This window comes from Sturnira hondurensis, unplaced genomic scaffold, assembly GCF_014824575.4.
Source record: "Sturnira hondurensis isolate 20B ecotype Veracruz unplaced genomic scaffold, ASM1482457v3 Scaffold0004136, whole genome shotgun sequence".
Taxonomy (NCBI): Eukaryota; Metazoa; Chordata; class Mammalia; order Chiroptera; family Phyllostomidae; genus Sturnira; species Sturnira hondurensis.
In genome coordinates, this window is record NW_028076767.1 from 27905658 (window position 1) to 28047112 (window position 141455).

Genomic DNA, 141455 nt, shown 5'->3' on the forward strand with positions numbered 1-141455 from the left:
CTCTCTAAAAATAAATAAATAAAATACGTTTAAAAGTATTAACCAGAGCAGCCCTGGCTGGGTAGCTCAGTTGGTCAGAGCATCGCCCCTATTTTTTCTCTCTCTCTCTCTCTGGAATCAAGGAATAAAAACTTTAAAAAACTATTATCCAGAGTAAAGGTTTCAATATAGCCATCAACCCAAAGATGTCCCTTCTCAGGAGGCAGAAGGACAAACTCCCAAGACCTCCACAAACATATGATGGGGATTTTCTGAGCAGCCTGGCTGGTTCTTCAGACAATTGTCATTTGTCCCCTGAATAATATCCTATCTTGCTGGGGACAGCGGTGCCCCTCATACTGGGCATGGCTCTGGCATTTCCCTGGCGATACTCAAGGCTCCATCTCATCTGAGTGCCCCGAACCATATGGCTTATTTTCCAGCACCTGGAAGACACTGGGAGACCCGAGAATCCTGCCAATAACATTCTTTTTTTTTTAAAGATTTTATTTATTTATCATTAGAGGGGAAAGGAAGGAGAGAATGAGAGAAGGAGAGAAATATCAATGTATGGTTGAGTCCCCGGCCGGGAACTGGCCTGCAACCCAGGCATGTGCCCTGACTGGGAATCGAACCGCGATCATGTGGTTCGCAGGCCCACGCTCAATCCACTGAGCTACACCAGCCAGGGCCAATAACATTCTTTAAATTAGCATGAAGTGGCTTTTAATTTCTTGCAAGCCACATCCCTAGAGGATCCTCGGGCTGCCAAAAGGCCACAGCTGCCACCCCAAAGGGGCTGCTTCCTATTGTTCCCTGAGGTCAAAGTCATCCAGTATTTTAGGAGAGAGACCTAATCAGGGAAAATCGCCCAGCCCTCTTTCCTTCAGGAAAATTCCTGAACTATATTAAAACTGTAAAAATCAATGCCTTAAGATTCCTGTGAGCCTGGGGAATAAGCGCCGTGGCGAAGTAAAGAAAGAAACTAACTGGGTGGAGGCGGCTTACTGACATTTCCCAGCAGCCACTCTGTGCTGAGTGAGCGCGTCTTCACGCTTTCACTCAGTCCTCTCGGGAACACTGTTGGGCAGAGAGTTTCACCACCGTGTCACAGATGAGGAAACCGAGACTCAGAAAGGCGAAGTCATTGGCCAAGATGGACCTGAGGCCTGGCTTGCCCAGACACTCACGTCCTTTTTCAGCCCCTGCCCCACTGCCTGCCGCCTCAGAGCGCAGTCCTCTCTCTGAGTCCGTTCCCTCTCCCTGCTGCCGGATGACAAAGCCTGCCTGGCTCACAAACTTCCCGAAGGATCTAGACTCATAAGGGATGTAAAGCGCTTTAAAGGCACCCAGCGCCCCACGGGGACTGGGGTCACCTGTCCCCTTGTCCTCAAGGCCACCAATCTTGGAGCTGTGGAGGAAGAGCCAAAGCCAAAGAAGGGACAGAGGAAAGTCACTAGCCCCCTCAGCTTCCCAAAGGAGGAAGAAGGGGAGGAGGCAGAGGGCGGGGAGCTGCAGGGGTGCCTTGGGGTGTTGCTGTTTTTGGTGACTGCACAGCTGATGGTTTCCAAGCTGAGAAACACACACACACAAACGCCAGCCTCCTCTGTCTTAAAATAGAGCCGCTGAACCGAAAACGCCAAGCACAGGGCAGAGTCACCTGCTTGGCAGGGGCAGACAGCTCCCGCACGGCCCCAATAACACCCATCCCCAGAGGGCGCATTTGACATAGCACCTCTCAGCTGCATGTCACGGGGTCCTCAGAACCGTGGTGGTGGGGGGAGGAGCGGGGACTGCCAGCCAGCACTCCTCAGTCCCATCTTAGAGATGAGGAAAGTGAGGTCCAGAGAGGCGATATGGGAAGGCGATAAAATCAGCGTCATCCTTCCCAATGGGGCCATGTACTGGAAGGATTGTGACTGTGGTGGCCAGACTGCCCCGAGTTCAAGTCCTGGCTCCGCCACCGCCTGGCTGTGAGGACTTGGCCCACGGGGCGGCTTCTCCTCCAGGCCTCTTTCCTGCACCGGGAAGAGAGGACTCTATCAGTAACTCAGCAACTGTGCTGTGAATGGACCGGCGCTCACCAGTTTTAGCTTTGCCCCTGCTTCTGGGAGAGAATTCTTGACATTTACAGGCAACCAGGGGCAACTGGGGGGGAGGGACCCTGGAAAGGGACACACAATATTTTATATAATTTTCCACATGGTCCTATGAGGTAGGCTTCATCATTACCCTATTTCTCAGATGGGAAAACCAAGGCACAAAGTCGGACGTGTTCTGTCCACAGACACCAACCGAGAAAGTGGGGAAGCTGGAATTTGAACCCAGGCCTGGTTGGCTCCAGCGATACTCATGACCAGGCCCTTAATAACGGTCCCCGGCGTGGGCCCAGCGCCTCCCCTCTCCGCCCCCTTCTCCACCCACACCCTGCCCCAACAAGCTCTTCTCAGGCGCTTTTGGGGCGGTAGGTCCCTGGGATGGATGCCACCCACCCCCACCTGAGACTGTAGCCCCAGACTGAAATCTGGGCAGAAATCGGAAAGTCAAACTTGCTGATGCCATTGCTAAAAATAAGGCTGAGGTGGCAGCACCAGCGCCCAGCTTCTAGGTCACTGGGCTACCGTCCAGGTTTGGGGGACAAAGGGGTTCCAAGGCCCCCTACAGGCACTGGGCCCCCATTCTGCCCAAGAACAGAGTCGGGCGGGTTCTGGGTGCCACGTCCCCGTGGGTCCAGACCTTTGCTCGGCTGTGGTATTTGTAATGACGGCTGACACTCCTAGACACAGTCCTCAGCGCGCCGGTGCTTCTCTCAGAGCATCGCATCTGCTGCTCATTTCGTGCTCGCAGCCACTGTGGCGGTTCCCTTGGCTGCTATGACGAATTACCACACACTCAGCAGCTTAACCGACACCGATGTGTCATCTTCCAGCTCTGTGGGGGTGGAGGGACACACAGGTCACATTGGGCTAAAATCAAGTAGGACTGTGGCCCTTCTGGAGGCTCCAGGGAGGGGTCCATTTCCTTGCCTTTTCTGGGTTCTTGAAGTTGCCTGCTCTCCTTGGCTCGTGGCCCCTTCCTCGGTCTTCAACCTTCACAGCCAGCAGTGTCAGACCCCGTCCTTCTCACCGGGCATCTCTCTGGCTCCCCCTCTTCTGCGTCCCTCTTCCAGTCCGAAGAACCCTTGTGCTTACATGGGGGCCACACCAATCATCTAGGGTTAGCTCCCAGGTCAAGGTCAGCTGCTCAGCAATGTTAATTCCCGTCTGTGATGCAAACTAACATATCCACGGGTCCCAAGGCAGGTAGGACATGAGCCTCTTCGGGGGGCCATTATCCTGCCGACCACAGCCCCTAATGAGATAAGAACTTTTTAAACCCCATTTCACTGGAGGGAAAACTGAGGCATCCAATTTCCAACAGCTGGTAAACAACAGAAGTGGCTGTAGACCTAAGCCGTCAAGGTGCAGCGTCCCTCTGCTTCACCTCTACATGCAGTGGCTGTTCCTTTGTCCCCAGTCACTGGTGTGTCCTCTGTGCTTTGGTTTGGGTTTGGGGGACACAGAGGTGACCAAAATAGAATCCCTGTCTTCAGAGGGAACACAGGTATGGAATGCAAGAGTCACAATGCAGTGGGAAAGACTCGAGGTGGCAGGAGGCCGGGCCACTGGCAGCAGAGGAGGCCTGCCTGGGGAGGGGCCAGGAGGGGAGGTGTCCAAGTAAACTGAGAGCAGGAGGATGGAGAGAGCCTGAGCCAGCCGCACCCAGAGCACCAGGAGACTGTGATGGCTCAATGCATCAGTCCTTGTGAAGTGCTTCTCCTGTGTCTGGGCCCTGGCAGGCATTCTTTAAATGCTGGCTGTTGAGTAAATGGGGAGAGAAGAACCCCAAACAGAACAAGAGTTTTGTGCAAGGAGCTGGAAGTTCAGTGCAGAGTGGCTTCGGGGAGAGAGGCTGGTGCCGTGATGGTAGGCAGGTGACATATGCCAAGGCCAGAGGATGCAGGTGCTCCAGACGGTGCTCCGCCCAGAGTCTCCACGAAGACCCGCCCATACTGGGAGGGTTTTATGGGCCAGTCCCGAAAGTGGCACAGGTCACTTCTGCCCACATCCCATTGGCTATCGCTTTCAAGTGCAAGGGGGCTGGGATACGCCGCAGGCTGAGGGCGCCCAGTTCCACCTCCCCACACACCTCAGGCCCACCACCGGCTTCTCTGGATCTCCAGTGCTCCATCCAGGCCACCATCCAGGCCACCTTCAGCATACATCTGGACTACAAGAGTCTCCTACCTGGCCTCCACTCCTAGCTGTCACCCATTTCCCACGGCACAGCCCAAAACGCTCTTTTTAAAAATGTCCATCAGATTATTGGTGTGTTTGTTTTCCTACTTATAGCCTTTCCAATTGTATTGAAGAATAAACCCGTATAAGGAAGGGCCCGTAGGAAAGACCTTCTGTGAGCCGCCTCTCTGTCTTCCTTCTGCTCCCCACTCCTCTCTCCTCCCCATTCCTCTCCCCTCCCCATTCCTCTCCCCTCAGCCCCCAAGAGCCCCAGTTCTCCTGGTTCCAGCCTCACTTCCTAGAGGTCTTGCACTTGCCGCCTGGGTGCCTGCTCCCTAGTCACTCCCCAGGGAGACCTTCCCCCTGTTCCCTTAGCTGGCGGGGCCCACCTCCCCCGGAAACTGCTTCCCTCCTTACGTTATCTGTTGGTTCGATTTTTAGCCAACCTTCCTTTCTAGGATGTCAGCTCTATTTACAGCAGGAATCTTGTTTGCACCGAGTAGATAGGTGCTTGGAAAATATCTGTTGGATGGCTGACTGAAGGAATTAATGAATGGTTACGGGAGAAAGCGGTGGAGGCAGGTCTTTCACAGACCCCGGCTTTGGGTGCTTTGCTCCTATTTGCAGACACATTAGCCTCGGGGCGCCAGCGGGTAAACAAAGGCAGATGTGTGGCAGGCTGGGCGGCAGCAGCTAGGGGAGCCCTCCCTGCCCTCCTCACTTCCCCCAGGCCCCGCCTCTGGGTGCCCCACCCAAGCGGCGCGCAGCTGGGCTCCCGCTGCATGGGTCCGTGGGCGCTGGCTGGGGCGGAGCAGGCACCGGGCAGCCGTCGGGGCGCATGGCCCGGGCCGGGGACAAGGCTGGCACTGAGCGGAGCGGGACAGCGCGGGTCGGGGCGCCGTCATGAAGCGGCAGAGCGTGCGCACCGCCGCTCTCGTCCTGTGCATCCTGTCCTACCTGCTAGTGGGAGCCGCCGTCTTCGATGCGCTCGAGTCCGAGGCGGAGAGCGGCCGCCAGAGACTGCTGGCCCAGAAGCGGAGAGAGCTTCGGAAGAAGTACGGCTTCTCGGCAGAGGACTACCGGGAGCTGGAGCGCCTGGCGCTGCAGGCCGAGTCGCACCGCGCGGGCCGTCAGTGGAAGTTCGCCGGCTCTTTCTACTTCGCCATCACCGTCATCACTACCATCGGTGAGCGCCCCGGAGACCCCTCGGCGCTCGCTCCATCCCGAGCCGCCGGCGGTGCCGCTGGGTTAGAATTCCCTGCCCAGCTGGGTGACTTTGGAGGAGTCATTTCTGCTCACCAAGCCTCATTGCCTCCCTGTCCCGAATGGGCTGTTAGTGTAGCAGGCTGGGCTGGGGGACGTCAGTAGGTTAGATTTGCCAAAAGGCTGGCGCTGAGGAGTGACCAGAAAATCCTCCAGGGCCTGGGAGGCAGATAAGGTGAAACCCGGAAGCCTAAGTGACTGGAGTTGCATCCTCGGCTGCATCACACTAGCTGTGTGACCTGAGGCAAGTTGCATAACCTCTCTGAGCCTCACTTTTTTCTTCTGTAAAGTAGGGGTGCTAATTGGCTCTCACGCAGAAAGTTTTAGCACTGGGCCTCGCATACAGAAAACACTTTTAAAAAGTAATTGATTTTTGTATTATAATTATTATTCTATTGCTCCGTAAGAACAGGGACCTAGTCTGTCTTTGTCATTGCAGTAAGGCCAGCACCTGGTGCATAGTAGACACTCAATAAACAGTTGTTAAAGGAATGACTGATTACCACGAGCTTTGGACCCCTCAGGGATCCAGAGCACTTTGTCTGCAGCATCTGGACCGTCAGCCGTTGCCATGGCCACCGTCTGGCTGGTACCTACGGAGTCTAAGTCTGGGGAAACAGGAAGAGAGAGAAGTGGGCTCTGAAGGGCTCCAAGCTGGGTGCCAGCCACTCCTGGGGCCCCAGCTGGGGATGTCCAGGCACCCTTTAGGGCTTGGACCACCCCTCTGGAAGCCCATGCCTTGGAGAAAATGTCTCCATAATGTGCTTGCAAGTGAAGGTGAGCTCGTGGGTTTAGCAGTGGAGTTAAAAGCCTGAGTTCTGCAGTTACATGGGCCACAGTTCCGTTCTCATCTCTATTGCCTCCTGACTCTCTGGTAATTGATTGTACCTCTCTGAGCCCTGGTTCCTTCAACTTCAAAATGCTATTGTTCCTACCTCACTGGTGATTGCCAAGTTTAAATGAGGTCAAGCATGTAAACTGCTTGGCACAGTGCCTGAAGCTAAATAGGCACTATTAATTAGTAATAATGATAATTCATTATTTGCCAAATGTGGGCTCAGTTTCCATTCAGCCCTTATGCCCCCTCCTGTCAACACAGGACCCTGCTTCTCTAGCTCAGCTCAGCCCAAGACCCTCCCTGTCACTGTGTCTAGTGGTGTGGGACCCCATCCATGTCTTCTTTCTCCAGCATTCTTTGGAGACCTCCCAGCTGAGTTCCACCTCCTCCCTCCGCTGTTCTCCGCCCGATGCCCAACCTCCCCTGGACCACTACACACAAACGCATCTGGGAGCCTCGGGAAGCGACTAAGAACGGAAACAGTTTTGCATTTTTGGCCACTGGGAGGCGCCAGCACATGCTGTGTGGTGCAGGCTGCCTAAGTCAGCCTTGCAGACAACCTAGAAGCCAGCAGCTTGAGCGCTGCAGGGACAGGGGAGAGACACTGAGAAGCAATGGAGGATAGTGGTTAACAGCCCTGGCCTGGTGGCCTTTGGGCAGCTTCATCCGCCCAATCCAAATTTCCCTATCTGTAAAATGGGTCATCTCTTAGAGTCATGGAAAGGGTTAAATAAGGGAATCCATGTAAAGTATCCCACATGTCTAGGTACCATTATTCATTTCACTCTCTGCCTAGAACCGCACAGAGCCCCAAACAGCTGGAAGCAGCGCCGCCCGGCCTCTTCCTCCGCAGGGGGCTCCTCCGTCTCAGCGCCTCCTCCAATCTGGTTTTTCATTATTGTTGGTTGTTGCATTTCCACTGACCCTTCAGTCTGTGCCAGGGTTGGTAGAAGCCCTGGTGACTAGAGAGACAGACAAGCAACAGGCCTGGTTTCCAGCCTCGAGGAGCTCCCAGCCTGGTGGCAGTGGGCAGAGCCCTCGCTGCCGCAATTGCAGATGGGGCCCGCTTAGCAGTGGAAATAGCGGTGGAAATAGTGGTGGAAAAGTGAGGGTGGAGCCATTGGCCTTCAAACACATTGGTTGTATTGATATTTTGGATGAATTAAATGTGCACACAGTACACGCTTCCCACGGTCCAAAAAGGTACGGGATGAAGAGGAAGGCTCCCCCTTTCCCTGTCCCCCCACCCATAAATTCCTTTCCCTGGGTCAAATAGTACCAGTTTCTGGTGTATGCTCCTAGATGTATTCTCTGCCTCTATAGGCCTTTAAAACACACACATGGTAGAGACATTCCAGTACACACACTGTTTTTTCTCTTCATTTTTAAACCTACATCCAGGGTGGAGGGGAAAGTAGGTTTACAGTTGTTCGTATGGGAAATAATACAATAATTAACAAACAGTAGTACAGGAGCAAACTCTGTGGTTCATGTACCCACAACTGTAAACTTCCTTTGGCCCTACCCTGAATTTTGCTGATATTTTTCTGTTAGTCGCTAAAGAACTGTGTCATCTTTTTCATGGCTGTATTGCAGCTTCTCAACCTTGGCTCAATTGACATTTGGACTGGAAAGTTCTTTGTTTTCTGTTTGGCATAAAACTTAGCCGTACCCTCACCCCTACCCACGAGAGGCCAGGAGCTCACAGCCACCACCTCCCAGCTGTGACCCTCCAAAATGTCTCCAGACATTGCCAAATATTCCCTGGGGAGCAAGATAACCCCTGGTTGGAGCCTGCTGTGTAATATTCTATTGTTTGGACAGCACCATGATTTACATAACCAGGTGCCTATCGATGAGCACTTAGGCTATCTAAGAGTGTCACTGTGAGCAAAGATGCTTCAGTGATAACCCACGTGCATACGTCACTTTGCACGTGTATGTTTCAGAGGACTAACTTCCTAACTATGGGACTGCCTAGGGTCAGAGGGCTTGGGTATTTTACATCTTGGCAGATGAGGTCAGTTTGCTAGAGAAGGCATGTCCTGCTGGGGAAGGCCTGCCGGACTTTTCCTGGGTCGTGGGACCCCCTGAGAATACCATGAAAGCTTTCTCCCCTCTCTCGTGGAAGAGGCACACTTACTCACTTATGTTTAGGGCCCCTACAACCGTTGAGGGGACTGAGTGAGGAATCGCCGCACCAGACTGCAGAGGTTGCAGTGAGAGCTGGCTCGCAGCAGGGTCTGGGAAGGAAGAGCCGACAGGGCAACCGGGCGAAGGGGTGGGGGTGGGTGGCACGAGAAAAGGCACATGGAGAGGTGAGAAAAGGGACATGCTGGCTGGGGAGACAACATGGGGGGTCTGGACAGATGGAGGGGATTCAGATCCCGAAGGAGCTCTAGTCCTTCAGACGCAGTGTGTGAATTAGTTCTTTACTCTGTGGGTACGGGGAGCCATGGGAGATTTTGCCACTTTAAAAAAAAATCAAAACACAATTTACACACAGTAAAACTCACCATTTTTCAGTGCACACTGCATGGGTTTTGACAAATACAGACCTGCCAGGTGACAGCAGCCACCACCTACATATAGGACATTTCCATCCGTCTCCAAAGTTCGGTCCCACCCCTTTGCAGTTACCCCCTCCTCCAGTCTCTCGGTGACTGGCAGCCACAGGTCTGTTCTCTGTCCCCATAGTTTTTTTTGCCAGCATGTCATTTAAATGGAACCGTGCAGCCCGCACCTTTTGAGCTTGGCTTCAGCAAAATACATTTGAGATTCGTCTTTTGTTGCTTCAGATAACCGCAGTTCATCCTTTCTATTGGTCCGAAGAATTCCACTGTGTGGATGCATCTCAGATTGTTTATCCGTTTTCCAACTGAGGGGCATTTGGGTTGTTTACGATTTGGGGTGGCTATGGATAACTGTGCACGGTTTTGAAACCAGAGAGTGACCTAGGTAAATAGAACTAGCATTTCCCAGATGCTCAGCCCACACTGAGGGGTGGGAGACCAGGCAGGCAGGCCAAGGGCGACAGTCTGGGTGGATGGCACTGGGCACTCACCGACCCTCCCCTCTGCTCTCCCTCCAGGGTATGGCCACGCCGCACCAGGCACAGACTCAGGCAAGGTCTTCTGCATGTTCTACGCGCTGCTGGGCATCCCCTTGACGCTGGTCACTTTCCAGAGCCTGGGCGAGAGGCTGAACGCGCTGGTGCGGCGCCTCCTGCTGGCGGCCAAGCGCTGCCTGGGCCTGCGGCGGCCGCGCGTGTCCACAGAGAACATGGTAGTGGCAGGGCTGCTGGTGTGCGCGGCCACCCTGGCCCTCGGGGCTGCCGCCTTCGCGCACTTCGAGGGCTGGACCTTCTTCCACGCCTACTACTACTGCTTCATCACCCTCACCACCATCGGCTTCGGCGACTTCGTAGCGCTGCAGAGCGACGAGGCATTGCAGAGGAAGCCGCCCTACGTGGCCTTCAGCTTCCTCTACATCCTGTTGGGGCTCACGGTCATCGGCGCCTTCCTCAACCTCGTTGTCCTGCGCTTTCTGGCCGCCAGCACCGACACGCCGGAGCGCGCTGCCCACTGCGCCAGCCCGCTCCGCCTAGGGGCGCCGGAGAGCCACGGCTCTGCCCTGCCCCGCCGTCCGGCGCGCCCGGAGGGCTCCTCCGTCTCCTACCGCATCCACCAGCTGGAGATGTGGGCCCGAGACAACCTGGGCTTCTCACCCCCCGCGAGCCCTGGGACTATGGGTGGCTGCAGCGGGACAGGCAGGCTCCAGGTGCGGCGGAAGTCCGTCTGAAGGGAAGATCTGGGTTCACCCATCAATGTACCTCTTCTCCAGAGCCTGGAGAGGGGTGAGGTGGCTGCAGAGCCACCTGCTGCCACCAGCGGCCTCCCATTCCCTTCTGTGGCTAGCCAGTCTCTCCTCTCCAACAAGGTATTAAAGTCGTATTATAACACACGCACAACTCTAAAGTCACCCGGTAGGCGCAGATCCCTGTGGTCCAAACTCTTTTAGGAAGGTAAGGCCAAGTCTCTCCATGGGCCCACACCACCATCTGGCCCTCTGGAGTGAGAACGGGCGGCTACTCTCCTGCCCGAAGAGGCCGGTTTTCCGTGTTGCAGGGGAAACACTCCATTTCCGACATAGGAATCCTACCCCGGAGGTGGGCTGCTCACACCAGGAGAAGCACAGAGAGGAGATGGCCCAACGGGAACCATCCACCGCCCAGCGAGGACTCACCAGTCTGGACCACTGCACTGTTTAAACAATCGCGTTCTCTTGCTCGGCATGTACAGTAGATAGGATTTGGCCCCCCTGGGAATGAAGCACCCAAGCTGATGTTCCGTCTTCGGCCAGCCCCACTTCAGGATGAGGGGCCCTTGCTGACACCCAGCATGTCCCTGGGGCCACCTGGACGCAGCTGAGTGAGACAAGCTCTTGTCTGGGAGTGTGAGGACAGGGTCCCACTAGTAACCCGCATGTGACTTTGGGGAATCTCATCCCCTACCTGATCTTCAGGTAAATCTCATCTGTAAAGTGACTGGGTTCATCCCGAATCCTGCTCCCTCCCAGGCACCACCTCAAGGGCCCCTGGGACAAGCCCGGGACAGGACATTCTGAAAGCCTGTGGCGGGGCACGCCGGCACCCCCACCACGCTCAGCTCCTTAAAACACCATCTGCCCTTGGCTTCCCAGATACAACCGTCTCAACACAAAGCAGAGCAAGACAAGTTAGAAAAGCCAAAAACTTTAATTTTCAACATGAGCTACATGGTCGTGAACACAATGCAACGTGACCCACTCCGATCCAGGGGCCGGGAACACCCTCCCTCCCCGAAGGCCTGAGGGGCTCCCGCTCCTGGGGGTGAAGGAAAGGTGGGTGGATGGAGAGGCCTCAGCCCAAGGATCCGGGGCCCTGCCTTCCTGCCGCCTTCTCAGGAGGCCGTCTAAGGAAGGGCTCCAGATGTGATGTCTGAGGCCCTGGCTTCAAGTCTCCACTTCGCTCTCACAGAAGCTATGAGTGAAATGGGCATGACCAGCCTCCCTGCAGGGTGGGTCAGATGAGCTCGTGGACATGAGAGCTTACTGTCACTGAGGTGCTGCCGTACAGACACGGGGCCCTCCCAGAAGGCTGTGGGAGTCCTTACAAGGAGACAGGGATGGCTCGGTCCCCTGGGCCTGGCACGGCGCTGCTGCTCAATAAATAAACACAGGTGGCCTTGCCTGACGCAACAGCTGTGCTCCCAGGGGAGGGGGCTCAGTGCTGTTCTGAACACCGAATGCGCCCGGGGGGTTCCTGGTGTAAGGAACCGGATGGTGGATCAGCTAGTAAAGTGCACAGCCACCCCTGAACTGTGTTACCGACCAGTGGAGAAGAAAGAGCTCAGAACCGCTGGTGAACTGAGTTCCGGTCTGAGCTTGGCCGCTAGCTCGCTCACAGGGGGACCCCGGCAGGTACCTTCCCCTCCCAGGGCCTCAGCTCCCCCTCTAAGACGGGGCTGAGAAGAGGCCCCCCACCTACTGCCCAGGGGCTCCTGTGAGGGTGCACTGGAGGTAAAAGCACTTTGAAAACAAAAAAGTTTGAAAAGTACCGCAGGGGGGGTCAGGTATCATTGCCCCGAAGGTTTTGTGAGGATTTCCTTAAGGTGAGGCAGGCCAGAGCAGCCTCTCGCCTGTGTAGCGCCAGGAAGGAACTGGTGCTTCTAACCTCCCTCCAGTTGGTCTTGGAGGGTTACAGCCCCTCGGTGGGGCTCCCCACCCATTCACTGAGGCCTGGACCAAACCCTCAGTCAGCCTTGCCAGCCCCATCCAGGGGAGCTAGGCGTCAAAGGCAAACCCTCTTCTGCAAACCTGGGCCCAGAAAAATTGCTGGCCCGTGGAGATGGGACCAAGCAGGGCTGGGTTGCCTAGGGCTTAAAGGCCACAAATACTTATCCCAGCAGACACGCCCTGGACCTGTGGTCTCCTGTCCCCTGGAGGGAGGGGGCAAAATGGAACTCTGTTCTGTCCCCACCACACACTTGCCAAGGGGTCTTGGGCAGGTCACTTCCTGCTTCTGGGCCTGTTTCCTCACCTCCCAGAAGGGCTACAATTTGCCCTGCTCGCCTTTTCAAGGCCACTAGGAGGCTTCCACGAGAGAGGGGAGGGGTGGAGGGAAATGGGGGCCCCACCTCATCCCGCCCTGGCTGCAGCTCAGCCTCCAGTGGCAGGAGGAGGAGGAAGAGGCCCAGGCTGGAGGTGCCAGGGAACCCCCCCCCCCCGCCCCGTGACTCCCCATGCAGCGATTCCTGCGGTGGCCGCAGTCTCCTTGTCAGTAAAATGGAAATGGCTTTACCGATGGTCCCAAAGCCTCTTTCCCTTTAGTATGAAAAGTGGATTCTGGAGAAGGAAAGTGGAGGCAACTCCCTCCAGGTTACCTTGGCATGTGACCTCTGGACCCGAGACTGAAAAATAAAATTGTCCCCAGCCCCTCCCCACCCAACTCCCCCCTCTCCGATCCTCTCCAAATGGTGGAGTTGAAGCTGCAAAGGATCCAAGAGCAGTGGGGACAGGCTGGGTTTGAAGGTTCCCGAAGCTAAGAGTGAGAATAGTCACCCCCTCCCCAAACCCCTCCCCCTGGGTGAGGACGGATGGTGGTTCCCACGCCAAATGGGCAGAGCCCGTCCGCAGGGGGCCTGCGCTCACAATGATGATACAAAGAAAAAGGGCTCCAGCCCCCACTGGCGCCACCCCTCCAGGAGGTGAGCTGAGACTTCACAGAACAAACAGAAAAGTCAGTGAGGGGGCCCTCGGGGACCACCCCCGGGAGGTTGTTATTGCTTTGGAGCTCTCTCTCTCTCTCTCTCTTCATAAAGGCTGTGCAGACACCAGAGGGTGGGCTCAGGCTGGGGCGCACCGAGCCCCTTCTCCCCCTGGCTGGGACAGCCAGGCTGTGCCCCGTCCTTGAAAACGACCCCTGTACAACCAGAGTGGTGATGGCTGCAGAGAGAGGAGGTGCTCTCCTGGCTCAAAATATTCCAAATGGCGAGTAATAAACGAACAGCAGAGAAATCACACTGGTTTTAAAAAAACAACAGTGAGGGGTTGATTCTGGGCCTCAGATGCTGGTCCATCCAGAGCCCCACTGCCTCATGCCCCAGTCTTGGGGTTCCACCCCACAAACCCTGGGACCTTGAAGGCCCCCTGGATGGAAAGGCGTCCCCATCGCCCCTTCCCAGTGCAGCGTGAGAAGCTCCGTGGAGGCCATCGAACTCAACCAGACTTGAAAGGATGCCCAGGGCTCAAACGGGCTATGGGGGTATGGAGGTGGGGGTGGGGATGAGGGACTCCTGGTGAAGGAGTCACCTGGGCAGTAGCCTATAGTGGAACCAGGGACAGGGTGGGACTGGACGCAGCTGGATGTCCTCAGCAGAAAACCGCCCCCTCTGATAGCATCCAGGCCGCTCCACCAAGGCCCACATCCTCAGGATTGCCTCATAAATGAAATCAGTACCAAGGAGAATGAATCAGAACATCTGAGGACAGTGGGCAGCTGCAGCTCCAACCCTACAGGGGGCGGGGGAGGCAGGGGGAGATGGGGAGGGGAGGGGAGCTGGCCTCCAGAGCCCCAGGCCCAGGCCAGCAAGGAGATGGTGATCTCCTGGAATGTACTCTGTGTCTCCGCCCCGCCCGGTCCTGGGACTCTGTGAGAACTATGTGCGAGCTAAGAACAGACCCCAGGGCTTGGAACACTAACTCTACCCAGCTAACCTGGACTACGCCCTACACAGCAGGGACTGGGTAATGAGGGGTGGTGGGCTGCTGGGGGCCTCCCAGGGGAGGTGGCAGAAATGTGCTTCTATAAACAGGGGCCAGCCCAAGTCCTCCCCAGCATGCAAAAGGGCTTCCGGAGGCCCGGGGGAGGGCCGGGCCAGGAAGGCAGCTACCCGGGCCTGCATGAGAAGGAATCTCATGGTTCTTAGGCTCATACCTCTCCTCTCCTTCTCTCCTTGAGCCAAGGTAATTGAGGCCAGGGCAGTGGGTTCTGCTCTTAGTACACGTGGTTTGTTTAAAAAGACTAAAAGAGGGGAGTTCCATTGCCTCCCCAGGCCCCTAAGCAGGGGCAGAGGAATAGACAAGATGACCTCTGACCTCATCCAACAAGAAGGGCGTCTCCTATTTGGGAAACCCTCACCTTGGCCCCACCAGTCCCAACCCCCACTTTTCCTAGAGTCCCACTCCAACCCAGCACCCCCAAATGAGAGACGGTGAGCTCTCAGGGCTCGGGGTCCTGGAAAACCAGGGTGCTGCAGGTCGTCCACTGAAACCCAGAGACGGAGTTCTCCAGTCCCCCAGTTCCCACAGCAGCTTGTTTCAGTCCCGCAGGGCGAGGCACCCTGCGGGTCTGTGCCAGGCCCCGGGCAACTCCTCCTCTCCTCCCGTCCCTGCTGGATTCCAATACCACCGGAAGAGGGGCAGGCAGGTGGGGACAGACAGATGGACTCAGACGGGCTTCGGCGAAACTCCTTCCGCTGGCAGGTGGAAGGAGCCCAGAGCTCCTCTTCTCACGGTGGTGGGGGGTGGGGGCTGTGGGGCCCCTCAGAGCTGGCTCCGGATTCTTGCAAAGCCGCCCCGTCAGCTTTGGGGCGGGTGTAGCTGCCTGAACCCGGTGCCACAGGAAAGACACTTGCTGGTTATTGGCACCATGGAGACGGCCGCTGGGTTCTGGACTTGGCTCCGGGCAGCGAGCTTCCGAGGACGCAGAACGGGGAGCAGTCAGACAGTGTCTGGGGCGGGAGAGCGGTCTGCTCTGCCACCTCAGTCCTTCCCTTCTCGGCCTGCAGCCACATTCACCAGGTCACGAACTGGCCAAGTCAAAAGTGCAGCCAATCCCACTGGGAGAGGAAAGGTCTCGGGACAGGAGGCAAAGAAGGGGTGAGGAGGGTCCCAAGGGGGGCGGGTCTCCCCATTCTTCTTCCCCACGGTGGGGAGAACCCCGTCGTCCTCTGTTCGAGGTGCCCCTGGGCCTGGGGTCCCAGGTCGGGGCTGGGTGGTCTCCAGGCCATCTCGGGGAGCCCCTCCCTCTCCCTGGCACTAAGATCGCTCGCCGCAGGGTCCCACGGTGCTCTCAAGGGACAACTGGGATGCCTGCCGGAGCAGGGGGCCTGTGGCTGGGTCCACCATGGAGGAGGTGGGGAAGAGCTTGTACCAGCCCACGGCAAGGGTGGTCAAGTCCAGCTCCTCCAGCAGCACACGGGCCACGCCCATGAACTGCTTCCGCTCCATCCGCCCGTAGTTCCCCCACACGATCACCTGCGGGGCAAGAGAAACGGGTTCCAGTCGTCCAATGCCACTCACAAGCTCAGAACCGGACCCTGGGGTCACCCCCAGGCCCAGTTCACCTCCGAGTCCTGTGGATTCGACCACCTTTAAATCGCTGGCTCCAGGGCTGCCCTCCTTGCGTGCGTGCGTGGGTGACTGCCTTCTTGCCTCTGGTCTCACCCCCTTGGCTCCAGCCCGTCCTCCACAAGCCCCGCCTTTGAATCTGAGTCTTGAGGGCTGACCCTTTATACCACGAGCTCCCTAGTGGCTTCCCCCACCAGCCCTCTGCTTCCAGAACCTCAGAGCCCCCGACAAAAGAAAGTTTCAAAAAGTGGCAGGTGTATGTGCCCAGCATCTGGATGGTCTTCTGGATGTTTTAAGTTGTATTTGAAGGTTCTTACAGACTTTCTGGCCGGGGTCATCCTCGCCTGGGCACATATTGGCTTCCCAACTGAAGCAAGGGCCCCACCAAAAAGGACTTAGCTTACTGGGAGCAAGAAATGTTCTCTTCCCTGTCCACTTCACTGAAAAGCAGTTGTGGAGACCAGCTAAACTGATGTCCCAACTCAGTGATGGGTCTCAACCCACAGGCTGACAAACTCTGTCTGAGACAGGACCTGGGTTTCCCAGTTTAGCAAAAGCCCCATGGTCTTGGCCATGTGTGCCTTGGCCCCATTGGGATTGGCTTTGCCTGCCCAGCTGAGGAGCAAGGAATCAGGCAAAGGCCAGCAGTGCCCAAAAGACAGCTCCGAGAATGGGCACTTGGCTTCTGCAGGCACCCGACCTGGCCCTGCCTGTACCCACAAGGGGGAGCTGTTTCCAGCTCCAGGTTTGAGTCACCACTGGGATTCTCCTGAGGGCCGAACACCTGTGTGCATGCTCATAAGGCTCCCCATTTATTATCACTGTGCTTCAGATCAAGCCCCTGGCCTCCAGAGGTTGATGACGATGATGACGACGATGGTGGTGATGATGATGGAAGCCATTTGTGGAGCACTTACTCTAGAACAAACTTGCAAATACTTTTCTTGCACCAAGCACACCTTTCACTGTTCCTGCCACCACCGTCAGCAGGTGCTGCTAGTGTCCCCATTTTACAGATGAAGAAACTGAGGCTCAGAAAGAAACTTGTTCAAAGTCTCACCACAGGTTGTAGAGCTCTGGTCAACCACAGCACTGTACTTCCTCCAGGGGAGGCCCTCCCCAGGGGCACCCCCCTCCTCCCCAATACTGCAGGTGCCGTTGCACACACACGCATGTGCACACACTCGCCCCTCACCTGCAGGACTTTGCCCTGGGGACTCTCAGGAAACAGCAGCACCTGGTTATACAACGGGTCCAGTGACTTGCGAGCGACTTTGGTCTTCTTTTTGGCAATGCAGACGCCATTCTCCAGCAGGTAGGCCTTGATGTAGGCCGCTGGGGACAGAGGCCAGCAGGTGAGCTCTAGTGTGGGCCTCAAGTGGAGGGCACAGGGCATGGCAGAGGGAGGCTGCCCGCCACTGCAGGGGTCACAGTGCCCCCCCCCCTGGAGTCTGGGGAGGAGACAACAGGGCCAAGCCAGGTGGTGGGAGTGGTGGTGGGGTGCAGCCAGGGTTGGTGAGGCCTACTCCACACCCTCAGGTGGTCCTGCAAGCCTCCCTCTTCCCTTGCTCACTCTGTACTCACCTGCTTCCATTCTCTGTCTCTGACTCACCCACCCCTTCCCTGCCTTAGACATTCATCGCTACCCATTCACTGAACAAACCCTTTCTGATCACCCACTGCACACCAAGCCCCCTACCAGGCACTGGGGCATAATCACAAACAGGAAAAACAGCCCACGTCCTCCGGGAGCTCTGTCCGGCAGCGGGTGCTGACAAGGTCAGCCGACAATCTCCACAGAGTCCCCAGAATGAGCCCTGAGTCACCAGTAGTTCTTTGTGAGTCACTGGAAGCTGGAACAAAGGAGTCCTCCCCAGTGGGGCTCCATTTTCTCTCTTCTACACCCAGATATGCCTCCAGACAGGCCCCCAAACTTCCGCCCCGCCTTGCAGTGGGGAGGGCACCCCACACCTGGCAGTGTCTTGGAGCCTGGCTTGGCCGTCAGTCCCCGAGCCTGGATGATGTCCACTTCAAGCTGGCCATTTCGTTCCTGCAGGCCAATCTCCACGTCCCCTGCAAGAGACCTCGCCAGGTGAGACTGGGCAGTGCCCTCGAAGCTCAATCAGGGACTCAGATCCTCCTCTCTGGTTAGGATAAATCCCCTGCCCCTGCGCCCAGCCCCAAATGAGACCAGAACCATGTCCCACACCACACGTCCAGGCTCTGCCGAGGGCTTGGCAGGTGTGGGCTGGGCTCCAGTGGGTGCTCGGGGGATGCAGCTGAGACACAGGGGAAGAGCGGGGAGATGCAGGGCTTCCAGTGGGACTCCCCCCTTTGAAACAGGTGTTGGGGCACTCACCCATCGGTGTGGTGGCCAGGGTCTGGCGGCCCACAAACTGCGCTGGCCCCATGCTGCCCAGGAAGTCACTGAACTGCGCATCCGACGCCAAGCAGACGCCCCCGTAGTTAAGGCTGTAAGAAGAAAGGGTGGGATAACGGCAAATGTTCCCAGGGGCAGGCCGAGGACTCAGATGACTCGGGCGGTCAACCCCAGAGGCCCCTCCTGCCACGATGCTTCTGTCCGCGTCCACCACCCAGCCTCAGGCAGACCCAGGTCCCGTCTCTCCCTCCTTGTTACCTCCATGGCCCTGAAATCTCCTGTACCGTCTCCCCAGCCCTCCTCGCTGGGCTTTAGGTGCCACCTTCCTGAAATGGGTCAGGAGATACCTGCCTCTCGGGACGGTGGTAGGAATCTCAGGAGGTAACGCTCGCTCATCAGCGCCTGTGGTTTGATGCCATGGCACCCAAAGTGTGGTCCAGAGACCAGCATCCCCGAGAGCCAATCAGGAACAGAACAGCACTCCACTCCACCCCTAGCGGCTGAATCAGAATCTGCCTTTTAACATGATCCCCAGAAGAGTCACTTGCCCCTGATCGTTGGAGGGGCATGGGATGAGTAGCTCAACCGTGGAGGTGTGCGTTCGTTGCTGCTGCGGGCTCTCAAATGTCTGCCCTGTTTCTTTGGGAGCGAGATCTCCAATCTCCTTTGGGGTGCCCCTCCCCCAAGGCACTGATTCCTAAGGACAGGAGCAGACCTGGCTCCACAGGCTGGTGTGAGCTCAGCCTGGCCAATCCTTCCCTTGGTCAGTGATCAGCTCAAAGATGGGTGTGTGTGGCCCAATTCAGCTCACAGGACTCTGACTGGGAAGCTTTCTTTGACCTGTAGGGAATCAAGAGCACTTTTTTCCCCACCAGACTTGACCTTGAAACAGACTGGGGCCTCTGGCAGCTATCTTACTACCACCTGTGGTCCATGAACAAAGCCATCAAACTGGTAAGCTCCTGGATCAAGCTCTGCCTGAAGCTTAGATGCATTTTTTTTCAGTTGCACAAGTCAACAGCAACAATTACAATGACATATTTTGCTGAAGCCAATTTTAGCTAGTTTTCTCTTTCCCAAATGGGAATAATAAAGTTCCCATCTCATAGGTCTGAGCCGTAAGAATAGCCCACCCTCGCAAAGAGCCTCAAACTACCAGCTACCCAGTGCTGGCTGCTCAGCTCTCCCTCGGTCATGTGAGACACCCCAGCATCGTTCTGATAAATCGTTTTTACTTAGGTTATCAACAGAGTTGTGGACAGGATAGTAATTTGACACTTTAGTGCTTCTCATTTGCGTGACTTCCTACCACCCCCTGCTACCCTTTCTCCATCCAGGTAGTAGGCAGGGAACAAGTCGGTCAGATTCTTAGCTTTCGAGCTTGAACTCTAAGAAGAAACAAACTTAGAAGGACAGATGTAAAACTAGCCTGCCCTGCCTCCAAAGGAACAAGCAAACCAACAAACCACAGCCTGGAGAGCAGAGGATGTTTTAAGGGGGGGGGGGGGGGTGGAGGGAGGGCGGGGAGAGGCCTCGAGGAAGGTCTGGGTCCCCGGGCTGGCTGGCGGTGCTGAGGGAGGACAGGAAACCGCAGGCAGGTCTGGGAGTGAAGGCGAAGAGGGTTTGCGCCCATCCTTCCCACAGGGCGGGGCTCAGTGAAGGGCACACTGCTCTGCAGCAAAGGCTGCCTGGAGTCTTGTCAAGCGAGTCTGTGAGACTCCGAACGCTATGGCCCCTCCAAGTCCCGGAGGGGAGCAATGTTCCCACTGCCTGCCAGGGAAGGCCAAACCAAGACAGAGGCAGAGTGGTATTTGCATCCAAGCAGCCAGGCTCCTGAATCTCTTAGCTCAACACTTATGCAACAGCATCACAGAGAAGCTACTGGAAAAATAACTTCACGGCCTGGAGATAGAAAGAAGTACCCGTTATTCTTGCAAACCCAAAGATCCTAGTTAACAGACCACAGCTAAGACCCAGACTCGCTCTCCAAGGCCATGGACCCGGCCTTCCCTCCACCCCTGCCTCTTTTCCACCCCAACCTTCTAGCCACCTGGGGGAGGGGTCTAGGGGCTCCAAAAGCCCCCCAAATGCGGGTGCCTCTTGAATTCCAAGTCCCTGAAGGGGCCCAGCCTCCCAAGCAAAGCTGGCCTTCTACAGCCTGAAATTGAAAGTTTCCTCCAACATCATCATTGTCTGCTCCTCAGTTCCTGGTAGGATTGTGAGCAGACAATGGGGAACTGGCAGGCCTGGTAATTAGCAGTAATTGTTTATAATATCTGGGCGGCTGCCTGACTTCCCATTCCAGGGTGCCTCGCTGGCTGCCAAGGAACCAGGCAGACGCCCCAGGAACCCTGAATGGGTTGTCACACCCTCGTGGGGCTGCGGGGAGGCAGACTACAGTGGTGGCAGGTCCCTGCTGGCCAGGGACTGACTGTATGGGAGACCCCACGCCACCTCGAGGTCTTCTTAGGAACAGGACGAGAGGCAGCAGAGGCAAAGTCAGAACTGCTTCTATTCCTCGTGGTCAACCACGGGCAAGCTGCAGGCATCTCTGCAAATAAGACCACGCCTACCTCATGGACAGTGTGCAGCCATTCCAGTGGTGGGTGCTGTTGCTGTATCAGTTCTAAATGTACCCCAAACCCCTGCTCATTGGATCCATTTGCAAAGGGGTAGGAAAGAGCTTGGTGAATGATTACCACATGCAAGCTACTACACAGACCACGCCTCGTGTGCAGTAGGAACTCAATAAATGTTCACTGCCCAAGCCTTCAGCAGGTCCCACGCTGGGACAACACGGTGGTTAAGACTGGACTTTGGCATAACACAGACCTTGGATTCCAGTGCTGTGCGACCTGTGGCAGGTTTCGTACCCTCTCTGAGCTCCTGTTTCCTCAGGTATAAAATAGGACTCAATTGCAATCACCTTGCTGGCTTGTTGCAGAGAGGCAGTGCGATCACGCAGGTGAGCTGCTTGGCAAGAGACCTGGCACACAGTATGTGATGACTGAATAAAGGATCAAGACACCAGGGCCTGCTACCCGGCCAGGGAGAGCCTCTTCGACATTTGGCGTTTTCCTGGCATTTCTGATTCCCGACCTGTTAGGAAGCGTGGCATCTGGATGCTAGAGACCAAGCCTGGGCCACGGGGTGGAGAGAATGGGGGCTGCAGCAGGGGGCTCCCCCCAGGGGACCCACGCCAAGCAGAGCCCTGAAACAGGATTACAACCTGGGCTCTACCAGCCTTCTATTTTGTGTTAATGGTGAAACGAGATTATCTGCATTTCAAATCCTGTTAGTTTTGTTTGAGGAGCTGAAACCCATTTGTCTTTCATTACGAATCTCTGAGCTCGGTTTGGCCCTGGATTTTCCATGCCCTCCACAGTCAAAGAGGTAATTGGGTTATTGGGGGCTTGACTCAATTCTCTTTTCCAGGTGGATCACCTGTCCCATTTGCATCTGAAATTAAAAGGCAGCGCAGCCAGCCCTCATGGAGGTTTTGGGTTCCGTGGTTCTGAAAGGCTTCAGGAGTTGGTGGTCTCTCTGTCCACCCGTCTACCACCTGCTGCACACATCCATCCGTCCATCCACCTTCCCACAGGCTTGCTGAGCCGACCATACAGTCAGCTCTCTATAACAAGAAACATGCCTTCCTAAAAATGACTGCGCATGTAAAATCCTGCAACAAAAATCACAGAGCTTATGGGGAAAGTGGGGCTGGGACACAATACCCAAATACTACATCAGCATCACATCAAAAAAAAAAAAAAGAAAGACATAGTAAAAATGGTAGCAATCATAGACGTTAGAAGGCTAAGAAATGCCTATGGGCTATAGTAAATATGCTGCTTGACCTTGAAGGTGACCCGAAGTTTGCTTGTGTAAATGAGCATCAGAAATATCGTAGCCCGCAAGTTTCTGTGAAGGGGCAGAGGGCTGTGGAGAAGGAATGGGACGATCTAACCCAGGCTGTGGGTGGGTAACCCACGGGAGCGGAGCGAGCAGGCTGTATTGGAGGGCTGCGTGTGCTCATGCACTCCTGTGTGGGTTCAGATTCCCCATGTTTGCCTAAGTTTCTTATGGATACAATCATACCTGAGCAAAGGTAAACTAATGTGCGCGGTGCTCAAGGTATGCCCTAATATTTCCACCAGGTTGGAACAGACTTACAAGCGCAGCAGAATGGACTACAGACCAGGGTGCAGAGCATCACACCATCCTGACTCCAGGATTCAAGATGTTTTCTGCAGCCTTTGACACATTTCTAAACATGCCCCCCTCCCCACAGCCCCACCCTCACCCGCCATGAGAGTGTGGCTCATGGACATGAAGCCAAGGATTTGATTTATTTTATAAAAAACTTGTCACGAGCCAAGCACTGACAGGATTAGGTTATCAACATTAACTCGCTTAATTCTCATTTACCAGTAACAACTCCATGAAAGCTAGGTATTCCTCACCAATACCCATTTTACAGAAGGGGAAACCAAGGCCCAGAACCGTGAAGTAACCCAGTCAGGCAGACCTGGATTTGAATCCTAACTCCCACTCACTAGATGCGAAGACACATCCTTCACCTTCCAGAGCCTGGGTCTCCTCAGTGAAGCAGAATAAACAACCATAGGATCCCAGCAACCATAGGTGCTGCTGTAGATGTTAAATGAGATGAACTTCCCAGAGCAGAACAGAAGCTGGCACCGTCAAATGCTAAACAAATACAAGAGCTTGTAACTCACCCCCAGTCCCCTCTCCTAGGCCACGGCCACATCCAGTCCTGGTTTGTCCTCCATGCACATGACTGCAAACAGCCGAGGTATGCGGGGAAAGGGGTCTGATGACCCACCCAGCCTGCTGGGCTCTTGGCAATTATCGAACAGCCGTGGTAGGAATGAGCCCCTGAGCCCCTGTGCCCGGAGGGCCCTGCCGTCAGCTCATACTCTGCTTTCTAGGGCTGTGGGTACAGGGACCCAGACACCCAGAGAGCTGGATGCTGATGACCCAGACAACTCAGGACTACGAGGAGCTGAGGGAAGGGGCAGGAGGGACGCTGGCAGCTGCTCTGAGAGCTTTGGGTTTACAGAGAGGATGCCTGGGCCCCGATTCTGTATGATGAAGGAGACTGGGAAGGAACTAGGAGAAGTAGGGTTTGTCCATGCCTCTGCTCGCCGTGCCTACCTATTATTCAGCGAAGCTTCCAGAACATCATCTGTGGGCCAGGCCGCAGTGTCCAGTGGGACAGACAGACACACACACACGCAACAATTACCACAGTGTGTAGGGCACTGTGACGAGGGAAGAATGAACTGGAAGCTGCTGATTCAATCAGAAGAATAGTAGACTGTGCCGTTCCACCTTCCCTGCCCACGCCCAGGGCAGACATTGCTAATCAACCCCAACACTCCCGCCAAGCTTGGACTGGGCTCCAGAACCCTTCTCAACACAGCACTCCAAGGAGCTATTATCAATTAACCAGGGCTGGCACATGAGATAAAGCTTACGTGCCAGTTCTTAGCTGAGGTCTGAAGGAGGAATGAGTCAGAGGAGGCAGCGAGAGTAGGGGCAGGAAAGGAAGCGCCAGGAGGAGGGACAAGGCGAGAAAGTGCTGGAGGTGAGACGGGAGTGTAAGAGGCTCAGGGCCTGGAGGGGAGGCACAGGGCTGGGGACAAGGAGAGGCTGGCAGAGGCCAGAGGAAACAACAGCTGAGGGACAGACTATCGGGACTTGCAGGTGTCCAGGCCGCAGTGACAGGCAGCTTCACCAAAGGGGTAGAAATGGGGAGAAATGGAGCCAAGAGATCACGAGGAATGAAAGAGCAGAGCCCAACTGCGGATTGAACCTGGAATGTAAGAGAAGGGGAGCCATGTGAGAGAACCCCAGGTTTCTGGTTTGGGCAGTGGGACGTGGTGTGGTGCACTCGGATCGGGGGGCAGACCCTGCTGGGGCAGACCCCCCAGTACCATCCGATGCCTCCACCGTATCACACTGACTTCTAACTGCCAGCACACGCATTCTTCTGGCCCCCGAGGAACTTCTCACTACCCCTGGGGTCCGCTGTGCCCCCTGCAGGAAGGGCAGGAGGGTTACCCGGAGCAGCGGCCCCCCAGCACCCAATGAGAGTCAGAGAATAAATCCTTTAGTTCCCTCACCTCTTAGGGGGTGACTCTGAGCTCATGCTCCACACTGGCTGGGAGTCCCCATCAGGACTAAGCTTTGGTTGCCCACCATGGCCGCTGGCTTCTCAAGGCACAAGTTACTAGATGTCTCCCCTGCCCCATCTCCCCCACCGGCCCCTCCACCATGGTTACCTGGACTCACCTCCCATGACCAACCTACACTAGGATCCACGTCTTGGGTCGGGTCCCAAGGAAGCCACACTAAAGCAGATGGTCCCCAGGGAGTATCTCAGGGTTCTCCGGGGAGATACTGTCTTTTATTTTTTTAATTTATTTTTTTCCTCCAATTTTTTTATTTAATTATTTTTCAAGTACAGTTTTCTGTCTATTACTCCCATCCCATCCCACCCCCCTAGATACTGTCTTTGTGGTCTTTGTTCAGGGGGCTTCACGCCCACTCTTTGTCTGGGGGAGATGGGCCTGCTGGTGGGGGCAGGGCTTGGCTGGTCGCCAGACCCACAGCTGTTCCCTTCCATCCTTGACATTCAGAACCCCAATCTTCAAGCCGGTAGAAGGGGCTAAGGGGCTAAGGGGCTAAGGGGCTAAGGGCCTAAGGGGCTAAGGGCTGGGAAGAAAGCCCTTCCCCAGCTTCAGGGAAAAACCCGGATCAGTCTGACATCCTGGGGCCTACGGCGAGAACACTCAGGGCCCTTGGTGGCCAAAGTTGGCCATCAAACCACCCTGGGATCAGCGACCTCTGGAAACAGGCACAGCCATTAAATGAGGGAAAGTGTCATGGTTAAGGGCAGACTCTAAACACCTGGATTTGAACCCCAGCACTGGAAGCCACTGACTGGCTGCGTGACCTTCCCTGGGCAAGGTAATTCATCCCTCTCGGCTTCCACATTCTTGTCTGTGAAGTGCGGATAAGAACAGCGCCGGCGTCATCGGGTTGCTCTGAGAAGTGAGTGAGTGAATGTGTGTACAAGCACACGGCACGGTGTCCACACACAGCCCGAGCTCTGTGAGTATCAGCCCCAAACACTACTGCTGTGAGCCAGGCCCGTTCCACCTCCGTGTGCACAGGAGCCACCGGGGACCCTGCTGACTGCGGACTGATTCGGGGGTCTCGGGGGGAGCCTGAGAGGCTGCATTTCCACCAAGCTCCTGCCAGATGCCGATGCTGCGGAACTGTGGACCACGCCCTGAACGGCGAGGGCCAAGGCCACTCTAACCTGGTACAGTACAACCTGGAGCTCAAGGACCTTCACTGAGGGAATGGCCCCACCCCTGCGCACCCCTCCCCCAGCCCCAAGAACTTGGGTAGGACGCCACATTTCCCCACTTCTCTCCACCTGCCCTTTGCAGCTCTCACCACTGACAGTCGCTTTGTCAGAAGAAGGCAGGGTCCCCCAGGGGCCCAGCCCAGATGTCTGGTACACTGGTGGTGCTCAATCCCATTTGCTGAAATAAAGATCCACACAAGAGCACCCCTGGGCCCACTCGCAGGAACGCTCCTGCCCAGTGACCCAGTGCCCGGGGCAGGCAGACCCAGAGGCGCCCAGGGCCGCAGGGTGGCGGAGGCTGCTGAAGCATGCTCTCTTCCCGGACGCCTTGGCTGGGCTGGCAGGAGCCCAGGAAGAGGATGGCCACGGCCCTGCCTGTTTCAGAGCCTGGCATCTGGGTCTTGCCAGTCCCAAAATACCTCCAGAACAAGAGGACACCAGCCACAGCTCACGGTCCCCACCTGGCCCTTCAGCTTCCCTTCCTCACCCAGGTGTTGGGCAGGGGCAGCACCTGGCTGAGCTCAGCCCCTCTCAGGAGGGCAAGACTCTGCCCTCTACTAGACCCTGCACCTTCCAACCCGCCCAATCCTCCCTCCACTGGGCTCAAGACATCCATCTGAAACCTTATTTAATCATTGCAAAGCCAACATTTATCCTGCGCTTTCTCTGTGGGAAGCACTTTATAGACACGATTGTATTTAGTGGGGCTTGCTGTATCCATTAGGATGCAACTGACCTCAAGGACCAAAATACTCAAATAACAGCAGCTAAGTCAACAACAAACACCAACCAACACAGTGAATAGTGGTACTTGCTACGTGCCAGTCACTATTCTAGGTGCTTCCACCTATATTGACTCATTTAATCCTCACAACTTTATTTCCTTCCTACGCTGCCCTTGGAGACAGTGGTGTGGCATTTCCGAGCCTTCATTTCCTGTTCCTATATATAAAATGGGAATACGGGCTTGACTTCCTGTTGCTGCTCACCGCACCACACTGCCTTCCCAAGACCTGGTCCTCCGACCTGCCTGGAAAGCAGCAGACAAGATGCTTGCTGGCCTTTTGATGCTCAGATGGACCAAGGAATGTGTCTGAGGCCCCTGGGGGGTCAATGGCAGAGCCAGGACGAGGATCGAAACCTCCTGACCCCCTAATAGGGGTCAGCAGGGACCCACTGATACTCAGATGCCCTGAATATCTTCCTCCAGGTTTTGTTGCCTTGCCAGTTCCACAGGTTAAAGAAAATATTTGTTCCCTTCCACCCATCCTCCTCCTCTTCTCCCCTCCGGAAGGTCTCCGGGGGAGGTGGGTGGAACAGCAGCATCGGCCAAGGTGAGGCCACACACAAAGGCCGGAGATGCCCAGTTTAGGAGGGGCTGGGGATGGGACGGGTTTCAGCCAGCCAGAGCCCCAGCTGCAAGGTGGGGCCTCAAATGGGGGCGGGGAGCCAAGGAGGCCAAGCTCTGTCCTGTGCTTCTTATAACAATGAACCCAGTCTTGATGACACCCTACGAGGTTAGTGTTTATCCTCATTTCACAGATGAGGAAACTGAGGCACAGACAGATGACCTGACCAAGGTCACACAGCGGTGAGTGGTGGAGCCAAGAGCCAGACCCAGGCAGGCAGGCACCCGAGTCTAGTTCATCCCGCTCCTCCTTGGAGCTTCCCCGAGTCATCGCCTCCCTTTTGGAGATGGGATGGCCCAGCAACCCTCAACCCCGGCCCCTCCCAGGCTGAGTCTGCCTGCCCCATGCCGGGGAAGACCCAGAGCCAGGCTGGGCTCTGCACTCACTTGCCCTCCGAGCCGTAGCTGTTCATGCTGTCCTCGATGGACTCGTGGCTGGCCTGGCGCAGCGTCCGGCTGGGCATCTCCACCGCCAGGCCCGTCTCCGTGCTCCTCTGGATCCCCTTCAGCCTCCGGCTGTCCCCTTCTTGGCAGAGAGGCCGAGAGAGGTGGGGAAAGAGACACAGGGTGGGAAGGCACAGAGGCGACACATCTGGTTAGCATTTCGGTGGCTGGTGGCTGCCCAGCTTCGGCCCCCACCCCCGATCCATCAACCTCCTCCTACCACCAGCCTCACCGGCACCTGCCCCACCCCGGGCAATTTGCCCTTCATGCCCACCCCAAAAACAGTGTCACCTGTGTCCTCTCAAGTAACAGATTCATACACATGGACCGTTTCTCCCCTTTGGATTGGAACTCACTTCTCCCCTGCAACCTTCTCCAAATCCTTTCTCCTCTTCAACTATCACTTACTGAGCACCTACTACGTGTCACACTCTTGTGAAGTGCTGTGCAGGGCTTCTCCACCCCAGCACAGCTGGCGGTTTGGATGGGACACTGCTTCGTCGTCAGGGGTGTCCTGCGCATCGTAAAGGTATCCCTGGCCTCCACCCAGTAAACGCTAGTAAAAGCATCTCCAGGCATTGCCCAACGTCCCCTGGGGGCATAAGTCACCCCGGGTTGAGGACCACAGATTCAGACCACTGGCTCCGAAACCAGACTGCCCAGGGTCAACTCTTGAGTCTCTTCCTCATCACCTGTGAGACCCCAAGCAAATTGCTCAGCCTCTCTGTGCCTCCATTTCCCCAACTGTAAAATGGGAAAAGAACATGTTCCTATAGAGACAAATGGCCCCCTGCCTTGGCTATTCCCTCCCCTTGGACAACTCCTCCCCCACAGCAGCTCAATCCCTCACTTCCTGTCTGTGATCACACCTTATCCTGTCCAAGACCTTCCCTGACCACGCCCTGGCCCTCCCACCCCTGCCCTCTCTGCCCTGTGGTACCCCTGCAGCTCTCTCCCTAACTCACCAGCCCCCACACAGGGTGCAGTCTTGGCTTACCGACAACCTTCCTCCACCAAGGTGAGCCCTGCAAGGACACGGAACTCTATTTTGTTCCCTGCCCGGGCCCCGGACAGGTCCCGCCACAGGCAAGCTTCAGCCACGACCTGCTGGCTGACCAAGGGTCTGCCCTGGGAGCGGCCTTGACTGTCCCCAGCCCCACGAGGTGCACGCTCCTGCTGCCCTGCTTTAAGGGAGGCATGGAGGTGAGTGGCATGTTCACTTCGTAGAGTCAGGAAGCCAGGGAGCCAGGCTTTGACACGGGAGGACTTCCTTGCTCCGTACCCTGCAGCCTGGTGATCACCATACGGCTTCCAGCAGCCACCACCCTATGGGGGCTGTGGCTTTGCCGGAGGCGGGGTGGACCTGTAGTGGGATCTTCCCCACAGAGTCTGGAGTGAGCTGGCAGACCTCAGGGGCTTCACCGGTGCTTGCCAACCCCCTGGGGCACAGCAGCGCCACCCAAACCCCACCATCTCCCTTGGCAGCTGGACAGGACAGCTGGGTGCACATGCTGGGAGACAGAGGAGGCTGGGATGCCTGCCACTGGCCTTCTCCCGGCCTCCCTCCGCCCAACTCAGCGACTCCGTCCCCTTCCCCCTGGTTCAAGACAGACACACAGACACAGATGCTCTGGGTGTGTCTCTCAGAGTGTGTGCCCACGTGTTCGTCTCCCATACGGATACAGGTGCCTGGGACTCAGAAAACACACAGGAACACACGTGCAAAGACACAATGTACATGTACACATCTCAGTGCCCGTCCACGGACCCATGGCACTGAGCTTCCAGGGCCAGTCACACAGACACATGTACCCTCATACGAGGGGCCTGCCAACCCCCTCAAGAAAGCACATGGGAGAGCTGATACTGTGTGTTCCCATGCGTGTCACCCTGACACACAGGGGGATGTATGTATCCCTGTGTCTATGTTCCCCTCCTTCCACCATTCGTTCTTCCACTAATTTGTACCTGCAGCAACGTCCCATCCCCACCATTGCTGTTTCTCTGTGTAGAGCAGGTACCAAGGCCCTGAGAAAGATCCCGAAACACACGCGTGCTCACTCAGAAACACTCACAGGCACGGAGACAGCCCTCCTTCACTCACACATACCCACAAGCACAGTTCTGTGGCCGGGGACAGGCACCAGACCCCTGCCTTCGACATCTACCTCCCCTCCTCGCCCTATGCTGGAGCCCCAGCCCAGCTTGCCCCCACCCGCCAGCGTCTCACACGCGTCTCTTGGGAAAGGGCAGGACCAAACACGGCGGCAACTCAGTCTCTGGGGGGCCCGGGGGGAAGATTGGAAAGGTGGGCTTCAAATCTGAGGGGCACTCTACAGTCTCAAGCACCCACACCTGGTACCCTCTTTGGGCCCCAGGACAGGTGCGCGACCCCACAGGGGAGCTGAGCCTGGCTTTGCAGTGAACGGCCCAAGCACGGTCACAGGCCAGCTGACCTTGGCCGTGGTCGTCTGCCCCACAGAGCTCTTGAGATGGTTAATGGCAGAAGGTTTACCACAGTGCCTGGCACACAGTAGGTGCCAGACAAGGGTAACCGCAGCCACTACAGAGAAAGACCTCCAGCATGCCCTAAGTGTTCCCAAACCAATGTCTTGTGTGTCCCCCTGACATGCCACCCTCCCCACCCCGTGAGTCCCCATCTGGGACCACAGTTGTACCCGGCCACACCATCAAGGTTCACCATCTAACCCATCCACTGGCCATCACTTGCTCATGCAGTCAGCCACAGTCCCCCAAGTGACTGTCCCAGTGCTTTCCCACTCCCTGCCCCAGAGCCCCCTCCGCCCCAACAGATGACCTTTCTCCCACTTGTCCTTTTTCACTTCCGGAGCTCGCCATCCTCAGACCTTCCAACTGCCTTGGACGCTCCCCTCTTCTCGAAGAGGGAGGGCCGACCCACCCCCTGCCAAGGCCAGTCTGCCACCCATTCTCCCTATCCCACCTCCTCCCGCCCCGTGTCCTCTCTGTACCTTGGATCTGCCCCCTCTCCGTCTTCCAGCTCTTTCCACTCCTCCTGCAAGTCTGCTCAATGCTTCACTTTTTCCACCACCCCCTTCAACCAACACATTTCTTTGGAGAACAGCCTCTCCCACCATGCCACCGACCACGCACTCCCATCTCTTGTGGTGTGGCTTCTACGCCTCTGTTCCGTTCCCATGGCTTGCTAAACCAGCCCAATGATAGCTCCGACCGCAGCCACGCACCGGGGCCTGCTGCCCCATCCCCGAAGTGTGGCACTTTCAACCGCCCAAGAAACATCTAGTGGGTTCCTTTCGGTTCAGTGGGAAGCTCCCATGAAGAGGCTAAACGCACTCCTAAGCCTGGTCTCCAATGAGAAGAGAAGCTTCATTCTGCACGGTTACGATGCTCCACAGCAGAGGCCTGGGGCGGAGCCCTGTGAACTCTGGGTCCCCATTGTGGCTGACCGCTGTGATACACAAAAAAACGGAGCTTGAGTGACCCACTTTTGGCCACCCACTCACACCGGCTGCACCCAGAACTCAAAACTGTGCAGCTTGAATCTTCTCCCGCAAGGCCCTAGGGCCCCTCTTCTTCCAGCTTGTGCAGAGTGTTGCGTGTGGTTTCGTGGGGCGCGGAGAGCGTGTGGTAGCTGGAGCCCCACAGGAGGCAGCGAACCCGCCAACACTCGGGAACCAACACCGCTCTGTGCCAATCACCGTGTCCGATGCCTGGGATGCAGAGCGAGAGTGACGTGAGTGAGGCCAAGGTTCAGGGAGGGAGGCAGGCATTACACAGGTGATCACATGGACTAAGCACAGGCGTGTTAAGTGCTTTGAAGAGCAAGTACAGGATGCAATGGTAACACCCACTGGGAGGCCAGAGGGGTGGGGACCAACACAGCCTCCTGATTATTTCATCCTTTGAGCTCCAGTCACTTCAGATCAGGCCTTGGCCTCTGTGGCCATGAATTCCAGCAGATGTCCTCTGTCTCTCCGACTGCTGCCGCCATCCCCGTACGCCAATTCCGTGTCTCCTCTGGACCCTCCCCCTTGCTGATTTCATTCCCTCGCAGCAACACGAGGGCCACCTAGAGTGGACCCTGTGCCTCTTTCTGAAGCCCTTAACTCTGTCCAGAGCAGTACTTCCATCTGCGTGCTGAACATCACCCCCTGGATGGAGCGCCAGGGCCCCTGAACACAAGCTGACCAGGACTGAACCCTCACCTGGTCTGACATTCCCCACTCAACTCCTTCTAACTTGTGTCCTCAAACCTCCCAGTCACCTGGGCTCAGGACCCCAGAGCCTCCCTGACTGTCCCCCTCTCCCATCAATGCCAAGTCACATAAAGTCTTTGCCCTTCCTACCTCATACCTCTCCCTGCATATCCCTTTCATACCCAACCACCCTCATTACCTCAAGCGTAAACTATTTTAACAGCCTCCTCCTACCTGGTCTCCCTGCTTCCAACCCACCAAAAAACCATTAACGGATTAACTACCCTGATTTACCACTTCAGACCAAGACGTTCCACTCCTACTAATTTGCTCTACACCAATAGTCACGAAAGTACGCAGGGGTGTGCACGCACAGGGTCCCCCCAGAATGGTTTATGCCAGTGAAAGGCTGGAATTAACTGTCCATCAACAGAGGACCAGTTGACAGAGTGACATGTCCCATAGGAAAATGCTGAGCAACTGTCCCAAAAGAATCATCGGGCTCCACGTACACAGAAACACAGGCAGGTCACCTCGACATATTAAGCTAAAAAAAACAAAACACTGTGGGATGGTATATAAAACACAGTGCGGTTTCTGTAAAGCTGTAGACCTGTAGATTTGTATTTTCATCTTCCTCTTGGTGCATGGGCACACAAAAACCTGGGGGGGACGTGAACTAAACAGTTCCCGGGGAATAACTCTCGGGAGCAAGGTTTTTAGAGGAGGTAGGTGGAAGGCCATTTTGCAACCCGTTCACATTTAAGGATCAGGCATATAGAGAAAAGTGTCCAAGCCTTCAGTGGACAGCTTGATGGATCGTCGCAAACCAGACACCCTCATGTCACCAGCTCCCAGGGGAAGAATCGGAGCTCTCAAAGGGCCCCCGAAGCCCCCTTCTGCCCTCTCCCCGTCTCTGTCTTGCTCCACAAGGGCGGCCACTGTCCTGACCGCTAACACCAGAGATGAGTTTTGCCTGGTTTTGAACTTTATACCCAGCGCATGGCTTTCTTTGAGGGGGGAAGGGAGCGTCTTCTGTTTAATATTATATTAGTATAATATTATATATATTATATATATTACAATATATATTATATTGTATTATATTATATATTATAATATATAATATATATTATATATTATATTAATTTAATATTATATTATATTAATTGTATGAGATCCATTCATACTTTTATACGTCGTTGTAGATGGCTTATCATCACAGCTAGGCAGTATTCCACTGTTGAATATACCACGATCTATTTAAGTCCTATTTATGGGCATTTGATTTTTTCCAGTCTGGGACTATTAAAAATGCTGCTGCTGTAATTACTTCAGTGCATGGCCTGGTGAACACCTGCACCCAGGCTTTTCAGAAGCACGCCTCGGAGTAGAATTGCTGGGTCACAGGACGGGCATTTGTTCAGCTTTAGCGGGCATCGCCAAATAATTTTCCAGAGGAACTGTACCAATTTACATACGCCAACCAGCACACTGGGGAGATTTTCTCTTTTGTATGCCTCTATGCCTCTTGAAGTTTTACAGACAATGTATTCATCTTATAATACAAATTCACAAATAAGTCATACTTTCAATCATGCTATAATCCTATTTAAAACCTTAGAATGGCTCCACACTGCCCGCCAAACTAGGTTTGATTTTTGCACCCAAGCATCCGAGACTCTCCATTCCCTGATCCCCTCCCCCACCTGCCCCTGGTCTCCCTCGGCCTCCACAGCCCAGCCCAGCCCGGCACCTCACCGCTCACATTGGCCCTCAGGGACGTCCTCCTCTGGCATTCTCTCCTTCACTTTCCTCCTTCCCTCCCCTTCCCTATAGAAATTCTAACCATCCTCCAGAGTTAAGCTTTAAATAACACTTATAAATTATTAGGCATTCATCAAACTCTTAGGGCTTTTGTGAGGATTAAATATAACGATAAGGGAATGTAATAATATAATAACATTTAATCCTCAGGGCATCCTAGGTGGGTGGTGGTACTCAGTAAGGGGTCGACCAAGGGGGCTATTATTAAAATTATTGGTACCATTATGGCAGATGCCCTGCCACGTGTTTACATGGGCATCATCTCATTTAATTCTCACAACAAGTCATGAGTTCACTACTACAGTTTGGGGGGGGAAGAAAATGAAGATCAAGAACGTTAAGTAACTTTCCCAAGGACACACACAGCTACGGATGGTGGAGCTGGAACTCAAGCCCCGGTCTTTCTCCCTCTACCGCCATGTCTCACTGAGTCACCCACTCACTTTGTTCTACTGCGGAATTCAAATGCTGCCACTTCCACGAAGAATTCCCTGATCAAACTCCTTGAGCCCCAGGGGCCCTGTATTTTCACCTCTTTTGGGGTCTCAATTCCACTGCATCTTGAAACACAGCGCTCAGTCCGCCTGGTTGGTGTGCACGGTATAAGCGCCTCCCGCCTCTACTTCAATTCCGCGTCCAGCATTGCCCACCCTTTCCATCGCGGATGAGCATTCAGGTAGTTTGCCATTTGGGGATGTTGCAAATGGCTCCGCCAAACACATTCTTGTACATGTGGTTTGGTGAGCATTTGTTTACGTTTCTCCTGGGCACATACCTAGGAGGGCACTTGTTAGGTCACAGGCTCTGCGTTTGAAATGCTTTCTAGCTGGGTTAAGCATAATGTGGACTGAAAAGATAAACGTGTTAGATTATCTTCCAGCAGGAAGCAACGTTCTGAGGAAATAAGGCTCAGGCCTGGAGGACTGAGGGGAGAAGGGTGGTGGGAAAACAGTTAATTAACTGTCTGCCCACGTTTATCTTCCCCACCTGTAACGTCTGTTGAATAAACCTTCAGAGGGCAGACAGTGCCCAGGACAGGGAGGGAGTGAGACACAGCAGGCATTCAGTAAATGCTGGCTATTGTAACGAACCTGGTCAGCTGCTCACTGATATCACCGCCCATAACTTATCATCGTTTCATAGGCTCTCAGACATACAGTTTTTCAACACTTCTAGAATGAAGATATGAATGACAGCCGATGGTAAGTTAGACGTAAATGCTGAGGCGTTTTAGTTCTCTTGCGTTGTATATACCACGACGCTATGACTTGCAATTCAATGCAGCTCGGATTCTGGTCAGCGCAGCAGCCACACAGCCAGCCAGACGCCGGGGAGCTGTCCACGGTGCTGACCTGGAGCGGAGGCCCAGGCTCGCCGGAGCAAAGGCGGTGCTCCCTGGGAGAGGAGACCCCACAATAACTAGGCCACCCCAACCCATGCTGTTACTGAACCACAGTTCCTTCCCACGGATGCCTCCAAGTGCCCCATCCTGCAATGGACAGGATCTCCCACTTGCGGAGCTTGCCCAGAGCCTGTGATGGGCGCTCAACTTGCATGACTTCACCTAATCCTCACAACCACTACCATCTCCACTTTCAGAAGAGAAAGTGGAGGGCCATGAGCCTGCCCAAGACGGCAAAGGAGCACGATCTCAGGTCAGAGCGGAACAGAGTACAGTTCACCCTTTTGTCTGCTTTACACTAAGGAATGGGGCAGGGGTGGTGAATTCCTCAGACCTCCTTCCAAGCCGACTTGAAGGATAAAAAGGGAGTGATCATAACTACAGAAAAATTAAATAGGGGGGAGCAAGGGATGCAAAGAGCCTGCAATGAGGATTTAAGAACACTGGACAAGGAGAATCTGAATGTTTTGGGAGGGGCAACTGGGTCATGTACAGGAATGTCCTTTGTAACTGCCCCTGGAATGAGATGTATTCTCACTTACCCAATAAAGTAACATTTACTGAGCTCATTCCCTATTCCATGTTTTTTTCTGGCGTTGGGGATTCTAATAAGAGATAGTCATTGTCTTTCAGGAGTTTATAGTTCGGAGAGGGGGAGGGGAGATGAAACAGAGAAGTCATTATCATTCCTTCGGCCAACTCTTACTAAGGGCCTATTTGGGGCCTGTGCTGGAGTCTCACAGCACAGAGGAATCAAATCCAGACTTCGCTGAAACTCCCAGCCTGCCAGGAGACAGACAAGTAAAGGGGCGATTATAACACAAGGTGTTACGATTGCAATGCAGAAGAGCTCAAGGGCAGAATATACACAGGATGACAAGAGTAATAAGAGGGGTAGATGCAGCATTGGAAGTAGAGAGAGGGTTTGAGTTGTGAGTAGAATTATTTCAATACCGAATCAAAATGGATTGCAAATAAAATCATAATAGGATTTTATTGTGGATGCAAGTACTACCTTCTGGACGTTGACAACCGAGAACACTCCTCGTAAGTGCAAAGAATGTAGGGGGAAGGCAACAATGTGGAATCGAATATAAACTGAGGACGAAGAGTTCTGAATGCAGAGTAAACGCATCTGGGGGATGGGGAGGTCCCGCACCTAGCAGGGAAGATCCTGGGAGAGTCACCCACTCTATTCCAACTAGCGTGGGAAGACTTTCCGAAGAAGGGGCATCTCAGCAAATCAATGGAGGAAGACGATTTACAGTCCCCACAAGTGGCTGCCTTTCTCCGGGAAGCCACTGCCACCTGCACTGGGAAAGCCGAGCAAGCCTTGGGAGAAGTTGGGTTGTGGGCCGAAGGCAGACTCTATGGGCACAGCACTCAGGGCTTTCACGATCTGCCCGAAACCTCCACTACGATTGTGACACCACGCACGTACCAGGTCCCGTGCACATCCGCACTGAGTTCCTCATCCTTCCCCAAACGCATCCCACATACTTCCATTTTCTCAAAAGGATGGGCTCTGGAGGCAGAACGACTGGGTTTGGGACTTGAAGCCTCCCCCTGCTACTTTCTTGGTAAATTAAAGAAAGTTACTGAGCTTCTCCAAGCCTCAGCTGCCTCAGAAAATAGAAATCATAATAGCACCCACCTCACCTATTGTTGCAGGGGTTAACTGTAGTGGTCAGCTCTCACTAGGTTATGCTGCAGTAACAAGTGACCCCCAACTCTCAGCAGCTTATGGAACACAGACTTAGTTCTTGTTCATATGAACCACCCCTTGTGAGTCAGCTGTGGCTCTGTCTCATGAGTTCTCCTGGGACTCGGGACAAAGGAGCCAGCCTGATCTGGGACACGCCATTCTCAGGGTAGAGGGGGAACCAGCAATGGCACCAGAACTCTTCCCACCACTTCACTTCTCTACATGTATATTTAAAAAATTGTTTAAGTACAAACAAAAAGGAAAGATAAGACATAGGCCCCCTAATGACACCTAATGACATGAAGAAGCCAAAAGTAGAGGGGAGGTGTGGGGAAGTTCTCACCCCTAGCACACACACTGAAAAGAGAACGTGGCAGGCTACGAAATGATTTCCTGTACAAGGAAGCATGCTAGCCCGTCATCGCCATTAGCTGTGAAATAAATAAATCCCCTGTGCTTCTGGTGGGGCGGAGCTCAATGACGTAACCTATGCACGGGGGCTGCTGCGATAAAGACAAAGGCATTCGGTAAATTGTAACTGCCATTATGAACAAGTAGCGTCACCTCTCTACTCTGGGCTGGACAGCAGCGTCCCCAGGTCCCAGAAACCCTCAGAAACGGAGGGTCTGAAGACTGAAGCAGGCTGCTGCTGGTCCCATGGTGCTGGGGAGGCGGAATGCGGAACAAATCCATCTGCTCCGCACGCAGAGCTGCACGCAAGGTTCACGGCAGCACGATTCCCACAGTCGAGAGTATGAACGGTCGAGGGCTCAGTGCTGATGAATGAATGGAATGCAGTCTATCCAGATGGCGGAATATTAGTCAGCCATGAAAAGGATCAAGTACTGATAAAGGCTTCAACACAGGCAAACCTTGAAAATAAGCAATATGAAAGGAGCCAGGCACAACACACCACGTATGCCATGACTTTCCGTAAAATGCCTGGAACAGGCAAAACCACCGTGATGAAAGGCAGACTGGTAGTTGTCAGGGCCTGGGGTAAGAGGGCACCTAACATGACAACTGACGAGTGGTGAGGGTTTCTTCTGGGGGTGATGAAATGCCCTGCAACTCTGGTGATGAGGACTTAACTAATACACTAAAGCCTGCGGAGTTGTCCACTTTAAGTCAGTGAGTTGCAGGCTAGGTAATGATATCTTGATACAGTGTGTGTATGTGTATATGTATATGTCTATTTCATCCCCCAGACCCTGCTCTTGACCCCTGTTCTACACTGAATAGGAGCGTTAAGGAGCCAGTGGTATGGGGGTGAGTAGGGCTTCTTCGGGTCACACTGGCCTCTGTCAGCACGTGAAGCCCGCTGCAAAGGCCAGACGTGGCCTGGGCTGTGCGGTTTGGACCCCAGGCCTGCCATCCTCCAAGCACACGCAGGCACATGGGGGAAAATGTGCAGTGAGCACAGAGGGGAGAGGAGGTGGCAGTCCTCGCTCCCAGCCCCACCAGGGCAGGCCTTCTGTCTGTGCCCTGGGCTGCCCACTGCTGCCTTCCTCCGTCTACACGTGGTCAGTTCCTTCAGAGCCCAACAGACCCAGGAGAACTAGCCAGGATCAGCTGAGACCAGTTGGAACCAGCTAGAACCACCTGGCACTAGCACTCACTGGAGGAAACCCGCCCCCACCCCCACCCTGGGATGAGCTGTTCTCAGCACGGGTGGCTGCTGGTTGAGCCGGCCTCCAGCGCACATCCCCTGTTGCTCCCGCTCAGCTCATCCAAATGCCACGACTGCTTAAAATCCAGGCTCTCCCTGCACCACTCTGCAGGAGGCGCCTAAGGGTGCTTACTAAGCCTTTCCAGGCCAGAACCTGCCTGCACACCTGCCTCATGCAGGCTGGGGCTCATACTCCTTGGACAGAAGTTCAACTCTTTATTTGCAAACAGCTGAAACAAAGACCTCCCTTGATTTGGCCTTCGCAGAGCTGCTGAGCAGCTGGGCCCCGTCCTGGCTGAGGAGCCCCGGTTCGCTTCCAGGCTCTCAAATGAGGGCAGAAACATGACTCGCAAAGGTGCCTGGCACTCGGCAGGTATCCTGTACCCATCCAGGAAACCAAAGCCTGCTTAGGCTTCCAAATTCCAGCTCTGTGCTTCTCCAACTTGAATGTGCAAATGAGTCACACAGGGGTCTAGTTAAAATTCAGATTTAGCAGGCGCAGGTGGGCCTGAGATTCTGCATTTCTAACAGCTCCTTGGTGAGGCCGATGCTGCCGCTCTGTGGTCCACGCCTTGCGTAGCCAGGCTTCAGCCCACTCACTCGCTTTTCTCCATGATTTCCTCGCCTTTCTGGGTTGCGCAAGTCCTCTTGAGATGATGATGAGAGCTAGTCTCTCTTTCCTTAGAAAACGACCTGCCGCACATACACACGATGTGTTGCATAGTTTTGAGGCCTGCCGTCCGTGGGTTAAACACCTTTCTTTCATCCAGTTCTCAAGGGGAAGAGGATGCAGTAGAGAACAGAAGGGTTAGGGCTCGGGCTCTGGTCCCTGCTTCGCTATGGACTTCCTATGTGACATCAGACAAGTTTCTGCCCCCCTCTGAGCTTCAGTTTCTCCACCATGAGGGGACTGGACTAGATTATGATGATAAACGTCTTCTTATTTTTGTCACCCCTGGTAGCTGTTACCTAAAATATCTCATGTTAAGAATTCTTAGACTGTCTAGACTTTGCAGAAAAGGTGCAGTGATTGATTGGTGATTCCTGTCCCAGTCCCAGGAAGGGGTGGGGGGTAGTGAGGCAACTTAATTAATTGGCGATGTCTGCCAAGGTCCCAGGCCTAGAGGGCCCTCTGGGCTGTGACATTCCGTAGCTCATTTAGAGTCGTCCCAGATGGGGAGAAAGAGGAGTGTGCGCTTCTCCTCAAGGGGGCAAGAAGGGATAACTCTGTAAGCTACTGGCCTCGCAAACCCAACGCCCTGCAGCCCCCTGTGAGACGGGGCAGCAGAATCCCTGCTCCACGGCAGAGGCAGACTCCGTGTCCTTGGGCTGCCATCCTTGGCTATTTTTAACTCCAAGGACAGAGGCTCAGGCAGAAGTCGAAATGCAGAAGGGCTGCCACAGGCCACCCAGCCTCCTGTAGGAGGCGAAGCCACCACCCTCCCTTCGTTCCCAAGTTGCTCCATTGCTGGCCAAGTAAGAGTTGCGGCAAGCTTCCAAAGGGCAGGAGAAGGCTCCTCATCTCGCTTCGTGTGCAAATTCTTCTACGGCTCTGCGCCCCCTCTCCTCAGGCCGGCCAGTGCCCCTCCTTGGGGCAACCACAGACGCTCTGCTCTGCCAGTCCCTATATCCCACTACACCTGTATCTGTTTATTTCTTGCATCCAGCCCATGTAAATGTGCTGGGCCTGGTACTAGTGCGGAGGACACAGCATCGAGCATGACAGAGTGGGGTCCCTGTCCTCTGAGCCCTTCCAGGCCAGGGTGGAAGTAATTACATGAGATATCTCCTGGAGTTTCAGGCCCTGCAGGAGCCTGTCTCAGACACAATGAGATTCATTTATTCATTCATTCCCTCCCTCACCAAGCCTTTTCTCAAGCACCCTCTCTATGTGAAGTACTGTGCTAGGCACTGACGCTGCACAGAAAACAAAGTAAGGGAAACAGAATGCCCTCCCGAAGCTCCGGTGGAGAGAAGGCAAGCAAACCTTAAGCCACACAAGTACACAAAGATAGAGAGGGCGCCAGAAGGTGAGTGGAGGGGTGGTTGTCTCATTTTTAAACAGAGGTGAGGTCTTTCCTCACCATGGCACTTGGGGAAAGACCCGAAGGAGGCAAAGAAATGGGCCAGGTGGGTGTCTGGGCTGGCAGCGGGGGCAGGCGGGGGCCAGCAGGGAGTGCTCCCAACGCAGACACTGCTCACAGACAGACCCCGAGTCAGACAGGTGTCCGTATGTCCAACAAACAACAAGGAAGCCAGAGCAGCATGAACAGCATGAGCAATGGGAGCGGCATGAGATGAACCTGGAGATGGCGTGGCAGGTGGGGAAGCACAGGCTTCGGAAGGCAGACCCACCTTGCATCGAGACGGGCATGCCGTGAATGGAAACAATGGTGATGAGCAGGAGGAAGAAGATGATGATGGTGATGAGGATACGAGCAGCGAGGATCCCCCAGGCGAAGACCGTGTGCCAGGTGCCACACTCCACAATGAATGGGGATCCGTTCATTTAATCCCCACAGTCACCCGTGAAATAGGTCCCATCTAGTTCCCACTTCACAGATGAGGAGACTGAAGTTGGGCCAGGGGCACACAGCTTGGAGGTGACAGGGCTGGGACAGGACTGCTGGTGGTCCGGAGCCAGGCCACCACCTTCCTGGCCGCACTGGCCCCGTCACACATGCACCGTGAGTACCAGTTTCTTTCCCTCCCGGAGCTCTGAAACCGCTTGGATCCCTTTGAAAAATCGTTTGAAAGCAGTTTTTCTCCATTTTAAAAAATTCTGGTTTTCTCCCAAATAAAAAATAGACACACGAGGACACAACTTGTACATAATTTCAGGGAGGTCAAGGTTATGAACTCAGGCCCTGACAGTAAGTGCTTTGTAAACATTTGTAGCAGAAAGCTGCCTAAAATGGCAGGAGGGAAAATGGGTCCCTGCAACACCAGCTAAAACTACTTCTACCACTTGTCAGGAGCCTCCTGGGAGTGCAATCTGTTGCATCTTTAAACCCCCACTTGAACCTGATGAGGTGACTGTTATTACGCCCCTTTTTACAAACGAAGAAACTGAAGCAGAGAAGGCATGTGATTTGCCCCAGACCACACAGCTGGTGCTGGGCACAGCTGGACTCCACGTCAGATTTAGCTGATCCCAGACCTCAGCTTCTATTCCAACAGCTTCCGTCCAAAGTCCCGGGCTGCACCCTTCTATCTCCCCAGAGAGGGTCCGAAACCTGTTCAAGGTCCCCTAGCTCAGCACATACAGAGCTGGGTCCAGGGCTGCACTGCCCAATATATTGCATAATAGTAGCCCGTACCCACATGTGACCGCTTAAATGAAAAGTTTAAGGATGAAGAGTTTGGTTTCTCCGTTGCACTGGCCACATTTCAAGTGTTGAACACTTGCCCGTGGCCGACAGAAGTTTCTGTGGAGCAGGACTGCTCTAGAACTTGTCTCTCGACTCTCAACTCAGGGCTTTTCCACTGTCAAGAGGCTACTAGAAATCAGCTTTGCATCACTAATGAAGTGGATGGAAGCGGGGAAAGAAACAGGGCAGCTGAGGAGTGAGAGCAAGCGTCATAGGGGGAAAGCCTAGGTCAGCATCTCATACAGGACAAAAACCATGAGAGCCCCTGGCTTGGGACCTACCTCGCCAGCAAAGAACACACCTGTATGTCTGATTACAAGGACCCTTTCTAGTGGTATTTCTCACCCCCTAGTTGATGTGTTTGGTTTCTTTACTCAGGGACAAAGCCTTTCAATCAGTGGAGGAAGATCAGGCTGAATGGCAGTCCTCTGGGGGAGAGGACGCAGTGGCCAAAACGCCTGTCCGCTTCCCTGAAACAGTGAGGAGACCAAGAGCAGGGGGCATTCTATACCAGCAGCGGCCAGCCTGGGACCCCACAAACGGGAAGCCACACTGTGGGCGCCAGGCAGTGACTCGAGGCACAGTGGGGCTGCAGACAGTGGACAAGGCGCCGGCTGCATGTGGCTACCAGAGCAGATCTGAGGACCCAGACCACACTCAGGCTGCAAATGCAACCAGGAACAGTGGGCTGAGCAGCCAGGCCACACGGGGACTCCTTTATTCCTGGAAGATGCTCAAAGACATCAGAACTGGGTTTCTCTGCTGGGACATTGTGGAGGGGGAGAAGAAGGGACCACAGAGCTGTCCTGAAACTGCCTGGCACAGAAGAAACCCTGGAAGCGAGGCTGGGGGAGACTCTGAACCCTGGGCCTAATGGCCCCTGCTCCCCTCCCTTCCTTCCTCTCTTCCTTCACTCATGCGCAACCGCAAAAAGCCAGCAGAAGATGCACGGGAGACAGATAAAATCACTTCCCATCTCTCATCAGCTGACTGAGGCTTTAGAAACCCCTAACACTCTGAGCTTCATTTCCTGTTGGTAGAAGGTGGGCGATATTACTACCTACCCAGTGTAGTAGCTCAGTACGGCTCAGATAACGCTAATAATACTGATCATGATGACAGCCATTTAGTAAGAACTTTCTCACGATATGCCTCGTCACCTACAGCGAGGCTAGGCATTCATTCAATACTCAGTACAAACCTCTGGAAGGTTGAATTTACCATGCAAGTATTTTGCACAAGAGTAGCAGTGGTAGTAGCAATAATAAATTATTATGAAGTGTCTTCTTACTGTACTGAGCCAATATCACACACGCTATTCAATCCTTCCAATGATCTGAAGGTGTGCGCTGTTATTATCCCCACTTAGAAGACGAGGATGAGCACAGGGAGGCCAACTCGTTGGTCTCAGGTCACAGCTGATAGGATAGGACGAGAAATGGGGAGTGGTTTAAATGCCGGCCTGTCTGATTGTAAAACCTATGTAGTCTGGCCTTCAAATGAAATAAGCAGTTTGTAGACAACAAGGGACTGTGCAGATTTGACTTTCGGTGTCACCACCATGTCAGAATGAACGGTGGAGGTGCCTCGGGGAACAAGGGCAGGGGAGCTTCCTGCAGCCGGGCCGGTTGTCAGCGGGGGAACCTGGCCCCGGAAGGTTGTGAGCTCCCTTCACTGTCCTCCGAGAGAGACTGGACTGGGGACTGAGGCACGGTCCCCACATGGGAGACGGGTAGGCACTGTGAACCCTGAACGTGTGCGGTCGAACGTCAGAATCACCTGGGGGGGGGGCATCGCTGCGGAGCAGCAACTTCCAGGTCCATCGGAGGGGACTTTGGATTGAGCTGTCTGGGTTGGGGCTCAGTGTTCGGTTCTGGAGGGGAAGGCGGGTGCAGAGCTAGNACCTACAGCGAGGCTAGGCATTCATTCAATACTCAGTACAAACCTCTGGAAGGTTGAATTTACCATGCAAGTATTTTGCACAAGAGTAGCAGTGGTAGTAGCAATAATAAATTATTATGAAGTGTCTTCTTACTGTACTGAGCCAATATCACACACGCTATTCAATCCTTCCAATGATCTGACAGGTGTGCGCTGTTATTATCCCCACTTAGAAGACGAGGACGAGCACAGGGAGGCCAACTCGTTGGTCTCAGGTCACAGCTGATAGGATAGGACGAGAAACGGGGAGTGGTTTAAATGCCGGCCTGTCTGATTGTAAAACCTATGTAGTCTGGCCTTCAAATGAAATAAGCAGTTTGTAGACAACAAGGGACTGTGCAGATTTGACTTTCGGTGTCACCACCGAAAAGAATGAATGGTGGGGGTGCCTTGGGGGACAAGGGCAAGGGAGCTTCCTGCAGCCAGGCCGGTTGTCAGCGGGGGAACCTGGCCCTGAAAGATTGTGAGCTCCCTTCACTGTCCTCCGAGAGAGACTGGACTGGGGACTGAGGCACGGCCCCCACGTGGGAGACGGGTGGGCACTGTGAACCCCGAACATGTGCGGTCGAACGTCAGAATCCCCTGGGGGGGCAGCATCGCTGCGGAGCAGCAACTTCCAGGTCCATCGGAGGGGACTTCGGATTGAGCTGTCTGGGTTGGGGCTCAGTGTTCGGTTCCGGAGGGGAAGGCGGGTGCAGAGCTGGCTGAGAATCACTGGCCAAGTGAAACGCTGAGCCCCCTCCTTAGCCAGTGTCGTTGGCTTCTAGAAGCCGTGGGAACCACCAAAGGAACCCAGGACATGCTGGCAAAACAGCTCGTGATCACCTGTTAATAATGAAACCTTGCTCTGTGCCAAGCACGACACTCCTGGCCCCATAGTGTTCCCCTCCCAGACCACTTCCTCCCCAGGTGCCCTGTCCCGTTCTTCCCTTTTTTTCAGCTCCAGCATCTCCTCCTCCAGGAAGCCTTTCCTGACTCCCAGACCTAGGGACCCCTCGTCAGTAGGTCCCACAATGACGAGATTTTCATTTGCCCACGCCTGCCTCTACACCTGCCCCCACCACCCCAGGTTGTGATGGAGCTGGTGGCTCGCTTAAGTCTGTGCGCCCAGCACCCGGGCCCAGGGTAGGGGCTCACTAACTCTTGGAGAGGGACTTGGTCTGCTCCGTGAGGGCTGGGCAGAGTCGAGGCAGCGAGGAAAGCAGCCGCGCAGGAAGTAATCCAGGTCACCAGGTTGGGAGGAAACAGAACCTACAAATTCTCCCTGCCGCCGTTCAGAAGCAGCCTGGGCTATTTATAGCTCACAAGCCTTCTGCTTCTTGCATTTAAATGCAGGGCCAGGCATGGAATAAAATCCTGGGTAGGTCTGTCAGTTTTGTAATTAATTAATTTATTTATTTTACAAGAACAGGAGCTGAAAGCAGGAAGGAAAATGAAGCATGGCTATTAGGGTGAGCTGCCCGGACCTGCGTTGGCAAGTCCTGGGTCTACACACAAATCGTACGCAGCTCCAGACCTGATCCTAGAAACCGGTGTCCCTGGGGAGACCAGCCTGTGAAGGTCTTTTTAAGGTGATTTTTAAATAGTGGCTTCAGTTTACAAAACAGTATCACAGCATGACCCTGCCTTGGTTTAAACATGCCCTCCTGTACACACACACACACATACACACACCCGAAAAGAAATGAGTTTCCATTGGTTAAATACCCTGCTTTTGGATTCTAGAATGAGAGTCGCTTTTATTTTCTTTCTGTGTGCTTTCTCTGCATCCCCCCCACCCCCAAGTTCCACCCCCGGCACACACAGCACAGACCGAGGACATCAGCTGCAAGGAAACGGGCTCTGCCGGTGGCTGGTGTCCGACCTGGGAGGAGTTCCTGAATCCCCTCACCTATAAAATGGGAGCCGCAAGAGGACCTTCCTTGGAGGTGCACTCTGAGGACTATGCAAGGTCACGCGCACGAAATCCCTAGCACGGCATCTGGAACACGTGTGTGCGCCGGAAATGCCGGCCAGGACAACCACACGACTATTTGCAACTTGTGAGAGTACAACATTGTTCTAAAAAATTAAACGACAGTGCTCTCCCACCCCAGGTACAGGCCTCGGCCCAGGAGGGCTCAGGGGCCCGAGCTCCACGTCCATCCTGGCTGGAATGTTCCCGACGACCCTTCCTTCCCCTCTCGGTCTCACCTTCCCGACTGAAAAGGACGGCGGTGGCAGTGGTGGTGGTGGACAGGCCTGAAGGCGACGGCACAGCTCTGGCCTTCAAGAAGGTCCAAGCCCTGGGCATGGCGCAAGGGCCCTTCCTAGCCCACCCACACCTTGGTCCTGGTCCCACTTCCTCCCGTGCCCATTTCCTAATGCCCCTCCCTTGCCCCCCTGAAGCATAGAGAAACCACAGGAAGCTCCTCCCCAACCACACAGGACCCTCGGGAGACTGAAGCACCTTCCCCGGGGCCAGACTGACAAACAGCTTCTCCTCTTCGAGGCCACATGCCTCACCCCCTGCTCAATGGGGTCACCCAGTTATCTGCTCTGCTTGTCTTTCCTCCCGGCTAAGGGAGCCCCCACCCTCTCCTGTACCACCCCTTCAGTACCCAGCACAGTAGAATAGAGGTCAGTAACCGAGTTAACTGCATGAAGAATGCTTCAAAAAACTAGGAAGAGCGGTGCAGAGCAGTGGTCAGGCTGACAGACTCAACGCCAGCAGGCCTGTGTTCGTCCTTACTACTGAATGGCCCTGGGCCGAAGGTGAGCCTATCCTCTCCGTGCCTCGGTCTCCCTGTCTGCACAATGGGTGTGGTGACCGTACGCTCCTCGCACCCTGATGTTTCAATAGGATATCCCAGGCAAAGTGCTCCAAGTACCTGGCGTGCATGAAACGCCAAATAAACATTCACTATCACGATAAGGGTAACTATTGAAAGTGTAGGGTGTGACAGACAAATGGAGAAAGATATGGTGCACATGCATGGAAGATCAGTCATGGAAAAAGAAATCTTGCCATTTGCGGCTCCACGGATAGATGTGGAGGGCCTCCTGCTAAGTGAAATGAGTCGGACAAACACCGTATGGTTGCACTCACCTGTGAGGTCTCAGAAACAAAGCAAACAAACAAAACTAAACTAAACAGGTAAGGTAACTTCCTGATTGTCTCGGGGTCCCAGAGCGTCAGCACTTTCCCTTCCGGTCTTGCCCGGGGCTCCTCTGTGGTACAGGCCCATGGGGCCCTGGGAACTATTGCACTGGCCGCTGCCCGCACAAAGGGGCCCAAGTGAGGGCAGTTGCAGGGTTGAGATGTGCCTTACTCATGTGCCAAGCTGTGCACCCCTCTGGTACTAGAGAAGGGGGAGCCTTTTTCTAATTCACCCTCCTGCGGGACGTACCATTTGAATCCCATCACTGGGAGTGGAGGTAACAGGGAAGGTCTTCCTCTAATTTGCACAAAGGTGCCATATATACCATGTGGCTGCACAGGGCCCAGGACATGGGGACAGGCAGAGGGGAAGGGCCGTCCCTGGCCTGCTCTCACTCTCGATTCAAAGGATGACACAGAGCCTGGGCAATGGAGGCCCTCATACTTATTCTAAATATTTAAAAGCTATAAATCAGGCTATTAAATAAAATATGTCCTCCCTTCCACTTTGACAAATATGCCTTCATAATGACCTTGAAGGCCAGGGCAGGTTCAAATTTCAAGTCCTCAAAGTTCCAAGGCCGAATAAGGAGTGAGAGGGGAGCCAGCCCTCAGCTGTAGCCTGCCCCTTTCCTTTGGCATCCTCTCCCCACCCTACCTCCCACCCCAGCCCCCTGCATATCAAGGAGCCCACCCTGCACATCTACATTCTGCTCTCACTCCCACTGTAGGGCCACCTATCAGGACACCTGTGATGGACAAAGCCCACCCTGAATGGAACCAGGGAAGGCATCTGAACAAACCTGGGAAGCGGACTCAGAGCCCTCTGGACAGGGAATTCCAGGGACCCACGTACCCAGAGCACGGGCTGAAAAGAGAGAACAGGGTGGGCACATCCCGTTTTGCCCCAATGAGGAAGGCTGTTGGGAACCGCTCTGCTGGGTTACAGGAGTTGTAACTGGCCTCCATGGCTAAGGCTGAGTGAACGACCTCCAGTCTGTGAGCCACTAAGGAGACAAAGCTTGTCTCTGGCAGCAGCGCTGCCTCTGCTTCATCCCCTGCCCCCGATGCTTGGTTCGTTAGTCAGAGACGGGTATGACCCCTCGGGGGGTGGGGCAACCTATGCCAGACGTGATCTCTTGGGAGGCCCTCAAGGAAGGACTCGGGGCGGAGGGGCTGCAACAAAGAGGGAGTGATGGATCCTCGCTCCCCTGCTATTCTGACATAGCCCGAGTCACCATGTCCTCTGGGAGAAGCACTTGCTGGCTCTAATCCGCTTAAGCCTGAAAACCTATAATGGGGGAGGCGGTGCAGCCCCTTGGCGGCCAGAGCAGGATCCGGGGTAATCAAGCCCAAGAAAGAATTGGCAAAGTCCTGTGAAGCCTGCTTTGCTAAGAGTGTTTTCATTCATATGATAAGGGTCCGAGCAGGAAATGAGTATGTCTCCCAAAGTTTCTGCAACCCCCTTGCCTGACGGACTCTGACTCAGACTAAGCCCTCAGATTTCTTTGAAATGTTATCTACTGTTTGCTCCTTGCTGCCCTACATTCCTGTGTATTACAACCCAATAAAAGCCATTGAGGAAGGGGCTTCTGGCCCTCCTCCTCTGAGAGATTGACCACCTCTCCTCCCCAAGCAGATCATGTCTTGGTAGTTTCATCCGTGGCGGACAGGGGGACTTTGCCGGCAAAATCGCCCCCACAGAAGGCTGCAGAGCAACCCAGTAGTGATGGCAAACGAGGGCCTTCCTTCCCAGTCTACAGGTGGTGCCAATGCAGCCCACAGCGCCCCCTGCAGCCAGGTCCCCCACAAACAGGTGGTGAGAAAACTCACAGAGCCTGATGTGGGTCAGTTCTTTTGGGGACCATGGTCCAACTTTTACCAAACCCTTCCCCCAACCAACAGATCTGCTGACCGCTTGGGGGTGAGGTGGGTATGAGTACGCTCTCACCTTTCTTCCCCAGCAAGGCCTTTGGGGGTTAAATCTCCCAGGCAGCCCCAGGCATCTGAAGGCCGAGTCCTGCTCTCAGCCCCTTTCTGGGGCTGGAGACACACAGGCCCGAATCCCGGTTCCTGGCCAGGACTGGGGTTGCAGGCAACCATGCGAACCCAACCTTTAACTAAAGAGTGGTTTCCCTTTATTTTTTATTTTAATTTTTTCAAAGACATAGACAGTCACCTCTGGAGAGAAATTATGGGTTTCGAGAGCTCTTGACAAAGAGCTTCATTCCCGAAATGTAGAGCCAGCATTTTAAATTTGGTTCTTATTCACTGTTGGAAAGTATTAGAATGAAGATTACAAATTTAATAATGTAACACGGCAGGAACTGGCCCAGCCTTGTCTCCAGGAGAGTAATTTGTTCCTGCCTTCGAACTGGCACTTCTCAGCTTCCCAGCGTCACCGGACCAACCTGGTGACACACTCCTGACTTTTTCATGTCTTGTGCTCTGGCCCACGCAGCCAGTCCAGACAGGAGATCATCACCGTCACCGTGGTCTGTGGATTCAATACCGGGATGGTCAGGTCACTTGGGGACACAGCCAGCCATCCTTGGGCCCCTTGGCTCCGTTCTTCCCACCTGCACCCACAGAGGTCTCTGCAAACCCCAGTTTGGAGCCTGTCACTCCACTGCTGAACCCCAACAGGGGCTCAGCTGTCCTCAAACTCAAGTCTAAGACTCTTGACTTTAATGACTGAGTTGGTGCCAGTCCTGCTATTTCCCCAACCACGTGCGTCTCTCCCTGGGCTTTCAGAACACTGCATGCCCACCACGGGGCCTCTGTGCAGCTGCTGATAAGAACTAAGTTAACACTGCCTGTATGCCAGGTGCTGCCCGACCCTGCTGTGGGGGGGGCAGTAGAGCCCAGGGGTTCAGCTCAGGCTCTGGAGTCAGACAGCTGGACTTGACTCCTGCCCCTGCCCCATACTATGTGACCTTGGGCAACATACATAACCTCTCTGAGCCTTTCCCGTCACCTACAAACCGGGACAGTGGCAGTGCCTACCTCCCGGAGGTAGTCGTGGGGCTTGAACGAGTTAGCGGAGGTTTTTGTGCGTCAGAACATGACGGGCACTGTAAGTTGATCGTCATTACCCCCATTTTACAGCAAGAGAAACAGAGGCACCGATGAGCAATGAAACAACATGGTTGAGGCCACACTCCCAGTGGGAGCGTCGTCTCCAGACCCCGAAGCCCTCGGATTTCGCCATGACTCATCCATTGTAAGAATATCTGGGAACTATTTAGAAGGCGCAAAGTAGAAAGCAAAAACGACCCATAATTCTGCCATGCAGAAGTAATTATAATTAATATTCCCATCTGTGTGCATGCGTGTGTGTGTGTGAGAGAGAGAGAGAGGGAGGGAGGGGAAGGGAGAGAGGAAGGAAAGTGAGAGAGGCACAGAGCCTGAGAGAATCCAGGATTTGCCCCCCCACCACCCCCAACTGGCTCCCAAGGCCATGGTCTCAGCATTGTGGCACTTGGTCCCACTCCCCTGCCTTCACTTGGCTAACTCCATTCATCCCTTAGCTCTCGGCTTAGCTACCCCTTCCCCTGCTCGGCCCCCCAACCCCAGGACAGGTCAGCTCTCCCAGCGCCAGCTATGCTGGCTCCCTGCAGTTGTCTTATGTGATGCTCATCACAGCAGCGGTCAAGTTCTTAGCTGTTCCTCTGGGTTATCACCCCACTTCCCCCACCACCAGATGGTAAACTTCATGAGGGCAAAGGCTGGGCTCACCTAGAGCCAGCAGCACCTAGAATAGAGGCTGGCCACCAGCAAATACTGGAGGAAGACCAGGAAAAATGGAGGGCGGAGAGTGGGAGGGAGGAGAAATGAGAGAGACAGGTTTGGGATTCTTTTAGCTCCAAGTCACTGTGCCCGGGGTGAAATGCAGCTGAGAGTCACACAGTCGCTGACCTGGAGTCACTCACAGTGTGGCAGCGGAAAAGTGATAGAAGCTGGTGTGAAAAGACTCCCACTCCCTCGCTCCTGGGATAACCGAGGTGCATGCTATACTGCAGGGTCTGGAAACTATGGCCCATGAGCTAAATGCAGCTCGATGCCTATTTTTGTACATAAAGTTTTATTAGAACACAGCCTCACCGAGCAGGTGCATACTGTCTGGGGCTGCGTTTGTGCTCCAACTGCGTAATTGCCAAAGACACCTACTGGCCCTCGAAGACTAAAATACCTACTCTCTGGCCCTTCACAGAGACTTTGCCGAGTCTTGTTTGACAGCCCCCAGGAACCCCCAGCAAGGCTCAGCTCGGTTGCTCTCACTCGAACTGGCAGAAATTCGGTCTCAAATGCAGGCTTTCTCATGACCAATCCAGGGCTCATTCCAGAGCCAAATCTCTACCTCTTCAACCTTTTACGTCAGGCAGCTTCCAGGGCCCCTGCCCACCTCTCTGTAGCCAGGGCCAGTTTTCTATGAGGATCAGGTGCCATCACATAGGCAAAATGTTCCATCAGACCCAAAGGGCTTTGCATTTGCAAGGTGCTAAGCAGAAAATCAAAATAGACACACTTGAAAGAAGTGCTTGGGAAAAAATCCTGCTAGGAAGCACAAAATATACATATAGTGACATGAAAAAAATTAGATGCAGTACAGAATGCTCAAAGAGCACACGTGTTGGGGGCAGACCTGGGTATGAAGCCCTTCTTAGCCCTCACTGGCTGTGTGACCTTGGCCGAGCCAAGAGCGCATCCAGATACTTTGGTCGGTTCTTCCGGCCCACCAAAGGCAAAGCTCACATTCGCCTCTGCAGAGAGCCACCTGAAATAGAGATTTCAGCACAGAGCGGGCCACACCTGCTCTCCCCAGGCCGCAGACAGCACGTGGGTGGAGCCAGCCCAGAACTGATGGGAGCTGTCTTGCCCCCCAAATTATGACCCCCCCAACAGCCCAGGCGACTATCCAGAGCCAAGACTAACTGATGCAGGAGCACAGAAGGCCAGTGAACTCTGATGCCATCCGCTCTCTAGAACATCCCACGGATGGGGCTGAGGCTAGCCTGCAGCCCCATCTTTAGCTGCTGCTTTTCCTCTCCATCCAGCGTCCCTCTCACCCTCCCACGCGTCTCACCTGAGAGCACGCGCGCAGCATGTCACCTGCACATAAACCCATGTCGTAGGCTGAGATGACGGGAACAGGCAGGAAGAGTTCTCCCATCTTCTATATTCTTTTGAACTTGGAGACTGATGGGAAGACTCTAAGAACACTATACAGGTGTACCTCAGAGATATTGTGGATTCGGTTCACAATATAAAGATTTACAATAAAGGGAGTCATACTCTTTTGTATGACTCTTTATTGTGAATAAAGATTTACAATAAAGGGGGTCATACTCTTTTTGCTGGTGGAGGGCCTTCAATTTGTAAAAAAAAAAAAAATCCACAACATCTGTGGAGAGCAATAAAGCGAAACACGCTAAACCGAGGTGGGCCTGTACCTGTCTGTTTCTCCCTCGTTGGTGGCACCCACCTGACCCCCAGCACTGGGCACACCCAACACAACCTGGGCAGAGGCAGAAGCTTCCTGGGGCCGGATGGCTTGGGGGTGGGTTGGCCTGGGCCTGGGTGGGCCCCAGAGGCACCTGATCCAATCTTGGTGTGAGGCCCGGGGAGACGAAAGATGTTTCTCAAGACATTTGCTGAATAACTCATTAATTTCCATTACAGGCCCCAATTAGTGACACATTCTCCCACCCACTCCCAGGGCGACTCCAAGTGGCATTTTCCGGGGACACCAAATGCTGGTAATGCAGGGTGCAGACTTGAAGCCTCAGGTTCCGACAGGCGCCAGGGTGGCCCCTTGGGACACTTCATGGGAGAGACAAAGGCCCTGGCAGGAAGTCCGGAAATGTGGGTCTATTCTTGGCTATGCCAGAGGCCTGCAGTGAGGCTTTGGACAACCTGTGCGATCCCTCTTCGGGTTCAAGTGACAACGGGTAGATGACCTCAGAGAGACTTCACCTTGAAGGCGCTAAGATAGTAACAGCTAACACTTCTAACACACTTTTACTGTGTGCAGGCTTTCTACAATCTGTACAAGTACGTAGGCATTTAATCCTTGTGACACCTACCAGGCAGGGAGGGACTATTATTAGGCCATTTTACAACCGAGGGAACTGAGGCTCAGAGAAGTTAAGTAACTTGCTCAAGGTCACACAGCCAATAAGCGGCAAAGCCGGCATGCAAACCCAGGCCATCTGGCTGTAGAGTCTGTACCACAACTGCCACCACGCCAAACTGCCCTATACCCTGACTATTTCTGAACCCTCCATGTCTGGCACAGGGTTCAGTACCACCCCAAGTGCTTAATTACCCTCTTGTGCTTTAAAAATGTTGTCTCATCTGCATGGCCTACCTAATCCAAATACTACATATTCTTTTAAAGATTATTTAGTGACCCATCGGCCAGGAATCAGCTGGAGAGAAACTTGGGCAGCAGGGACACTCTGGGGACGAAAGCGACTGTGCAGGTGCTATAGCAGAGGAGGGGACGACTCCAAAGGAGGAGCTAGGGGACCTGGCCTAGTGTCCTCTGTTTTCTGGGACCGTCTGGTTGTATCTCCACCAAGCCCACCAGACTCTCGCTCTGCAGATAGGGATTATGAGGCCTAAAGACAAAGGAGAGCGGCTGGCAGAGACACTGAAGTTCTACAGTTGCACAGAGGCCTTTTCCCCTGACTCCTCGTGCAGCCTCTTGGCCTCCACTGGGCACACAGGGGACACGGTCCATCCAGACCAGCGCCAGCATCCAGCCCCAGGCAGCGCGCTCCTGTCGTCCCTCCCTCCCTGCACCCAGGACATCTACAGACGCAGGAAAGGTAGCTGCTTCCACTTCCCAGATGCCTTCTAATTCTCACAAGGCAGGAGGGATTCACTCCATTTTGTGAAGGCCACGGCCAAGGCCCAGAGCAGTTACACATCACAGTCAAGAGACACAGCCAGGACAGGGCAGAGGCTGGGACCCGGGTTTGGGGCCTCCGACATCCATGCTCTCGGAGAGTTACTTCCCATTAGTCCACGACAAGTCCCACCTGGAAACTATTTGTCAATGCCTTTGTCTTTACACTCTGAGTTTTACAAGACTGGATGGGAATCTTACCACATCATAAGGCTTGTCCCCGCTGCCTCCAATCCGAGCTAAATCGCAACCTTTCTTAGAAAATTACCAGTGACCCCTTTCTGAGGAATGTCTAATAAAACGACTCAGTAAGCTTCTCTGGTAGCATTTCCCAGCATTCCGCCCCTTTACACGGATAATTCCTTGATTCCTTTGATTTATTTCTTCCCAGCAGAGGCTTGTCCTCAAATGAACCTCCTGGTTTTCACACATAGCCCTGCCTCCCCCGAGCACAGGAAAGGAGCTGCGTCCTGCCCCCTCTGGTAAAAGGTGCCAGACCTGAACCCCTAGAAGCCCCTGATGTCTGAGTCCTACATCCCACAAAAGGACACTGTGGCCCAATGTGTGACTCATGCCTGCTCACTTATCATTTCTACAGATGAAGACTTCCAGAAGGATTTATGGGGTCCTACACCTTAAACTTGGTGCAAAGCAGGGCAGCAGCCAAAGCTCATTGGATCTGAGACCAGGATAAAAACAGGAGCGCCTGAAGCCTATACCTGGGTGCTGCATTTGGTGCCCAAAGTCCCAGCATCTAAGACACAAGTGACATCCCAACTTCCATTCTCTCCAGCTTTTTCATCTAACCCTGCGGTTCTCAAGACAGGGACTCCGGGGCAAGCGGCCTCAACACCAACATCACTGAGGAGTTTGTCAGAGATGAGATTTTTCAGGTCCCACTCCAAACTGAATAAGAAACTGTGGGGTAGAGCCCAGCAATCTGCATTTTAACAAGCTCCCCAGATGATTCTGTCCCATTGAAACGTACAGTAACAACCAACAACTGCAGCAGCTACCACTAACTGAGCATCTACTATGTGCCCGGCATTACAGCCAAACCCACTAGTCCTTACAACTGAGGAAACCTGAGTTCCACATGCCCAGTTCTGGGGAAGGTGCATGTTGTGCGCTGGGTCCCTTACTCCTCACAGTCACCCTTTGGAGAACCTTCTATTCTCACGCTCCCGTTTTACAGGTGAGAAAATTGAGCCCCAGACAGCTGACGCCCCTTGCTCAAGGTCACACAATTTAGAAGTGGCTAAGGCAAGATGGAAACATCAGGTCAGCTGGATTCCAAAGCCATGTTCTTTCTGGCCCACCACAGAAGCTCCCCGGTGTCTTTCACAGCTGTGTCAGCGCCAGAGGCTGTAACATGGGGGTGGGTGAGGCTGGAAGAGGGAAGTGGGCAGGCCGGATGGGTCCCGCGGTGGGCCCCGCCCGGACCTCCACAGTACCATTCCAGCTACAATGTGGAAGGAAGCCATGGGGTGCATTCAAAGGAACAGCCGTCTCTGTCCAAGGAACAAACGTGGCCAGGCTCAGGCTTGTTTGTTCTTGGGCTTCTCTCTGACTTTACCCAGCCTGGGGTGGGGAGAGCTTTTCTCTTCCCACTCTGGACCTCTGTTTCTGCCCCTTGTATTATCCTGTCCACAAGGCCGAGCCATCTGCCCCCAGGTCCCTTCTCTGACCTCGTCTCCCCTCACCTACTCGGTCTCACCATGCTGGTCTGATTTCTGGTCCCTGAACAACCAAACTCACACTGACCTCAGGGCCTTTGCACCAGCTAGTTCCCTCGGCCTGGATCACTCTCAGCCCCCGTATTTCCATTGCTGTCTCTCTGTCACTGAGGCCACAACTCAAATGTCACTTCCTCAGTGAGCCTTCCCTGACTGCCTTACTTAATGTTGTCTCCTAGCCCATTAACCTGTTCTCCTTTCATTCCACTTAACACTATCTGAAATCACTTCTTTTTTCATTGCTTACCTGTTTACTGTCTGTCTCCCCCACCCCAGAACATACTTCCAGGAGAGCAGAAACTGTGTCTGCCCTGTTTGCCTACATATCCCCAGCACCTGTTCAGCACGAAGCAACTAATGAAATACTAGTTGAATAAATAAATACCAAAGGAGAAAACCCAGACTCAGAGGCCAGAGTCCTGGATCCTGAACATGTGACCCTGGCCAAGCCACCTTGCCTCTCTGAGCCTCAGCTTCCCCCCTTGCCTATTGAGAAGAATGGACTAGATGCGAAGAGTCCTTCTAAGACTGCTAGTCTGGGACAGCCAGGCCTGGATTCTGCCCAGTTGGGCCACCCAGCAGAGGCAGCTGCCTGGCCATGGAGCCCTCTCACACCCCCTTTTGCAAAAACTGTTAATGAAGTGTGCGCACTGCTAAACGCAGTTACAATGACGGGGGCTAAGAATAAGGCGCTGACATCAGCTTCTCTCAGCCTCTTGGTTTCTGAGTGAATCAGAAGGGGAGGGGGGAGGCAGGAGAAAAGGGGAGGGGGCGTGCACTCTGGAGCTGCCAAGTGGAAATAGCACAGCGTTAAATATAATCCAGCATTGGCCTACATCGGTCTGGAGCGGCAGGTGATGGCTGGCCCCCAGGGCCAGGGCAGGCAACGGGATTCTTCGTGGAGGCCAGGCAGCCCCGAGTTGGGGATCATCCGGGGATGGTGATCTGACAGCCAGGAAGGCACACCAGGGGGCTGCGGCCAATTGTGAGGGGATGGCGGACCCTAAAGGGGAGCCTGTGGAGGTGAGCAGGTCCCCACACGGCCGCCTTTGCCTCTTGCTGTTCTGATAGCACAAGCACAGCCGGAGGACTCACACTGCTCTTTCCCACCTGGAATCTCATTTCATGCCACGAGGCAGAGGGTGGCCTCTGAGTCAGACACATCTGAGTCTGCATCACCACCAGGCAACCCAAGAGAGCTCGGGTGCTCCAGGCTGCCCGGCTCTTCCTCGTCTGCCAAGTGGGCGCGCCCGCCGGGGCAGCTGCCTTCCAGTGGCCACAGGGTTCAGCGAGGTCGCAGAAAGCGCCGAGAGCACAGCCGAGCAGCCTTTCAATCGATTTATGTTCCCCGTCCTCAAAGGTGCTCAGATGAGGAGAATTCACCTGGTTTCTTTTTCTTTTTTTCAGAATAAGGAAACTGAGGCCCCAGAGCCAAAGAGAAGTCAATTCTAAACCCCAGGGGGTGAACGGGGCTGGGGAGGGAGAGATGTCCAGTGCAGCCACTTGGTCATTCCAGGAGACCACAGCGTGGGAGTTGGCACTCTGACAGTAAGACAGGGGGGCTGACTGCACCCCTGGGGGGGGGACAGGGAACAGATGACGGTGGGGAAGACGTCTGCATCCTTTTGAGCACATGTTCCAAAACTGCCACCTTTCTAACAATTCTTAAAAGACATGCTAATAACGAGATGCTTGTTGAGCCGTAATGAGGCAAACTACAAGAAAGGCCCCGAGACAGGAGAGGTCAGCTAACAAGAAAGCTCCCATGGTCTCCTCTCCTCCACTCCCCTGCCCGCCCTCACGCAGCCTCCCCTAGAGCTGGCTATGCCTCTGGGATGGAGGTGGGTGGGGAGTGAGGCAGCAGCATCCTCGAAGGAAGACAAGGTGGATGGACCCCTCCTTCCCCCTTCCCACCAGACAGAACCAAGTGCGCTTCCGGCAGCTGCAAAGGCAAAGAGGCTGGAGCCCTGAGTCTGGCAGTGAGGGGCGCGGGGAGGAGGAGATAACGGAGGGAGAGAGAATTTCAGAAAAGGGCTCTAGCAGCATCAGAGCAGATGCTCTTGCCAGTGACCTGTGTCGTGGGGGAGGGCGTGAATCCCCACGCACCTGATTTTTCTGAGATACTTCTTTCAGGGTCACTGGATTAAGATAAAGTAGTTCGGGTCCTCATTCGCACCCCATCCCTCCGCTTGAACTACGGGAATGATTGGTTCGATTCTTTACCGTGCCCCCGTTACCCAAATCCAGAAGAGTTCTCCCCAACTCCCAACACGTGAAGGAGACAACTGTACTCGGTGGTAAACCGGGAGCGGGGAGGGGGGACAGGAAGTTGCCTGCGCCAGGGATGAGGTTGGGAAGGGAGGCTTCAAAACCTCAACCTCACGCTCCCGAGGGGCCCTGACCCCAAAGGATATTTTAAGTCCTCCCCCTCGCCATTGCCGCCCTCCAGGGCTGAAGCCCTCTGTTCCCACCGTCTCAAGGGGAAGGGGTGGAACAGCAGGACATTTTGTTTTCCAGAAAAAGCTCAGGTCAAATTTCAAGGACAAAAGTTAGCACTTGGTCTGGGAAAGAAACCTCTGCCAAATGGAATGAGTGGGGGAGGGAGGGGATTGGAGACCTGATTCCCCCTGCCAGGATCTGTCTGGCAAGATGTGGGTACTATTTCTGCCCCGCACCCCAGAGAGGTAACTCGGACTACCTCCTTCCATTTCCCCTCTGTCCAAAAAGGAGGGGAGGGGGCTTTGGCACTTGTCTGTGGGACCCATCCACCAAGCCACCCCACCCACCAGATCTGGCCTGAGCAGAAGAGGGAGGTGCCATCAAGGGCTCTCTAGCCCAGAGATGTGGCCTGAACCGCTAGAAAAGGGACGGGTAGCCAGCCGGTGTTGCCATGGCAACATCCTCCCTGCACTAGATCGAAGCATCTTATAGGCAAATCAGAGCTGGCTGCTCCAGCTTCTCCGCCCTTCTCCCGGGCAGGGTGTTGGGGGGGGGGCGGGGAGACTGGACGCCAAAACCACTTGGTGAGACTCAGGGACATCATCCTCAATTCCAGACGCTGCTGTAACAACTCCCTTTGGTATCTGCTGGAAACTGCAGATACCCCTACTCTCGGCTGTGCCCCAAGGCAGAGTGAGAGGGCTAGGACTGCGGATGCCATGGAAATTAACTGCTCAGCAGGAACAGGGACACAGGGGGCTGGGCTGCTCCCCACCCTCTTGTTCCGAAGGCAAGTACCCCAAATCCCCACCTTTAGGCCAATTCCAAGAAGAAGGGCTTGCTCTGCCTTAAGAGCTGTAGCAATGCAATAAAATTAGCTCGTTAAAAACTATAACAGATAACATTTTTGAGACGCAGATTTCCCCTTCCCCAAACCCACATATTCTTTTCCATGGTCCTGTTCAGAAACAAGCCTTACTTGATAATAAGACAGATAATAGCTAACAGACATACAAGCCTACCTAGTATCCGGTACTGACTGGAGTAAGCCCTTTGCGTACCAAAAACGACATAATAATCAAAAGCAGAGATGCTTGGGTCCGATTGTTCGAGTTCAAATCCTAACTCTCTCACTTCCTAGTTGACTGACCTTGAATGAATACTCTCTCTGTGCCTTGATTTTCTCATCTGAAAATGGGGAAGTTAAATGTTAATTGTATAGGGTTGCTATGAGAAAAGCATTAAAACAATATATTTGAAGTGCCTAGCATGATGCCTAGTCAAAGGTAATCATTTTTTAAATGTTGACCTTCTGTGGTCCGTGTTACTCTTTTCATTATCGTACAGATGAGAAAGCTGAGGTCTGTTTCTAACTCCTTCCTGCCACCCTCCCCAATTACAAGCCCAGTGCCAGCAAGGCTGGACCACGGAGACACAGGCACAAAAATGGTCCCAAGTGCACGCCTCTCTGAAGCCCCAGCATCTTTGTGAAAAGGGGCAAAAGCAGCCTAAGACAGGAGTTCTGAGTGTGCAAGGGAAGATGCTCCTCGAGAGGAGTTCTGGGAGCCTGCAATGGCCAGCATCCTGAGCAGGAGGGTGGCTGGAATGGGGTGGGAGGAAGGGCAGCTTCTTTTGCCCACAAAATGTCCCAACCCCCCAAGCCCAGGAGAGGCAAGTGCTCCAGCCCAGTTAAGGCTAATGAAATAGTCTCCTCGTCACATGGTTTCTCAGGAAACCGGCTAAAGGGCAGCATGTGAGCCCTGGGGATGGCTCGGGCTCGGTGGGGCTGACGAAAAAGATATCTTCAACAGGAGTCACAAACAGCAAAAAGGGGAGGCACCTAGACGAGCCAGACAGCCTTTGGGGACACACTTCTGAGCCATCCAGGGGACCTGGGAGGGAATGGACAAGAGGACAAGGCAGGGAGGCCGGTTCTGACCGCCCTCCTCCTGCAGCCGTCTCGGTTCAGGGTCTGAGAGATTATTCAAGCTGCTTTTAGAAATTAGTTCAGCGCGGTGCTGCTCCACAAGAATAAATCCAAAAGGCTTTCTTTTTCCAGAGAAAATTAATGACTTTGAGGAGAACAAGAGAAATTACACACCAAGACAACGTTCCCTACTTCCGATTTTCGCCAGACACTGTTAGTCTTCTGGAAAGGAAACTTGACTTTCTCCCTCCCCCTCCCCGACTCCAAGCCTCCCTGAAGACAGTGAGTTTGAGATGCCCAAACCCAACTCCTGGTCATCAGCGACTCCCTGGGGCCTCCTCACCTGGGAGGAAACCATTTTCTACACAGCGAGATCTGGCTTAGGAAAAATCCTCTTTCTGAGAGAGGGCTAGTGGTTTACTGGAAAGAGAACCTGATTTTCATCTCGGCTCCGTGCCTGCCTCCCTGGGTGACCTTGGGTTACATACAGGCATGCCAGGGCTTTGGTCTCACACACACACATACTCATACTCACTCTCGCGCGTGCACATTTGAGAGAAAGAAAAAAAAGATGATTTCTAGGTCGTTCCCAAGTGAAAAAATTAAGAACTTGGAGAAACCCCTGGAAAGAACATCATGCGGACCTTTTAAAAATTCTCCAATATTACGTGAAGTGACCTATTCTGACTTCAGTGAAATCACAGTGAGTCACCTTGCAATGAGCAATAATTGCCAAGGTACCTGACCCATGGCATGAAGCGTGGCTCTGGGGAAAAGCCTAACTGTCCCCACCATGGATGCTCCCACAATCCCATGTGCTTGCCCACCCTTCGATGTGAGGCCCAAGTGGCCTGTTGAACTTCAGGAGAGTCCCTGACCATCAAGTCAGGGGTAGGGGAGCCAACTCACGAAGGCCCGTGGGGCTCCCTCCACCAGCCCCCATACTAGCCTGATGTCTCCTGTCTGATTTTGCTCCACTGGAGGCCACGGCGTTGGAGAGTCCCTCTATTCCTCTTCAGCTTGCCTTGTCCGGAATGGTACTACCTCCCTCAGCTACATCAAGGGGGGCAGTTAGGCCCTTGAACCTCAGTTATGTTTTTTCAGTAACATGTGATTCTGTGAAATGGCTCTGCAGGAACCGTCTTTACCACCACCCCACCCCTTTAGGTCAACAGCAAGACAGGTCTGCCCAGGGTCTGCCTCACACACCCGCGGGCGTTCACGAAGCCCACAAACTCTTCCGGAGAACATTCACCCCTCTCCCCCACCTGCCCCCTGCTCCAGCAGGAAGATGTGAGCCTTCATCACCCACGTGGCTTATCAGATAACAGGTTGGCCAGGGAGTCTTAAGCAAGGCCCATGAACTCCCTTAAACTACGGACAAATTTTCGCGGATGTGCATGTGTGTGTGTGTTTTTTTTTAGAGATAATCCATTTTTTCATCAGGTTCCCAAATGTGCCCATGAAGCCATTTTGCTTCTCTTCTCCACATATACCCCCTCTTCCCTTCTGCCCCCTGATTTTATTCAAATACTCGCAGATTTTCGGTTTACAACACTTTTGACTCCACCCTTGTGTCTGGGGCATTGTCATCCCATTTTACAGATGAGGATATGGAGGCTAGAGGTGGCTTGACTTGCTCAAGGTCACGGCTAATAAGTAGAGAAGCAAGACATTCTGACTCCCCACCTGGCACTCTTTGGGGAACTCTCGGGCCAAACCCTCTAGCTTCCCCACCTGTTGGTGAATTCGCTGCCACAGGGCAGAACCTGATCCAGAGCCCTTCTGCGCCCTCCGCCTGGTCCCCGGGCCCCAAAGAGCAGGTTTCGCTACATTTCTCGGCCCATCCGGCTCTGGCTGAGGTTGCGCGCAGGCTAGGGTGCCGGAGGTTCGGCCCACCTAGAAGGGCTTCTCCAGGGACAAGAGCACCCAGGGTCAGGGGCACACTCCAGAGAACACGGAGTTATAGAGTTGGTGCCGCCCTACGTCTACCTCCAGGACCGCCGGGCTGGAAAGGAGAAGATAGGCCGTCACCCAGCCAGCTCCCCCTACTCCACGCCCGGGATCCGCTCCAGTCTGATAAAAAACCGGGAGCCCGGAGACCCCGCCTCTAGGAGAAGCGGAGAAGAGACGAATAGGGTACTAAGGACCTTGGCCGCAGGACAGGGGGTCTAGGGCAGGGAGCCTCTGGATGCAACCAAGACAAAGATGGAGAGTTAAGGTCTGCGCGCTACCTCCAATGGCGGGGGGCGCGTCGGAGCCCCAGGGGCGCGTTGGAGCACTAAGGTTTGAGGAATGGGTACACGCAAGAGGTTCAGGAAGGGTGATAGGTCTGATCCAGGGACAAGACAGGGGGCATCCAGTAGGCGCAGATGAGTAGGGAGAGCCGGGTCCAGGCGACCCAAAGGACCCACCTGCGGGAAAGGAGTGAATGAATGCAGAGGATCTAGGGGTCCCTAGGGGGCGACGGAAGGCTAGAAGGCATCACCTCCTGGGAACCCTGAGGTCCTATGGGTGGGAAAGGAGACCCTAGGGCGCATCCTCGAGAGGGGTTGGGGGTGGGGAGGAGAGAGAAGCTACCTCTAAGGGAGCACTGGGTCGGGGAGGGGAGCACCGGATTTGGCCTCCTGGAAGCTTACCCGCGTCCTCATCGTCGAAGGAGTTCATGCACGGGAAGTAGATGGCGAGCGCCTCGAAGGAGGCTGACAGGCTGAGGCGGCTCTGCGAGCGCTCCATGCCAGCGCCGGCGCCGGGCGCCTCGGCCGCGGCCGCGGCGGCGGGCGGCTTGGGCAGCTTGGCCGCCCCATTCTTGACGCGGAGTACGGCGCGCGGCGTGGTGGCGGCGACCCGGGGCCAGGCCGGGGCTCCGCGGCTGGGCTGGTGGGGGCGGCTGGGCCGGCGGACGGGTGGGCAGGGAGCTGGCGGTACGCGGAGCCCGAGGCGCGCTGCGCTCCCGGTGGCAGTGGCGGCGGCGGTGGCGGTGGTGGCGGCGGTGGCGGCGCAGCGCGCTCTGGCCCGCGGCGCCCCCCGCCGGTCGCGCGGGGCGGGCTCGGAGCCTCCGCGGCAGCAGCCAATGGGCGCCGCCCGGGGGAGGGGGTGCTGCGCACGGGGCGTGGGAGCCTGGAGGGCGCGGGCCTGGCCTCCCCGCCTCCAGGAGCCCAGCAGGTGTGTGCCGGAGGGACCGGTGCGCCAGGCTGTGTGCGACCAGATCCTGTGGCCCTGCCATAACGCCATACGCTGCCCTCACACTGATCCTGATGCAAGCATCTAGTCACCCACTTCGACAGGCCTCACCCGAGGACACCGTCTCAGAAAGGACACACTCAGAGCGACCGGCAAGCATGACCCTCAGATTCACACGTGAGCCCGTGGAAGATCTCAAACAGGCACCCACTCTATTGCATTCGCTCTGGAAAATACTCCACATCTACCCTCACTCATAGAGACACCTGCCGAACCAACCACAGACTCCACACATCCAGAGACCCACCTAGTTAGATACGACTAGAGACACGCAGACTCACACAGAGCCACACCAATAAGCACACGCAGACTCACATGCGGAGACTTGGAGACACACACAAAGGGACTTGCATGGACACCCTCGGCCACGCAGTGAAATCATCAGATGGCACACAAACCCACAGAGAAGTTCAGACAGGAGCACACACTCTCATGCACCCACACAACTCACACACACCCCAGAATTCACATACACAGGCACTCGCAGACTCAGATGACATACACCCTCAGGCCTGCACTGAGGTGCTGAGCCCCGGCCCCCACCGTGGCACCCTCAGCACTGATGCACGCATGCTCGCAACCATTGGCAAACATTGTGAGACTCACAGGCAGTCACCCTCAGGCATAGACCCTCCTCAAGAGATACTCAGACCCATTTCAGTGGGCACACACACCCACACTGAGACACAGCCACACACAGACTTAGTCATTCTGGTGACAGATACATTCTGATACACAGACACACTCAGACTCACACTCAATGCAACATACTCGCCAAGCTCACACAGATGCCCCGCGTGTGCACCTTCAGGGACTCACACACAGGCTCAGACACTCAGAGCTCCCGAGGTGAGCCAATCGCAGTGGGAAACTCAAGGTCCGTTCCCTAGCCTTGACCAGGACCTGAGGTTCCCCCCCCCCCAGTGAGACCCCAGGTGACAGAGTCTGCCAGCTGCTCTGACACCCTCTCTGTGAAGGAGCCTGGGGGATGGAGACATTCCGGAGTTTCAATCCCAGCTGTGGCACCCTCTCATGGGACCTAGGGCAAAGCCCTTGACCTCGCCTGCCTGTTCCCTCCTCTGTACAATGTGGATTGATCCCTCCACTCTCAACGGTTGGGAGGATCAAGTAAAGTAAGTCTCTACTGCTTCGTCGTAACAAACTACCAGGCTTAAAAACAGCAGCTACTTATTAGTTTATAGCTCTGTAGGTCAGAAGTCCGGGCAGATTCAACTGCATTTGTTGCTTGGGCCTTCCAAAGTATCAGCCAGACCGGGATCTTAGCTGGAGGCGCTGGAGAAGAAATCTGTCTGCAGGCTCTCTCAGGTCATGGGCACTATTCGCTTCCTTGTGGCTGTAGGACTGAGGCCCCTGTTTCCCTGCGGGCCATTGGCTGGAGTCACTCTCAGCTCCAAGTGGCTCTCTGATCTGGGCACATGGCCTTCTCCAACTTCAAGGTCATCACAAGATGTCAACCACTTCTCCTCCTTTGCCTCTCTCTAACTTCCCTTCTGCTTACTAGCATGAGAAAACTGTACTTTGAAAGCATTCTTGTGATTAAATTAAGTCTTCCTGGATAATCTCCCTTTGTTATACAATGTGACATAATCACGGTAGTGATACCTCATTATATCCATAAGTTTCACCCACATTCCAACAGGAAGGGCTTGTACCAGGGCCAGAATCGTCGGGGTCATTCTAGCAATTCTGCCTATGGCAATATGTGGAACGCCTAGCTCAGAGTCTGCAGCAGGTAAATGCCCGTGACCCTCCCTCTTCCCAGGAACCACACCTAGCTTGCAGGCAGCCTGGCGTGGTGATTAAGAGTCAACCCCTCCCCCCACTCATCTTCCCCATCTTGCTCCCTGGCAGCTCCATTTTTCCCCCCATTGCTGAGACCGTAAATCTTGGAGTTATCTGATTCCTCTCTTTCCCTCACCTGCCACATTCAATCCATCAGCAGTTCCTATCAATTCTGCGCCTGAAATGTATCCAGACTCCAACAACTCCTCCCCACCACCCTCCTCTTACCACCTCGAGCTAAGCTCCTGTCATCTCGCACTGGAGTCTTGCAGCGTCTTCTTCTGTGGTCTTCACACTTCTGTGCTTGGCCCCTAGAGCTCACCTGCACGCAGCAGCCCAAGGGACCCTGAGAAAACTGAAGCCAGAGGCCACCTCTCCTCGGCCCAACCCCCTCCCGAGGGACCCATGAGGAATAACAGACAGACCGGAAATGAGCCTGCCTTTGCAGGTTCAAATTCCAGCTTGTCTACTTATCGGCTGAGTCCCTGCGGTGGCTTTAAAACATGTGTACACATCCTTTGTCCTCCCACTGAGAAGTAAAGTCTATGTCCCCCTCTCTTAAACTGGGTCAACCTTAGGGACAGGCTTGTAACCATAGGATGCCAAAGAAGTGATATGTAGACTTCCGAAGCTGGGTCAGAAAGTTTCCTGCTGCTTCTTTATGGTTCACTCAGGTTACCCACTCCGCCGAGAGCCAGGCTCCACACAAAAAGCCTGGACACCCTGAGATGGTTGTGCTGGAGAGGTCTCGGCAGGCTCCGCTGACCTCCTAGCTGACAGCGATGTGGCACGTGACCAAGTGATCTTGGACATCCCACTCTGACGGAGCCCCAGCTGGCACCGGATGGCAACTGCGTGAGAGAGCCTGCCCCAATTTCCTGACCCACAGAATAACTGGTGGTGGTTTTACACCCCGAAGTTTTGAGATGGTGTTAGAGGAGTAGTAACCTTGAAGAAGTGATGGAGTCTCTCTGGGCCTCAGTTTCTTCATCTGTAAAATGGGGACAGTGCCTCACAGTGTGTCCTCAGGGGCTGCACAGAGTTCTTAGAACACTGCCCAAACACAGTAAGTGCTCTGCTCACCTGGCAAGAGTGGCAGGAGGTCCCCGAAGCTGACAGCATGGAGGAGCAAAGGCAACCAATGAGGCTGACTCAGCCTCTGGCCGACAACCTAGGCAGTAAACTCCTGGGGTGAGCCCTCCTTTCTTGGTTAGCTCATGCCCACCGGCAGGGTTTGCATCCGCAAGCTGAACCCTTTTGACCCCTTGCAAAGATGTCATTTCCCCATGGGAAACCCACCATTTGTGCCTGTGTATAAATAGTGTGTTCTATGGACAAGATTAAAAGTAGGGGGTGTGCGAAGTGGGTGCAGGGGGTGGTCAGTGCAGGAAAGGGGAGGGTGGGAAATCAGGGAGGTGGAGATGCCGAGGGCTGCACAGCTGCTTGGACTGGAGATGAAGAGGCAGCGCCTGCCTCAGTCGGGTGTGTCTGGCCTTATTCTAGCTGGGTGACCGTGGAGGGGGTGTCCGCACTTGTACGTAGAATCTAAAGAACAAAATGGCAACAGACTCATAGATGCAGAGAACAGACTGAGGGCTGCCTGATGGGAGTGGAGTTGGGGTGATGAGGAAGGAAGGTGAAGGGACTAAGCAGTGCAAATTGGTCGGTCCCAAACAGCCGAGGGGATAGAGAGCACGGCAGAGGGAATCTGGTTGATAACATCGTAAAATGGGGCCAGGTGGGCATGTGAATTATCAGGGGGACAACTCTGTGTATTATGTAGTTGTCTAATGCAATGATTTTCAACCTTTTTCATCTCATAGCATACATAAAGTAATTACTAAAACTCTGCTGTACCCCCAAAATATATTTTTTGCCAATCTGACAAAAAAATAGGTGTAATTTCGATTCATTCACACCAGATGGTTACTGTTGTGTTGGCCTTTGTCATTTTTCCATCTGACAGTCTAAGGGAAAAGAGGTCAGTGCCCCTGACTAAATAGTCAGGTAGGACATGTGTTGAAATTTGGGGGGGGCACTCTGGCATTCCTCTTGCAGTACGCCCACTGAAAATAGCTGGTCTCACCCCTGTGCTATATACCTGAAACTAATATAAATAACACTGACTATCAACTGTAATAGAAAAGAATTAAATTTTTAAATGAACATGATTAACCCTCACTTGGCAAAGGCGTGGTGAAGGTGAGATGTCACTTAGTAGATACATTCACTGAATAAAAGTTTCTAGTACTACCCTCTACTGGTCACTGTACCCAGCATTGCGAACACAGAGATGAATAAAACAGACTTGTGCTCTGGCTTCATGGACTTCGCAGTCTAGCAAATTAAATAAAGAATGGTGCCAGTAATCGATGGCAACATTGTATAATAGCTTCATTATAATAATAATTTTAATTACAATTGTGTTAACTGTCATGCCAGATTTATATCTGTGTACTTTATAATGCATGTGTGTGCACCTGCAAGTAACCCACCCCCATGTAACCCAGCCTGAGGGGATCTAGCAAGGTTTCCCTGGAGAGGTGACATTTAAGGAGAAAACGGCACCTACCGTGTGCCTGGTGCTGTTCTTGGCCCCGAGGGTCTCTTGGCACACACACAATAACGTCACTCCTTCTGTTTTGAAATGATCGCTGGGGCTGCTCTGGGGGGAAGGCATTGGAGTGAATTCAGAGCTTGCCTTCCCTCTTCTCTCCAGCGAGTCCTGATTTGAACCAAGAAGCCACTGCTGGTTTTTGACATGGAAAAGGCAGTGGAGGCTGAGAAAGAATTCCCTGGGGAAAGGTGACATGGAGGAGGTGGAGGACCGTGGGCCCCAAGGCCAGATGGAAGGCGGTGGGACCCGAGCTGAGCTGAGCAGGATTAAGAGACAGAATGGGCAAGTGAGGATCAGGAAGGAGAAGAGGGGACAGAGGCACTGCCCAGCTGCGGCATGTTCAGAGAAAACAATACAACCGGGGGTACCCCTCCTCTTCAGCATCTCCCCTCTAAGACGAAGAAGCACTGAGGGAAGTGGCCCCTAAATGTTACACATTTAGCAAGACCCAGGCAAGTGCATTTCCAGAGAAGGTGGGATGTGGCTAGAATGTAGCTAAAGCTCAACAGGGCCCAGTTTGCTGCTTTGTCAGAGGGAGAAAGGTGGGTTCTGTCTGTGTTCTGCCGGCTAGGGTAGGGGTGCGTGTGTGTGTGAATGTGCCTGTGTATGTGTGCATGTATCTGAACAGGTGGGCACTCCTGCATATCTGTATCCTTGTCTGTGAATGACCTTGTCTCTAAGCATGTCCTTGCAAAGTGTGTGTTCTTGGGTTAAGTGAGCCCAGTCTGGCTTTAACTGCAGTGTGCAGCCTGGTCTTTGTAGGTACCGGGGGGTGAGAGAGAGAGGGGTGTGGGGACAGAGAGACAGAGACACAAAAAGTGCTTGTCCATTCTCTGTGCGCATGACCCCTGCATCCCAATCTCTGTGTGGATCTGTATCCGCTTGAGTGGGTACGCACCAGTGTCTTCTATTCATCGCGTGTCCTTCTCCGCGTCTGCCTTACCTGTGAGTGTATTAGTGTCTGTGTGTGAGAGAGAGAGAGACTGAAATAGACTGGCTTGTGTTGGTTATATCTGTGTATTAATGTAAGCTTTCTGTTCCTAACTATCCTAGCCATTAATTCATTCTTCCATCCATTCATTCATTCACCCACTCACCCACTTATCTCAAATACACTGACATTTACTAGCTGTGTAGTTATCTACCTTAGACAAATTACCAAATTTCTCTGTGTCTCTGCTTTCTCATCTATAAAATGAGGATAATGAGGTATCTATCTTATAGGGCAGGGAGTGGGCTAGAAGAGAATTAAGTGAGATATTGCATATAAAGCACTTAGCATGTTGCATAGCACATAGTAAGTGCTTACTATATTAACTACCATCATCATCATTGTGGTGGCCAGTATATTTCAGCAAATTCTCATCAACAACTTTACTTCCCACCCCTGAGCTGGAAGCTGGAAAGGCTGTACTATAGCAGAGGCCATTAAGCGTTTCTGAGGCCACCTTCTGGTGTGACCTTGGATAAAGCCCATGCCCTCTTTATACCCCAGGAATGGATAGAGCAGCCTTGCCCTGCCTCCCCCACGGAGATTCTGAGTGCACCAGTACTTCAAAAACTGCATTTTGTAGCAGTTCTGTGCATAGGTGCGTAGCAAGCCTGAGGACATCCCAAAGCTTCAGAATCACAGGGTCTTGTCCTGTGTCATCTGGACGGTCAGCAGAGCTGGGACAAAGCCAGAACCTAGAGCTTAGTCCACTGCTTCCTGCTGCTTCCCTCCTATATGACTTTCAGTCTCTGTTCTTCCTCTGGAAAAGCAACCAATGTACTCTAGTGATGGGAGAAAGTTGGGGGGGGGGGTTCAGGAAGCAAAGAAGGGCAGAAACACAGCTGCTTCTCCATGAAGAGCATCTTCGCTTACTATTGGAGTGGCTTCTGGTGAAGGAAGGAGGAAGGAAGGAAGGAAAAAAGGGAGGAAGGAAGGAAGGGAAGGAGAAGGAAGCAAGGAAGGAAGGAAGGGAGGGGAGGGAAGGAAGGGAGAAAAAAGGAAGGGGAAAAGAAGGAAGGAAAAGAAAGAAAGAGAGAGAGAAAGAAAGAAAGAAAGGAAGGAAGGAAGGAAGGAAGGAAGGAAGGAAGGAAGGAAGGAAGGAAGGAAGGAAGGAAAAGAGAGAGAGAAAGAAAAGAGAACGGTATAGGGGGTATGATTTCTGCCCCCAAAACCACCACTTTGGACAAGAGACGGAGAAAGAAGGAAACACAGGTTAGAAAGAGACACAGATCAGAACAGAAACAGATAACAGAGAGACATAAGAGACAGAAAACAAGAGGCAGAGGCAGAAACAAGGGAGAGGGGGCAGGTAACTGGAGACAGGAAGACAGAGGGTATGAAGTCAGGCTTTACTATAGACCTGGTTTGGGCTGCTCCCATGAAAGGGTTCACCTGTAGCAGACTCTGCATCGAGGGCTGCCATTCTGCTCGGTCATCTTTCACACACACACACACACACACACAGACCCAAACTGGACTGTGATGTAAGCAAGAAATAAAATGTTACTGTCCAAAGTCACTGAGATTTCCGACGTGTTTGTTGCAGCCACTAGCCTGCCCTGGCTGGCACATTCACTGCAGGGTGTGTGTGAGTGAACTGGGAAGAGAAGTTAGGGTGGGGCTCAAGGGGCCTCGTCTGGGGCCCGGGCCGTATGTGGCAGAGAAAGCCAGACTGTGCAGGAAAGCGAACAAGGGCTCCGTAGAGATGAACAGAGAAAATCAGCCTTGGGGCTTGGTATGTCAGCTCCCCATTCCATTTCTCCTTCTTTTTTCCCCCATTTCTTGAAATCATCTGAAACATCCAGGGCAGGTTGCCTACCCAAATCCCTCTTCCCGCCCCTTTGTTTTTATTTCGTAAGTCACCCTCCACTACACAGCCACTCCCTTTGCCCATGTTCACTGCATGCCTCTGACTCAATTCTACCAGCGTGATGGGAGAGAAATTTCGGGGGCAAGCAGCTACCTGGAAAGATACCCTCACTCTCGGAAAACAAACACTTACAAAGAAACATTAGCTTCTCCGTTGCTGGACATACACTCATTGCCACCAGGAGCGAAGCTGAAGTAGGGCGCTGCTGAAACATGGTTTGGCGGAGTCCGTAAAAGAAAGAACCCAGATCCTTAATGATGTCACTGAGCCACCAAATGAACCAACCTTGGAGCTGCCCTACTTAGTGTCTTAGTGGAACGGTAAGCATACACATTTCATTATTGTTTAATACATATTACTTTGGGCTTTTTTCGGTCACCAGAAGCATCCCAGGGGGTACACTCACCTGACGCTCTTCCCTGCCAAAGACCCCTTTGACATCCACCTGCCTCCGTCAATAACACCCCCGCCTTGTTTTGTCTCTGGAAAGCAAGTAACCCCACACTCAGCCAGACCCCCTTCAAGATACTTCTAAACATGGATTTTCACGGCAGGTGTCTTTGTTCTCGATTCCGTGAGGAAAGGGGCAGACAGGAAGGCGAGTGCCCGCCTCCCATTAATGCTATCATGCTGTGTATTTTATTCTATTGCCCCCTTTTAAAAATTCTTTGTATTTACTTATTATCATCATCCAAGGGCATTTTCTCACTGCCTTTAGAGAGAGAAGAAGGGTGAGGGAGAGAGAGAGAATCATCACTATTAAAAAGAAACATCAATTGGTTTCCTCTTGTAGACTCCCCGACTGGGGAAGCGGAACCACAACCCCAGGTGTGTGCCCTGACTGGGAACGGAACCCGCAAGCACTCAGCCTACGGGACGACCCGCCAATGAGCCGCTCCAGCCGGGCCCCTATGCCCCCTTTTGTTCAGTCAGTACTGTTGGAAAGATCTGCGTTAGTTTATGTAGCTCTAATATATTCATTTACACTGATGTTTGATTTTTGTCTCCCATTTTAAAATTCATGTTCAGACCGATGTAACTGGTTGCCATCACTCTGCCGTTACAAACGACGCCGGTGACCGTCTTCAATCCTGTCTCTGGGATTGGCTTTCCTAGAGTTTTAGGCAGAAGTGGGACTGCTAGGGGCAGGATTACCAGTGTCTTTCAAATTCACGTGACTGTGACCCACAGTAGGAAATATATCTTCCATCATAATCTGGTAAGGCCCCCTCCACACACATGAGTAAAACAAAAGTTTCATGAACTGACACTTAACTTTTATTATAAGAAAAACCTTCGGATAAGCTCTGCCCTATTTAATTCAACTTCCTTATTACCATGTTGCTCACAAATTACTAAAGCGATTTTATAACATATGAATGGGGTATGACCCACAATTCAAAAAGTAATGGATTAAAATATATTCAGTTCGACTAAGTATTTTGAAATTTGTCTTCCAGGCGGCTACACTAATTTACAAGGCCAAGGTTCCCATTTTTCTACATCCTGGCCTGCGCTGGATGTTACCCTGTTGTTGTCGTCATTGTTGCTCTGAGAGACGCAGAACAGTAGTCAGTGTCGTTTCCCTGGTTACCAGTAAGTTGACTTCCTCGTCACACGTTTGCTCACTACTCAAGCTCCTCTGAGAGCGAGTTTGCCCATTTTGCTGTTAGGTCGCTGAGTTTCTTGTGTAATTTAATTTTTAGTCCTTTATTGATTGCCGTGGCAAATAATGCTGCAAATGCCTTTTCCCAACCCGTCAATCATTCGTTAGTTTTGTAGGAGAGCTCATTGATTGAAGAGAAACCCTTCCATCCTTTTCTTTATGGTATGGACGTTTTGTATCTTATTTAAGAAACAAATATCACAAAGCTGTCCCTAATTCAATATCATGAAGATTTGCCTTTCACTATTTTACAGCTTCTTAAACCACCTGAGGTTTATCTTTATAGGGTGTGGATGGGATATAATTTTATTTTTTTATGTAGAGGGGAGCCATTCCTTCAACACCTTTCAAACAATCCATCCTCGCCACACTGGTTTGCATCACCACGTCTGCCACATGCCAAATAGCCGTATACATGGCTCTGTTTCTGGATTCTTCTCTTCTCTTCCACTGACCCAAAGTTCTTACATGAATAGCATGCTGTTGAATTAGAGTTTATAGTACGCCTCAGTGCCTATTTGGGTGACCTCCCAGCTTTGCTTTTAATTTTGAGAATACTTGTTGTACATATTTGTGGGAACTTGTTCTTCCATGCAAATTTTGGAATTGGTTTATCCCAACTGTTTTGGATAAACAATTGGATAAACCAATTGGTTTATCCAATTGGTTTATCCAAATATTTATCCACAAATATTTAGTTAAAACTATGTGAATTGACATCATTACAAGGCTATGCCTTACCTTCCCCAAATATAGGATATTTCTTCATTTATTCAGGACCTCTATTTATCCAGGAGATTAAAAAAATCCTTTAGTAGGTTTTTTTCTGGCATGCTTGATAAATTTCTAGATAACTCGTTTTCTATTCTTCTCTCTGTCTCCCTTTTTAAAAATATTCTCTAATTTAATAGGTGGGAATGGTGTCCTCTTTCAGGACAACCAGCTTTTCTATTCATTTCTGTCATGGGCTTTCCTCCATGGGTCACCTCTTTGGCAAAGGAAGCCCTCAAAGATCTGAGAAATCCAGGCAGAACCAGCAAGGCACTAGTCAGAGGGGGCGGTTACCAAGCACGCTAATCTATGGAAGGTGCTAAACTCCTCTGAGCTCTAAATTAACTTTGGAGATAAAATGAGATACAGAGAATTATATTGACCTGAATTCCTCTCAAGGATGTCACTATCCTTATTCAAAGACGATACTTTAGAAAACCATTTGGGGTACTGGGGAGGGGAGCAGATGGTTTGGACTGTTAAACAGCCTTCTAAGGAAGACGGGTGTGCCTAACTGTAGGGCTCCAGTTTCATTCAGCCCTTTTTGCAAGTCTGGGGCCAGAGCTGAATTGCTTGTTGCCACAGGAGTCCTTCTCAACTGTACATTCATGTATCACCCAGTCCCTCTTCTGAACAAATGTTGAACAAACATGCACTTCAAAGGCAAAAGAGACACTAAATTATTACAATCGTTGCTCTAGGAACTTACACATCTCAGGCTGGTGAAGGGATGGTCCGATAACAAGGGGTTCTGGCGAGAATGAAGCAGAAACCCAAACCGAGAGGAACTGGGAAATCAGGGAGACCACCACGCTGGGAACTTGGAAATGGGGACCATGGCCAAAGCCCTCTTGTCGGAACTGCCACCCACACAAGATAGAACAGGGCTTCCTGAATCGGGTAGTAATCCAGTTATTGAAACACCACCATATGTCCCAACAGAAAAAAAAATAGCAAAAAACCCGACCAAGCAAATGTCCAAATGAAAAAAAGCAAATGGCCAATATGAAAAAAGAAAACGTTCAGCCTCACTAGGAAGCAAACCAAAAATAAGGGTCATTTTTTTTTATGTGATTGGCAAGGTTTCTTGTTTCTTTTTCCTTCATCGTATTCTTTCTCTCTCTCTCGGTGAGGCCCGCAGTTGAGAGAGTGGTGAGGGGGCACCCGTCCTTGCTAACACTTTTCTGGTCCTTTCCATGCCTACAGCTGCTAGTTCTGGGAGTTGGCACAGCTTCTCCGGAGGGCAATTTGGCAGGCTGTGTTCAAAAACCCTAAAGAGAAGCATTCTTTTTGATCCAGCAATTCTCCTTCTAGGAATTTTTTTCCTAAGGAAATAATTAGAAGTGAACACAGAGATGAATAACGGTGGCTTAACATTTACTGTGTGTCCACTCTGTGCCAGGCCACGTGTGAAGTACTTTACACTTATACCTTCCAGCAACACATAATGAGATGAATATTATTGTGTTTATTCTCAGGTGGGGAAACTGAGGCTCCAAGACATGTTATAAGTTGTGCAAGTTCAAGCAACTGGTGAGTGACAGGCTGGGGCTTGAACCCTGGCCTCTTTAACTCCAAACCCATGCTCTGAACCACCCTGCTACACTGTGTGAAAGAGAACACTCCAAATAGTACTGTTTAAAATAGCAAACTTCCAGGGGTCATTAAACAAATCACATAGAGTCCTATGGTAAAATACATAGCCATGAAAAATAACTTTTGAAAGAAAAATGAATGGCATGGAGAAATAGTCATGATACATTAATTAGGAAAAAACATGATGTAAAACAGTTATGTCTCACTTTAATTTTAAAAATGCAACTATGCCATTTTCATGAAGTTCAAAATTGGGAAAGACTAGACTATGATGATCAAGATTTAGTGAGGGATTAGCCTTGGCTGGTGTGGCTCAGTGGATTGAGTGCCAGCCTGTGAACCAAAAGGTCACTGGTTCGATTCCCAATTAGGGCACATGGCTGGATTGTAGGCCAGGTCCCCAGTTGGGGTGCATGTGAGAGGTTAACTGATCATTTCTCCCGCATATCTGATTCTCTCCTTCTCCTTCTCCCTCCCTTCTCTCTAAAAATAAATAAAATCTTTTTTAAAAAGAGATTGTTAATTGGGACACCTGCTGGGGTACTGGAAATGTTCCAGATCTTGATCCAGGTTGTGGTCACATCCATGTATTCGTACATAACTCATCCACCTGTAGTTAAAATCTATGTGCTTTATTGTAAGTTTGTATAAGTCTATCTCACTAATAATATGCATAAATGCATAGAAAAAGTCCTAGAGAAAAAGACCAGAAGAATTTTAGCAGTGATTATTGCTAAGTGTAATTTCCATTTTATTTTTCATAATACTCTGCATATTCTGTATATCTTTTTGTTTTACCATGAGCTCATATTATCTTTATAATCAGGAAAAACAATGCCAAGTTCATTATTGGAGGGGGTGAGAGAGGAGAATGCATGCATGAGAGCTGGTTGCCGTCCAGACCTGGAAGTCCAGTGGCGGGCAGAGTTTCCAAGGGTCGGCAGCCCTGGGCACCCACCTGGGTCTGGTCTCGCAGGTAGGACTCTCCAGTTCCTAGAGCAGAGAGAGTGGAGGAGAGAAGCCCGTGCCCTGCCCTGTTTGGAAGGAAAAGCTGAGGGGCCCTGAGTTGCCTGGAATGGACTAGAAGCAAAGCCCTTAAGACAAATTCCTTCGACTTAAAAGTCCTGCTGGTGGGTGTCACACAAACCCACCTTGGACAACTCACATTTGGGCTGCCAGTCAGGTGCCAGGCCCCCAGGGGGCACATTGGCTGTCAATCAGAAGGCAGTTTCTTTTTTTTTCTTTTTAATATATTTTATTGATTATGCTATTACAGTTGTCCCATTTCCCCCGCCTTCACTCCCCTCCACCCTGCACACCCCTCCCCCACCATTGCCCCCCTTTCGTTCACGTCCATGTGTCACAAGTTCTTTAGATTCTGTATTTCCCATAGTATTCCTGCCCCCGCCCCCGTCTATTTTCTACCCACCGTCTATGCTACTTATACTTTGTACCTTCTCCCCGCTTCAGGGTCAGGCCTGGTTAGAACTTGGATGGAAGAAGACAGTTTCTTTTAAAGAGACAGCTCCTGCCTGGGTAAGGGAAGCAGGTCTGAGCCACCTTGACTCTTTCCACTTAGAGTCTTATTCCAAGGCAATGGAGAAATTAGGGAGATTCAAGGCAGGTTTCTGTGGGTGCTTCTTGAGATTCCAGCCCCAGCTCATCCCAACAATGAAATCCTGCAAACCAAGAATTGGATCAAAAGAAAAAAAATTAAGTATGATGAAATTTTGGTATGTAAGATTACCTGTAAGTATTAAATATATTTAAAAACAAAAAACTGAGAAATAGCATTTCTTCCTGTCTAAGAAATACCAGTTTTATTGGAGCCATCAACTGTGCTGAGTAAAAAATTGCCAATTTCCTAGCCTCTATTGCAGCTTGGGGTTGCATAATACAGCTATGGCCAATGAGACACAGAATAAGAATTTCTGGAAAGCTTTTGTTTCTTGATAGAGTAATTTTCTCCATCTTCCTTGGTGGAACAAGAGCATGATGGCTGGAGTAGCAGCAGTTGCTTTGCAACCATGAGGAAAACTGCCAAAGAACTTCAGAGAACACAGAGCTGACATCCCTGAGGCACTGAACCAGTGACGGCCATTGCCTAACTCTTCACTATTTGTTTATTTAAGCTACTGTTTGCTTAGGTTTCCTTGTAACCCATGACTAAATATAATCTTTAACAAATTCACCCCAAAATGTAAAAATATCAATATAACTGCTATATAACAAGAAGTTTGGGGAGATGTGGTTGGGAAAAGTATAAGTGTCAATGTTTCATTGCAGGTAACCACCAGCTAAAATTGAAATACTGAATGTCAAGCGTAATTGGAAAAAGGAAAAAGAAAAAGATGATGGCTACAACCTCTTGATATTTTCCAAAGGGACCTCTGAAGAGCTAATATTTCTTTGGTGGAAGGATACTTACCTAACATTTAGAAATTCTTTCATCTTTACTTTCATTTAAAATTTATGTTGAATCAAAGTCAAACATCTTTCAAAAGGTAAGAAGAGTGTTATAATATGAAATAATTAAAGTCATTTCTGATTATCTGTATACGTGCATTGAAAGATGTTTGGCACAGTGCTCATCTCATTCAAATTATGTGAATTTCAAGGGGTTTTTTTTGTTTTTTTTTTTTTACTTTTCGGGGGAAAGATTTTATTCATTTCCTTTTAGAGAGAGAGGGGAAGGGAAAGAGAAAGAGAGAGAGAGAAACATCCACATGTGAGAGAAACATCGATTGGTTGCTAGTTGTATACTGGCCTGCAATCCAGGCATGGGCCCTGAGCAGGAATTGAACCAGTGACCTTTTGGTTCACAGACCAGTGCTCAATCCACTGAGCCACAGCAGCCAGAGCTTTTTTTTTTTTACTTTCTGGCTTGTATTTTTCCATGGTGCTTTAATTCCTATAATGAGTACATGAAAATATGGAATATGGAAGTGCTTCTTAAACCAAAGGACCCCACAAGTGTAAGAGTTAATTTTTCTGAAAGGATTGATGTCCAAGTTTTGGCTGGAAGAGGGAGAAGATAAGTATAGCTACAACATCAATGTTTAATTGGTCTGGAGGCTGGCCAGGGGGGCAGGCAAAGATAGAGATGACTTTAGGATTTATGTAACTGCCAGCAGAGCAAAGAACTAGGTCCTTATCCAGATATTTTTAAAATAATTGATTTTCCTTTACCCTATAGCCCGGGTGAGAGTGGAGGCCACCTCACCAGTCAAGTTGAAGACGGAGAGCTGATTCTACTGGAAAAGTGAGTGGGTAAGGGAACTTGCAGTGACTAAGCACCACCTCGGTCCCAGGTGCTTCACATTCATTGAACCTTCACGACTCCGCTAAGTGTGCTGATCGTCTCCATTTTACAGATGGAAAATTGAGGCTCCAAGAAGTGAAGCAAGAGACTTGCCCAAAGCCACGCTGTCAGTTAACCATCACGTGTGTCATTATATATCTATTGAGTAGGCACAGGAGAGCCACTGTTTGAACCTAGATCTCTGTGACACCAACCCTACGCTGTGTCTCTTTCACTTCACACCACCTGCTGCCCAGGAAGAGCCACGAGTGGGTACAGGAATTCCAATCGCGGGAAAAGAATGTGAGCTTTGGCGATGACCCTCCATTCCTGAGACTCTTCACATTCATCATAATCTCTCTGTCTCCTCACTGACCACAGAGTCACCCAGCATGACTCCCTGGGTTCAGGATTGCATCACCCTCTGGGTACCTTGGACAACTGCCCTCTGCGATGAGATGGGGCTGGGGGCCCAGGGCAGCTGGGGCAGCTTCCCCCCAACCTCTCCTTGGCGGGATGCCAGGATGCAGAGAGAAACAGAGATGGAGAGAGTGGGAGATGGAGAGAAGAGGAGAGAGAGAACGAGAATGAGAATTGCTGGGTGTTGGATTCTAGACTCTTCTTCCAGCCAGTCCCAAGCCCCGCCCATTTTGCCCCTCCTAAAGATGGATTTGAGCCCATGAAGAACTCTTTTTTTTTTCCCATCAAAGCTAGTCAAGTTTGGTTCAAACCAAAGTACCCTGATGAGCCCACTCTCCTTGGTCTAGTTTCTACTTTCTCACAACACTGGGCCTGTGATGTTTGCCCATCTGGACCCCCAGATCCACTTCTTGAGTGGCTGACAACTACAGGCTCTGGGGTCTAAAGGCATTTCTCCACCAACAAGTGATGTGGCCTTGAGCAAGCCCTTCACCTCCTTGAACTTGTTCATTCTGATGAAGGGAGCTGATAATATTCCTCCAACGGGTATTACAAGAATGACACAAATGCTTAGTATAACACAAATTTAGCTTAGCATCCAATAAATGGTAGCTATGATTATTATCATTATTCAACTCTCCTTGTCAACCGACCACAATTTATTGATTTCCCAATGCCATGAGACATCTGCTGGCCTAAGCCATTTTTTCTCACCAGACCACATAACTTATGCACCATTGGCAACTTGCGGGTAAGTCTCCCCACGGGTAGGAGTCTATCTCAGACCCTTCAGTTTCAACTTGGGGCTGGAATTTCAACAAAGGTTTGGAATTGCATGCTGGCCTGTGGCCAGAGACATGCCGGTAAATATTAATCACCAGCAGCACACCAAAACAAACAAACAGCAGCAACAGAAGTTTTGCCAATGTTCATGGTGTAAATACTCCCACCATGGCTGATTTCAGGCTACCAAAGTGATGTCACTGAATGCAGAGCTGGGAAGAAAGCGTGCGATGGGCCTTGCACTGCCTGTGCTGGTAGAACCTCTCCAAGAAGTATGTACAGCAGGGGGCGCACTCCCAGACCTGTCTCCTAGAGCAGTGACTAAAGCGGCAGTAGCCTGCCTTAGGCCGGGTTCTCTAGGAGCAAAGCCTGAAATGGGAAACTTGACTTCCCCAGGTGAAAGCTGGGGAGGGATGAGGGGAGTGGAATAGGACGGAAGAGAAAGCTAGGCCAAAAAATGTGCGCTCCCCTGAGGTCCAGCCTCAGCCTGGTCGCACGAGAGCTCTGGAGTGTGACTACTACCACAGACTTGTCCCAGCATGAGTGAGACAAGGGGTCCAGGGATTTATGCATCCAAGGGGGTCGGTCCCTGGGTGCAGGTCACCTGCAGGGGTGGGACATCCCAGGCATTTCCTGTCAAGGAAGTTCGGTTGGCTGAAGGGAAGTCTCAACAGAAGGGAGTAGCTCTGACCTGTCAGTAACCAACTGTCCCAGCAGCTAGGGGATGAGTGTGCCAGCCTGGCGAAGGGCATCCTGGTGGGGCCCCAGTATCGTTCACTGTGTAGTGATGACAACGTGGAAGGTACTTTTCACGGTGAAGATGATGGCTCTGGAGGTGCTGGAAGTGGGACAGTGGTGTTGGTGTTGGTGGTGGTGTTGGTGGTGGTGTTGGTGGTGTTGGTGGTGTTGGTGTTGGTGGTGTTGGTGGTGTTGGTGGTGATGTTGGTGTTGGTGGTGTTGATGTTAGTACTGGTGATAGTGGTGGTGTTGATACTGGTGTTGGTGGTGTTGGTGATGTTGGTGGTGTCGGTGTTGGTGGTGTTGGTGGTGTTGGTGTTGGTGTTGGTGGTGATGTTGGTGTTGGTGGTGTTGGTGGTGTTGGTGTTGGTAGTGTTGGTGGTGATGTTGGTATTGGTGGTGTTGATGTTAGTACTGGTGATAGTGGTGGTGTTGATGCTGGTGTTGGTGGTGTTGGTGTTGGTGGCAGTGTTGTTGTTGTTGGTGGTGGTAGTATTTGGTGTAGTTATTGTTGTTGGTGGTGGTGGCGGTGGTAATGGTTTCACCAGTGGTGGCAACATCGGCTTGGTTGGGTTGGGGGCAGTATAGATGGTAGTTGGTGACATGGTGGTGAGAGTGGTCCTAATGGTGGTGTGACAATAGTGTGACAAGTTGTGGTGGTGATGCTGGTGCTTCTGAGGGTGATGATGACTCTGATGAAGATGCTAATTATTGGGGGACCAAGGATACCAAAAATCCCTATTTCTTCCAGGTGTGTCTCTTCATTGTATGCTCTGTGTCTCTACAGTGGCCCAGGGAAATGAAACAACTTAGAATTTCATCTTGTGAGGACCAGTGGATGAAAACGTGACAGACAGAGTGGGAAGACCTCCCTTTCACAGTAACACGCTCCCCCACACACACCCCGTGTAACTTTTTAAACAATGCACACATTCCCCAGGGCTGTGATTTACTTTGTACACCACTATATGTCACGGTTCACTGAGAAACGTAGGGACACGGTGACTTCAGCCTTCTTCACTCATCAGACCAACGGGCAGAGTTTAATACCCCAGCATTATGTCAGGAAGTTCTGGAGATTTCTGGAACAGAGCCATCTTGCACTTAGCATGGGCTTGTTGTTCTTGGTTAAACAGCCTTGCGTGGGGGGTGAGGGCAGAGTGACTGATGTGAGTAAGCAGGTCCGCGTGCTGGCAGTGAGAGTGTCGGGGCAGAGCCTGCGGAGCAGGGCCTCTTCCTCCGTCTCAGCGTCTGCCTGGGTGTCTCCCGCTCTCCCCTGCTCTCTCCCCAGAGGCGGGGGCAGGGGTGAGACAAATGGGAATGTTCACTTTGCGCTCCAAGCACCTGTCAGGTTATCTTTTCAACAGTATATCTCCTTACCTAAGAAACATTCTGGTACAAGTGTAAGGTTTATCCACTCCTTCAATAAATATGTATTGAGCATTCACTCTGAGCCATGCCCTAGTCTAGGCACTGAAGTTATAACGGGAGTGGGGGCGGGGGCATGAAAATCTCTGTCTTTAAGAGCTTATGTGTTCTCCTGCTTTTAAACCTGTCTCATTCTCATCACTCGTAGAGGAGGAAACTGACTTGACCAGGGACAGATAGTAAAGGGAAGAGCCACAGCTTTAACTAAGGCCAGCCACTTCCCCCAAACCCAAACCCTGGCCAGTTCTACACTATCTGTAGTGAGCATCTTTTGTTTGCTTATCTTCACCACCCAACATCCTCCTGCCGTTCTTCTGGTACTCAAACACTGGGGTTGCTTCAGGAAAAGCACTCTTCCCAACGCCATCTAGAAAGACCATCAGTCAAAGAATCCTGCCCTACTAAGTGTGTAGTGGGCTCATGACCTGGGCTATGTCACCCTGGTGCCGGCTTCTGCTCAAGCCAGAGCGCTCGGAACTACGGTTCCCTTTGTGTCCAAGCTGGTTTCTCGGGCTGGGCTGCAATGCTGTGAGCCATCTCATATTCTTTCCCCATATTTCTTTCTCCAGTTATAGAGGCCACTTCTGTTACACGCACCCAAATAACAGGACTGATACCTGGTCACTCCNTTCCCTCCCTAGTGACTGTCCAGATGGCTATCTGCCTGACTAACCTTTGCTCTTAACCCACATCCTGGAACACACCCTGTTCTTCGGGCGTGTCCCGGAGCCTCTTAGCCTTAGTTAGTAAAACACCTTTTGCTTCCTTACAGCTATGTTCTGGCTAGTTCCCCTTGCCCTCAACATTACATGCACCCAAATAACAGGACTGATACCTGGTCACTCCCTCTGTTAACTAGAAGACATAACATCCACCTTGCAGGAAGCAGGAAGGAAGGCCTTGCCGAAATCTCTGGTTTCTGAGCACCTTCTCCAGACCCTGTCTCAACTCCCTTCTCCCAGGAGAAGCTTCCCCATTCTTTCCTGGGGCTGCCAGACATACAGATACTGCGCACTCAGCAAAAGCCGTGGAGGAGCGAGGAGCCTGAGCTATATTTGAGCTTCCCTGAGAACGCAGACGCAGACACAGCCTCCTGTGCTTTGGCTGCCGAGGAGAGTGTAATTAATGGTCCTCTTCTTTGGAGCATGGACAGAACAGGTGAAGGCTCAGCAAGTTCAGAATCACAGTCATGGCCAATCCCTCTTCCCCCAGGTCTATTTTTGGATCACCACAGGTGCTTATCAAGGCCACATGTCAGGGCTATAGGGCAGAGGAGAGACGTTTCCTGGAGAACCGCTCAGTTGGGATTGCGTGAAGTATCACGTAACCAAATAAAGCTTTATTTCTCTCATGTAATGGGAAATTTAGGGCCCCACCTGGTGTTGCTCAGTAGGTTGAGCATCAGCCTGTGAACTGAAACGTTGCTGGTTTGATTCCCAGTCAGGGCACAGGCCTGGGTTGGAGGCCGGGTTCCCAGTTGGGGGAGAGTGAGAGGCAACTGATCCATGTTTCTCTCACACATTGATGTTTCTCTCCTCTTTCTCCCTCCCTTCCTTTTACTCTAAATATTAAAAAATCTTAAAAAAAAGAAGGAGTCTAGGAATAAGCTGTCCAGGCTGGTACAGAGGCTCAAAGAATCATTAAGGAATGAAGCTATTTCTATCTTCCTGCTCTGTTATCCTTAGCAGGTGGCTCACACCCTCATAGTCACAAGACGGCTGCTCCACTTCCAGAAATCTCACCTACTTCCCAGGCAGGAGTGAAAGCAAAGGCAATGAGATAGGGCATGTTTCTGCTGAGCTCCCCTACCCCTCTATGTGAGGATGACAACAGATTCTCAGGAAGCCCCATCCAAATTTCCATCTACATCTCATTGGTTGGAACCAGGTCAGAGGACCACCACTCGCTGCAAGAGATGCGGAGGGGTATTTTTAACTAGGCACATTTTATCCAAACAAAATTGAGGTTTTGTTATTAAGAAGGGGAGAGTAGATACTGGTTAAGCAACTAGTAGTATCTGTTGCCGAAGGTGAGATGGGAAGCAGAAGCCTCTGAGGGGCTGAGTGAGAGGTTCTCAGAAGCACAAGAGATGGACCAGTTTTGCCCTGGCTGGATAGCTCAGCTGACTGGAACATTATCCCATACACCAAAAGTTTTATGTTCGATCCCCGGTAGGGACTGTCCAGGGACAACCAATCCGTGTTTCTCTCTCAGTTGACCTGAGCAGGAGTCTAGAAATCAGTATTTTCAATGCTCTTTAAGTGATGCTAATGTGTCTCCATGGCTGAAATTCACTGCCTTGAACCTCCCAAAACAGAACCTCTGGGACAGCAGATCTTGACTCTGACAGTTTGGGAAAATACTGACGTTTCAGCTGGGTGCCCAGAGATTTTGATGTAATTAGACTGAGGTGAGGCCTTGGCACCGGATTTTTCATTCGTTATTATACTTTTCAGTTCCAGGACTTCTACTCAGTTCTTTTCATCATTTATGTCTCTTTCGATGGAATATTGATATTCTCATTCTGTTCATACACGGTCTTTCTGATTTCTTTTAAATCTTTGTCTGTGGTTTCCTTTGGTTTATTGAGAATATTTAAGAAAGTTGAGTTAAAGTCTTTGGCTGGTAAGTCCCATGTCGAGTCTTCCTCGGGGACACCATCCGCCAGTTTATTTGGTTCCTTTGACTGGACTATACTTTCTGTTTCTTTGGATGCCTTGTGACTTTTTCTGAGAATTGGATGTTTGAATATTGTAAACCCTTCTTCCCCAGGGTTTAATGATCTTGATTGCTGACAGCTGCGGTCATCCATTCATTTAGTGATTTTTCCAAACTATTTTACAAAGACTGCATTCCTGGTCATACGTGGTCACCAAAGTCCCTGTTCCTTCAGCTTGTGTTCAGCTAGTACTTTGACAGAGATCCCCTTGAACCCCAGGAACTAAAACCAAATAAAACAGACAAATGAACGCCTCTCCATGTTTGCAGACTGGCTTCAACACTTCAACGGAGCCAGGCTTGTTTTTAAACTCTGCCTTAGGCTGCTTGCTCTGGGGTTTTTTTTTAAGGGTTTTCTTTTTTTCTTTCAGAGCTGAGCATTACTTGGTTGCTGTAAACCTTGATGGTTTTCTGGAGTTCTGGTAAAACTGGTTCTGGCAGTTCCTGCTTACCTTTCCTGTGTTTCCGTGGAGGAGCTTGGAGCACCCGGCCTTACCAGCAGTTTGGGCTGCTTTATTGGACCAGGGTGCCAGCGTGGTCAGGGCTGGGAAGAGTCCTCTTCCAGCTTGCAGACTGCCAGCTTCCTGTTGCCTCCTCACGCGGCGGAGAGTAGGAAGACCAAGCAAGCTCTCCAGCGACTCTTACAAGGGAACTGATACTGCTCATGAGCGCTCCACCCCAAGGACCTCATCTGGCTTTAATCACCTCCCAAACCTCACCCACTGATGTTATCACATGGGCAGGGGTAGCATTTCAACATATGAATTTTGGAAGAACATAGACATTCAGTCCACAACACACGTACTCTGCCAGTTTAGTTTTTAAAAGCTTCCCTGATGTTAGGAGTATGTGTCTGTAACCGAAAGCGGGTCCAGCCACCTGCGTCTTTGGAAGCCTTGAAGAGGCAGGTGCTGATGTAGAGAAAAGTGGTTTGTTTTCAGGTGCCAGCCCACCCGGGAGATAGGGGACTCTTGTCTCAAAGCTCATCTCCTGGGAAGATGGGGCAGTCCAGTCACAAAGCCCATTGTGAGTGCCCCTCAATGCAGGCAGAGGTTTTTATAAGGAGGGAGAGGGGGATAGACAGAGAGATGAAGGAAGGGAGTCGAAAAGTTCTCTGCGTGCAGATGAACACGGTCCATTCTGATAAGACAAGCGATGGTCTGGTGCACATCATTCTGGCTTAGTCCTTTGGGCTTCACATCATCTCAGCTTCACATCCTCCTGACTCCACGGTTGAAAGTCAGCAAATCTCTCAGAACCCGAAGGTCAGAGACTGTATCTTTTCAAGTTAGTTCCTAGGAATCCTACACAAACATGCTGTTTATCTGCAAGCTACATAATAGTCAGCACTCACAGAAACAACATCAGATGAATGGTGGGGTGGGCTGCAGCTTCCCACTGTTATGATTCCCTACTGCTCCATGGCCAAGGTCGGTACCCACTGCTCTGGGAGTGAAACTTTGGCATCGCTGCTTACACCAAGTTCATCATGTGATTCTGATGTGGCCAATCCAAGCTTTGGGATCCTGAAGATTAAATAAACACTAGGATTGACCTTAGAAAAGTCCACCTTCTCTCATCTTTCTCCAGTTCCTGGGGGCCAGACAGGATGAAGAGGTCAATGTCTGTATGAATGGCTCTCTACCCACCCACTGCCGCACCTGGTGCCCATAGAGACACCTGGTGGTTAGTCGCCGCCCTTGGAGTTAATGAGAGAAGTTGACTCAAAGATCCCATTTGCTTCACAAAAGAATCAGAATGGACCTAAGGCGAGGAGCCAGGGTGGACCAGATTCTCCTCTGTGAGGGTGACAGTTTAAATTGAAGTTTTTCAGCAGTGAATCTCGGTTAAGACTTGGCAGATGGGTCACCTGCCCCCAAGCTACCATCCCCTGAAATTGCTAAGACGTCCAGCTGTACTATAAGGTTATAAGCTTTCAGGTAAACGCAGTTGAAAAGAGGAAGTATTCTGGGTCCAGCTGAACTCTAGGATCTGCCCCTCCCGCCCCCCACCCCCACCAGAAGAGGTCCTTGAAGAGCAAGTAGGTCTGGGACGACCAAGGGACTGTCTCCTCTCTCACCAGGCGTGAACAGAGACGAGGCTTTAACGATCTCATTTCCTCACCTGTATGGTGAAAACAGTGACCTGCCTCATTCTTACTACAGCTTAGAAAAATAAATGCAGTGTGTTATTTCGTAAAAAGAATAAAAACTAAAATAATAACAAGTGTGTACTTTGATCCTGTTTTGTTAAAAGTCGCATGTGTATCTTTATACATGTAATTATCATTATGTAAGTTAGTGTGTGCGTGTGCAGATTGACGTGTACGCCCATGCAGTGCTGCCCAGAACAGCATTCACTGAACGGGACCTGGAACGGAGGTGATTTTTGCTGTCCTCTCTGTGCTTCTCTCGCTTGTTTACGGTGGGCGTGTACCACTTTAGCAAAAGGAAGCTGAACTCTCAGGTCAAGAGGGCTGATGAGGTACCTCTGTTTCTCTCTCCTCCCTCCAAACAATCCATTGAAATGACAAAGGGCGAGATGCAAAGTACTAATGAAAGCCATCAAGATAATAATCATAATAATACCTGCTCTTGGAATGAGGAGGTCTGAAACAGGCACAGAGTGCTTGATGATTACTCCTTCCAGGTCTCCTCCACGTGCAGCCCTGGAGAGAACATTAACGCAGGGTTGGGCCGCCGACGCCTTCACAGTCTGACGGAGTCTAGGGGCCTCTTCTCGGCACAGTGCAGGGGTGAGCAAAGGTCGGTTCACAGTTGTGAGTATGCAAAATGCAGCGTTTATTCTTGTGTTACGATGTATTAATTATTGTGTTATTTATTTGTATTAAAACTGTAAACCTACTTTTGTCCACCACTGTATTTTTAAATGAATGAACTTCCATACATAGTATTTCAAAGGAAATTACTTTTCTCGAAATGCAGTTATCAAAATATTTAAAAAAAACAAATCTGTCGCGTAGTAACATATGTGCTTCTATATTAGAAGATTTAGCAGTGTACTAATAGCTACTCCAAAGTCGTGAGGAGCGTAAATGATATTTTGAGATCACTTCAACGATGACAGTGCGAATGGAAAATATCTGGTTTCTATCGGTGACGAAGCCACAGGAGCTGCTTCTGCAACTGTGGTGCATTGCTAATGTTTGTAAGCAAAGGACATGCTGGATTTAAGTGGAACTTAGTGAAAATTGAGACCATTTTTCTCCTCCAACTTCATAGCTCTCCAAAGTTAATGAAGTATGTGTTCCCACAGATTTTTGCTCAAGTCTATTAATCTGTTTGTTTGATCTCTTTCTCATTTCCCTCTTTGCCCAAAGGTTTGATGATCCGGGGCTGTCTGCTCAGAGTGAAGGGTGGGGCCCAGACTGAAGGGCAGGGGAAGCCGAGTCCTTAGGGGGAGCCGTTACTAACTGTGAGCTTTGGTGGGACTCTCCATCAGGGAGCATCTTCAGGTCTTTCCTCCCGAGCTGGTCAAATGCTCCAGCGCAGGCTCTTCTGGCTTCTCTTTAGGAGAGTACAACCCTCCATGCCAGCATCCCAGCAGCCTGGCTGGGACAAAAGCCTGAGAGGAGGAGGCTTAGCAGGGCCTTTCACCCTCCACTGGAAAGCTTTCACACACCCCTCCGCTTTGCGGGCGATGCCCCATCTCCCACAACGCATGGGGATCCCCAGTTTGGACACTCTCCTGTTATTTCCGCAGCTGCGTCATCCAGCACAGCAGCCTCTGCCACATGCATTACTTAAACGCAATTATAATAAAATGAAGTATATTCAATGAATTAAACTCTCAGGTCCTTTGCCCCACTAGCCGTATTCCAAGCATTCCATAGCTGCAGGGAATCGTGGCTGGCTCTGGGGTAGGACAACACGGACATTTCTGTCCTCCCTGAAATTTCCACCGAACATCGCTGCTCAGAGCAGAGGTTGGCATATTGTTCTGTAGGGGGCCGGAGAGTAAATATTTTTGGCTTTGTGTGCCATATGGTCACCACAGCACCTACTCAGCTATGTCATTGTCGTGTGAGAGCAGCCACAGGTGGCAACACGTGGAGCACGCATCAGAACACGTGGCCACGTTCCAAGGAAATTTCCTGTGACCCGGAAATCTGAATTTCATGTTATTTTCACGTGTCGCAAATATTACTTTTCTTTTGATTTTTTTCCAACCATGGGCACAAGTAAAACTATTCTTAGCTTACAGTCCCTCAATAGGCACCAGGCTAGATTTGACCTTGGATTACGGTGTGCCTGCTGCTCTCCCCCTGCTTTGCCTTCTAACAACCTTCTTTGTGCTGTTACTTTTGTAGGTTCAAGGGGAAGCAGAGACTGAGGCGAGCAGTCTTTTTTTTTCTCGTTAACCTATAAGTCTCATTATCGTCTCAGGGCCTGTCTTCTCCCTGCCCCTTAGGATTCATGAGCCCGGGGCCTTCGTCTTATTCCCAATTCTCCACCAGGCGCCCAGCTCAATGACTTGACGTGTAAGAGGCTTTTAGTCAATAGCGCTGAATGATCAAATGCTCCCCGAGCCGCCTTCTTTGTATAATTTGACTTCAGTTAGATAGGCCTTCAGGAGAGAATGTGCTGGTCATGCTGATGAGAATGCCGCGGGCGGCTTAACACTTGCATTTCTTGTTATCCATGAGTTTACGGCCGTGACGGTTTTCCACATCAGCCGCAGGAGCGTGGGAAACAGAACTCCAGCCCCGAGAGAAGCCATCAGCCCCTAAGCCCATGTAGAATCGAACAGATCTCCGTTAAAGAAGCATAATTCCCCACTGAATTTGATAAGAAGGCTTGCAGAGAGGCAGGGGGAGAGTGGTCTGGCGGACCTAAGTACTTAGAGAATTTAAATGCTGCTCTGAAATTGCTTTCTCAGCAAGAGAAGGTTACGGAATGTTTGCATTACCACGAAAGTAAGAGGAGAATATGCCAAGGGCGTTGTTGGAAGCCAGTTGCAGGGGGCAGAAGCCACAGGCTGGGATAGTACTACACGTGCCCTAAAACCCCTAGCAGATAACAGGAGAAAACCTTGGGTATGGGGATGACTTTTTAGTTCCAATGCCAAAGGCATGATCCATGAAAGAAATTGTCGGTAAGCTGGACTTCGCTAAAATTAAAAACTCCTGGCCCTGGCTATGTAGCTCAGTTGGTTAGAGCATTGTCCTGACATGCCAAGGTGGCCGATTCAATCTCTGGTCAGGGCACATACAAGAAGCAAACAATGAACGCATGAATAAGTGGAACAACACATTGATGTTTCTCTCTGTGTGTCTCTCAAATCAATAAATTTCACAAAATTAAAAACTTCCCCTCTGCAAAATTCAATGTGAGGAGAATGAGAAGATAAGCTACATCCTGGAAAGGAAGTATTTGCCAAAGACACATCTGATAAAGGACTGCTACCCAAACTATACAAGGACAAAGAAGTCTTAAAACTCAACAATAAGAAAGCAAATAATATGATTTTAAAAGTATGGGTCAAAGACCTTAACAGACACCTCACCAAAGAAGATACCTAAGTGGCAGATAAGTATGTGAAAAGATACTGCATATCATACGTCATCAAGGAAATGCAAATCCAGTGGAATGAGATACCCTTAGAACAGCAGGACTCTGGAGACACAGACACCAAAAGCTGGTGAGGATGTGGAACAGCAGGAATTCTCGCTTATTGTTTGTTAAATACGGTGATGGAAATGTTCCTCTCACATTCAGTGGCTTTCCACCTCTGAGTCTCACTGTGGGCTCCCTGGTGATTTATGTTACCATACGTGAGATAAATACGTGGAAGTGATTTAAGATACAGTGAGCTATACATGGTGTAACAAACACATACTAAGCCCACTACAGTCAGGTCCAAGGGGCCTGGTCTTATCCACAGCTGCACGAGGGGTCAGTCTACAAAACCAGGACAGGAACTGGCTCCTTACTTCCAGCCCACGGCCCTGCTGGCCAAACGCACCCCAGAACCGTAACTGCATTTGGCTCCGGACATAGAGGAGAGAGAGAGAGCCATTCGGGAAGGACTGACACATTTCCTCCGTGTGCAAATTGTTTCTTTTTGTGCTGGCAAGTCCAAGGTGTCCTGACAAAGGTCAGAAGCATTTATTTACTTGACTACTCAAAGGCTAAGAGTGAGACACAAATGAAGGGGCGTCAGAGTGGGGAAAGGAGAAAGAGAGAGGCTTGTTGCCAACTTTGATAGCTGCATGGGCTTTTTCACCACAGGAAATAGTTGTTCAGGAGCACAAAGACAACCTCTGGTTTGCCATGAAAAACAAGAGAAATTATAAGGAAGGAACATGAAGAAATTGTTGAACAGACAAATGAGGAGATGGAAGCCACCATCCATCTGGCCCCGCCCACCCCAGCCCTCCCCACCCCTATGTGACACTGGAGCTTGGCTGGTCTCTGGGCTCCTGACCCCTGAGCTCCCTGTGCTGTTCCCAGGACCGGACTGCCCGCCCCCGGTGTCTTGGCCTGCTGAGTCCTCCTGCAGGAATCCGACCAGGTATCATCTGTTCTTCAAAGCTCCTCCCCCTGCCCCCCTTTGCTTCTGTGCACCCATCTTCGCACTTCTCAAGATGGGTTGAAATCTGCCGTGTGCCCATCTGTCTGTCCCACTGGGCTGGAGCCTATCCACTGAGCACTCGGGCTCAGGTCTGGCATTCAGACAGACAGTAGGCTTTATTTGGGCCTGCACTATTTGGGCCCACATGGTATTTCTAAATGTTTTGCACTCATTACCAAAAATAAAAAAATCAAGAAATTTCACATAAAAATCCAGATTTCTGGCTTCTCTTGACAAATTGGAAATTCAACAACATGAGTGTGCTTCTCTATGCTGATGGCAGCAGTCCCCTTTGGAGAGAGCATGGTTTCTCTGTTTCTCCACAGTCCCCACCATGCCCTATTGCTCAGCATTAAAACTTCATATCAGAGCCATTTGTCATAGCTTTTGCAATATTGTTTTTTCTTACAGTAGATTAGAGGAGAATATAAAATATATATTTTAACCCTGTTCCTTCCTCACACCTGGTTTGTTTCCCTCATTTACATCACCACACCAGACCCTGGGAGTACCCGGGCTTTCACCCTTGCATTAGGCTGGGAGCCCCTTAAAACCAGCCACAGTTGTGTATTCATTTCTGTGGCTCCAACAGCAAACCCAGTGCCTGGCTCAGAGTCGATCCCCTATCAGTGCCTGTTGGAATCATGAATGTAACTCTCGCTTTCAGAAGAAAACTTCTTTTTAAAGTCTTCCATTCCGTCAGTCATCCATTTAACAAATATTTACTAAGTTGTCTGAAATGTGTCAGTTTCTCTGAATTGGGGTTCTCTGCATCTCTGAGTCCTGGATCCGCTTGTAATCCTCAAACAACCAAAACGTTTTTCTAAATCACCAGTTTAGCTACCTCTTATAAGACCTTGCTCTTAGCAATTACGTAAGGGAAGCTCACAAAGAACCACTGATCGGTAGTGGTAGTTACCATCTATTGAGAGTTTCCCATATACCACGAACTCTATGTGCAGTTCGCCATTCAAGCTTTTGCAGCAACCCCGTGCCGTGTGTCATTGGTCTTCATGTTAGTTGGGACTGTCAGTTACAAATAGAAAAACAAAGCAAACCAACCAGCTCTCAAAATGACTTGAGCCAAAGATTTTATATAACTGAAAACTCAGATCTAACATTCATTAAGCCAAGATGTGGCTGACACGGTTCTAACAATTTTATACATATGTGTTAATTTCTTTGATCTTCTAAACAACGATTTGAAAAAGGTCCTAATATTATTTCCAGGTTGCACACGGAGAAACTTAGATACTGAGAGTTCAACAACTTTACTAGTCATCACGCTAATAAAGCATTAATTTTTTCCCTTCCCAGCATCTGAACCACATGCTTGGGGACCCAGATTTCAGTTCCCACAGAGGAAGCAGAAAATGCCAAAGGCTGGCTTCCCAGCATCCTTTGCATCTCAGGTGTGAGCTGCCCCATAGCTTCTGGCCCAAGATAACTCATATTAACAACTGATGAGTACAGTTTCAGACTTTTCTCCACATCCATATAAGCTCACACACACTCATACACACACACACTGTCTATATAGAAATCCTGCTCTGAACTCCCCAAATATGCATGTTAAGGGGCAATGCATCCCTAAATGGCCACATTTTAGGCACCAGAGATTGCTTGCTGAGGAAGAGGGATTTCACCCATGGAGGGATCCCTTCTTGGCACCCTCAAAATTGTACGGCTGAGGTGACCTTCAGGTGAGCTCATTCTGCCACTGCTCTGGAGTGAGTGTGAGAAGGCTGAGGTGGGCACCCGCGGTCCCCCCACAGAAATAGACCGACCTCAGCTGGGCCGGGGCCTGTGGCTCACAGGAATGCCTGCTGGCTTGCCTGTGGAGTCACTTCTGTCTGGGACTCCTGCATCCACGCCAGCTCACTGTGCGTCCCCCACAAGCCCTTCAACACTTGTTTGATGGATTTTTTTTTCCTTTCTCCTACTCAGCAATTTTAATTGGTCCAGGGACCAAGGGCCCTGCCCTCGGATCAATAGCCCCAGGAAGGACTGTGGATGGTCCCTAGGGAAGCACCTTGACTTTCTTCCTGACTCAGTTTTGGTCAAATTAAGCTTCTTCTGCTTTATGAAAGCAGCCTCCTTCAAGAACACAAGTTGGCACCAACCCGGAACCTGTGGCTAAAACTTATCATCTCATAATCAACCTTTCGAACAGGGACTTGAAATTTTTCTCTCTCCTTCCTTCCCTCCCTCCCTCCCTCCCTCCCTCCCTCTTTTTTCCCTTCCTCCCTCCCTTTTTTGTTTTGTTCCTTAGCCACCATCATGTTTTAGAAGGGATTTAAAGTTGGAGTAAGTGCTCAGCAAGCATCTGTTGAGGAAGGGGTGAAAGAATAAATGATAGGATAGTTAGCACTTGGTAGATGGTTTGGAGGAGGCTGAAATGAAATGATGTGAGTGAAACTGATGTGTAATCTATAGGGAACAAAAAGTAAATAAGCTAGACAGGGCTGCAGATTTATCCACTGGCGCCATCTGCTGGAAATAAGTTAACTCACGAAAATCTGCATTAGTGAGGTATGAAGACATTGGCTTCTGGAAATGCCTGCAAGTAGCTGAGGAAAACGGGGTGCTAAAGTGCCTTACATGCATTCTTTCTCTTCATTCTCACTGTAACTACAAGAGACAAATACTATTATGATAGACTGGACATTAAAACTTGTCCAGACAGTTGATCCAGCATTCAACTATTGACAGTTCATTTAACTAGGCGGAGAGAGGGAGAGTTTTCTTTTGTTTTTGTTGTTAGTAGAAACCATAACACTCTGAAATTTTACATCTGGAAGTCATTCAGTGTGCTGGAGAAAAGACTTGACTGGAGCTAGAAAATCCAAGTTCTAGCCCCAGTACTGTTGCTGATGAACTATGTGACCCTTGCCATATTTCCCTCACTGGTAAAATGGGGGAGGGGGTTGGAAAAGGAAGCAGAATCACCAATAAACATTTTTTTAAAACAAGGCTTACCTTTATTAGTAATAAGAGAAATGCAAATTAAAACAACGGTACAAAATTTCTCACCAATCAGATTGGCAAAAGCAGAGAGCCAGGTATTGATGTGGATACGGAAGAAACAAGTTTTCATACAGCGCTGCTGGAACCATAACTTGGCACAACCAATGTAAAATAACCACCGGCGTACAGCTGCAAAAGGTGCATATCTTGTGATCCAGCAGTTCAACCTCTAAATACAGACCCTAGAGACGGTCTCGATAGTGCGTCCCATGAGATGCACCAGCATGTTTATTGCAGTGTCGAGAAAACAGCTTATAATCTCCATGTGTATTATAGAAATAAATTAGATAAATTCATTGTGTTATATGCAGACAATGAAGCACAAAAGAACAGCGAAAATGAACCACATTTGTGAGTATGAGCATGCTTAGGTCTTGAGAACCTGGTGCTGAGTGATAAAAGCAAAGTACGCAAGGACACATACAACAAGGTGGAATGTTTATAAAATTTTTAACCCACAAAGCAATTTCATGTACTGTTCATTGATATATACATGTGTGGTAAAACTATTAAAATATGGTAGGGAAAGCTGTATAGCCAATTCATGATGGTGGTTCTCCCTGGGAGAATGAACTAGGGAGGAATATAAAAGTGATTTTGACTTCATTCACAATGTTCTCTTTCTTTGCTATTTAAAGTTAAAAGCAAAAATAATAAAAGATTTGTTACCCATCTCTTTTATGTTTTTGTATGTTTAAACTTTTAAATATATAAATAAAAAGTGAGAGTTGGACTAGAATAGTATCTAAGGTTTCACTCCACCCTAAATGTATATGTACAAAACATATATGATGCTCGGTATGAGATAAAGAATGGCATTCAAATCTGAGGCCAGTTGGAGTCCTTTCAGTTATGAGTAACCAACTCACACACATACACATCACCACCAACAACAAACTGTCTGTTGGCTCATGTCACTAAAAATCATGTGAAGCTTCAGGTAAGGCTTGATCCAGGACTCAAAATATGCTACCAGATCCATTTCTTGGCTTTCCCTTTCTCTGCTGGCCCCCAATATGACTATGCAATGGCTGAAGTAGTACCTGGCTTTATGTCTTCTTACCACTGTGTCCCTGCATTATCAGCAGAAATCCTCACTAATAATTAGGGTAATGCAAATTATTAAAATGCACTTACGTACTATTTTTCACTTATGATATTGGCAAACAATGAAGTCATTTCCTGGACTGTGGGAGGAAAAGTGGTGTTCCTCCAGATTGGCTCTGTCCTCTCCACCTCCTCTGTGCCCCGGGAGGCAGGCCTCATGGGTCACATCAACAGACTCCTTGGCCCTCTGTCATCTGGTTGAGGTCAGCCCAGTAGGAGAGTGGAGAGAAGAGTGATTTGAGGCACTTATTCCCTTGGCTCCTCGCAACGGGACAATATTGGGCTGACTTCACCCATCCCTTCCCACACAGCTCTCCTTCCCCGTGTCCACTAACTGCTCTCTCCTCTTGCTCCTTCAAGCCCAAGGGGAGTGACAGGCCCCATCTTACCAGCCCTGGGGGATGGCACTGTTCTTTGTAAACAGTCCCATTATTAAATTCCTTTGAAATTCTCCTAACTAGTGTGCCACGTTAGGATACGGAGAGGAAGCTGGCACGCTTCGTCTGGAGAGCTATTCATCAGCAATTCCACCTCTCCGTTCCCACCCTAGAGGAACGTTTGCTCATATGCACAAGGGGCAAGTAAAGTGTATTTGATACACCCTTGTTTGCGATACTAAAAAATGAGAAGCAATGTAAATGCCTTCAAACAGGAAAACAGCTAAACTCTAGTACACCCATCCATGTTATGTCATGCTATGCAGCTGTTTAGAAAGGGGACGGATCTATTTGTGTAACATGGAAAAACTTCTAACGCATTTTTTGCAGGAAAGAAAGTAAGGTTCAGTACCGTAAGAAATTTTATGGAAGCCATAACTATTTCTATAGTTTTATAAACTCTATAAAACTTTGGGAAAACGTTCACTGCCCGTCTCTATAGATGAATTATAATTCATCTATAGAGATGAATTATATTACATCCCCACCCCACTAGAGTCAGGGTTGGCCATGAGTTGCTTTGACCAAGGAAATGTGTGTGAAAGTCACACGAGACTTCCAAGGGGAAGCTTTAAGAGGTTCCGCCATTCTTTTCCTCTGCTGTGAGCTCAGTGTATCCCAGCTGCTTCTTTACCTGTGTCCGGAGATAATATGCCTGGAGCTCATACATGGTGAACAGGCGAGGATCAAGAACTAAGCCTTTGGTGCAGTAAGGAACTGAGATCTGGAGGATGTCCGTTATAGCAGCCTAAGCTAACCCACCATGACTGAAGCATGAGGCTACATAATTGATACTTGTTATTTCTGGGGAGGAGGAATGGCATTGGGGGCGGTGGTGATGGCAGGGGACACTAGATTTTATTGTTAATATTCTCATTCTCTTAACAATGCAAACATATTCACGCACCACCATGCAATACATTAGTTAAAAGGTGTTTTCCTGCTTAAAATCGAATGCTAAAAAATGCCATTCTTAAAATACACACCCAAACACCCAATAAAGTAATGGTTCTTTTGGCTCAGCGGGCACTCTGAAGAAAGAGACTGGAGGCGGATGGCTCTGTGAACTTTCCAAGGCCAGAGGAAGTACTGGAGTGTGACATGCCTCGTCACGCTCTCTGCAGGTAGAAATTCGCAAAGCCTAGACACACTGTGCAACTGACTTCTGGTTCAGCCACCATGCGATAGAAATACAGACTGACAATCATTATTTTTCTACCTTAATGATGTCTACCTTTCCGATGACCTCACTGATGTGAAAGCAAAGGTAGTTGTTACATCAGCCAAATTTAATTCAGTGAGTTTGGAGAATTCTGGTCTCCCTGAGACAGCCTACCCTCGTCTGGCAAAGTTATTGAGAGCTTTGGAAGCTGTTTCTGATTATACCAATAGACACAGGTATAATCAAAGTCAGGATTTCAGCCTTTGTTCCATTAAGATGAAAAGCCAAAATTGGCTGGATGGATATCAAACATCAACATATCATAAACAACCCTGCAACTAGGGAACTTCAACTTCTTATTCAAGCCGAACAACAGCCCTCTTGTCTTTGAACTTTACTCTTGAGCCAACTGTCGGTGGCCAGACTTCCAAGGCAGAGCCCAGGGCCCAGCTGTATGTGATTGGGAAGTTTTGACAAGTTATGACGGCAGCAGCCACCCGGACCTCTCAGTCACCGCTCCGGTGACTCCAAAAACAAAGTCTCTCCCTGACTTAGAATGAGAAACGAAAGCTGGGTGAGGGGTACATGGAGTTTACTGCACTATTCTGCTTTGGGGTTTGAAAATTGTCATCATAAAAAGTGAAAGAGAGGAATAAACAAGTGGGACAGAAGTAAAGAAAAAAGGAAGAAGGGGAATGGGAGGGAAGGGGGAAAGAAAGAAGAAAAGGAAGGAAGAAAAGAAAGAAGGAAGGAAAGGAGAGGACGCATTGCATGGCTCAAGGTCATTCATCATTCATTTCAGACTAAGAACAAAAAGAAACTTTTGGAGAGGCAAGCCCAGGTCTTACATCGCACATCTATGTAAGATTGACTGAAATAAATAAAACAAAACAAACCGGTACCTGACGGTAGCAAATGCAGGTACTCCCTTTCATTGCTGGGGGAAATGCAAAATGGCACAGCCGCTGCGGAAGACAGTTGGGCAGTTTCTTATAAAGCTAAACATAGTCTTCATGGGCAATTGAGCAACCATGCTCCTGGGTATTGACCCCGATGAGTTGAAAATGTACGTCCGCACAAAAAACCTGCACGCAATTGTTTACAGCAGCTTTGTTCACAACTGTCAAAAGCTGACTCAACACATTCCTGAAGAGGTGTCCCAGTTCCCTAGGGTTCCTGTAACAAAGAACGTCAAACCAGATGGCTTCAAACAACCAAAAGTACTCTCTCAAAGTTCTGGAGGCTAGGAGTCTGAAATTGGAGATTTAGCAGGGCCCGGCCCCTCGGAGACTCTGGCAGAATCGTTTCTTGCCTCTTCCTAATTTCTGGTGTGTTGCGCCCTCCGCGTTCCTTGGCTTGTAGCTGCATCATTTCACTCACCGCCTCTGTCATTCCATGGCCTTCTCCCCCTGTGTTCCACGCGGCAGTTTCCTCTTTTTATAAGGACATCAATTGTGGTGGATTGGGGCCCACCCCAGTGGCCTCATCTTACCTTTCTTACATCTGGAAAAGCTCTCTTCCAAATAAGGTTATGTTCACAGGTACCACGGATTGAGGCAATGGAGAAACTGGAGTGTTCATACAGTGGAATAATATTCAGTGATAAGAAGCAATGAACTCTTCAGCCATGAGAAGATATGGAAGAATCACAATGCTTAATAAAAGAATTGTCAGCAGCCCTGTTAATGAGAGAGACCTGGCTCTTTTTCCCAGTGCCATACAGAATTATACAGATCAGCAAATCTATTAGCATGCAAGCAGGGTTTATTGGAGATCCGTTCTTCTGGAAGAGAACGGGCCTAGTTAAGGTGGAGGCGGAGGCTGAAGCATATAGGTTCAGGGTGAAGCAGGGTAAGGGTGTTGCAAGTAAGGGTGGCCCAAGGCCAGGGCGGCAAGCACACTCGTGGCTAGAGGCCAGGTGGTTGCAGGCTGGTTGGCCTGGCCAGGTGGCCGGAGAGCCAAGAATGCCAAGTGGGCCAAGGCCTTCGTCCTGAGGACTTACATAGTTGGAAGGACAAGGGGTGAGGAGAAGAAAGCGACATATTGATTAATAGGTAAAGGTGGTGTCAGCTTTCGGGGAACAGGTAAATACCCAAAGGTGTTAATGGGCTTCTCCCTTTGGGCACTATGGGCTCTTTCTGGCCTTTCAGGCCTTGGGATGAAAGCACAGTTTCAAATGCTTTCTTTTCCAGAGAGTGGAGATGATACCTAGAACTTCAAGGGCTTCCCTCCTTCTCACCTCATTTCCCCGCTGGCCACTTATTCTACTGTAGCAGCCCTGGGCATTGTTCCACAAAGTGCAAGGTCGCTGGATTCCTGGTCATTGCACACACCTGGGTTGTGGGTTTGGTCACAGGTCGGGGTGTGTACAGGAGGCAACCAATCCATTTTTCTCTCACATTGATGTTTATCTCCCTCTGTCTAAGAATAAATAAAATCTTTGAAAGAACCATCAGTAAAGGCTATGCTTCCAACCATGGGGCATCTGGAAAAGACAAAACTAAAGAATGGAAGAGAAGTGATTGCCAAGGGCTGGGGTGAGGGGGTGAGGTTTGAACAGTTGAAGCAGAGATTTTTACAACGGGGAATCTGTTCTGCATGTGATACGGTAATGGTAAGTGCCTGATATTATGCATTTGTCAAAAATCCATGGAACTGTACAACAAAAAGAATGAACCCTAATGTAAACGATGGACTTTATGAATAATAATATATCAATATTGATTCATCAATTATAACTACTGTACTACATAATGTAAGATTTTAATAATAGGGGAAGCTAAGGATGTGAGAGATTGGATATATGAGAACTATGTACTCTGGTTAATTTTTCTGTAAGCCTAAAACTGCTCTAAAACGATAAAGTCTATAGATATTTTAAAACTTCATTATGAAACCTAAGGTTCAAGTATCGTCTCTCTCAGGCTTTCCTACTTTCCCACCACATTCCCAGGATGGGTTAGGTGTGTTTGTCCCAGGCTTCCTTAATACTCTGGGCATATATTCTGATGGTTGCATCTGCCAGATTGTACGTTCCTATCTCTTTATGTCTCTGTCAGTTAGTAGCTGTGGTGTGCTGACCCCTGGCCTAGAATGCAGAGATGGTGAAAGCAGCTAATCTATGCAACACGTTAGTGGGCACCCAGGGATGCCTGGCAAAGGGCACTTATGTTCCCTCAATGCACCAATGGTGTCCTTTCTGGTGTAATCATGAGGCCTGTGACCCACTCGGCTATTTTCTGGACGGGGGCATACGGCATAGTCATCTCACATTAGGGCTTAGTTCAACCTGAGCAGTCCCTGGATTACTGATCTTTCACTTCCCAGAGATGGATCCCCATGGAGTTTTTGCACTGAAAAACGTCTCCAGGGTTCCAATCCTGTGGTTTTGATATCCATGCTGTTTACATTACACAACATTCTCTTTCAATCTTGCTCAAGCTAAAAGGTGGTATGGCACAGGGGTGACTGGCCACAAATGTCTCTATGACAGACAACACAGATGAGGAGGGCAGGCTCAGTCAGGAGGAGGACTTTGAAGGAGGACTTCAAAGTCCCTGGCACTTTGAAAAGTCCATGCCTAGTCTAGAGTGGGCAGCTACTCCGAGGCATCGGCCAACTGTTGCCACACAGAAATGTGGACACAGTGTTACCAGAGAAGGCAGAGATGCAGATTTGTGTGAATAGAATTTCACACAGAAATCTCTTAAGTCTTTAAAAAAAAACTGTTGGCAACGAACACAGATGGTTTAGAAATCCCAGAGCTAGCATGTTGGGAGGAGAAGGAATCATCCAATTGAACTGAGGTTTATGATGGGGGAAGAAGTAGCAGGGAAAGGCTACAAGTTAAGGACAGCTTCTGGAGAACCTTGGCACACTCAAGGTGCGCATCCATTGTCTTCTAGCTCTGAGTAATCTTAAGCAAGAAAGGGACTTGATAAGAATGGCTGAGGGTAAGGCGATTCGCTGGAAGTCTATCATCTAGTGAGTCAGGGTAAAGGAGAGATGACAAAGTCCTATTCATTTTGATCTTTCTCCTACCAGGGACTGTCAGGTGCGAGACAGCAGGCTCTCTTTGTTCATGTTCTTGCTGTGTCTCCAAAGGGAAGCACAAAGCCTGCTGGATACCCATCTGCAGAAAGACTGGATGAAAGGGAGTGGAGGCAAGAAGCTTTTTGAATAACTGTTTAAGGGTCAACTGCCTTCACCTGAAACCTGTATAATTTTATTAACCAATGTCACCCCAATACGCTCAATTTTATAAGAGTCAACTGCCTTGGGAGGCACACAATGTTGATAATGGGCAGAGCAGTCACGGGAGTGGGGGACCTGTCTCCTTTCCCTCAGTTTCCCCTGAGAGCTCGGGAAGAGATCTTAGACACACTTCTTAAAAAGATCTTCATGGGTTCGATTCCTCGGCACCTCTTTAGACCATGAAAGGAGGAAGTACCTCGAGGATTAAAAGAAAATTCGGGGATAAGCAATTTCTGTCCTTCTCTAGGTCCAGTATTCCCAAAGGACGGAGCAAAAGGGGACAAACTTCAACCTCTGATCCCTGGGCGATTACATTTTGGGTGGGGTGAGAAATTCCGGTGACCTCGGAATTTCTTGGCCGGGCCCTGTTTGGTTTTAGTTTAAGAAGAGAGGGCCTTAGACCCGCCCAACCTCAAAGCTCGCCCAGTCCTCCTGGTTCCCACACATCCCAGTTCTGGACCCTCCTCCGCGCCCTCCACTACCCACTCTCCTCCACCTCCTCTTTCCGCTCTCCCGCCCCCATTTCCGCCCCCCTTCTACTCGCTCTAGGACCAGGCCCTCCGCCCTCCGCCCTCCGCCCTCCGCTCTCCGCCCTCCGCAGCGTGCCGGCCCTCTGCTCTGCTTCCTTCTCCCTCCGTCGCGCCCCTCTAGGGCGGCCCAGGCAACCCCGTGCCCCGCTCGTCCAATGAGGAGACGGCGCAGAGGCGGGGGCGGGCCTGGGCCTTGAGCGGAAGTGGTGACCGGAGCGGAAGTGGAGCTGCCGCCACCGCCGCCGCCGATTCCGGAGCCGGGGTAGCTGCCGCGCCGACACTGCAGCCGCTGTCGCCTCCGCTGCTGCTGCCTGAGGAGTAGGCCTGGGAAGGAAGCGGTCACCGCGCACGGAGCACCGTCCGCAAGTGTCTTTGTCCCCTGCAGACCTCCCACGGTGAGTGCGGCGCGGGATCCGCCCGGGGCCCCCGTGGGGCCAATCCCGGAACTCCCCCTGAGGTGGTGGTGAAGGCGGCGACCAGGGCGCCCCCCAGGTGGGCTCGAGGGTGAGGGCGCGCGCCCTCTTCGGCCCCGCGAGGGAGCCAGCCGCGCGGGCCCAGCCTCGCCGCGGCCCCTCCCTGTTTCCGGGGCCGGCCCCACGGCTCCTGGAGAGGCCCGAGCTGCCCTCGCCGCTTGCGTCTCTGCCCGGCGGGCTGGGTGCGGCTCCGTACCCGACCGGAGGGGATGTCGAGGCGCGCACCCCGGGCCCTGCCTCACTGCCCAGTTTCGATCCCCGTGCGACCCCTCCCTGTGCTTTGGGCGTCGAGATCCGACCATTTCAGCTCTGTCACTCCTGCTGCTTGCTTTCCGGTTTCCAAAAACTAGAATTGGACCAGATGCGGGCGAGTTCTCGAACCCCAGTGCCCCTGGCTCGACTCCACTAGGATGGGTAAGGGGTTTAACCTTGGGAGAGAGCCGAGAGAAAACCCCCTCCCACTTTGCAGTAAAGCCATTTCATCATCGTTCGCTGGTTTTGGAGCCTGGCAGGACTCGAGATTCCCTGGGAAGCACAGGCTTGGGGTTTGAATCAAGAAATTGCCTTTATTGGGACCGGTTACTGAGTCAGGCTGGGTCCTCAGGAAAAAAGAGAGAGAGGCTGAGCACTGAATATTTTCGGACGGTATTTATTGTCATTACCGCCAGAGTCTTTTGTCCTCACCCCAAATTCCCCCGTACTGTGTGTAGTAAGCATGTTTCTAGAACTGAAATTTGCCTGATGGCCTCCCAGGTGGTAGGTAGGGGTGGGAGTGATTTGGGCCCCTTTTCGTAAGATGAGTACATCTTTGTCTATTGCAAATGGATACTCGCACGTAATGGGGATTTCAAAGGTGGCAGTATCGGTAAAATAATTTGCCAAGCTTTCTGTAAAAATTTATGTCTTGTGTCTTTGCCTTCACTGCTCTTCTCTTTGGTAAGGCTAGGTAGGTAGCATCAGGCTCTGGTGTTACTTGCCCTGTGTGAGAGACGGAATTTGGCAAGGTGTTAGGAGCATATAAAATCAGGTAGCCAAACAGAAAGATGAAGCTTTTGTAAGAATATAAAAATTGCATTTTTCACTTTCTCAATTGTTCATATGAAACCACACACATGCAGTTTATAGAACAGGACACGTGGCTGCTCAGCTTTTTGCATTTCCCTGTTAGAAATTTAAATGTATGAATAGTCCTTGGTTCTTAGTGATTCTTCTTCTTGAACACTTCCAGTACACACCATTCCTTATTTAGGAGTATGTGTCTCAGTTGCCCGAATCCTCATTTTTTGTGGATCTGTGTCTTTAAGCAGCACATGGGATGATAAGGATATAAAAGCTGTCAGTTTTCTGCACTCAAATTAGAATTGTACGTGTGGGCTTCAAAACAGAAGGCTAATAATTTCAGTAGCAACTGCTGGATTATTTTCCTAGCCCCTTCTTTCAGTGAGATAAGAAACCATTCACCCATCTTACAGATGGAGTCTTTATGAGAAGTGAGGTGATTAGGCCCAGACCACACACCTGGGTTTCAGATTGAATATCTTCATTCATCAGTAGTAAATATTTATGGACTGTCAGCCCCTGGGGTATGGCTCCTACCCTGTAATCTTCTGTGCATTTCCCATCGTGCAGTGCTAATGTGCTGAAGCCATTTTAGAATTGGAGCTCTGTGGATCCGGGAGGCAGCCTCCGTAACGCCAGGCTGAGCCCATTCCCATGATGCCAGTTTCCAAGGCAGAGTCTCAGGATTTCCGGGCCACTGCTGAAAGTGTGTTTTGCCCATTTGGCTGTGGATACAGAAGCAGAAAGAGCACTGGACTTGGAGTCAGATCAGTCTGATTTGGGTCTTGCCTGCAGCATTTTCTAACTGTGATTTTTCAGCGTGCTGAATTCTCTGGTTCTCGGTTCCTGTGTCTCCAGAGTTGTGAGGCCTTTTCCAAACTGTAAATTGTTAAATATAAGCTTTTGGTTTTGTATTCTAACCAGAGTTCACTGTTAATAGCTTTCTTTTTTTTTCCTTCAAGTTCTGATGAGACCCATCATTTTTATACATGCTGCTTTCAAAAGTTGACACAGTAGTATAGAACCTTATTTTATGTCTAATGTCGCCAGTCTTTCGAGCACATTTTCTTGTCTCTATAATGCAAATGGTTACAGCCTTAAAGTGTTACTGTGACAAAGTTCAGAATAAGGATCTGAGATGTAGTAGGTATTTAATCAAGGTAACTTTTCGTGTAAATGAATACACACATACATAGATTAGACATGTGTATATGTCTGTATAGCATAGGCACAGAGAGTTCATCCACTCATTATTTACCGATGAGGTACCATCAGACAATGTATAATAGCTACCACTTATATTGATTATTTTGTTTTAAGCGCTTTACACATATTCACTAACCTTTATAACAACCAAATAATAGGTAAGTACTGTTAGTCTCGTTTTACAGATGAAGAAACTGATGCACAGAGAGCTTAAAATAATTTCCTAGGGATATAAACAAACACACAGAGGTAAGTGTTGTAGCCAGGAATCAAAGCCAGGCAGTCTGGCTGTCATGACAGTTCTATGTGTAGTAGAGCAGTACATGTAATATCTCTTTCATGTGAACACTGTTTCTCCTTAATTTTTTTGTATAGGTGTTTCATTAAAGTAACTGTGTTTAAACAGGAATTATAGCTATTTTTGAAAATAAGTACAATGTAATTTATTGGGGGGAGGGTTGATGGTGCTTGTGAAAGACTTTTTTCCTAGTATTTGCTTCATACGAGAGGGGTGACATCAGTTACTTGGAGCGCACTGATTTACCCAGTCCTGGGTTCTTCCTCTAATTGAATTCCATCAAAGCCACCTTTATGAGCTTTTCTTTATCCTACTAACCTTTTTTGTAGAGTTTTAGATTTTCCGTGTTTTGTTAGGGAGGAGATGAGGAGTGTATCTACATAAGTGGAGAGAAAATTCTAATGTGAATTCTAACATCTGCCGTGCTGCCTGTTCTTTCAGTGGCATCAGACTAAGCAGTTTTCCTTTAAATGAGAAGGATACCCTAGAGAATGAACTAAAATGTACTTGTAAAGGAGCTTGAAGTTTCTGGTTTCCTACGTTTTTATAGGTGACAATTCATTAGCTGGGGGCAAGACATTCATTGTATAATAGAAACTTTAAGATTTGGAACCATCTTGGCCTCAATACGAATATGATCCTATAGTCATCATGATGGAGAAACTAAGTTGGATTCTGGGGGAATTTTTCTAAGAGGACTGCTTAGGAAGGAAATACAGACTGATGTACTTTCTGTTTTGTAATGTGTATGCTAAAATGCAGTCATCTTACTGCTTTCTCTGCTAAAAGAGCTAATATGGGCATCATTATGTGTTTGTAATACTTATAATGAGATGAAATTGATCGATGGGCTCAAGAAAACAAGACATTCCCAGCAGACTTTGAGTGAGATGACTTTTAAAAGAATCTGGCTATTCCTTTATTATGTAAGTTTCATTGTTTTCCCTAAGAGACCCAACAATAAAAGTTATTTTTGAATGGCCTTGACAAGGACAGAGATGGAGGCGACAATAAAGGAGATGTGAGTGCTGAGCGCTGGCCATTGTTGGTGGTGCGCACACCTTGCCCTAAAGCTTGTTTAACAGTCTGGTGAGTTTCTGGCATATGCTGTTTTCAACTGCTTGATTTGATTTGGGGTTTTAAAGCTAGATAAATTAAGGCCAGTTCTCACACCTCATTGTAATAACTTCTTAAGAATTTTTGAAGAATTGTCTAGTCTGTCTTTTCCTTAAGTAAGCAGTGACAGTCATAATTGATCTTTAGAAATAGTGCTGCGTAGAGGAAAGAACAGGTCCCGGATTTGCCTGTGTGGCCCTGGGTGGGTAACTCTTGGCAACTATAAATGGTACAAATACCTACCTCCTAGGATTCTCAGGATTAGATGAGCTGATACAAACCCTTAGTGCTTTGCACATTTACACAGACTATAATTAATGAAACTTTTTTGTTTTTACTAAACCATTTAGCTGGTATGGCTTTTTTATAGCTATGTGATTGGACTTTTGAATAGAGGAGATGGACAGAAAGTATTCCAAGGGCTTGTTGAAGCTCAGTTTCAGTCTGTAAATGTAACAGTTGGTAGCTAAGAACCATTAGAGAAGTGTAGTGGTGTCTCCTGATTGGAGCCGAAGTGGTTCTGTTACAAATAAAAGACAACGAACAGACTCACAGACACAGACAACAGTGTGGTGGCTACCAGAGGAGAAGGGGGTCTAAATACATCGAGACTGAAGGAGGCTAGAGTTTGGGTGGTGAGCAACAATGTAATATACAGATACCAAAATATTGTATACCTGAAAGTTATGTATAACCTTATTAGCCAAGGTTACCTAATTACATTATTTAAAAGAATAAAAGTAATCCAAGGCAGAGTTGGAAATACAGTCTGTCTTTTATAGGTGAGGTCTGCCTGCCTCTGTCCACATAGCATTTGTTCATTTCCTTAAAAATAAAAAAATGCTTCAATTGATGACAGTTTCATATTCAGCGTGACAGGCATTGCGCTATGTGTTGGGCACCTACAGATAAAAACCTGGGTTCCTACCTGAAGCTCAGTCCGGTGTGGGAGCCAACAGCATTTACAGTAAAGTGTGATAACTGCTATTTGATAACGGCACGGGTAAGTCGACGTGTGCCTTTCTTTCATGAAAGTCTTTAAAGAAAGCCACCTGAGTTGCAAAGAGGCGAGGTGTGTAGTAAGGGGCCCTTCACTAGCTGACTGTGAGATTTTTATGTGGAGTATACTGAGGCTGACGTTTGAGTGCTTCCAGTGTGCAGAGACTGCTACATGGTTTGCATTGGGAACAGGTGTACTCCTTATGAGAACCCTGTTGAGTGGCTTTGCCTGTGTGATGCATGAGGACACAGACTCGCGGAGGTCCAGTAACCTATGGAGGTGGGGCGTGGCTTTGGTCGGTCTGACTAGGTCACTTCCATTTTATTGGTGGGCCCAGAGCTTTTGAACCCTGTTTGTAAGGTTGACCGATTGAGCTGTCTTTATGGATCAGAATTAGCATGCTGTCTTCTTAGATTGATCACTTAAAGCCAGGAGATTGATTTATTGTCCCAATAGCTGTTGATTCACATTGTGTGACCTTGGGCATATCGCTGACCCCCTCCATTGCTTTAGGTTATATTTTGGCTAATTGGACATAATTACCGATGATACTCAGCAACTGATTTGAGAGGGAAGGGATTTTCAAATAGAAATGCAGTTTCCCTCCACAATTCTGTGTGCTTTGAGCATCGTGCTAATGAGTTTGTACTTGAGACATGCTGTGTTTCATTTTCTAACAAAGGGCCTGCAAATGTTTGAATGGAATTAAATTTATTACAGGACTCTGGATTTTGTGTGTAGGACAGCACTCAGACATTTTTCGAGTGGGTGTTTTGCAGTGAGTAGTTTTCTTTAGGAGCCAGGAATATGTTTTCTGGGGAACACCCACTAACCACCTGGTCCCACTGACTTCCTCAGTCCCTCCTGTGGTCTCTTGGCATCGGTTTTTCCTTCAGCAGAATGACTCCGGAGCTGTGACTTTTTTTTTATGGTGTTCTGGGTGTTCTGTCTGCAGTGGCACGTCTGTGAATGCTACTCAGAATTTACTGCCAGTTCCTCACCAGGGCTCAATCTTGGAACTTTGGAGCCTAGATTTTTAAGACGTTCCTGGAGGTTTTCCTCTCTAGATTGGTAACTGTTCTCACTTCTGTATCTGCCTTGGCCTTTGATTTCTGTTTCATCTAGAAAAACAGAATGCACTTTATTTAGACATCTATGTTTTCGGTCCCTGTGCAAAGTTGCCCTTTTCTCTCCTGTGGGGAACCCCACCCCCGCCCACAAAGCCAGGCAGGACCCAGTCACCTTTGAACCAGCCTACCCCCTCATTCTAGCTGATCCTTCTCCAGGAAGCAGCCCTGTAACCCTTAAAAGTATGTGGTGGCTTCTCAAGCTCCTACAGTGGAACTGCCCTCTCAGCGACTGGTCAAAACAGTTCTTAGAATCACAGGTCATTTCTTCATTGTACTTGACGTTTTTTGAAGTAGTTCAAGAACGTTTGCCTGTTGAGCCTTTCCTCTGACCAGTACTATCTGGGCATTTTGTGTACCTCATCTTGCTTGTTAACTATTAATGTCTCCTTTTAAGATTTGAGGAAACTGAGATTTAGGAAAGTTATTTTTTTAAATCACCTAGTTTCTTTGAGAAGCTCAGATTTGTTGTATGTAGGGCTTTCCTAATAACAGATCCCGCTCATGTATGTTTCACATTGGGGCTTTGGTAATCCTGACACATGAAAGTTGATGTAGAATCTGCATTTTAAACTTCTGGCAAATTTCTTTCTTTCTTTTTTTTTTTTTAAGATTTTATTTCTTTTTAGAGCAAGGGAAAGGGATGGAGAAAGAGAGGGAGAGAAACATCGGTGATGTGCAACAGACACCAATCGGTTGCCTCTTGCACGCCCCCAACTGGAGACCCAGCCTGCAACCCAGGCATGTGCCCTGACTGGGAATCAGAGGCCGTTGGGTTCGCAGGCCACTGAGCCACACCAGCCAGGGCTCTAGCAGCTTATTAAACTCAATTAAATTGAGGATATTTTTAGCCTTGGAAACAAAACAGGTGAAAGTTAAGACTTCCAAAAGCCACGACTGTCATTTTCAGCTCTTGTTTTTTGTGGTGCTGTTTTTTGTTGTTGTTGTTTTCTTTCTTTTTTTTTTTTTAAGAAAATATGAATTAACAATGGATAATCCTTTATTTATTTATTTTTTCTTCTTATCCTTGGATTCTTGCTTCTGGCCACTGGGAAATAACCTCTCAGTATTCTGACCCTGGCTAGAAAAATATTCCTTGGGCAAAGAATGGAGATAGAAGGCCCTGGCTGGTGTAGTTCAGTGGATTGAGCACAGGCCTCTGAACCAGAGGATCCCAGTTCGATTCCCAGTCAGGGCACATGCCTGGGTTGCAGGCCAGTTCCCAGTGGGGGACACATGAGAGGCAACCACACATTGATATTTCTCTCCCTCTCTCCTTCCCCTCTAAAGATACATATATAAATAAATCTTTTTTTAAAAAAAGAATGGAGATAGAAAAGTTTGGTTTATAGGCGTGCTCTTGTTTCAGCACTTACTGTCTGTTTTGGGGTTTCATTTACTTGAAGAAAATCCTGTAATTTCATGGGTGGTTGTAGAATTATTCTTCATAATGTTCATTAGGGGATATTTTACAAAGATGAAATGTGGCAGTTCAGCTGTACCCTCTTCTTTGTATTTTTTAAACGAAGATTTTTATGACATTAACTTCCTTTTGATGGTCGTGTAATCTTGTAACATTTCTCTCTCCTTTAACCACTCCCCTGTTAGAAATTTAGACTGTCCTTTGAAGTGCCCGCATCTAGTGCCTTTGAACCGCCCTCGGCCGGCGTCATCCTGTGGCCGCGCTGGCGAACTCCTGCCAGAGCCTGCGGGCCTCTCCTGGTCTGTGCGGCAAGAGGAAGTCTCCTGGCCGCTGCAGGCTTAGACCTCCTGCGGCCTTTCATACATTTTCTGCTCTGCCGTCTTGCCTGTGCTGTTAGTGACAGGCCTGGTGACAAACTGCGGTCTTTTAAAGGCATTTTAGGAGGCAAATACAGGCTACCCTACCGATGTTGGTCTTGGTCTGGACCCTTCCTTCCCAAGCCTCAGAAGAAAAGCAAGTCCTGATAACAAACCGTCGATGACTGACATTTAGGAAATTCAGTTAGGAACTGTTGAATAAAACTGTTACAGTTACCATTTATGGCCATTTTGAGAACATGGAAGGGTAGAGTCCTATCTAGGATGTTAACATTATAACAAATTCACTTCCTGTACAGTATTAATCTAGACTTGCTCTTCCTTCCCATGGGTCATATATTTAAAAAATTTTCAGGCTCACCTTTTGTGGTTGAAAGAGTGATGTAAAGGGGGCCCTGGCTGGTGCAGCTCAGTGGATTGAGCGCGGGCCTGCGAACCAAACAACCGTGGTTCGATTCCCAATCAGGGCACACGCCTGGGTTACTGGCCAGTTCCCAGCAGGGGACTCATGAGAGGCAACCATACATTGATGTTTCTCTCTCTCTCCTTCCCTTCCCCTCTAAAGATAAATAAATAAATTAAATCTTTTAAAATTTTTTCTTGGAAAAAAAAGTGTTGTAAAGGTATTATGAGAGGAGAGACGTTCACTGTGCATTTTTTAAACCTTGGTTTGGGTTTACTGCTCTTTGACTCTCTGCCCCATCTTCTCAGCACCACATCCTCTGAGGTAGAAGTCGTTGCCTCCCATTCTCAGCTCCTGTGACTCCTGTGACTCCTGAGCTCCCGTGACTGTGTGGTGGCAGGCCCCGCCCACACACACTGTCCCGCCTCCTGCCATGCCCCATGCATGCCGCCTGTGTTCTTTCTGCTCTGGTAACAATTTGTTGAAAAACTTCACAGATACTTACTTAGGCATTCGTTTTGTGAATGGCCTGCTTTCAGCATTAAATGAGGAACAAATGGGAAGCTTTTCTTTGAGGATATTTACATGTGAAACTTACACAGCATACACTGCTCATCATCTGTACCACAGAACACACAGAGTGTAGGTCTAGAGGAGCCCTAGACTGTGAATTAGGACCCATCAGCAGGGTAGGTCAGTGGGGGTGGGGTAGTGAGGGAAGGCTTTCTGGCCTGAGATGGATGGATGGGGTTTGCATAGGCCGGAAGTGAACAGCGTTCTGGAGGAAAGGAACTATAGTACTTCCCCTCTGAAACCACAGGTAGTACCTAACCCTGTATGTGCTGTTTTTTCTGTACATAACACACCTATAATAAAGTTTAATTTGTAAATTAGGCACAGTGAGAAATTAACAACAGTAGGTGCTAATAAAATAGAACAATTATAACAATATACTGTAATAAAAGTGATGTGAATGTGGTGTGCCCCACCCCTTCTCTTTCTCATAACCAAGATGGCAACCGAGGAACGTAGTCACTGTGGGTACTCTGGACAAAGGGAGGATTTACGTCCGAGGTGGGCTAGAGCCAGACAAGGCAAGATTTCATCACACTGCTCGTAAAACTTAAGAATTGTTCATTTCTGGAATTCTGAGAATGCATTTGACTGCAGGTAACAAGCTGGAAATGGAAACCACATATAAGACTCCTGTGCAGAAGTGATTTTAGACATGTTTGAGCATGCCTAAAACGCAGTGGCGTCCAGCCTGGGAGAAGGGCGTGTGTTGGAGACTAGTGGATGAGGAAGTCTGGCAGGTCTGGAGGAGCTGTGTTGTGATGGACTTTGACAGCCAGGTAGTGTGGATTTGATGGAGTCGCCAAAAGAGTCGTTGAAAGTTACTGAGTAAGGGTGGCGGCATGATGAGCCACATGTAGTTTAAATTTTCCTGGTAGTGACATTTAAAAAGTAAAAAGAAACAAGTAAAATTAATTTTAGTATTTTAAAATTTCCATATTCCAAATACTATGATTTGAACATGTGGCACTAGCCACTTGTGGCTGGTGGCTGTCATGTTAGCTCAGGCTTGGCAGCTTGTGAAAGGCTTCATGGAGGGGGTGATACATGAGCCGTGGCTGGAAAGAATTTTGTGTGCCAAGTAGATGGGAAAGGACATTCCAGGTTGAGGAGTGGCTTGGTGAGCTGTACACACGTTGTATGAAAGAAACCCCTTTTGACAGAAGCACGTATTGTGTGGAGAGCATGCTTCGGGAAAAGGCCAGGGAAGATAGTTTGGAAAGTGTTTCTGATGGAAGGAAATCTGACTCTACTATCGGCAGTAGGGGCTTTAAGGAATTTTGAGCAGGAAGTGACTTGATAGGAACAGTTAAGAATGGGTCTGGTAGCAAAGACGTGAAGGGGCTTAAAGGTAATGAGTGGCAGTAAGCAGTGGGGCCAGGGAAATAAAGGTCTTGCGTGGGAAGTTTATTGTAGATGTAGAAATAGGAACAATTTAATTTCTCCGTTGTCTGCTGCCTTCCTCCAAACTGCTGGGTGTTGTGTAACCCATTTCCTGTTGAAATTGGTCTAGCTGCTTCAGAATCCATGTTATATAAGTCAAAAGTTACGTTACATAAGCAGCAGGCATCAGGACATTTAGCCATGGCTTTTGCTTGTTGTAAGTTGTTTTTGTGTAATTCAAAATTTCCAAACAGATGCATTCTTTGTTTAAGCATATATATTCAGTCTTACCATATCATGATGGGTTCTCTGTCTCCAAGAGCTTTTGCAGCAATCCCAAAGAAGCTTGAAATAGTTGGCCCCAAACCAGAAAGGTCAACATTTCATTTTGAGAAATGGGGCGTGTACTTTGGGAGGTCCCAGGGAACAGTCAGGATTGCTCAGAGAGGTATGATTTAGCTTTCAGTGTTTGGGAAGAGGGAAAGAAGGTGTGCATCTTAATGGGGTGAGGGGGAGCACGGAGCCTAGTAGGGCCAAAGAGTCCCCAGGCCTCCTTTAGCAGAGTTGACCCTTCGTGTGTCTCTCTTATTCTTGGATAACACTGCGTGGGATGGCTTGGCTCTGCCTTGGCTTTTGGCCTGTACTTCATTTATTGGAACCTCTCCTAGGAAGCGTTGCACTGGTGCTGTTTTGTGAGCTTTGGGAGTGGCCCACTGAGTGGCTGCTGACTCTGAATTAGTCTGTAGACTGGAAAGTTCCTAAAGTTCATTTGAAGGTGTTGTCTTTCTGCTTCTCTCTTTTAGGAACAATGGAGTAGGGCTATTTAGTGATGGAGATGGTGTCCCACCCTCAAATACTTTATGGTCAAGAAAGTTAGACATACTGAGAGAGTAGATAACTTTAAGATGATGAATTAAATATATTTTTGATGTGCTTGTATTAGAGTAGATGAAGTTGTTTTGTGGGAACAAACAGTCCCACCATCTCAGTGATTGAATCCAACAAAAGTTTCTTTCTTTTCACATTGCATGTCCAGTACAGGTGTGCAGGAGTCCCTTCACCTCACAGACACAGATCACAAAAACTCCAGTTTTGTGACAGCACCTTCCAGAACATGTGACCTTCTAGGTGGCTGCTGTAAGGAGAGAGCCTGGCAGACCGCACGTAGGCTTTTCGCAGTGTCAGCCTGGAAGTAGTATTGTTTCTGGTTATGTTTCATTGGACAGAACTAATCATGTGACCCCTCTGAAGTGCAGGGGTTACCGGGAAATATAGGAGAGTAAATGGAATATTTCATGAGGATTATTCTCTCTCCTTCAGCCTCACTGTAGTGATGTGGGTGAACTTGTCAAACAGATCAAGGTGAGACTTTTCCATTGAGTGTGAGCTTAGAGACAGCGATCCGCACTTAGAACACGCTCTGAGTGCAATGTAGGTGACACGCGGAGGGGGCGGGGACACCGTAGTTCTGAACCAGGGAACCAGCTCTTCCTGCACTGTCTAGATTTGGGGCGTGTCTCGTCATTGTGCTTGGGCTCATACAGTGGTTTAAGAATTTGTTTTAAAAATACTGATACTGGTGCTACTGTTTAAAGTGGGTGGTTTTGTACTTTAGTGTATTAGTGCATTTTACATTGACACAGGTGGATATATTGAAATTTAAACCAACAGCACATAAAACTAATTCATGTTGGTGAATAATTTTTTAGCTATATGTTATCCAAAACCTCCTGTATTCTCTATAGATGATGATGGTTTTAGTGGGGAATTGACTAAGGTGAGGTGAATAATTTAAGAGGTATTCACTGATTGGTGTATAAAGGGTTTGATAAAATGATAAACTAAAACCACTAAGAATTTTGTCTACTTCAGGAAAACTTTTTTTTTTAATTTATCTTTAGAGGGGAAGGGAAGAAGAGAGGGAGAGAAACCTCAATGTATGTTGCCTCTCATGCATCCCCTGCTGGGAACTGGCCCTGCAACCCAGGCATGTGCCCTGACTGGGAATTGAACCATGATCCTTCAGTTCGCAGGCCCGCACTCAGTCCACTGAGCTACACCAGTCAGGGCTCAGAAAAACTTTTACATGAACTAAATTATCATTTGAAGTTCTGTTGCTGTGCATATTGTTGAACGCATTCATATATCTTGCGACATGTGCCGTGTACACAGTCAGTGCCTGATACCTTGTGCAGCTAACACTGGGCTTTTCAGAGCGTCTTCCCATGGGTTTGGCTGTCTGCTCCTGTGGCGGCCTGTGGAGGGTTGGTAGCTTTCTTACGTCCCTCCAGGAATGTTGAAGCGAAGAGGTTAAGTGATGTGACCAAAGTCCTACCACTTGGGGAACCAGCAGGTCTGATGCTAGGTGGGGCCAGATCTGCCTGCACGCAATTTATGCTACAGTGTGTTCCTATGACCAATTGAGCAAATTGCGGAAGCTATAATAAAAATGGCACGTATTTTTTAGGTACCTACTGCTTGATGAGCACTGCCAAATACAACATTTAAAGTCAGATCTTTTGCTTCAAGATTGAAAATTAAAGCAACCATCTCACTTAAGATGTCTTTCTGCCCTGGCTGGTGTGGCTCAGTGGATTGAGTACTGGCCTGCAAGCCGAGGGGTCGCTAGTTCGATTCTCAGTCAGGGCACACGCCTGACTTGCAGGCTGGGTCCCCAGTGGGTGACGCCTGAGAGGCAGCCACACACTGATGTTTCTTTCCCTCTCTTCCTCCCTCCCTTCCCTCTCTAAAATTAAATAAATAAAATCTTCTATAAAAAAATTTTTTTTCCTATGCTATAGGGGCAAACCCAGATTTGGTCAGAACCAGACAAGTCTTGAAAAAAGTAAAGGACTTATTTAGCATACGTTTCTAAAGAAATAATTGTGGAGCAGTCTCGATGTGTCGAGGCAGTTCAGGAAAGCAGAAGAAAACAAAAGCTCTACAGACAGAGACTTAAATTTGAGTTCTGGCTTTCTCATCTCCAAGCAGTGTTACCTTCCCCGAACCCTTATTTCTTCACCTCAGAGAAGGGGGGAGGTGCTTTTTTGAACATATCTGCCCCATAGGACGGGGGAGGGGAGTTAACGGACCAAAGGAATGGGAAGGCTGTGCAGTGTACCAAAGTCTGTAGGCACTTCCAATTGGTGTTGTCCAGGGTATCTGGAAGTAGGTGGTTCACTTGGAGGTGTGTTTCTTTCCAGGCCGGTGAGAAGAAGGTGCACGCGTGAATTTCCTGGGTCCTGAAGCCTGACATTTGTTTTCTCTCTCTCTCTCTCTTTCTGTTTTTCTTCTGCTCTTGTTGTAGGGAATGACCATGGATAAAAGTGAGCTGGTACAGAAAGCCAAACTCGCCGAACAGGCTGAGCGCTACGATGACATGGCCGCAGCTATGAAGGCAGTCACGGAGCAGGGGCATGAACTCTCCAACGAAGAGAGAAACCTGCTGTCTGTCGCCTACAAGAACGTGGTGGGCGCCCGCCGCTCTTCCTGGCGCGTCATCTCCAGCATTGAACAGAAGACAGAGAGGAACGAGAAGAAGCAGCAGATGGGCAAAGAGTACCGTGAGAAGATAGAGGCAGAGCTGCAGGACATCTGCAACGATGTTCTGGTAAGGCCAGGCTTTCTGTTTTAAAGTGCTTTCTGAGTTGTACTGATTCCGTGTACAGGCGCAGACCCTCAGAACAGCTCATGAGGCAAAGGTGTCCGAATATACTGGAAAGCTGCAGACCATTTGCAACTAACTTTTAAGCGTATGATAAGATTTTTCTCACCTCTGGTTTGATCAGAGGCTGCTTATCACTTTTGGGGACTTTTCCTCTCCCTTCAAAAAGACCTGTGAAAGACAGGAACATTGAGTCAGCATCCCTTCATCTTTACTGATTGAGTCCAGATAGGATTAGAGATGGACGCAGCCACAGATAAGCTACTCTGTTTGTCGGGAGCAAAGAGCTAAGTTGCCTTTCAGCCTTTCCCCATTCGTGCCTGCCCCGTGTAAAGTCCCGTTTTTGTCTGAAAGCTACCACATTGGTCAGCTCAGGTCTCAAAGCCAAATCACAGTGGTTTGGGGTTCTCCTGTCCTGTGTTTTATAGAGAAGCCTTAGGCAGATGGTTGATTCCTAACTGCTTTTGCTCTGACCACCATGGGGGTGGGGTGCGAATCCTAGAGCAAATGGTAATCGTACTTTCTTTCTCTCACGTCCTGATCCCACTGGGAACTCTCTTTCTTCCAGGTGAAATCAGGTAAAAAATGAACGGTGAGGGCTGCTTTGAAGGGAAAAGGAACTCACACTTGTGGGTCTGCCCCCTCCCCTGCTGGCTGCCTCTCCGAATTACTGCCCATGACACCTTTCTTTTGAAAACCTGTAGAAAGTTTGTCAGCCGTCAAGCAGTTCTCACCCCTAACCCATAAGGAGTTACACCCTGCCTGTCTGCGAAGAATATTAAAATGACTCCTGCCCCTTGCACCTTCTCCCCTGGATTGATCCAGTCCCCTTACAACTAAGCCTTTGCGTTGAGCTGCTCTGCACTCACAATGTAAGACTGTCGTGACTAAATGTGTTGCCTGTTGGTACTGCGGGGATTGTTAATGGTGCATTGCTTCCTGAATGTTAGGTGCATCTGACACTCAGATGAAGGATGGCATGTATTCCAAGGGCAAGGAAGTGCTATAATTCTGAAATGTAGACCAGCTTTTCAGAGCATCTGAAAGAATGTGAAGAAAGCATGGTACTTCCTGCCTCTTAACCAGTTTTGCAGGATGCCACATTCTAAAACAACGCTTCGAAAATATTGCTCTGTTTACGAAGCTTGGACTCCTTCAGAGCTGCTTCTGTTGTAAGCATAAATGTTTAAAGGAATTTATTATCAATACTGGTAGTGGCTACTTTTTACGTGCTGACTCTGTGCCAGGTGGCCTGTGAAGCACTGTTCTGTATGTGAGCTCTTCTCGTAGCTTCCCTGGAAGGCGGCTCTTTGCTTCCCGGCGGAGAGCCGAGGAAACAGGCTCAGGGCAGTTAGGTCCTTTGTCCAGGGTCCTGCAGAGTTCCTGTCCCCTAGAGAACCATTGTTAACATTGAGAAGTATCCCTCCGGACTTTTTCTGTACATATTTCTATATGTGTGTACACACATATATTTTAATACTAAGATAGGATTCACACGGTATTTATAATCTTTTTTTTCCCACTCAGACTTCTTTTGAGAACCTTTTCATATTATCACTGTAGTTCGGTATCGGCATTTTTAAGGCCTCCGTAGCATTCCATTGTGTGTCTCTACTTTAATCAGTGAACCCCTTACGGATGCTCCCAGTGATTTCTAACAGAAGATCACAGACGTCTGCTGTTAGGGTCTGGGCTAAAAACCATTTAAAAGCTTTGGATGGAAAAGGTTTTTTTAATCTTCAAAAAAATATTTAGAAGTGGTAGTGTGCATCTGAAATCTCATAGTTTTAACATCTTGTGAATAATATTTCCAGATTCTTAACAACCTGTGCATCATTTTTTAGGAGCTGCTGGACAAATATCTTATTCCTAATGCCACACAACCAGAAAGTAAGGTGTTCTACTTGAAGATGAAAGGAGATTATTTTAGATATCTTTCTGAGGTGGCGTCGGGGGACAATAAGCAAAGTAAGTGACTTTTTAAAGAGAAATTGACCAGTAGTGCAGCTAGTCTTCCTTCATAATCATTTTAGCAGTTTTCCCTTGTCCGTTCACTGTAGACACGGACACTGCAGTTCTCAGAATTCGAAAGGCCGCAGCGTCGTGTTGGTTTGTGATAGGCAGGGCCGTGGGGCTCGACAGCCGAAAATGTATCCGAAGGTGTGGAGGGCGTTAAACGTCTGGTGCAGTGGTGCTTTTAAAGAGAGTTTTATCTTTGGCTTATTTGGTAGCTCTTGTTAGAGGTGAAACTTAAAGTCAAGTTCGATGACATGAAACTGTCGTACAGTGGTACATTTCTGTTACCACATGTGTTACCGTGATGGTGGTGATTACAGGTGTGTTTTATTAAGTGGCCACTGTGTGCCGAGCATTGTTTAGTTTCATTTATTTCTCATACCCCTGGGAGTTCAGGTGGGAGTCGGTTCATTTTCCCGATAAACCCAAGACTATGGAGATTCTCGCTTGAAGCCATACACCTAGTGAATAAGAGTTGGCGGTTCAAGTTTGGGTCTGAAGTCCATGGCCTTTCCAGTGCAGAGCATTGTGTTCTTTATGTTCTGCCTTGTTAAAGGTTATTCCTGTATTTCTTAACTGCTTTAGTGGGCTCAACCTTAGTTGGCTTTGTTTTCCTTCAGAGCATTTTATATAGTGCATCGAATGGTGGGAACACTGGCCCCTCATTTGACAGGTCATTTAACCCAGCCCAGTTGGGTAAAATACTTTGATAGTGGTCCAGTGTATGATGCAGCCTATGAAAGAACCCAGGAATTCAGTATTTTTTATCTTTCTTTTAGCCACTGTGTCAAACTCTCAGCAGGCTTACCAGGAAGCATTTGAAATTAGTAAGAAAGAAATGCAGCCTACACATCCAATTAGACTCGGCCTGGCACTGAATTTCTCGGTCTTCTACTACGAGATTCTGAACTCTCCTGAAAAGGCTTGCAGCCTGGCAAAAACGGTGAGAAGGACCCTCTGGTTACTGATAATAGTAAAACAGTACTGTGCTTTTTAGTAATGTATTACCTGAATATAACTCATTATCTTGGATTTATTTGAAGACTTTGGTGGAGCATGGGGTAGGAATTAATGAAATAAATTCAAACCTACTTTTTGATTTCTTAACATCTACTTTTGTTTTACTTTTGTTGTTTGATTACTACTCTAAGGGCATGGTTGTGGAAAAATCAGGGTGAAGGTCGTTTCTTGCCAAGCTCTGGACTGTTGGGCTCTGGTGTATGTGTTACACGTACCCCTGGTACTGGGGTTTGAAGTTATGGCCGTGTTAAGTGAAAAAAATAGCGCCATGGTGTTTTGTGTGTGTACACGCCAGGATACCTCCTAATCTCCTGGTGACCCAGCTGCCTTTTCTACATGTTTTTGTAGTCATTAACCATGCACACTGTTACTTTAACTTTTTTTAACTTTAGAAAAGGGATGTGAAATGAATTCTCAAAGTTTTATTACTGAATCAAATCAGATTTAATGGTGTGAATTTCTGTTCTCCCTTCATTTCTTATATCCAGACCTTTTGAGGTTTTTATTTTTGTTTTTTAAGGATTGCTAGAAATGTCTTTGGTAATGAAGAAATTACATGAATTTGCCTAGAATGGATGTTCCTTTTAACAGTCACACCTGCTGGCTTGCTGGGAACAGTATAGTCCGTATCTAGGAATTTTAGTCCTTGTTGGTTGATGCTTCATAAACATGTATTATGTGTTTGCTGAGACAACTGGCAGACAAAGTAACAGTGGCCTGGGCTCCCCAGAGTACTGGACAGGAGGAGAAAGTGTATTTACTTGTTGGCAGGAAGAAATTGGGCTAAACCTGCTCCAGAGAACCTGTGGCTTCTTTGCTAACGGCTCTTTGTTGTAGGCGTTTGATGAAGCAATTGCCGAATTGGACACACTGAATGAGGAGTCGTACAAAGACAGCACGCTGATCATGCAGTTGCTTAGGGACAATCTCACTGTAAGTACTGCTGGCTTCAGTGACTGCTTTGGAGGGTTGGTTGATGGTCTCTATTCACCCACCTCATGATTCACTATTGCCTAAGACTCAAGAGGGGTTTGGTATCTTCTGAATATAGTAACATTGCTAAACTGGTTAAATTCACGTGTTTAAATGAGCGCTAGTTTTGACCTTTGTGTTTCCATCACTGTCGGCAATTTTAAACGGCCCGGGGAGACCGGAGTCTGCGGGCCGGGAAGCGTCCCTGAGTGAGTTTTAGTGGACCTGCTCTGACCACAGCTCTGTTTTTCTTTTGCAGCTGTGGACGTCGGAAAACCAGGGAGATGAAGGAGATGCTGGGGAGGGAGAGAACTAATGTCTTTTGTGCTTCGTGATCTGTTCAGTGTCACTCTGTACCCTCCACATATATCCCTTTGTGCGATAAAAACAGAAAAAGAAAAAAAAAGAATCGTACATCGACTTTTCAATTTTTCACAACCTCAGCCTAGCAAAAATGGTCCATGGGATAATCAGCTGGTATTTGTATCTCAGACTCAGATTGGTCACATAAATGCCACGGCATTCTGAAGTTTCCATTTTTAACATTGACAGGATTACTGTGTGTTTAATTTGTTTTGAAACTGAACACTGTGATTATGGGGTTTTGTAACTAAGCAGAACTCTTACTGGTAGAAAAAACTAGACCTGAATTCTCTGTAGTTTTTGGGAAGTTTCATCTGACACCAGAACAGTCACTGAAACACAGCCCCATTGTAAAGTTGTGCAGAAAGTTACAGAGTGTCGTGATGCTGGGACTCGGAGTGAGACACCTGTCACTCAAATTTGAGTTTGATGGCAGTTCACAGCAACTCTGCCTGCTGTTCAGGGCTCCTAGACACTTGCCCGGTTTGGGTTGCTGCCGCTCAAAAGCTTATGGCCACAGATGTCCAGTGTCTTCCTCTGAGAAAGCTCAAAATTGAAATTGATGGTGGCAGATAACTGGGTTGGGACACCATGAGAAGGTCCAGTGCTCCAAGTAACACACGTGGCTGAGACCCCTGTCCCACAACAGTGCCACTGATGTGCGGCCTGTGCTCCAGTTGCGGAATCTGTTTTCCCTGTAACCGTGAGCTAAAGAATGAACGCCGTGCATCTTAATGAATGGTCTTGTCTGTCTCCTGGGTGATACCTTTAAGAATGATGTTTTGCAGAGATTGCCTTTCACATGAGTAGTGCTAGGTTTTTGGGTTCTTCCTAGCTCTCCGGGCTTTTAAATTTTCAAATCTAAATGTTCTTTCCCACTTCCTGACTGTTGACTTTCTTTTTCTCTTCCCTCTTTAAATTTCTGTCCTGCTTCTTTACCTGTTTTTCTTTTTGAAGTCTACTTTTGTTGACGGTTTAATACTGTATGGGCAGGGAGAGATAGGGGGCCTAGAGGGGGTGAGACATGAAGTCGGAGAGCACTTTGGTGAGTGGGCCTTGTTCCAGAGTCTCAAAGTGCTTCCAGCACCATAGCTCTGTCTTCCTGTTCTTGGCACAACTGCTGCTCGTAAGTCACACCAAGATCTGAATCAAAAAAAAAAAAAGATTTTTAAGTGTCCGTGGCTTCTTCCTGTATTACAGCCAGCCCTGTTAATGCTTGTTAGTGCCTGTCACCAAATCTCCCAACTCATCCAGCCAGGTTCACAGACATGTTTAAACAAGACCCTGTAAATGCAGGGGAGTTGCATGAACACTTATAATGGGGAGAATCCAGAGTACCCGGGCCTACCAGTCTCACAGTATCCCCCGTTCTGTCTGTAACATTCCACACAGCTGTAGCACCCATCTGTTTGTCCGTCTGCTGAAATGAGAAACATTCATGCACTGATGAAAACAAACCAAAAAAGAAAAAAAAAAAACCTCCTTTCTAGCCGAACAAAAATGTGCAGTTAAATACTTGGCGCTTGAAAATGCAGTAGTGGATGTGGAACGAGCCTGTCTGTATATCTGGTAGCTCTTTCTTGCTTCGTTTTTTCTTACCAGTATTCTGCCTCACGTTTGCTTCTGTGATGGTTATATTGCCTAGCAAGCACACCCGTGGTTGTGAAAATAGTATAGAGCAAAAAAGAAAAATCCCTGGTTATTGATGTACTAGATTTGTGTATGTCTTTTAAACAGTTCTAGTTTCCACCTTACACGGAACAATCAGGAAACGTGTAAAAATTCAAAAGTGAAATAAAAAGTTTTATCAGTTAATTGCCTGTGAATTAATGTGTGGAACTATGTCTATCACTACCAGAATTAGCTAACTTTCTGATCACCCTGATTTGGGGCTCTACTTAAAAAGTAGGCAACAGCTGTGTCAAGGTGTTGACATACACCTTTGCAACCAGAGGTCAAGGTGTTGGGGGAAAAGAAATTACCATTCATTAACACGGGACCTGTCCACTTTCCCCAAAATGCCCCAGTGTTAGGTCTTCGGGGACTTCGAAGATTGGTGTAGCCAGTGGATTTTGCATTAGGTTCAAGTCCCCACTCTATTATTTTTTTAAGATATTCTAGGTTCTTATTTCTGACTTGTAGGGGGCAAAGGAGAGAAACATCAGTTCGTGGTTCCACGTATTTATGCACCAGTCATTGTTCGAGTCTTGTGTGTGCCCTGACATTGAACCTGCAGGCTTAATCTGGCAACGTTCTGATCCAGAGTTACCCAGCTAGGCTCCTGCATCCCCACCCCCACCCTGGATATTAAACCCTGAGATGTAACCAAGACCGTGAGAGATGGTTAAGGCCTGGTCATCTCCAAAGGAGTACCAGCCTCTCAGGCAGCCTGTCCCGCCCCCCCACCCCACGCTGTTTATGGTGGCTGGCAGCACTGGGCTTCCTCGTGGGATTTGCCCCCTTTCTAAAAACGTCTACAAGGAGAGAAGAAATAGGATAGAGGGGATATTTTTTAGTCCAAGATTAGAATTCGTGCGTTCTTGGCACTGTAGGCTGGGCAGCCAGACCAGCTCCTGCCCTGTCCAAGCCACACCCAACCTAGGGTCAGTTGGAACCTACCCTCTGTTGCAGCAGGGTGAATCAGGGGAGCACTGTCCCGCAGTGGGGTGGAATCCTTCGGAAATGAACCCACGCTACGGGTCGAAGCTGCACACTCATTGACGGGGATCTTGCTGCGCAGCTTGGGATCACCACCCTCACGTTCTGTTAGGTCCCCAACTTTCACAGAGGCCTTGGTGAACCTTCCTGGTGGCGTGCGCCTGCGTGGAATGGAATATATGAATGAGAAAGGTGGGCAGGGAATATCCTAGGCCTAAGAGTCAGGGAAGGACTCCTACAGGAAGGGAAGGACCCAGAAAGGCGAAGACGTTGAGGATTAGAACCCTGGTCTCAAGCCCCTCCTAGAGGGCTCAGATTCACTGCTCCGCAGCCGCACCCCAGGTCGGGGGAGAAGGGTTCTCCCCGCCTCTAGAGGCGGAGCCAGAGATGCGACCCATCTGAGGCTTCTAGAACGTTAAGGGGGTTCAAGGTGGGGAGCTAAGGAGGGAGGGGCCTGGAGGAATACCGACTGGCGCGCGGGGCACCCGGGATGGTAAAGGGAGGGGTGACTAGCTGGGGGAGTGAGAGTCCGGCGCTCTCTGTGCGCCAGCCGCCGCCGAGGCTCCTGCCCCGGTGACGTGCGCGAGAGTCGAGCGCGGGGCCGCGTCGCCCGCCATGAACGCCAGTGGCACGGGTCTCCGGCTCGCCTCCCTACGTGGGCGACCTGCATCCAGACGTGACTGAGGCCCTGCTCTACAAGAAGTTCTCGCCCGCGGGCCCCATCCTGTCCATCCGTGTGTGCCACGACGTAACCACCCGCCGCTCGCTGGGCTATGCCTACATCAACTTCCAGCAGCCGGCCGATGATGAGCCCCAGGGGAGGGGAACACCGACAGACAGCATCTCGGCCATCCGCTCTTTCATCTCTTCTGCAGCCAGGAAAATTGAGGCCCAGAGAGGCCCCTGAAGCAGGAACTAGCAGTTAGTGTGCGCCTACTGTTTGTTTTACTGGTGGTCCATTTTGCAGAGGGGAGGTATTAAGGCCGCTTAAAAACAGGCAAGGATTTGGGGGCCAGGCTGACCTGGGATTTGAAAGCCAGCAGCTGTGTGACTTTAAGCACATTACTTAACCGTTCTGAGCTTCTGTTGCCTGTCTGAAGAAGGGAATGGGACCTGCCAGGAAGAGAGGTTGGGAAGAGGAGAAAATTCGATGCACCTGGTGAGGAAGACGTGGAAGGCCACACAGGTGATGAGTAGGGAAGCCAGGGGAGCTGGGCTCAGGGCTCCGCCTCTACCAGCAGCGTAACAGGTCTGCACCGCAACAGGAGATCTGCACCGAGTGCCTCCCCCTTGGCAAGCCCTGAAAAGCCACCTCCACCTCCACTCTAGGCTTGGCAACCCGTTTCTCAGAGCTGATAGAATTGCCCAGAGCTTTCCAGATGGGTATGTCCACACTTCTGTTGAGAGTGTCAAGATTAAGAGCACCGGGTTTTGCTCGAGCCCTACCACTAGGGTGTGAGCTTGAGCAAGAGTTCACACTCCGCGCTTAATCCGTGAAATGGGGCTAAGGCTTATTCCCCAGCAGCATGGAAGGAGAGCTGTGTTTATGAAGTATCTCTAGTACAATCGAAGGGCTCAATAAGTGGTAACTTAAGAAAAATAATAGTAACTGTATCGTTCAGGTGGAAGTCTCCAGAAACAACCAAAAGAGGCTTGCCTGGCCAACTCCAAAAGAGAGCACCCTCACCTGTCTCCTGGGTGGATGGGGAGGTTCCCTGAACTGGGGGGTTGCTGGGGTGGTTCAGCCTGTTTCCCAGGGGGTAACGGGATGACTGAGCTGGATTCCCCGGGGGACTTCCCCTTTGCTCTGCTTTCCCCACCCACTGCCCTTTACATCTTCCTCCAAGCTTTGCACCACCTGACCTTTTGACCAGACTTCATAGATGGCAAAGCCAAGCTCCATAGAGGAGGGGTTTTCCCCCTGGGTGTTCATTGGCAGGACTAGATGGAAAAACCAGACTTCTTGAAATGTGCTCCACTGAATTCTGCACAGGTCCTCTCTCTGCCTGTGAAAGTGGAGGAATCCTTGAAGCAGGGGACAGCATATTACCTAGGAGGGGGACAGGCATAGACTGCTGTTTTCAGACCCGTTGCCATTTGCTAACCACCTGTTTTGTGCTGTGTGCAAAGGACAAGGCACCTTGCAAACCTCATTTAACTCTCAGCCTGCCAAACAGCATGGAGGTAGATGGTACTATCTCCCTTTGTTGAGTGTGAGAGGGTGGTTCATGTTACCATCATCCCTGCTTTACAGGAAGAAACCAGCTCAGAGGGGTGATGCTCTCCTCCCCCAGAACCCTGCTACTTGGGATCGAACCTCAACTGCGCTGCTCTGCGCCTCTGAGCTTTAATTTCCTTAGACTGCACCACTGTGTGTCGTGGAGTCCTCCTTTACATTTTTATCTACTCCATGTGCTTTGGCGACCACAGTAGACCTGGCTCTGCCACCGATCTTTCCCCTTTCTGAGCCTCAGTTTTCCTTTCTATAAAGTGGGGGTAGGAATCCATGCTCATGTGGCCGCAGTGAGGAGTTTGAATGAGATCCTAGAAAATGGGAGGTATGCCATACCCTTTCGTTTTTATCCTTCCTGAGTCTCCAAGCTCTTCTCTCTAGTGAGACCCAGAGACTGGCTTTTTTTTTTCCATTTGGAGGGAGTTCCCAGTTAAGCACCTGAGGACCCAGGGAAAGAAAGTCCCCTTACCTTGCTCCTTTCTCTCCTCCTCCTGTTCAGCAAAGCGGGCACTGGACACAATGAACTTTGAGGTGATCAAAGGGCAGCCCATCCGCATCATGTGGTCCCAGCGAGACCCAGGGCTTCGCAGGTCGGGTGTGGGCAACATCTTCATCAAGAACCTGGAGGAGTCCATTGACAACAAGGCCCTATACGACACCTTGTCCACCTTTGGGAACATCCTCTCTTGCAAGGTGGGTGTGCCTCTTGGTGGGGGGGGGGGGCTGTCTGTGTCAGGTACCTGTGTGGTAGAGGGGCTCCAAGCAGCACCTCATATGACAGTATGTGAGGTCTTTTCACTTAAGCACCAGCTTCAGGAAGTCCCTGAATGGTAGTAGCCCTTCCAGTTCCATCTTCATAGACCTGTCGGAGGCTAACTGTGTTTCAGTCTGCTCTGCCTGTGTAACCACCCTAAAGCTAAGTCACTGTCAACAACCATTATGTAGCTTATAATTCTGCAGTTGGCGATTGGGGCGGAGTTTGGCTGGGCAGGTCTTTTGGCCTTGGCTGAGAGCTCCTTCCTGTGCTCATGGAGAGCGGATTGGCTCTGCTTCAAGGCCATAGTTGGCTGTCAGTTGGAGCATCTCAGCTTTCCTCCCTGTGGTCCTTCCTCCCCCAGCAGTCTAGCCCAGGTTGTCCCCACAGCAATGACAGGGGCCCAGAGGCAGAGTGGAAGCTCACTGGGCCTCTTGAGATCTAAGCTCGGAACTGGCCCACTGTCACTTCCGCTGCATTTTATTTGCCAAAGCATATCGCTTCTTGGCCTTTTGGCTAAGATCAAGTGTAGTATCTGTTCTTATTGGTTTATTTGCCAAAGCAGGTCACAACACCAGGCCCAGTTCAGAGTGAGATGACCGTAGGAACTATAGGACAAAAGGTGTGGTCACAACAAGGCCATGAATGGAGGCCACCATGGCAATCGATGGCCGGACCTCGTTTTTATGATTTATAAGAGAATGGAAGTTTCATATGAGTAGTGAACCTGTTCTTATTCACCTTTTGTGTCCCAGTACCTGGAATAAGATGTGACACTTAATAGATGCTCAATAAATATTTATTCCCATTTCTCCCAATTAAGCAGCTGGGGCTTAGAGATTAAGAAATGGCTGAAAGTGTTTTTATGGCACTATTAGCAAGATAAGTATACTATGCCCTTAGCAAGTGCTTGACCCAAAGCAGGAACCAAGTCAGCATGACTGAATCCGAATGGAAAGGCTGGCACTTGAGTTGAAAGTACAGGAACCCTGTTTGGGTCTGGAAAGCGAGGGAGGGTGGGGTGGGCTTGGATTTGGAAGCAAGACTAGTCCAGGCCCTGCAGTGCCAAGCTGATCTGGTTCCGTGGAGGGTAGGAGCTACGGGAGGCGAGGTCCCAAGGAGACACAGTCATAGTTACATTTCATAAGAAGCATACCAGTGGTCAGCATGGAAGCTGAGTTGGGAGGCAGGGTGGTTGCCGGGCAGAAAATGCCACTTAGCTGAGCTGGGGCACTGGCTGCAGAGGTGGGTGGAGCCAGGGGCACTTGAAATGGGCCTTAGTGGTCTTAGTGCAAGTTCAACCAGAGGGATGGGAACTACGTGATTCGAAGACTTTTCCCCGTCTCAAGCTTCGTCCTTCTAATTTGAGCCAGGAGGCTTGCAAAGTGAGGGTAGAATGTTTGTAGGTCTTTTACAAAATTAAAACAAGTTTGTTGTTGAAACAGTACATAAAATGTTAGAGTTTAAACAATGCAGAAAGGAATGAAGTGAAAAAGCTTTATCCTTTTCAATCCTAGTCCCCGGAAATAGTCACTGTGAACAGTTTTGTGTGTTTCTGTTTCGAATTTTCCCGTGTGTAGAGTCCCGCTGTATTAACCCAGCAGGGCTTGATTTTTTCCCCCCTGAATGATACACCCTCCAGATCAGTCTGTGTCAGCTGCATAACCTACAGGTTCCCCTCAGGGGCACACATGCGGTCAGCCAGTAGGAGGGACTGCAACTTACTTCACTCTCTCCTTGATGGATACTCAGATTGTCTCCAATTTGCTGTTAGAAACAAGGATGTAGGGCCCTGGCCAGGTAGCGCAGTTGGTTAGAGCATCATCCAGATACACCAAGGTTGTGGGTTCGATCTCTGATCAGGGCACATACGAGAAGCAACCAGCGAATGCATGAGTGAGTGGAATGACAAATCAGTGTTCCTCTCTCTGTGTGCTGCTTTCTCTTCTCGCTCTAAAATAAATGAATAAATACAATTTAAAATATTTTTTTTAAAGCAAGAAAAAAAAACAAGGATGCAAGAGTAGAGGTTTGAATCTGATCCTCTTGCCCATCACCTTAGCAAGATAATTAAAAACATGTCTATGGTATAAAAGACCTGTGTTCAATTTGAGGACACCATTCCTCCTTCCTGTGTGACCTTAAGCAAGTGAATCAACCTCTCTGAGCTTTCGTTTCCCATCTAAAATGGAGCTGTTGTGCACAAAGCAAGCCCTCTGATGTGAGCTGTTACCGTCCTGCCGTTCTTTTCTACCTGAACCCTCGGTCGGGTGCTCTCCCTGTCCCTTTTCTGTATGGCCCAGGGGGTGTGTGATGATCACAGCTCCCTCGGTTTTGGCTTTGTCCATTTTGAGACCTATGAGGCCGCACAGAAGGCCATTAGCAGCATGAATGGGATGCTGCTGAATGACCGTAAAGTGTGAGTGGTGGGCAGGGGGGTGGGCTGAAGCTGAAGGGACAGAATCGTGGCACCACCAGCTGGAGACCCACGCGACCCACCACCATCTCAGGGGCACCAGTCACCGAGCAGCCACCTGTGTTCTTCCTGGCAGTGTGACCTCGGAAGAGTGGCTCAGCCTCACAGGGCCTCCCTTTCCTCAAAGAAAGGTGGGGCCGCTGAGACACTCAGAGGCTTGTTCCAAGTAGTAGGTGAAGAGAGGGTCCTGAAGTCCCAGCAGGAACAGCTGATGGCCAGGTCTTCAGTGGACTCTGCCCTCTCAACGTGCTTGTGAATGTTTTTCTCAAGCCTTTTGTGTTGTTTCATGGGGGTTTCGGATGGGAGGGGAAGTAGGCACGTGCTTAGCTGGCCTTCGTCACCCATTGCGGTTTGGTATCATCTCCACTTCACAGATGGGAAAATTGGGATGCCTGTGCTGGAGAGAAGGTGCTCTGGCGGCGCCCCTCCCCCAGCTTTGCTTCTGCCCATGTGGTGGCTGAGCCCCTGCCCAGTGCTGTGCGATGCAGGCTTTGAGCTGGGAGCTGCCGTCAGAGTCTTCTGTCTGGGGTTTCCAGGGGGAGACTCCTGTCAATGAAACCGAACCACGGCGGGCTTTCCCCAGAAGGACCTTGTCTTTGGCAGCCACACTTTGTCCGAGGTTACCTGTGCCACTCAGTTTTTTCCAGTTTTTAGTGCCAATTACAATTTGTTTGTGATACATGTGCTGTAGAAACCTTGAGATTTTTTAATGCTTTTAAAAAAATCTATGACACTGTTTTTGATGTGTTGACATGAACTTGTACATTACCATTTTTAAAGTTACCCTTGTTTTTAAGTGACTCCAGTTCCCCCACAGCACCACTGGCGTGGATTATGTCTCATTCTCTCACTGCTGTTCCCCCAGTGTGCCCAGTACATGGTAAATGAATGAGCACATCCCTGTGGTGTGAGTTTGATCCCAGTTTTACCGGAATCAACATGGAGGCTCAGGAAGATCACAGAATTTGCCACAGCTAGGCAACCGCAGAGCGAGGATTCACATGTGACTTCCAAGTTCATGCTCTTATCTGCTGTGCACTCGGCTGCTTGGGGTGTGTGGTAGGAGTTCCGTGGGCAATTGCCACAAGAATTGAGACTTCTTAACCTTATGCTGACACGTATAATCTTGGCCTGCAGAAGGTGGTTGGGCCTTGGATATATTCCATTTAAGAAGTTTTACCTTGCCCAGTCTTCTGATGAGGGAATCAGAGGCCTGGTGGCTGGTGGCAGTTGACCCCAGTGACCCAGGCTTGCTGGACGGGCTGGGGTTGGCATGGGGGTGGCTGATGGCTGGCAGCTGCCTACCCCATCGGTGTGTCCACAGCTTCGTTGGCCACTTCAAGTCCCAACAGGAGTGGGAAGCTGAGCTAGGGGCTCGGGCCGCGGAGTTCACCAACATCTATGTGAAGAACCTCCAAGTGGATGTGGACGAGCAGGGCCTGGGGCAGCTCTTCTCCCAGTTTGGTGGGTGTGTTTCCCAAGGGAGTTTGGGGTCACTTTCTGCTCTGCTTCCTGGTCAGGCTGGGAGGAGGGACTCCCCCGGGGCTTCCCGAGGACTTGTGGGAGGAAAGGGGGAACACTCTGGGCTCCCCAAACTCCCCTGTGAGCCAGGTTGGGTCTTCCCAGGGAAGATGCTAAGGGTGAAGGTGATGAGGGATGACAGCGGCCACTCCCGAGGCTTTGGCTTTGTCAACTTTGAGAAGCATGAGGAAGCCCAGAAGGTGGGAGCCTGCTTCCCCATGGCCCTGTTTTGTGGAGGAGGTGCTGAGCAGGACTAGGAATAAGGGAGATCAGGAGCAGAGGGTTTCAGCTGCCTGTGGAAGGAAAGGAAGTCCCTCCCCTCTCCCAGCCACTTGAGTCAGGGACCTTCCTGCCTGTGCTGAAGGCAGAAGGCTTAAGCCTCCTTCAGTGGCTTCCAAGGCATGAGGCTGGCTTATTTTCATGCATTCTCACCAGAAGGTGGAAGGGGCCTTCAAGACAGCCACTGCCCTCTTGAATTGATGGTGGGATGGAGGCTGGGGAGGGGAAGTGCTATGCTATTTCTTGCTTCCAGGTATTTGTAAATGCTGTTTCCTCACATTACTTCCCTTTCCTATTCTTTTTTTTTTAAAGATTTTATTAATTTATTTTTAGACAGAGAGGAAGGAAGAGAGAAAGGGAGAGAAACATCACTGTGTGGTTGCCTCTCACACGCCCCACACTGGGGAACTGGCCTGCAATCAAGGCATGTGCCCTGACTGGGAATCGAACCAGTGACCCTTTCATTTGCAGTGTGGTGCTCAATCCCCTAAGCCACACCAGCCAGGACCCTTTCCTACTTTAAAAAAATAAAGATTTATTTATTAATTTTAGAGGTGGGGGAAGGGAGGGAGAAAGAAACATCAATTTATTGCTCTACTTATTTATGCATTCATTGGTTGCATCCTGTACGTGCCCTGACCAGGCATCAAACCCACAACCTTGGTGCATCAGGACTATGCTCCAGTCAACTGAGCCACGTGGCCAGGGCATCCCTTCCCCTACTCTTTGGACCAGTGCTTTCCAGTAGAACTGTAACATGAGCCACATGTGCAATTCAAAATTTTCCAATAGATAAAAAAATAAAATAAAAAATTCCAGTCGCCACATGAAAAGGGGTGAAAAGAGAAACTGTGAAGTTAATTTTAATAACACAGTTTATTTGGCATAACATTTAAATTAGATCACTTCAATGAATATTTCATATAAAAATTGAGATTTTTTTTTTACATTTCCTTTTATCGTACTTAATTCTTTGAAATCCGGTACCGACAGCACAATTCAGACTACCCATATTTCCAGTGCTTAGTAGCTGCAGTGGCTGCCATATTGGATAGCGTAGCTTTAGACTGTTTAGTGCCTGCCCTTCGAGTCTCCACTTATACTTTCCCTCCTTCAGGAGCTGCCTCTTCCTGTCTTCCCTGGCTTGTGATACTGTCTCTCTCCGCCGTCAGCACAGATTTCCATGTGTAGAACTGCAGGTGAGGCCTGGGGCTTGTTTCACCGTTAAGTCTCCAGGATTGTATCTGTCGGGAGAGACCAGACACATCTTTGCTGAACAAACGAATGGCACGCGGTCACACAGTGGCAACGCTGGAGTAACAAATGTTGTGTCTGGCCTCTCACCGTAAAGCTCTTTCAGTGGCTGCGGCCCCGTGAAGATCACTGGACGGGGAAGAGCCCAGCTCATGGTGGGTTCTGGCTGGACCCCTGGATCCTGGTGCCATCTCGACAGCAGCCCCGACTCACTGAGCACTGAGATTAGGCCGGGCACCATGCTAAGGGTCTTGCATACAGTTTCATCTCTACCCCCACGGATGTGGGCTCCGTGTTGTTATGAGGTTCTGTGGGTTGGAGCTGGTAAGAGTGATCACTGGGGTTGGAACCAGCTCGTTCCAAATCTGAAGTTTGTTGTTAAGTGAATGGCTCCATTGAAAGGTAACTTCTTGTGAGTCCTTGGATGAGTCCTGCCCTCTCGCTAGGTGTTGCTTCCCCAAATTGTAAAATGATTAGAGGTAGTAGATGGAAGAAGCTGCAAGGGTCCGTTAACTCCAAGCTCTTAGAGACTTTGGTAATGGCCTTTAAGACTGGTGTAGAACTGGCAGTTCTTGGGACCACAATGTATATTTGCATATATTTGCATATTTAGGCGGGAAAGCAAAAGTCATCATTACATGAAAGTATTTAGTAATGAACTGACCACTTAAAAAGTCAGTTCCTACCCTGGCTGGTGTGGCTCCGTGGGTTGAGTGCTGGCCTGTGAACCAAAAGGTCATGGGTTTGATTCCCAGTCAGGGCACATGCCTGGGTTGGCGGCTGGGTCCCCATTTGGGGGTGAACAAGAGGCAGCTGCTTGATGTTTCTCTCCTCTTTCTCCCTCCTTTCTCCTCTCTGAAAATAAGTAGATGAAATTAAAGAAAAAAAAGTTAGTTCCCTTCACCGTTTCTCTTTACTGACACTGTTATCTTCTCCTGACCATTAAGTCAGGCACAGTGGGCTGTGCCTTTTCCTAGTGTAGGGGGTAAGTGAGTGCAAATCCGGTTTCGTGTAAATACGTAGCAGAGAGAAGTTGCACATCTCACCAAAGATGAAGGATTTCATGCAAAGTCACAGACAAGTTAGGGTCTGGCAGGCTCAGGCCAGTTAACTGGAGAAAAGAAAAATCTAACAAGCACGAAGACACACACGTTTCTGAAACTAAAGTCCTCATAATTAGTGAGAGGAATCTTTGTGCCGTGAAATCCAACATGAAGGAAAGGCTATCGATTACGCTGTCATGCCATTTTGAAAGAATTATTCATGCTACTTTGTTAAAAAAAAATCAGTGGGTAGTCAAACTAATGGTCAAATACAGGAAGCTTTGCAAATGTCAGTTTCCCTTTTTATAATACAGTCAAAAGCAAGTTTTTAAAAAATATATACTTTATGCTGAAATTCTGTCCCATGTTTTTCTTTTTAACTAGATGGCCTTCATTCTGGTACTGATTTTCTTAGCTAGCAAGATGGCCTGGCTAGCAGGTGGCCCCCTCTAGACCAATGAGGGGGGGACTGGAGGCCAGGGCCTTGTCAGGGTGCTTACCCAGCACCTTCTCTGTGCAGGCTGTGATGGACATGAACGGGAAGGAGGTGAGCGGGCGGCTGCTCTTCGTGAGCCAGGCCCAGAAGTGGGTGGAGCGGCAGAATGAGCTTAAGCGAAGTTTCGAACAGATGAAGCAGGACGGGCTGAACCGTTGCCAGGTGAGGGCCAGCCTCCTGGAGGCAGTGGCGGAGGCAGCGGCGTGTGTGTATGTGGAGGGCCCTGAATGTGACTCCTTCCTCTAGGAATCCCACTTCTGGGAACTTGGCTTTAGGGATTGTGGGGCTCCAGCTTCTAGGTGATGGGTATGCTGAATGACTGGTGGGGTGCCTGGGCGTTGTGCCAGACTGGGAACAGGAGGCTTGGTGGCCAGGGCTTCCACTGCCTGCAGCACCCCACCCTCTACCCAAAAAGGCAGTCGGGAGCCAGGAGGGGAAGGCATGTCTTGCAGTATCCTTCCTTTCCAGGGTGTGAACCCGTACGTGAAGAACCTGGATGACTCCATTGATAATGAGAAACTGAGGAAAGAGTTCTCTCCCTACGGAGTGATCACCAGTGCCAAGGTGAGGGCCATGGGTGCCCTCCTGGGAAAGAGCCTTCCCCTCACATCCTCTCACTGCCCACCCCCCCCACCATGGCTTCCAGGGAGTTGGTGCTGGGCTGCACATTGTGGTTTTGGGAGCCGTGTCTGACCCTGCTGGAGCTTGCTGTCCATCTGCAGCCTTGTCTGGGCTGAGGGGAAGAAGGTGGAAACACAGTGGGTCTTATTGGTGTTCACCATGACCTTGGTTCATTCACCAAGCATTTCTTGAGTGCCTACTGTATGCCAGATTCCAGAAATTCATGTCTGAGCATTTCCATTGACTTTTGTTGTCCGGCCGTGGCCTGTGACATACCCCTCCTCCTGGGCCTCAATTTCTCCATCTAAAAAACAAGAGGGATGGGCTACACCGTTCTTTATTTATTCTTCCCCATCTGTGAGCCCTCTTAGCACCGGAGGCATGCCGATTGGCTGTTCTACTCAGTAGCTCTGTGACCTTGAGCAGACCTGCTGAGCCTTATCTTCCAGAGAGGGAGCTGGGCTCACTGGCTGGTTCCCAACTCTGACTGCTCACTAAAATCCCCTAGGGAGCGCTTAAGTACAGACACCTGAGTCAGAAATTGTAGATCTCTGAAGGTGAGGACTGGGTATTTTATTTTTAAAAGCTCCCCAGATGACTTTAAGATGGCCCAGTGTTCCTTCATTTCATATTTAAGCACCTGCTGTTTTACCAGGCCCTGTGGGAAGCATACAGAAACAAGTCCTGGTCCCTGATCACTAGCGTATAGTATAGTGGGGAAGTCAGATGCATCACCGACTGAAATCTGTTATAAGGCAAGTATTGGAGGCAGAGCTACGGTAGGTAGCTCAGTGGGACAGGAAGGAGGGCTTCCTGTAAGAAGTGGTGGTGGCAGCAGGATTTGGCTTGGCTGTGAGGAGGTAGGGAGCTGCAGATGGGAATGAGGAACTTTCCAGAGAGATCCCTGTGGATAATGGGCTGGGGCCCGCACTTGTATAGGGATGGCTGTGTTCTTAGGAAGCGATGTAGAAGTTCTTTTGCCTGTTAAATCCTACTTTTTAAAAAAAATATTTTATTTATTTATTTTCAGAGAGAGGGGAAGGGAAGGAGAGAGGGAGAGAAATATCAATGTTTGGTTGCCTCTCATGTGTCCCCCACTGGGAACTGGCCTACAACCCAGGCATGTGCCCTGACTGGGAATCGAACCGTGATGCTTCACAGGCCTGTGCTCAATCCACTGAGCCACGTCAGCTAGGGCTAAATCCTACTTTAAATGTCCTTAATGGACCCCAGTATTTGGGAAAGAGGTTCTAACAGTTTTTGAATTAAGGAGCTTTTGGGGAAAAAAAACCTGACAGAAAGCTGTGGGGCATGTAAATTAAGCAACAGGAAATTTGATTTCACACCAGAAGTTGTTGGTCCTCTTTTCCATCAAATGCACATGTGGTGTAGCATTCTGGTTGAAAGCTGGGATGTTAACGTTAATCAGAACTAGGTCTAAATTGCAATCCTACCATGAACTAGCTGTAGAGCCTCAGGGAAATGATTGCCTTTTGGACTCTGTTTGCCTGTCTGTAAAATGGGAGGAACATTCTCTGTCTCTAGGGGTTTCCTGAGAGCTAAAGAACCTGTATGTACAGCGCCTGCCCGCAATAAGCAATGATACTGTGATCTAATTATTTATACACATCGTGTGTAATTTCAGGAGATCCACCCACCTCCTTGAGGACTCCTTGAATGAAGGGAATTGTAAAACTCTGGATTTTTAAATTAGAGTTGAGGCATACCTGTTTTGTTAATTGCTTTTATATGTTTATACATTTTTATAGAATTTAATATCTTTCTCATAAAATAGTGATTAGAAAGATTAAATGAGTTAATGTATATAAAGTATTTACGTTAAGCACTGCTATTAAGTTCATAGTAAGCTTTTCATAAGTGTTAGTTGTACTGATTTTTTAATTATTTTTTTACTGTCTAACATAAGTTCTTATTAACTTGTTAGGACAATATTTTTGTGCCAAGAAAAATTGGCTGTCTGATGAAGCCTACGGACCCCTTTTGAGAATAGTTCTAAATGCATAAAGGAAAATTCATAGGATTACAACAAGCAGTTATATTGAAAGCATTATCAAAATACTAAGGTGACAGCATTATGTGCTTCTTTATTTTTTAATGTATTAAAAAATTAATGTGCCCTGGCTGGTGTAGCTCAGTGGATTGAGCGCGGGCCTGGGAACCAAACAACCACGGTTCAATTCCCAGTCAGGGCACATGCCTGGGTTGCAGGCCAGTTCCCAGCAGGGGATGCACAGGAGGCAACCATACATTGATATTTCTCCCCCTCTCACCTTCCCTTCCCCTCTAAAGATTAATTTTTTAAAGATTTTTAAATTAATTTATGTACTAATAAATAAATATACTAATTAAATTTTTTATTTTACTGTTTATCCTCACCCGAAGACATGCTCATAGATTTTAGAGAGAAGGGAAGGGCAGGAGAGAGGGAACAAAACACTAATCTGTTGCCTCTTGTACACATCCCCGACCGGGACTGAGCCCACCGCCACCTAGGCATGTGTCCTGACCAGGCATTGAGCGAGACCTTTTAGTTTGCGGGACAATGCCCAGCCAACTAAGCCACACTGGCCGGGGCTGGGCTTCTTTGTTAATGCATCAAACTACAAGATCCAGGGAGCAGCGACTAGCATAAACAGTATTTTGAGATCAGCAATAATGAATGTGATATGAAAATATTTTTTCTTTCTGTCAAAATCATAAGCACAGCTAACACTACTATGATATTTTGTGTTGCCTGCATTCAGAGTAGAGGGGAATGCTAATAAGAAAATATACCTGGGATGGGAATAAAAGGCAGAAAACTACTTGAACAATTAAAATAAGATAAAGAAAGAAAATACAATGCCATTTTTTCCCCATCTGAGTTTACAGACTGCACCAGTTCCCTCCATCTGCTTCCCTGTGGATCTGTAAACTCGGGTTAAGGCCTCTGTGTCAGCAGGTAGCAAAGAGCAGTTGGAGAGTCACTGGTGTCGATAGAGCCTGGGCTCCAATGGGGCAGATTTAAACACGGTCTCAGCTCTATTGCTCATGGTGTGGGTGAGCCAGGCCAGTGTCTTGACCCTAAAAAAGATGAAGAACCCTAAATAAAGTGTGGGTTGGATCCTGGAAGAGAAAAAGAAATACCAGCAGTAAAACTGGTGAAATCCAGAGGAAATATATACAGTTGAGTTAATAGCAATGTGCCCATGTTACCATGGTAGTTTTGACAAATGTACCACATTCACGTTGAGGGAGAGCTGGCTGATTGGCATACAGCAACTATGTGCTATTTCTGAGAGTTTTCTGTACATCTAAAGTTATTCCCAAATAAAAAGATTATTTTAATGAAAAGTCGAAGCCTTTTCCCCAGACTCCGAAGGACTCCACCCAGGGCCATGTGGAGGCGATAGGGGCTTCACCAGGCTGCACGGTGGGCTGGAGTCCTGGCTGATGCATGACCCACTGGCTGGGTAACCCCGGACAAGTCACTTTTTAAAAAACAGTACCACAAACTTTTATGTCTTTTTTATAAAGATTTTATTTATTTATTTTTAGAGAGAGGGAAGGGAAAAAGAGAGGGAGAGAAACATCAATGTGTGGTTGCCTCTTGTGCACCCTCCACCAGGGACCTGTCCCGCAACCCAGGCTTGTGACCTGACAGGGAATTGAACCGGTGACCCTTTGGGTCACAGGCCTGTGCTCAATCCACTGAGCCACGCCAGCCAGGGCAGAACTTTTATTTCTAGTAAAAAGAAAACAGATTAAAGCACCAAAAATAGAAATTCAAATTATTTTATATTACCTACGAATCTAACTCTTTATTGGCGTCTCTAGGAAAGGTAGCTGTCGGGAGCACCTTTCCTGTGTTCCTCGTCCCCAGGTGAAGCAGAGGACTCTGAGTAGCCTAATAAAACCCCGAAGTGGTCGGAATGCAGATGGTTTCCATCGAGGTGACCTCACCTGAAACGTTAAGACTGTGGCCCTGGCTGAAGAGCCTGCCCTAGTCTTAGATTTTTAAACCCTAGATGACATCTCACTTCATGAAAGGCCCTCGGTGGCAGCGTCCCTTTGCAGCCTGAGAAGTCTTTTCAGAAAGAAAATGGAGAGATGAAAACGTCTTCTGAAATGCAGCTGTTCCCCCCAACTCCGGGGAGCAGGGGTCTGTGAAACATGAGCAGCTCTCTGGTCTCCGACCTGTCACTCTGGAGCCCCACGTTCCTCCCCTTTAAAGAGGGAGTTGCAGTAACATGAGGCGTGTAGCTGGCATCTGGCATGCGGTGGCCCTCAGTGAATGTGGGGGTGCCAGTGCACCCCCGATGGCACATTTCTCCTGGGCCAGCTCTGGGCCAGGCCGGGCTCCAGGGGAGGTAGAGGAACAGGCCTCGGGAGTCTGCCTTCACCTTCCCAGCAGCCCTTGTCTTACCTTGCTTTTAGGTGATGACAGAGGGTGGCCACAGCAAAGGGTTTGGCTTTGTGTGTTTTTCCTCTCCAGAAGACGCAACGAAGGCCATGACGGAGATGAACGGGTGCATCCTTGGCAGCAAGCCGCTGTACCAGCGCAAAGAGGAGCAGAAGGCCGTCTTGACCAACCAGTGCATGCAGCAGCACCTCTGCACGTGGGCCCTGGGCGGCCCCACCCTGGGCTCCTTCCTGCAACCCACCAGCTACTTCCCGCCCACCGTGCCCCAAGTGAGGGCCTGCCTGCAACCCCAGGTGGAGTGGGAAGAGAGCTCACGGGCAGACATAGGTTCCCAACCTGCCTCTGCCAGAAACAGCGGGTCGTTTTAATCCCATCTCTAACGGGGCTAACAGTGTCGCTGTCAAACGGCGATTCCCAGAAGGCAAGAGGGATTTGTGATTATGCGGAAAAACATTCTTTGGCCAAATTTAAGTTTGGGAAGTATTACAGTAAAGGATGCCTGGGTATCTTCACCATATATATTGTTCCACCCGGTGCCTGTAGACAGTCTGCCTTAGCAAAACCTGCAGAGAGTAGGTCGTAGTCCCCCAGCTTAAATGGTCGTTTTTGTGGGGTGCTAACATCGCAGAGGGGCATGGTTTGGCAAAGGAGGTCTTGTGACCTAGAGGAAGTAGAAAGGTGTTAGCCATTAAAGGCTGCTAGACTGGGAGGTTCCCTCTCCTTGCAGCAATTGCCTAAGGGGGCGTGAGTTTCAGTAGGACCTGTCTTGGCTTTATCCAAATTATTGGGTTAGTTGCTCCGATAATAAGGGGCAAGGGTTGAACCTGAGATCTTACCCTTAAAGATTGAGGGATAATGGACACCCCAAAATGAAAAGCAGGCCTTCATCCCAGCTGTATGGGTCTTTCCTAACCAGTCCACTGGGGGTCCAGTGGAGTTCCTGCAGTGGTGTCCCCGAGGGGATGCGGTGTCTCAGTTCCCCTGCCACAATCCCCTCACCCTGGGCCGTCTTCTCCCACAGCCTCGGTACTGCGGCTCTGGCCCCTCTGTCCAGCCTGCTACCCCCAGGTGGATGACCCAGCCTCCTGGGTCCTCCCGTGAGTCATGCCGCCGCTTCCACCCATGAGTGTGGGCCCCGGAAGGGGGGTGGTGTGCAACATAGTGGTTAAAGGTCACGAGATTTGGGGTCAAGCCTGGCTCTCTGTCACTTCCTAAGGTGTTAATCGGGGTGGATAACTTCCTCTCCGAGCCTCAGTTTCCCCTTCTGAGTATGGGCCTGAATGAGACTTGCGGAAGCACCAAGCGCAGTGCTGAGCCTGTGAAAGGCTTGCTTATCTTCAGTCGGTTCCAAAGACCTGTCTGATTGGTGGCTGGAAATCCTTGCAAAGCTGAGAAAGTGAACTTCTCTGGCTGTGTTGCCAATGAATGGTTCGTCTCTAAGAGTGAAGTCCCCCTGACTTGAAACTGTCCGGGGGAGGGGATGAAGGTATGTGACCGTGATGCCTGTGTGTCTTGAGGCTTCAGGGAGACATGAGTCAGTTTGTAATAGCAAATTTCCACACCCACCTCCCTGGAGTTGTGGTTCTGCCGAGGAAGTGAATCTGCTCATCTTTCTGCTGTGAATTTTCTGGCTCCCCTTCCTCACCCAGGCACTGTCAGGGTGTGGTGTGCCACTCTGAGTAATACACCCCCTTCCCGCCAACCTTTCTTTCTCCATTATTCTCTGTACCACAGCCACCTACCCTCCAGCTGCCTCAATGGTCTGGCCACCAGCCATGTCTCCGGGCCCCACAGCCTGCATCAGCAGTGTCAGGAAGGGCCCGTCCATCTGCCATACCAGGTGGCCCTCACCCAAAGGGTGGGTGAGTGTTGGCAGGGCCGGGAGGAATGGGCGTGCAAGGGGGCTGGGGCGGGGGCTTGGTGCTGGGTTGGCAATAACGAGGAGTCAGAACCAGTTGCCACAGTGAGCCTGCCATTCACTCTCCTGGAGGGCAGGGCTGGAGAGAGGGGAAGGGTAGGAGAAAGGGGGGGGGAGGGGGAGAAACATTGATGGGAGAGAAACATGGATCAGTTACCTCTCCAATGTGCCCCGACCAGGGACCGAACCTGCAACCCAAGCATGTGCCCTGATTGGGAATCGAACCTATGACCTTTCGTTTTGCAGGACAACACCCAACCAACTGAGACATGCTGGCCAGGGCCGGATTGCCTCATCTTTAAAGTGGGGTTGAGAACAGTTTCCCGTTTTTGTTGTGTAGGTGAATGGGATCACACATGCAGGGACTTAGCACTGGGTCTGAACTCAGTAGGTTCACAGCAGCAGCTGTGAGTAAGGGAGAAGATTGAGCCTATAGGCAAGCACATGTGGCGGGTGTTTGTGCATCTGTGTGCTGGCCCTGTACTCGGAGCTGAGGGTTCTAGGTGAATGCTCATCTTTAGGCTTTACGGCTTCATGCTGGTGCCGGGCCCGAACATCCCTGCTCATTCCTTACAGCCAACACTGGTACCCAGACCACCGGCCCGGTGAGGCAGGATGCTCTACACCAAGGAGGCCTCTCCTGACACACAGATGTTCCTTGGGAACGCCCAGCACCTCTGGGGGGAGGCTGGCCCAGCTGCCCTCTTAGTCCAGGGTCCCGGGGGCCTGCCTAGAACCTTAGCTAACGCATTGGCCCTTCCTGGGCCTTGATTTCTGCCTTTTCTTGGCTTGTAAAGTTTCATGTATTAATGTGTACAGTCAAGAAGAGATCACCCTTACTAACAGGAGGAGGAGAGGGACCAGGGTCACGTTTTGTTTATTAGTCACAATTTGGATTTTCTTGGTATTTATGTGTTGAGAAGTAAAGCTGTGGTTTATCTGCAGAACAGAACTGAAAATACCTACTGTCGTTAAGTATAAAGGCTGAGTATTTATCTCCCCGCTGCCCTGCAAAAGCCTCAACCTCAGCATCTTCCTCTCCTGCCTACAATTTCAGTATGTGTACTTCGAACAATTTCTTACAAAAGGAACCAGGGGTAGTCTTTAAACAGCAAAATGCTTTTAAAGTTTCCGAGGTGTGAAAGGGTCAGAAGTACCTTGGGAATACGGCCATAAAAGCTACTTAATCAAAAGTGCTTTGTCTGGCACGAAGTGATTCGTAAGGTGTGTCTTCGCTGGGCAACGTGCATCGGGGGCCTTTAGAGGTTCCTGGCGCTGTGGAAAACACCTGCGTTGGAGTGGAACTTCGTTGTCTAGTCCGCTGTGCCCTTGCTGGGGACTCTGTCCCTCCCCGATTGTCCTTACCTTGGCCCCTGCTCCCCTCTTCCAGAGCCTTCCTGGAGGCCTGTGCTCACCTGGCAGGTTAAGTGTTTCCGGGCCTTGCCTGTCCGTGGTGGTGAAGGGCTGTGTCCCTGGGACCATGTGCAGGTCCCGGAGCCTGCTGTGTGCTTCCCTGGACAGGAGCCCCTGACCACGTCCATGCTGGCCACAGCACCACTCCGCAAACAAAAGCAGATGATTGGTGAGTGGCTGGTTCTCCTACTCTGGAGCAGGAGGAGGGGGCCTGGGAGCCGGCTAGCCTGGTGGGAAACACCCTGAGAGGGGGTCAGACGTGAGGACAAGGTCCAGCTTTGCCACTGACCAGCCTGCTGGGTGACCTTGCCCACGCTACCTCTGTCATCTAGGCCCCGTTCTCTCATCTTAAAATACTGGTCAGACCAGATGTGCCCAGGATTTCTTCAGCTCTGCTGTTTTTGACTTTGGTGTAAGCTGGGAGAGACCCCAGATGTGGGGCGGTTGGGGGCCAGGAGGAGGAGTCAGAGTATGAAGAGTGTGGTTTCGGGTTTGTGCATGGCCGAGATGGGCTGGCCAGCAACCCCGGGCACTTCATTTTAAGTACCTGGTGGTAGAAAGTGAATTTATCCTGTGTATTTGGCTCCCCACCCCCATAAAGTCAAGTTCAGCATTACTATATCCTGTCTAGAATCTGTGTGTATACTTGGAACTATTTCCTGCAGAATGAGCAAGCACCCTATGCGACTACTTCACATCTAATATCAAATATGACCTGCAGACTGACCTCCAGAGAGGTTTTTATGTTTTTATGCCCACTTCACAGTTGGGGAAGAGGCTTTTGGTCACCAGGTTAAGTGACACAGCAGTACTGTGCCAGCCACCCAGACGCCTCACTGCTCCATTCCACAATAGCCCCTGGGATGCTGGGTTACCAGCCAGGTGTGTGTTCATAAGCCATCAGAGGCTGTTCTGTACAGGTGAGCATCTCTACTCCCTTATCTACGATGTCCACACACAGCTGGGTGGCAAGATCACGGGCATGCTGCTGGAGATCGACAACTCAGAGCTGCTGCTCATGCTGGTGTCCCAGAGTCCCTCAGTGCCAAGGTGGGCTGGGGCCTGGGTGGCAGGGAGCCCTGAGGGCAGGAGGGCTCAGGACCAGGGCATCTCCTAGATGAGCAAGCAGACTGCCGCTTGTACAGATGAGGGTTATCGTCTTGCTAATACCTGCAGAACCCTGGAGCGGGACAG

General features: G+C 50.2%; 4 protein-coding genes and 1 pseudogene across 4 annotated transcripts in view; 4 read left to right on the forward strand and 1 right to left on the reverse strand.

Moving 5' to 3' along the window:
• The first annotated feature begins 5159 nt into the window (after positions 1–5159).
• Positions 5160–10158, forward strand: KCNK15 (potassium two pore domain channel subfamily K member 15). The gene is made up of 2 exons (XM_037044712.1): positions 5160–5442; positions 9449–10158. Exons 1-2 carry the CDS (start codon positions 5160–5162, stop codon positions 10156–10158), a joined length of 993 nt encoding a protein of 330 aa, XP_036900607.1.
• Positions 10159–11094: 936 nt separating this feature from the next.
• Positions 11095–62630, reverse strand: RIMS4 (regulating synaptic membrane exocytosis 4). Its single transcript, XM_037044137.1, has 6 exons — positions 62283–62630; positions 27322–27457; positions 18107–18219; positions 17719–17820; positions 16943–17082; positions 11095–15654 (listed from the first exon to the last, which is right to left on the reverse strand). Exons 1-6 carry the CDS (start codon positions 62377–62379, stop codon positions 15436–15438), a joined length of 807 nt encoding a protein of 268 aa, XP_036900032.1. The 5' UTR covers positions 62380–62630; the 3' UTR covers positions 11095–15435.
• A 38256-nt stretch (positions 62631–100886) lies between these two features.
• Positions 100887–120987, forward strand: YWHAB (tyrosine 3-monooxygenase/tryptophan 5-monooxygenase activation protein beta). The gene is made up of 6 exons (XM_037044138.1): positions 100887–101094; positions 114445–114747; positions 116646–116769; positions 117597–117760; positions 118675–118770; positions 119069–120987. Exons 2-6 carry the CDS (start codon positions 114448–114450, stop codon positions 119123–119125), a joined length of 741 nt encoding a protein of 246 aa, XP_036900033.1. The 5' UTR covers positions 100887–101094; positions 114445–114447; the 3' UTR covers positions 119126–120987.
• Positions 120988–122375: 1388 nt separating this feature from the next.
• The window catches only part of PABPC1L (poly(A) binding protein cytoplasmic 1 like), a 20137-nt gene continuing 1057 nt past the window's right edge, over positions 122376–141455 (forward strand). Inside the window, 14 exon segments of the mRNA XM_037044760.1 lie at positions 122376–122480; positions 122482–122635; positions 124562–124756; positions 127121–127236; positions 128618–128757; positions 128920–129014; positions 131911–132048; positions 132355–132450; positions 136945–137292; positions 137952–138027; positions 139425–139453; positions 140166–140430; positions 141182–141283; positions 141286–141311. Coding sequence (XP_036900655.1) covers positions 122446–122480; positions 122482–122635; positions 124562–124756; positions 127121–127236; positions 128618–128757; positions 128920–129014; positions 131911–132048; positions 132355–132450; positions 136945–137292; positions 137952–138027; positions 139425–139453; positions 140166–140430; positions 141182–141283; positions 141286–141311 — 1815 coding nt within the window. The 5' untranslated portion in view covers positions 122376–122445.
• Positions 125314–125430, forward strand: LOC118986080 (uncharacterized; annotated as a pseudogene).

What these genes read in the sequence shown, in the direction of transcription:
- KCNK15 (XM_037044712.1), top strand. Translation starts at nt 5,160, where the DNA reads ATGAAGCGGCAGAGCGTGCGCACCGCCGCTCTCGTCCTGTGCATCCTG. An exon ending in CACCGTCATCACTACCATCG is followed by an intron (nt 5,443 to 9,448) that starts GTGAGCGCCCCG and finishes CTCTCCCTCCAG; the next exon opens with GGTATGGCCACGCCGCACCA.
- RIMS4 (XM_037044137.1), bottom strand. Translation starts at nt 62,379, where the DNA reads ATGGAGCGCTCGCAGAGCCGCCTCAGCCTGTCAGCCTCCTTCGAGGCG. An exon ending in CTTCGACGATGAGGACGCGG is followed by an intron (nt 27,458 to 62,282) that starts GTAAGCTTCCAG and finishes TCTGCCAAGAAG; the next exon opens with GGGACAGCCGGAGGCTGAAG. An exon ending in CCCAGGGCAAAGTCCTGCAG is followed by an intron (nt 15,655 to 16,942) that starts GTGAGGGGCGAG and finishes CTTGCCCCGCAG; the next exon opens with GTGATCGTGTGGGGGAACTA.
- YWHAB (XM_037044138.1), top strand. Translation starts at nt 114,448, where the DNA reads ATGACCATGGATAAAAGTGAGCTGGTACAGAAAGCCAAACTCGCCGAA. An exon ending in ACATCTGCAACGATGTTCTG is followed by an intron (nt 114,748 to 116,645) that starts GTAAGGCCAGGC and finishes ATCATTTTTTAG; the next exon opens with GAGCTGCTGGACAAATATCT. An exon ending in CTTGCAGCCTGGCAAAAACG is followed by an intron (nt 117,761 to 118,674) that starts GTGAGAAGGACC and finishes TCTTTGTTGTAG; the next exon opens with GCGTTTGATGAAGCAATTGC.